The sequence below is a fragment of the Megascapheus bottae genome, chromosome 23 (genome assembly GCF_031878675.1).
Source record: "Megascapheus bottae isolate mThoBot1 chromosome 23, mThoBot2.hap1, whole genome shotgun sequence".
Lineage (NCBI taxonomy): Eukaryota > Metazoa > Chordata > Mammalia > Rodentia > Geomyidae > Megascapheus > Megascapheus bottae.
The window spans coordinates 6,888,450-7,032,628 of record NC_143531.1 but is presented as its reverse complement, the minus strand read 5'-3'; the positions used below and the strand labels follow the sequence as shown (position 1 = coordinate 7,032,628).

Sequence of the window (144,179 nt, the reverse complement as noted above, 5' to 3'; positions counted from 1 at the left end):
TTCTCTTCGTGGTACTTAATGCACTGCACTAGAATCTGTGAAACACAAAGTCCACGACGACAAGATCCCACCCAATACTCATCATGGCAAAGGACACACTTGATAGCAAAGACTTTGTTCAGGTGGCCCATGCTGTATATGCCTTGCATTCTGTGACCCAATCTACCACTCAGAATGCACTGGCCATCAAGGCAATGGCGTGCTAACAATGGAAAACCCTAAGCCTCCATCGATTAATGGATAAGTAAAAAATCAATGAGTTATACATGATTATGAAAAAGAATGAATCCTGCCATGTAGAACAGTATGGATGAATGAGAAGTCATTATATTAAGAAAAACAGGAAAAGGAATACATGATCTCATTCTCATATGAAGTCTGGAAAGATGGATCTGTTTCCTGCCTCTTTTAACTCTCTTTCCTTGCTGATGTTGCTAGTTAATATTCCTCCCTGAATCTAATTCAAGGTATGATTCTTGAAAAATCTACCCTGTAATATGTTCACTAAAGTAATGCTACCTCAGCTATGTTGGGGTTAGCATGCTCTATATGGAAGAAATGCTATGTCCCCTTTTCATAATCTCAAACCACTCTGCTCTAAAGCACATTTAGCCTGACTTTCCACAAAAGAAATTGTGAGCCTATAATGATCAAGTATCATTGATCAAGAAGGACTCAGAATCTATAAGGATGAGAGTAAGAATCTTCTCTTCGTTGACGACTAGCATTTCTTTTTGTACCTTCATTCTTTCCTGAAAACATTAGCCAGGCACCAGCAACCCTAGCTATTCAGGAGACTGAGATATGAAGCTTACAGTTCAAAATCAGCTCTGGCAGGAAATTCCATGAGAGTTTTATCTCCAATCAACCATCAAAAATTTGGAAGTAGAACTGTGATTCAAATGGCTGAATGCCACACTTGACCACAGAACTCCAGGGACAGTATCCAAACCTAGAGTTCAAGCATCAGGATTAAAAAGGGGGAAAAAATCAGCATTCCTTTACCTTTGTTTGGCTCAGGAATCTACCCAAGTTTGCTTTCCAAAATTGTTCACTTTTACTTTTCAAAAATCTCCACACAAGCACACATTTATGCATCTCAAAGACCTACTATCTATCCTGAAGTTCTAATTGATCATAATTATTTTTTCAAATTTACCTTCAATTTTCTTACGAAGATGTATTTCCCCCCAAAATACTCCCCATTTTTTCTTTATTAGAAATAAAAATATGCAAACTACCCTCACTATCAGCCAAAGATTAAGTAAAATTTTCTCTTTATCATATTACAGACATTTCTTGGTGAAAATGGAGAGTAATCACTAGAATATTTTAAAGAATAATTAGGTTTAGATATGCTATCAACATCTCTAAAAATTGTACCCATGTAAACAGCACCAATTTTTTAAAATGTTATCTGGCATTATAGCTCCATCCAGTGGTAAAAGTACACATGGAATTTATAGGTTATAATCCCAAAATAGCTTCTCATTTCAGAGCATCACTTCAGTAATTCCAAGACACAGAATCAATCCAGGCTTTCATGAGACTGTGGCCATGGAATAGAATATGAACATTCACCTTAGTATTTGTCAACTACTGACATAAGTTATCACAACATCGGAGGGAATTTAGTCCCTTTCCAAGCTAAAATACTCCATAAATGCCAAAATGGATCATTACCTGAATGCAGAGAAACAAACAAACAAAAAAAAGTCCTCTTATTACTCAGAGCAGCTGAGATCTTGTACCTGCTTCTTCTCATTATGTGGGTCGAGAACTGAGTTTGAACAATTCCTCAGCCCTTGCACTACTAAGAAGTTATCGTTACATGAGAGGGCTTGCACTATATGAAATAGACAAATAACACAAAATAGGTAGTTCATAGGGGCATAATTGAAGTAATACTTTGCTAAAAATAACAGTAATTTGCACTTTTCAAAAATAAATATCCGTTGTAGGAAATACTCCTGCACTAAATATTTCCTTTAAAAATGTGTTGGGCCAGGACTGTGCCTAGTGGTAGAGTGCTTGCCTAGCATGTATGAAGCCATGGGTTTGATTCCTTGGTATCACTTAAACAGAAAATGCCAAAAATGGTACTGTGGCTCAGGTGGTACAGTGCTAGGCTTGAGAAAGTCCAAGGACAGTGCCCAGGCCCTGAGTTTAAGTCCCAGGATAGGCTAAATAAATAAAGTTTTGTTAATTCTTGATCCTTTAAGAAATCCAGATATCCAAAGAGAGACAGAGAGGAATGATTTGTGTTATTGGCTTCATAAAAGAGAAATTAAGGACTAATAAATATCATTGCAATGCAGTAGGAAATGTTATTGAGTGCACCCAAAGAAAATAAAAACTAGTGGTTAATGGCTTACAGAAGATTCTCTAACAAGCAAATCCTAAGGAAAAACGCTTTCTTAAATAATTTACCATGAAGCTGATCTCAAGAGGAATTAGGAATACAAATAATAATATTAACATGAATGACTGAATGACTGAATGAATGATAATGGAGCAAGAAAATGGTCTCAGCTAGACTGTTCAATCAGACTTAAAAGTAAATTCTTGAGATCAAAATTTTCTAATTTTTTTCTGAAAGAATGAGGAGCTGGGGCTGGGAGTTTGGCCTAGTGGTAGAGTGCTTGCCTAGAATGCACAAAGGCCCGGGTTCGATTCCTCGGTACCACATACATACAAAAAAGTTGGAATGGTGCTGAAGCTCAAGTGGTAGAGCTCTAGCCTTGAGAAAGTCCAAGGACAGTGCTTAGGCTCTGAGCTCAAGCCCAGAACTAGCAAAAAATAAAAAAAAATAAAAAAAAAAGAATGAGGAGTTGAGGAGAGCATATCTAACTAATCGTAATTAGCAAATGACAATTCTTTGGAGAAGGCTGTACTTGTTAGATGTTAACAGCCAGCTCTCCTCTTGCCAGGTGAACAGAATCACCAACTGGCAATGCAGAAGTGGACAGTTACCAACTTTACACACACTATGAGAATTTACTCCCTGTCACAGTGATTTTTCCACTAAATTGGATCTATCCAGGCCTAGGTTTCTCCCATTCCTGATTCCTCAGGAAAATCTTCAAGAGAAGAGTTAGCAGGATGGGCTGTAGCCATGCTTTAGTTTGACACCACATCATCATTCCCTTCCTCCGCAAAGCTTTTTAATTCCTTTTGCTTTGGCTGGAACTTACTTGCTTAAGTAAGCAAGTGACTTGCATAATGGATTCAGACCACTATAAATCATGGGGTTCCTGTCACCGTGCAGCTTTGAGACTGCAGTTTTTACAGAACATACAGTATTGTGAGACAACACAGCAGATCACTTTCACACCCCAAATTCTCCTGTTTGTTGCTACAACCCTACTGAATCATGTTTCTATGGTGCTACAATGATAACACTTCCTTCTGCTTGCTTCTTCGTCTTCTGGCAGGAAAATCTAAAACAACCAGGAAAACAACAAAAATAAAAAGGTTAGCAATCTTTTTAACAGGTTCCCTGAGAGAAGCACTCTTTCTTTGGCAATTGGGCCCCTCAATGAGTTCACAGGAAGTAAAGCAGTCACTCTACTGATGAATCGCAGAGATGTCCAACAGATAAGACGATGGTTAGGTCCAGTCTTCCTGTGAAGTGGAGCCTCCCCTGATGCTTGTGTTTATGCAATCTCCTTCCACTGGCTATGAATCAAAACTGTGATTTTTTTCTCACCTGTAGAATGTAACAATAGGATAGGGTGTGTTTTCATTTCCCAGAGATGAAGTAATTAATCACCAAGAGCTAAGCAACAATCAACAACAAGACCTTATTCATTATTGATTTATTATGGGCAGTACTAGTGTTTGAACTCAAGAACTCACATTTGGTAGACGGGACAGGTGACCTATCACTTGAACCATGTCGCCTGTCTCTTTTTATTTTAGCTTTTTTATTCAGATAGGATCTCAAGTTTTCACTTGGGAATAAGCAGCAGATCATAGACCTCCATTCCTTGCCTCTCTCCCAGCAGAGAGGTTGTACCCAACCACACACTTCACACTGGTTCATATGGGGTTAATATGGGTCTTGTTAATATTTTGCTTGAGCAAGCATAGCTCAAGTGGAAGAGTTCTAGCCCTGAGAGGGGGAAAAAATCCTCAGAGACAGAGCCCACACCCTGATGCTCCCCAGGATAGGTACAAAAATAAATAAAAGTAAAATTTCTACCTTTATAATAAAGCAAAAGTCTAGTACAATCTTTTGAAATACACTTTGACATAAATCTGTTTCTCTGCCTCTCTCTTTCAAGTACATTTACAAACTACATAGACAGAAAATACAATTTTCATCTAGTTGATAGTTATTTGCACAGTCAGATATATTTCCTAAAGTTTATGGTACGGAAAATGTACTTGACTATAAAGGTAAACATAGCTGAATAAATTTGTTCTATAATTACATGCACTTAAATTCATGAAAAGTCCTATATTTGAAATGCATGTAAAATTAGAGTTTGGAAGTAATTCTTCAATTGTTTTCCATTAGTCTCTTTTAAATGTGAGAGAACATCCAGGCACAACATCTGCACAACTCAATCTCTGTGTAAATTCTCATTTATCCCCTCACATTCTTATTAGAATATCTAATCTATGAGCTTGCTTTATGGTTTTTGTAATTTCTTCTGTTGATTATGTTAGCATACCAGCTCCTATAAAAATTAATGATAACAAGTAAGAGAAACTAAATGCACTGGCTAGGAATTCTAGTACTATGTTAAAGAGGAGTGGAGAGAGTGGGCATCCTTGTCTCGTTCCTGATTTTAGAGGGAATGGCTTTAGATTTTCACCATTAAGTGTAATATTAGCAGTAGGTTTCTCATACACAGCCTTTATTACATTGAGGAATGTTCCATGGATTCTTAGTTTCTCCAGAGCTTTTAACATAAAGGGGTGTTGGATCTTGTCAAATGCCTTTTCTGCATCTATTGAGACAATCATGTGATTCTTGCCCTTGCTCCTCTTGATGTGTTGAATTATATTAATTGATTTGCGTATGTTGAACCAGCTTTGCCTCCCTGTGATGAATGCAGTTTGATCATAGTGTATAATTTTTTTGATGAGTTGTTGTAGATGGTTGGCCAGTATTTTGTTGAGAAGTTTTGCATCGATGTTCATCAAAGAGATAGGTCTATAGTTCTCTTTCTTTGATGAATCTCTGTCTGGTTTGGAGATGAGGGTTATACTGGCTTCATAGAATGAGTTTGGTAAGGAACCTTCATTTTCAATTTCGTTGAAGAGCTTGAGGAGTATTGGTGTGAGCTCTGCTTTGAAGACCTTATAGAATTCAGCTGTGAATCCATCTGGCCCTGGGCTTTTCTTAGGTGGAAGTTCTCTAATTGCCATTTCTATTTCAGAGCTTGAAATAGGCCTGTTGAGTTGGCTTAGTTCTTCTTGGTTCAGTGTGGGTATGTTAATATTGGCTAGGAATTCATCCATTTCATCTAGATTCTCAAATTTGTTGGCGTAAAGGTTTGAGAAGTATTCCCTCATGATGTTCTGGATCTTGGTAATTTCTGTCGTGTTATTACCATTTTCATCTGCGATTTTGTTTATTTCGATATGCTCTCTTCTTTTTTTGGTAAGATTTGCTAAGGGCTTGTCAATTTTGTTAATTCTTTCAAAGAACCAACTCCTTGTTTTGTTGATTCTTTCTATAGTTTTTTTGGATTCCAAATCATTTAATTCTGCTTTGATTTTAATTATTTGCTTTCTTCTACTGGGATTAGGGTTGGTTTGTTGCTCTTTTTCCAGGAGCTTAAGGTGAGACATTAACTTGTTGGTTTGCAATTTTTCCAACTTGTTGTTGTAGGCACTCAGCGCTATAAATTTTCCCCTGAGTACTGCCTTTGCTGTGTCCCAAAGGAGTTGGTAGTTTGTGTGCTCCTTACTGTTAAATTTCATAAACTGTTGGATTTCTGTTCTGATCTCTTCGATGACCCATTGGTGATTCAACAATGTGTTGTTCAGTCTCTCATCTCCTTTGCTGTCCCTTGGTTATCTCATATTGGTATAGTATCTCACTTTGTTATCTGATATATTGAATTTATTTGTATTTGGATATTTGAAATTTGATAGGGAAGGGGGGGAAAACCAAGACGGGTGTGGGGTGTGGGGGGGGGGAGGGAAACGGGTACCAAGACATGTGAAAGGGTATCAATGTATGTGAATTAATGCACCTTCTATCTGGCAAATATCATGTAACCCTTTTACTAATTACAATTAAAAAAAAAGAAAAAAAAGAGAAACTAAATGAGAAGTGGTAAGTAAATATAGAATTCTGAAAATATAGAAATAAGTGCAGAAGTAAGAAGTAAGTATAGAATGCTGAAAGTTTACATTCCACAATAGCTCTTTGGCCTTTTCTTTAATCTTTGTGACAAATAATCATACTTCTAAATTTTCACAAAGAATATTAACCATTATATGTTATTGGTTACTAATATTATATGCATAATACAATTATGACTTGAACTGGGCAATGGAACAACAAATTTCTTCAGACTAATAGTTTTCTTACATTGAATTATAGAGAGTAGAGAGTGCATTTCTTTTCTATTATCAAGTCTTTGTAGGAACATAACAGATAAATTACTGGCAAGATTAGCTAAAAATAAAGATGTAGCTTGGGCCAGTGGTATCCCACTGTAATTCTGCATACTCAGGACACTGTGTTTGGAGGATCATTGTGTAAGGCCAGCCTGAACAGAAAAGTTTGCCAATTTGGGTGATTATGATTCTCTAGAATGTGAGCCCAGCTGATGAATGATTCTGTGTGTTCATTTTTTTCTTCATACAACGTTTTCAGCTCATGATTTTATTGGATGGATGCTTATGAGAATGGAAGTTAGCAGGGACATAATTAATCGAGAGCTGTAAATAGGGTCATTTCACGTTGAAGATGAAAAAGATTGTCTATTACCTTTTAAAATTTCTTCCTCATAAAATATTCAATTGCCATAATTACTATATTTCTTATTAAAAATAACAGTTTGCTAGATTCCATCACAATTAACCAGCCAAAACCATGGCTAAAAGCATAGGTTAAGTGGTAGAGCACCATTCTAATGAGCACAAGGCTCTGAGTTCAAACTTGAGCACTACTATACAGAGAGGAATAAAAGAAAAGTAAAAATAACCAAAATACAGAATGAAGAAAAAAATACTTTTTTAATATGCACACTGCTGCAGTTCTACAACACCATTAACACCTTGGTCTAAAATAATCTCTCGCATAGAGCATTTTACAGATGGTATTGGAAATGGTGTTGAAAACAACAAAGCATCCATCAGATAGGATGTTTGAATACATGACAAAATATAATTTAACTGATTATATTCTAGTAACATTTACAAGATGATTTAATTAATTCTGCATTGATTTGTGAGGAATGAGATAATAATAGAGATAGATAAATTACTAGGCTGAGCATTCATAGCTCAGAAGGCTGGGAAATGAGGTTCAAGGTTCAAAAAGTGCCCAGGAAGACAAATCCCTAAGAGTCTAATCAGCAGAAAACCAGAAGTGGAGATACGACTCAAGTGGCAGGGCACCAGTCTTGAGAGAGAAAACTAAGCCAGAGCTTGGGGGGGTGAGCTGATTTTAAGCCTCAACACACACACACACACAGACACACACACACACACACACACACACACACTATTATAAAGTCTGTAATCCATGTGAAAAACATATTTATTTTTCAATGTGGAACATGTCTTTGCCTTTCTATTTTCAGACTCTGATCCTAAGTGCTCTGAGATTCTGTGGAGCAATTTCAGGAATTTCCTTATGATGCTGAAAATTGGGCAAGACTGAGTAGATGGGTATAATTTAGCAGAAAGAGTTTGAATGAAGAGAGTTCTCTTTTATGATAATAAAGAAAAAGAATGTGGGTAGTTATCGAATGACTGATGAGTAAAATCCAAGTCAGGAGATCCAAGGGCTTCAGGTAAAGGAGAATTGACAGTCATGTCACCAGTGTAGCTGCAGAAGTTTGAGCAGCACCAAATCAACGAGGATGGGATTACATCACAGCTTTTAAAAAAGATGATTTAAAGAGATCGTAATCAGGATGCATCCTATACATGGATGGACATGTTAAAGTAAATCCCCTTTTTATATCTAAGTGATGCTAATAAAAGAGAGGTGAGGGAGGGTGGAGAGACAGAGAAAGAAAGGAAGAAAGGAAGGGAGGGAAGGAGGGAGGAAGTAGTTCTTTAACAAGGTTTCAATATGTAACTCAGACTGGGCTCAAATGCCTACATTTTATTCCTGCCTTGGCCTCCACAGTTCTGGAATTACAGGCATGTACCACCATGCCTAAATTACACACACACACACACACACACACACACACACACACACACACACAGAATCTGTGTAGTATATATTAGCACATATAATGTTTAAGTATGTTAACTTATATAGTATATAGTATAATTTCATATATGAGATAGATAAATAGATTGATATATAATTAATTTTTCCTATCAGGGGAACAAAAAGGCAAAAATTTATCACAGAGTAAAAAACCGCAGAACAGAAAGACAACTTTTGGATAAAATTAATCACATACATTTTCAAAGGAGTCCTGTTTTTTTCTCTAAAACGGAGATCTTGTTCCTAAATCAAATGTCTTTTTCCCAATCAAAGCTAAGCAGTCTTCTTTACAAGATGTTTTATTTGCAGTGAAAATAATCTTTTTCCACAAGAGGGCGATATAATGCCAGGAGACTTGTTTGGGACTTTAGCTCCTTTCACTGATTTCTAAAAACAAAATTCATTTCTACCTTCTCATTTATTTGCTAGAATTTTGCCCAGGAAAAAAATTCTTTTTCACTTTATTTCACTTTATCTACAACAGATTAAGATTTAGATAATTCAGTTATAATTCTTAAATAAAACCTTGTATTTTCATTAAGTAAATTGACTTAAATTAAACCGGTCTACATTAAAGATGCTATATTATGATCTATAATATTTATTTTAATATGGAAATGAAAATAAGACCAAAATTATTTCTCTACCTTCCACGTGATACTCTCTGTTTAGTCTAACATGCATGTTGAAAAATTAAGAAGAGAAAAATTCCAATTGCTTTGGTAAATCAGAGACACATTAACAAAAATACATATTTTGAAGTGATGATTCCTACAAAAGAAAGCACATGATGGTTTGAGCCCCTATGACAAGGAGATTGCTCAGAAATTGCCTGCCTAAAGAAATGATTATTTGACTGGGCACGAATCACTCACAAACTTCTTTTCCAGTTTTGCACCTTCAAGGTGATATTTACATTCTCTTCTCCAGGGAAAAATGATAAAAAAAAAAAAATTCTCTCTCTCTCTCTCTCTCTCTCTCTCTCTCTCTCTCTCTCTCTCTCTCTCTCTCTCTCTTTGTCTCTGTCTGTCTCTCTCTCTCTCTCTCTCTGTCTCTCTGTCTCTCTCGCTGTCTCTCTCTCTCTCTCTGTCTCTCTCATTTTAGCTGTATTCTTGATTTTCTTTGGAGTTATTTTTCTGCCATTTCTGTTTATCTTCTCTGTTTCTGCCTAAATACACATCACCACTGCATTTCCATTTGTTCTTTCCTCTTGTCGATATATATGGATTCCAATATTTACTCTTGCAAAGGAAACTTGAGTGCTTTCCTGTTACATGAAATCATTATTGAGTTCATTATGTAAAATCATAAACAGAAACTTGATTCCATGACTGTTCCATGGCTTGGGATCATTCTATTTAAGTATCAACAAAGACTCTAATAATTATTCTATGGCCTGAGAAAACTGTGTTTACTTTACATTGTTCTTCTTAGGAATGTTTTGGGAAGAACTTAGTACACTGTAGCTTTCAAGTAGTTCTGGGGGTGTTCACAATGCTGTATTATTGCTCAGGAATTGGCTTTTCTGATACCCAAGAACATCAGATATAAATCCACCCTGGGACTGTGCTTTGTATATTAAAGGTCTTTACATCTATTGTTGAAGGTTAATTCAAGATTAAAAGACATAATACATGCTCAAACTTCAACCAATTCATATGGCTTCTTTTCCTGCAAGTCAGATCAGATTCAAACTACTTAGTTGATTTTAACATAAAACTTCTTAAAATACCATATCTCCTAAGACAGTTGAAAGGAAAAACTCGAATTAGCTTGGAGAGTATAACTCTGGCTTTCTCATCTAAAAACACCCTGTGTCCTTAGCAGTGACAGATTCTCTTGACTAAGACTTCAGCTAGCCTCCTCTGAGTTCTTTGCTTACTGAACCCAAAGTCAGCCTTTCAATTTTTTTCTGTAGGATCTTGTTTAGGAAGAATCCTGCTATAAAGAAGACAGCATGAAAAAAAGCTATGAAAGCTGTTGATCACTAGCGTTTTGAAGGATGAAGGCCAACAGGTTTTATTGTGATCTATAGGGAGGGTTATGGGCTAGAAAGAAGGGTGAAAGAAGATGAATGTGGTCAAAATAGATTGTTTGTACTGATGAAAACAGAACAATGAAATCTCTTAAAATTTGTGTTAGACTGGAAGTGAGATAGAAAGCGAAGGTGATAGAGGGCATGAAATTGATGGGAAATACATGAAAATGTCACAGTGAAACATATACACACATCTCATATATTTAATGAACTTCAATACAAAATAAATAAAAGGAAAGAAATAAATCTCATTTATTCAATAACCTGGGAAACATCAAATCAATAAGACCTGACTCAGCAGAGATAATCAAACCTATACAGAGAGAAAAACACAAAATTTCCAGGTCACAAATATATGTAACTCACCCTAGTCCTGATACATTCTTTTTGTTGTCATTGTTGTTGAATTAAAGATAGTTCTATTTTAATAATCTTGTAATTAAGGTCAAGCTAAAAGTAAAAAGTCCATACATATGAAAAATCAGAGCTTGAAAAATATGTTCTCTGTTTTTGAATAATCTTAATAGGAAAAAAGAATTTCCTAACTTTCTTCTAATGTGACGCATGCTGTTCCTTAAAAATAATGGAGTATCTGTCAAACTGCAAATGTTTTCCTCCGTTGGAATTTAGTGTAGGGTTCAATGTCCTTTTCTTCCGAGTCAAGAGAAAAATGTATTGAAAGGAAGAGCTTTTTTATCTCTGTTTTCAATTTCAACGTACAAAAAAAGTTTCTAAGAAAAAGGAATCATGAAGAAGTGCTGTGAAAATCAGGATATGCAAGAAAACATAGCTTTGGAGTTATGTATAAGTAATCGCAGAAAAATATTCATTGCTTTATAAATGTCACCATTTACTTAGGCTCAGTTATGAATGCTATCTACTGTGGGTGTCTGAGGAATTTACTGGGTTAGATACCAGATAATATCATTTTGATTTCATTTAAATTATTCTAGATTTTACCCAAAACCAATAGGAGTGTTGAAGAATTATAAGGCAAATCTTAGATACAGCTAATAATAATGAGGAATATATATACATATATATATATTCTCAAGTATGTGATTTAAAAAAACTGTTCTGTGGTCTACATTAGTCATAGTAGGGTCTATAGTGTACAGCCAGAATAGAGTCCAGTATGTAGCTTGCATGGTATCTGTGCTCTGAATGTTCCTGCCTCTGAATTAAAACAAATAAAAAATCAGGCCGGAGTTTGGCCTAGTGGCAGAGTGATTGCCTAGTGTGCATGAAGACCCAGGTTTGATTCCTCTGCACCACATACATAGGAAAAGCTGGAAATGGTGCTGTGGCTCAAGTAGTAGAGCTCTAGCCTTGAGAAAACCCAAGAACAGTGCTCAGACCCTGAGTTCAAGGGCCAAAAACATAATTGGAAAAAGCTCCTGTCATCAGGTGCTAAATTATTGAAGTTCTAGTAAGTGCTTCACCCACTGCCTGATCTAAAATTTATGATCTTGATGATCAGTTCATGTCATTTCTCTCCGTCCCCCCACTTATGTGACTTACTCAATTAATCTCAATGGACTATTTGTGTGAAATTACGTATCTATCAAAGAATTACCTGGGTTGTTGTGGCTAAAATGGTAGATATATACCTATCTAGCAAGTGTAAGTCCTTGAATTCAAACCTAAGTACAGAAAACAAAAACAAACAACAAAAAACATGATAAAAAAGGCAATGATTGATAACAAATATTCAATATACTGTTAATTAAATATTTAGATTTAGTCCCAAAGAAAACAAAAACAAACAACAAAAAACATGAAAAAAGGAAAAGGACAATGACTGATAACAAATACTCAATATGCTGTTTATCAAACATTTAGATTTAGTCCCAAAATTGTACTATGTATCTTCAAGTAGTTGTGTAAAGGAGTTGCTTTGGACAAAGCGGTATATGAACATAATACCTCTCGGTCAATGTCACCCTTTTTCACATTCTTACTCATCCCTCCCGTACCCACTCCTTCCCTCATGCTTTTCAGTATTGGAGGAAATATATTGTTAATTTTACTGCAAGAGAGACAAGTGATTTTTCACACAGACCTAAAATGGGATGCAGTTTTAGGGACAGCTATCAGAGAGTATAGTGTAAATAGATTCTTCACTCTGTCCTCTGCCCAATGTCCTCATTCCTTCCTAGAAAGCAGCAATGCAGGATGTACATTTTCTTGTTTTTGCCTCTACTTTTCCCACTCCAGAGGTAAACACAGCTCATCCAGATGCAGATATAGTCTGGCATGCTGACAAGTTTAAAACACAAAATGCCACCACTCACAGTTAAGATATTGTCAGGTAGGTTTACCTCTATTCTTCATGCTATAAAGTTCACTTGCAGGATGAGAGACATTACTCAGCAATGCAAATGTCTGCCTGGGCAAGTGTGAGGTTCTGATTCAAGCCACATGACCCCAGTCATTTGCTGAAGTAGTTTGTCACAGTCTGCTAGCACGGATTCTTCATCTTCCTTTGGTAATTCAGCATCTAAGCAAGACTTCTGTTTCTGCTAAGTTAGGAGGTACAAACATACCTCTGAGAAACAGGATGGAAGTTAGAATGTGAGGGAAAAGAACCACAGCTTTAGATTCAATAATTATATTAGCTGGGCATCACTGGCTCATGCATATAATCCTAGCTATTCAGGAGGCTAAGATCTGAGGATTGAAGTTCAAAGCTAGCTCAGGCAGAAGAATCTCTGTGAGATTCACATCTCCATTTAACCACCAGAAAAGGGGAAGTAGAGCTAGCCTCAAGCTAATTAGCTCAGCATTAGTACCCAGGACCCAAGTTCAAGCCTCACAACCAACAACAAAAAATAATAATGATATTAATATTATTATCTATTAATTTTACACAGACCTTTCCTATCCACTATAGATATTTTGTATCCGAGGGAAGGAAAGTATATGCTTTTCTCAAATTTGCCACCTAAATTATAGACAAACCTATACAGCTTGGTGCTTCACAAATGCATACTTGAGTTAGTATATTATTTGTAGCCAGTTTACCCTCACATCCCTTACCATAACTCAAGTTAATTACAGAGTTTTTCTTATGGATGTTGCTCTTAGACCCATAAATATATATGTTAGGAGAATAAAAGTGCAGAAATATGAACACATTTGAAGTATAAGAAAATTCTTTTTTTTTTTTTTTGCCAGTCCTAGGCGTGAGCTCAGGGTCTGAGCACTGTCCTTGGACTTTCTCAAGGCTAAAGCTCTACTGCTTGAGCCTCAGCACCACTTTTGGCTTTTTTCTATGTATATGGTACTGAGGAATTGAACCTCTGTCTTTTTTTTTTTTTTTTTTTTTTGCCAGTCCTGGGCTTGAGCTCAAGGCCTGAGCACTGTCCTTGGACTTTCTCAAGGCTAGAGCTCTACCACTTGAGCCTAAGCACCACTTCCGGCTTTTTTCTATGTATGTGGTATCGAGGAATCGAAACCCGGGTCTTCATGTATGCTAGGCAAACACTTTAACCACTAGGCCAAACTCCCGGCCTGAACCTCTGTCTTTATGCATGCTAGGCAAGCACTCTGCCACTAGGCCAAAGTCCAGGCCCAGGAAAATTATTTTAAACAAATACACAAACAAAAAGGACCACTACATTACTAGCAATAAATAGTAGATAATAGTAAATGGGATCCCTTATTGTTTTTACATGCATATATAAGTAGGAGATTATGAAACTAAGATCAAATTAATAGTTGATCTTTGCTTATATATAAAATATACTACTCTCCCAAACCACAGAAAGTACTCACCAATTCTTGATATTTAGTATTTAGGTTTGCAGTTTTATCACGTATGAAAACAGATCTCTGAAGACTTGATACATACTTTTTTTAAATTTCATTTTATTGTCAAGGTGATGTACAGGGTGGTACGGTTACATATGAGTGTAAGTAAGGTGGTGAGTACATTTTGTCTCAAACATTGTTACCCTCTCCCATGCTTTTCTCCTAGTTTCCCCCCTACTCCCAGCCAAGTTGTCAAGTTCATGTTCAACATATTGTCTTGTGAGTATCACTGTTACATTGATTCACCTTTTGTTCTTGAGCTCACCATTTTGTTGTTCCCTTCCCTATTTCAAATAAACATATATACAACACACCAGGTACAAAATCACATATGGTGACAAAGGATAAATCATAAGGCGGTATAAAAAGAAAGAAAAAATAGCTAAAATTAACCTGCCTCATAGTGAAAACACTCAGGTCATTTTAAGTACAAACATCAAGTTTTAATGATGCTTAAAGATGTTTTATACCAAAAGAGGACCTAAAAATTGCTTACAAGTGCCAAAGATTTCCCAAGGATTATCTTTTATGTAAATCTCAATTCTGCAGTTCAAGACTGGATTCCTGATACAGGGGAAAAGAGGTAAGAAAGAGGAAGGGCAAATAATTCTTGCTGCTAAACACTTAATTAGCATCTTAATAGAATCTACTCCACACCGTGGGAAGAAGATTGGGCCGATACAGGTCTGGTCTTCTAAGGAGAAGGTACAAGGGCTGCCTTTCTTCTTTAATAACAGAACTTAATCCTTTTCTTTTTTTAAGGCAGTGCACAAGAGTGTTTACTTATCATCCTGATAGATGAATCCTGGAATTATTAAACATACATTATTAAGATAAGTGGGATTTCAGTGAGGCAAACCTATTTTACAACTCCATTTTTCTACTTAGGCGCTAACCTAGATAAATATCAACTTAACTAACAAAAGCAAAGCAACCTGAATCTACACCCACCAACAACTTGAACCACTGTAGGTCCCTGAACTCTGGTTTATCAAGAATGTCATGCCAGGGGCTGGTAGCACTTACACAGGCTGGCATCTTAGTCCTCACTACTCCAGAGGTGGAGATTTGAGATTTGAGGAACACAGTTCAAACTGAGCTTAGGCAGGAAAGTCGCTGAGACTTTTATCTTCAGTTAACCAGAAAAAAATTCAGAAGGAGATATGTGGTTCAGGTGCTTAAGCATCAGCTTTGAGTATAAAAGCTAAAGGTTACCATTTAGGCCCTGTATTCAAGACCAAGTACTGACCTATAAAACAAACAAACAACAACAAAGACCTGATTCTGTGAAAGAATTCCCATTCCATCTAGCTTAAAGTAGCTCAGATTCCTATCTCACAATTAAGATAATTACTGCAGCCAGTAACATAAATACTTCCTTCTCTGAGGCATAATAACATCAGCAAACAAATATCCTCTTAATTGTTCCATCTTGAAACAACAAAGATCCTACCCAAGCCCCTCCATTTAGATCTTTTATCTTCTAATTCCTCTTACTCATCTAAGAACAACCTTTCTTCTTCTTCTTCTTCTTCTTCTTCTTCTTCTTCTTCTTCTTCTTCTTCTTCTTCTTCTTCTTCTTCTTCTCCTCCTCCTCCTCCTCCTCCTTCTCCTCCTTTTTCTCCTCCTCCTCCTCTTCCTCCTCCATCTTCTTCTTCAACTTTGCCAGTTCTGGAGCTTGAACTCAGGACCTGGGCACTGTCCTTGGGCTTTTTCAAAGCTAGTCCTCTACCAGTTAAATCACAGCACCACTTCCAGCTTTTCTTGTGCATATGGTACCAAGGAATTGAACCCAGAACTTCATGCATGCTAGGCAAGCACTCTACCACTAGGTCACACTCCCGGCCCCTAAGAACAGGTTCTTGGTATATTTCTCCATATACCCCATGTGTCCACATGTCATCTTATTCTCTCGTGAGCATGCTTCAATTTTTTGCCACCAATGCTTCATGATGACAATTGACTATTCTTATCAAAGTCACAATATCCTCCAATGTTCACAGTGCTCAGGTTTCTTAGCCATTCTTAACCATTGGACCTATCTCTCCCTCTCTCCATCTTTCAACACTTGCAGTCAAGGTTAATATATCTGCTAAATTTTTGCCTGTGCCTTTGCTTGTTTCTCCCTTTGTACCAGGTGTCTTAATGTTGAGAGCTTCTTTCAATATTTTCACGAGTATGCATGTGATGTTATTCATTTTCTGGTTCAAAATGCCACCTACGGCTGGGTATTGGTGCCTTATGCCCATAATTCTAGCTACTCAGGGGGTTGAGAGCTGATAATTGTGGTTCAAAGCCAGTCAGGGCAGGAAAGGTGACAACACTCTTACTCTTCTCCAATTAACCACCAGAAAACCAGAAATGGAGCTGAGGCTTGAGTGGAAGACTGCTAGCCTTCAGCAGAAAAGGTCTTGGGACAGTGCCTAATCCTATGACTGACAAAAGAATCCGTAAACAAAAGTATCTATGTGTATCTGGCTCTCAAGCCTATCTTAAAGTAATTCCGTGAGTCTTGGAAAATCTGTCTTCTGGAATCTGCCCTTCAAATGTCCACTAACTATCTCAAACTACCATGGTCACATTTCATTTGCTTCCTAATGTTTTCCCTCAAAAGAAAAACTCGTTTTCTTCTGCAGGTTGCATTTTTGTGCACCAATATTTTAGAGACTCCATCCTTCAGCTGAAAAGATCAAAGTACTTGCTATGTATTCTCACTGTCTTTATCACTCTACATTTGAAGAAAATTCTGCTGATTTTACTAGTACAATATCACCGCAAGTCAAACTCTCCTCCCCATGCATCCTCCTTTTTACCTTCATAGTCTAATCACCCATTTTACAACCATAGTGTTGTGATAGCCTCTTCCCTATCCTCTTTCCTTTTAACTTTAACCCATCCAATCTGACTTTACTGGTTTGTGCTGTGGACTTTTTTTTTTTTCTTCTAAGGGTCCTCCCCAGGGCATGGAGCATAATTTGTTCTCAAGGAAACAGGAAGGAGTCCTATCAAAAAAATAGATCTGCTTAGGTACTGAAAACCCACAGCTGTTTAATCCTAACCAGCCAAGCGAATGTACTGCTGTTGTGTATGTGTGTGTGTATCCTGTTTACAGTCCCATTGTCTGCTTTGTTATTTGGAAATTACTTATGTCTTCTAACCGAGAAGCTTACAGAATGTTTGATAATGTATATCCTCAGCTAAGCATACCAGATAAACCAAATGACAGTTGTTACAATATTTGATGTTAAATCCCACAGCTGACATTAGCTGACCTCAAGCCTGATATACTCTTCACTTCTTTCTGCTACTTATATGTCCATTTTCAGTTTCATGGTCCTTAGAAAGCTTAGCAGAATGACCTGTGTACCATTTGTATTTGTTTAAAACTTCACCTTTCCTTGTACTATTAATGCCAGTGCATACATTATAAATACATAAATACTAAAATACAGTGAACTAAAGGGACAATTACAATGAGAACAAGTATAATATTAAGTAGAAAGATATGCTAAAGAATGTTAGCTTGTTGATTATACTAGAAGAGCCTAGTCTAAATTTTACTATGTCTTTGCTCTATGAAGAAAGGTTATGAATCTCTCTCTAACACTTTGACTTTCAGGGTTTCAGGATATCTAAAGATATTAATTTCATATCACTGTAGCTAATTTTCAGAAGGTATATTGATGTGAATTAATACACACGTATCTTAAAGTATGTAATTCCAAAGTCAGCTAGCCATGTCAGAGCACATCACTTCTTTCCAATATCAAATTTTTCTTTGTCTTCTTCAGTCTCTTTCTATAACTTTCAAGGAAATTTATAATTACCTCGAGTCCATTCAGATATCCCAAGATAATCTTGCAATTTCAAGATCTTTGATTCTCAACCACTTTTCCAGGTAATGTAAACACATGGACTGTTTCAAGGGTTAGGACAAAGTCGTCTTTGGGGACACCTTTCTATCTGCTGCAAATAATTTGATTTAACTAATGGATACTCAACACACACAAACACACACACACACACACACACACACGAACACACAGAGGAAGTAGAAAAGAAGAATAAAACAAAACATAGGCAATATTATGTGCATATTTTAGGTGAGGTAATGAAGACTTCAAAAGGTATTTCACAACTATTTAGTGCATCTGAACTCAGATTGATCCCTCTTGACATTTTGAATTTTTCTTAATTACACTAGACTCTACAAAACTTCTTGCCTAAAGAATGTTTTAAAGATGCACTGGCTAACTTCTTATATACTTAAAACTCCCCTTGACTTCATAAGTATTTATAACTTCATTTTAAAAGTAATACTTTCTACCTGTTTATTTTTCATGAGGCCAATAGATTTGTTTAATATGATTTTATTTCAAAGAACATGGATTTGAGTTTACAAAGTTTTACCATAGTAGTTATAGCATTTAATATTGTTGTATCTATAATAATAACCTTATAAAGAAACCTACAAAACACAGTTGATAGGATTTTTTTTGCAAATAGTTATTGTCCTCTCTTGGTCTGATAGGTTTAACTTTAATCAGGAAATTAACAGATATTTTGGAGTTCTCACTTGCTGATACATAAGAAGCAAGCTCTTATTTGCGTGATGCATTCTGCCAAGTTCAAGTGAATACAGTAGCACAATTTAGTGAAATAAGAGAAGGCAACAATCTAAAAGAACAAATTTTGTCAAGATGAATATCAAGATCTTTTCAGATCTCTTTCTCTGTGCTTGTGTGTATGTCTGTATATATATATATATATATACATATATATATATATGTATGTGTAGCATATAGTTCTCAGAATTGTTTGTGCCAACTAAAAAATAATTGAAATATTTGCTGAATAGACCTGTACAGCTTTATATATAAATGGCATGATGTGTCTTATATAAATTTGATCTTTATATCCAAATTCAATTTTTTCTCAATATTCTAGCAAAGTCTAATATTAGCCTTATATATTATATGGAGTTCAAAATTAACTGATCTTAACATTTGTGTCTAAGAAAATGTATGTTCATCTTACAACAGCTAATGTATAGATATCAACGTATATAAAATTAATATAATTGTTACTCTTTAAGAAGTCAAGTTTTTGAAAACAGGGAAAATAGAACCAGGTTTTTAGTATCTAAGTGATGAAACAAAGAAGCAATCTATAAATTAATCTGCATTTTGGGCACCATATGAAATTGCAAACATGAAAAATGTTTCTATACAGCTGTAGAATTTATTAAGACATTCCCTGATGAGGTTTTTTTGTGCTTGTTTAGGAAAGTTTTTAACACACAACACAATAAGATTAAATTTCAATTCTTTTATAAATTTTTATAGATATCTAGGCTAATGAAACTGAGCTCTGGGATCCTGTTTTATGTTCATGTTTGTTCTTTCAAAGAACAGATAAAAAGAAGCAAACATAAGAATGACATTATCTATGTCACAAGTGAGGGCAGATTACAGACAATATGACAGACACAGGTATTTACTAAAAGCGTAGGGTTTGTTAAGTGGTATGTTCGATGCCAAAATTACAAAACAACATCACAGATGCTTACTTGGGCACCTGATTCAGAGATAGGCAAATACATTAGTACTTTTTATCCTTAACGAGTCACCTTGAAAGGACATCAATTAGCTTTCATTATGATCCTCTTTGGACTCCAAAGCACAGATTGCAATATTCCAAATGGAAGCACATGACGACTTCTCTATACATTTCTCCTCTGTGTCTCCACTGATACCTGGCTGACCTCGAAATATCCAACTTCATTGTAATTCTTCAGAGCACAAGCATATTCATTCTTCCATATCCCTAATTCCTAAAGGAATGAAACAACATCCCAGTTTCTCCATTAGTTATACCCCATTATTCTCCTGGATCCATGCAAAGAAACCCCTTTCATCCTTTAAAACTTATACCATCCACATTTGTTATCCTCCAGTTGTACTCCTTCCAGAGAAGTCACCTGTTTCCTACACACAGTAAAAACTCACATTCTTTTTCCCTTCCCATACCTAGGTATTTTAACATCCACCAACTACTTCCTTCATTAGATTTCCTTCTCTGCTAGCTCTCTGTTTCCTTTTCCCCAATTTTCTCCCTTGTTGAACAGGGATCTTTTTCAGGTCCTCCTATCTCTGCCCCATATTTATTTTGGGGGTTCAGAATTCCCAGGTGTTCTCTTCAGCCTTCCCGGAATCTTTTCCTGAAGGTATTTCCTCTCTAAGGATCTGCCTACAGCCCAAATCATCCATCTTCCCATCATCCCACCAGCTCCTGTGATTTCTGGCCCTAGAAGCAAATACCCTGTTGCAGATCCTTCAGTGCAAAATGACTGGAAGCATCCTTGGTCAGTCCTTGTCCCCTTTCTGCTGTTCAGCTCCACAGAATATCAAATCCCCTATTATCAAAAATCTTATCAACAGTTTTACAAAAGAATCTTATAGATTGGGCAGGCAGGGAGCATGGTCTAGTGGGAGAGTGCTTGCTTAGCATGCATGGAGATTCTGGTTTGATTCCTTGGTACCACATACAAAGAAAAAGCCAGATGTGATGCTGTGGCTCAAGTGGTAGAGCTTCAGCCTTGAGAAAGCCCAAGGACAGTGCTCAGGCCCTGAGTTCAAGTCCCAGGACTGGCAAAATGTTCTCACATTAAATATACTGTGAAGTATAAAATGCCCTGGTAAGTTTTAGGAAAACCTTTAGCAATAAGTTAACAAGAGGATCTTCTAGAATGAATCTTTTCTGCTTACCTTCCATTTGACCAGACTCCTTTATTAATGTTTCATTTCTCCTAGTTTTCAAATACTATAGAATTTTACTCTAATTTACTAATTTACTCTAATTTTAGAAAGTCTTCACTGGTCACATAAAAAGACTGGAAAATGGGGCCGGTAGTTTGGCCTAGTGGTAGAGTGCTTGCCTAGCATGCACGAAGGCCCAGGTTCGATTTCTAGGTACCACATACATAGAAAAAAGCTGGAAGTGGTGCTGAGGCTCAAGTGGTAGAGCTCTAGCCTTGAGAAAGTCCAAGGACAGTGCTCAGGCCTTGAGCTCAAGCTCAGAACTGGCCAAAAAAAACCCCAAACAAACAAACAAACAAAAGACTGGAAAAGACATTTCATGGTACTGAAATGTACTTGTTTTTTACTTACTTTTTTACCACGCAAATAGAATGAATCAGAATTGCTTTCCTTGGCTGAAGGAAGTCAAGTTGTTACTTAGAATATTGCTACCACTGAAGTACCTCAGAGTGGTTGTCAATGAATGGGTCAAGAGAGAAAAAGACTGGCTGCCAATTCAGAAGGGAAATATTTCCTACCTCATTGTATATGATGGATTGTGAATAGGAACCCTTCTTAACTTTTTTGAGGATGCATAGGAGTGAGAATGAGACATATCAGATAATAAAAACCAATATCTATTACACAACATAAGTGTGCTGCAATGGAACCAAAGTCTATCACATATAACCATTGTGTTCCCAAAGTTTTAAAAAATTCCTACCAATATGCTAAGAAGTAAAAGTAAAAGAAAGCATTTGAGTGTGCTTCACTGGTTTGGGACTGTTCTCTTCCTGTGCAGGTTCTATTTTTACTACTCCCGCTATCAGATTCCTGAAGCAGCCAAAGGCACCTCAGAGGACAAAGGTATCACCCTCTGAAGGGCAGGCGCTGAGCGGCTGGATGCTCTTGGAGCTCAGTTCTGTTGACTCAGTGTCTCATCAGACCAAAAGAGAGGAAAACTGAACTCGTCAGCAGATTCAATACCTCTGCTCAAGGCAGCTCAAGCAGGTCAGTGGTATCTCTGCAGCTCCCCACAGCAGGGACAGGATCTCCTGCTGGAAGGTAAAACAGAAAACGCCATTCAGTTGGTTCTCTACTTTTAAATCTGGACTTTCACAGGAACGGATCTGATGAACTAGGTCAGAAGATCCTTGCTGCATGACATAGAAGCTAACGGATCCAGCCCCAATCTTAAAAAATCCTATTAAGAATATTAGCAAAGAAGCTAATGTATCTGTGTAAACCTTCAAATCATAAGCTGGATGCACTGTAAGGTTTCAAAGAAGAAATGAAGCTATATTCTCACATTAAATCCTGTGAAGTGTAAAACACCACAGTAGGTTTTAAGAAAAGCTTTAGCAATAAATTAGCAACACGATCTTCTAGAATGAAAGTTTCCTGCTTAACTTGACTTATCCAGGCAGCTAAATACATGGTATATTTCTTCTAGTTTTCAAATGATATAGAAATTTACTCGAATTTTCAAGTTTATGAGCTAATTCTAATTTCCACATATAAAAGCAGACATGAATCCATTATCTCTTCGTGTAAGCCCTGAGCTCTTCAGCTCAGGACTTACTGCCCTACCCCAGGGCCTGGGCATTTGTCCCTGAATTCTTCAGCTCAAAGATGCAGCCCTACCCTAGATCCAAGCCCCACTTCTGTTTTCTAGAAGTTAATTGGAGGTTAGAGTCTTACGGTCTTTTGTGCCCTGACTGGCTTTGACCCTAGATCCTCAGATCTTATCCACCTGAGTAGCCTAGGATTACAGATGAAAGCCACCACACCCAGCCCAGTTCTTCCCATTTCTTTTTATTTATTTTTTTAATTATGATGGTAATGTACAGAGGGGTTATAGGTACATAAGTTAGAATGAGTACATTTCTTTTATTTATTTATTTATTTATTTATTTATTTATTTATTTATTTTTTGCCAGTCCTGGGCTTGGGCTTAGGGCCTGAGCACTGTCCCTGGATTTTCTCAAGGCTAGAGCTCTACCGCTTGAGCCACAGCACCACTTCTGGCTTTTTTGCTACGTATGTGGTACCAAGGAATCGAATCCGGGTCTTCATGCATGCTAGGCTGGCACTCTACCACTAGGCCAAACTCCCAGCCCAAAGAATGAGTACATTTCTTTTTGAACAGTGTCACCTCTTCCTTTGCTTTCTCCTAGGCTTTCCCTCCCAAATCCCCTTCCCCACAAGCTGTAGAGTTCATTTTCAACATGGTGTCTAGTGAGCATCACTGCTGCATTCATCCTTTGTCCCTCTATTTCTGTGCTCTCCCTTCTTTTCCCCAAATCAGACAAACTTACACACTTGCCAAAAGCTACAGAAATCAAAAGTAGCAACAAAGGGAAACACACACACACACACACACAAACAACATAAATACCCTCTTGGTTAGGGAGTGTGGCCTAATGGTAGAGTACTCGCCTAGCATGCATAAATCCCTGGGTTCCCTTCCTCTGTACACAGAAAAAGCCAGAAGTGGTGCTATGGCTCAACTGGTAGGGCTAGCTAGCCTTGAGAATGCTCAAGGACAGTACCCAGGTCCTCAGTTCAGCCCCTGGATTGGCAACAAAACAAAACAAAATTTAAAAAATGCTATTAAAAATAAATCTTTTGTAGGCTTTGAGCTGAAGAGCTCAGGGACAGCACCCAGACCGAGTTCAAGCCCCATGACCCCCCCCCCCACAATATAACCTCTTGTTTCCATTTCTTGGAATCCATTTAATAAACATTTTATTGATCATATTCACATAATTATTGAGCCTCTGTGATCCTCTCCTAAGAATACACTCCTTTGGTTTCCTGGATGAATTATTAGAGTCCTGCATAATTTATCATATCCACATGTACAAATTTTGTCTTTTGCCATCCATTATGTTTCTTGTAGATTTATAGGCACATTGTAATTACTACAAATGAGGGAAATCATGGTTCTTGGGTTCTGACTTGCTTCACTTAATATAACTTTTTCCCAAGTCTTTCCATTTCCGTTTGAATGGTGCAAAGTCATTCTTTCTGACGGAAGCATAAAATTCCATTGTGTATATAGGCTACCTTTTCTTGATCCATTTGTCCACTGGGAGGCATCTGGGTTGATTGACTATCCTGGCTATGGTTAATGATGCTACAATGAGTATGGTTGTAGTGTAGTTTAATGTGGTATATTGGATAAATGAGTCCTTTCCATTTTTTTTTGCAAATGATGCAGTATCATTCCTTCTAATGGATGAGCAAAATTCCATTGTGTATATACCAGTTTCTTGTCTAATTCCATGCCTTGGCAACTGTGAGTAGTGTTACTCTGAGTATGGTTGTACTAGGGACTCTTCTGCATCCTGGTATGTAATCTTTTAGATAAATGCTCAGGCATGAAACTGCTGGGTCAAAGGGTAGTTAGCTATTTAGATAAATTTTTGAGGAACCCGCATACCCCTTTCCAGTGTGGTCAACAAGTTTACATTCACACCAACAGAGTTTTCTTTTAATCAAATCCTCCTCAGCACCTGTTATTGTTTTTTTTCCTCGATAATCACCATTCTAATTTGGTTGAGATGGAATCTCAGTATTGTTTTGATGAGCATTTCCTTGATAGCCAGAGATGTTGAGGATATCTTTATGGTCTATTCGCCATTTGTAATTTTGTGCTGGGACAACTGAAACCAGATCCTTATCAATCACCTAGTACCTGTCAAAGTGGACCACAGATTTTAATGGAAGAGCAGACACTTTCTGAGTACAGTCCTGGAAACACAGTAAATCTAAGAAAGTATAAATGGAACTGCATCAAACTAATACATACCACCACAACAAAGGACAACAAGCTTAGAACAGCTTAGAAAAGTAGAGAGCATTTTTGCCAGCTACACATTATACAGATTCTAATCATACACATATGAATCATCATACATGTACTAATACCCAAAATATAGAGGGTATAGAAAAAAATTAAACCCATAAAACAACCAAATAAACAAGTGGGCTAATGATTTAAAAGGAGTCTTCTGAGAAGGTGAAGTAAAAATAATCAATGATTAAAAAGTCCACAGTTAGATATGATAGACCAACTACATGATTTGATCATAAAATGTTTTTTTCTAATTTTTATTTTTATTGCAAAGGAAATGCACAGAGGGATTGAAGTTACATAAGTCAGATAATGAGTACATTTCTTTTGAAGAACAACATGATTTAATTTTGAGCATAACCATTCCCAATATTAGTTCAGTCACTTGGGCATTTAGAACTAAAAATCCATTACCAAACACATAAAGAATAGCTTAATAAACTTCTAAAAAATGGCATTTACATTAAATTCAAACTTAATTTGCTCCAGCTAATATAAGAAATAAGAAGGCATTATATAAATAGAGTGTGCATGAAATGGGACTTAAAGCATAAAAGTGCCAAAAGCATCATGAAAATTCTAAGAAGTGAGATAACTCCCCGCGTAGTAATATTAGATCAACCTTTTCAGAATAATAAAGTTTAGTTGAAAAAAACAAAGTGTAGGTAGCTTGGATTAAATTTGTCAACCAGTGATTGTGACAAAGCACCTCAATAAGAATGAGTTTGTATAGAAAGAAGACAGATTACTGACAGCAACATTTTTTGTGTGTCTTCCTGGACAGCCTGCAGGTATGTGGTTTAAGGTTTAAGATAAAGACAAGCTTAAAAGAGTATGTCAGAATATGGATAAATCAAAAGAGACACTACTAGAAATTAATATCTATCTATCTATGCTTAAACCTCTAAAAGAAAAAAGGGAAAACCCTTAGTCATACAGAGTTTAACAGTGTGAAAGCACTCCAAAATAGCAGAACGGAAGTTCCCTGCTGGTCTGCTTTTGATTTTTAGGTATTTATGAGTATCTTTCTTTCCTCTTGGGGTGATAGTTCACCCAAATAGACCTCACCCAAATAGATATCCACACTCAAATAATCATATGTTCCCTATCATATATAGATGTCTGAGCCCAAATATAACCATAAATGGAAGCATATCAGTCTAAAGTATGATATACTCATGCATGAAATACCATGGTAAAACTCCTTTGTCCAATTAACAAGATCTGAATATTCAGACATTGAGGGCCGAGAGTATGGCCTCGTGGTAGAGTGCTTGCCTCACATACACAAAGCCCAAGGTTTGATTCTTCAGTACCACATATACAAAAATGGTGCTGTGGCTCAAGTGGTAGAGGGCTCAAAGACAGAGTCCAGGCCCTGAGTCAGCCCCAAGACTGGAATAAAGTAAGAAGGAAGGAAGGAAGGAAGGGGAAAAGAGAGAGAAAGAAAGAGAGAGAGAAAGAGAGAAATAAAACAAATTGAAATATATTTTGTCTGGGGTATTTGTACTAGTACAGGGGAAAAGAAGACAAGTCTATTCAAAATTGTTTATATACATGTATAAAAATGGAACGACTGTTTTGAGGAGCGGCGTGGGGAGAGGATGAATGATGGAGAAAGATCATCATCAAAGTGCACTGGATGTATAAATGTACATGAGAAAAGAAAGCAATCTGCTACAATTAATTGGTACTCATTTTCAAAGAAGGCAAAGTATAAGAACTGAAAATTCAGTGGGCGCCTAATGTCTTTTCAAAAAGCCAGCAAAAAAGTGTCCAGAGCAACAGTAAACAAGTTGTTCAGCTTGCAAATTTTGTACAAATGAGGTTAAGTGGAATGAGTGATTGTTAATAGTTCATCTTCAAAAACATAAAGATATGGTGACACGTAGCCTTTGGTGCTGTTCTGTCTGAAGAAAATCCATAAAATGTGAACTCTGGTTAATAACCTGAGACAAGTTATCAAGAAAATTATATGGATGCTAAGATAAGTTCTGATTATTTAAAATAGAACAAATATTTTGATATTACATCTTTTGGAGTATGAGGACAATTAAGTAGAGTTTCTTCAGTGACACTTAGGAAAGCAATAAAATATTTAGCAGTCCATTTGCTTTTGGACACCTATAGTATTCGTATAATTTGCATCTCTTGCTGACACTGGTCTGTTTTTAGGTATCTAGTTTAAGGATCATAAGACAATTAACAATTGATAACAGGCTCAAGTAGCTTACCTGATATTGTGTCTATGGCATTAGCAGCTACTTTTTGTGCCTTTACATTAGTGCTTCTAAATCAAAAGCCAGGATTACAGAAAAGGATGAGAGTGTTTAAATCCATAATATTTAAAGTTTATATTTGTCATATAATTCTTATTAACATTATAGCAGTGTGTGCTTGCCTTAAGAATATTCAACTTCTATAAATAATATACACTTTATGGGCTAAGTCAATTTCAATCATTATAAGAGGAATTTTTTTTATCAATATATGAAGGCCACCTATAAATACAAAGAACCTTAGTTACCAAGCATATTTAACTTCTCCTCACTTTTACATACTCTGATCAAAGTTCAAAACAATGCTTTAATTTTGTATTGTTTGCTTTTTTGATCTAATATAGTGATGAAAATGTATGTCAGTGTGTTTTTAATCTGTAAATGAAACCAACATTTACTCCTAAATGCGTTAAGAATTTTGCTCTGCCAAATGCCAGTGGTTCGTGCCTGTAATCCTAGTTACTCAGGAGCCCCAGATCTGAAAATTGCAGTTTGTAGTCAGTCCTGTCAAAAAAGATCACAGGACTCTTATCCAAATAATCACCAAAATCTTGCAAGTAGAGCTTTGCTCTCTTGGTAGAGAGTCAGGTTTCAACTCGGCCTGGGCACTGCCCCTTAGCTTTTCTGCTTAGGGGAATTTGCTGGGCTCATTACTCTATGAAAAGTACTACATGATGTGCATTAAAGTATGTATGTGTTTGAATGTGTATGTGTGTGTTAACACTATTTGGGATTTGATGAGCATCTTGGACTCACAATTTTTGATGTCATATCAAAACAAAAGTTTGAAAGTAGTCACCATTGTTTCTGTATGTACCTCTTTCATAGCTCTTTCTTTTCCTAAAACTCCAATTACTTTTTTAAGAGTACTTGTCATTGTTCCACATACAACTGATGTGCTGTTTAGTCCTCAAAGCATTATATTTGTTGTTTTACTTTGAAGAATTTGTACACTGTATCTTCAGCCTCACACACATTATAATGCATAATCCATTAACATTTTCCTAGTTTGGGTCTTTATATATTTTCCATTTCTCTCCTCATCCTATGTGTATTCCTTAGCACTCTTGAATATTGGAGTCTATTTTTGAGACCATTTTAACATTATATCTTTTTTTATCTTATACAAGGGACAGTTTTATTATGAAGACACAGAAAATACCACACATAAAGTACAGTCTTCTAACATCCCCAAATACATACATACATATATACTGTACATAAATTTATATTATCAATATAAAAATACATCATTAGCATTTCTGAGGACAAATACAAGCCCAATAAATATCACAATCCTAAAATATCTACCTACATTAAGTGCTGGTGGGTAAGATGACAGTAAAAGGAGCCAAAGCAGGTCTGGCTTCTAGTTGTTGACTTAAGTTGATTTGGTGCAGTGACCCAGTATTCTTTGCTTATTCTTCCATTTCCCCAAATAATTTAAAGGTACCTGATGTCATCAGCTCTCAAAACAGAAGAAAGAAGTAATTTGACATTATGTCACTGTTCTCTGGCCACATGCACACACACACACTTCAACTACATTTAGTCAAGACATGTTGATCAGTAGTTTAACTTAAAACCAGTGCCTCGCCACTGACCCTGCTGGGGAATACCTCAGCAGAATTTTGCTTCCCTTCTCATATCCGTCTTGTGTTATGTGCTTAATTGATTTTCCTTGCAAAAACTAAGGTTGTATTCATAGTGAAGTAACACAATTGAGGAGAAAGCCCAACATGAAGTTAACTATGGGAAACAGGCACAGACGCACATGGGAGAATACTGTGTTCTAGTACAGACTCAGACCACCATCTCGACTATAACTTCCTGTGTCCAAACCCCACTGGGCTACTGCCACAGGGAGAGTCCATAAAATTTAGGACAATCTATGTACTTCTCAGAACATGAGAAAACATGTGCAATTGATTTTACTCATGGAAGCTATATTTAGGGCAGGAAATTCTATTTCTTTCCTGTATGTGTGGGGGGGGGGTAGGGAAGAGAGAGAGGCAGAAGAGGGGAAGAAGGGAGAGAGGGAAAGAGAGAGGGGGGAGGGAATATCTGATACATGTTGTGAGGGGAAAAGGGGAAAGTAAAACATTATGATTATCCCATAGCACATGCTTGGTCAAATGGGGAATATCTCTCCCTCCTGAGCTATGCCCTTCTATTCTATAGCAGGCCATATTTACTCTCACTTAAATCCATTAACAGATTAACTAGAATGAAAAGGCCTCTTTGTTGCCCTCCTATTGGTCTTAAGCTCTAGAACCTAGTGCCCCTCTGGGGATCCCTTGCCTGGAGTAAGACTAGAACGTGGGAATGGGAGGTGAGAATGGATGATGGCGGGAGTCGAGAGAGGTGTGCAGAATTTTAAAAGCATTGGACATTTTGAGAAGAGTCTGGTTTCTCCAGCTGTGGAATAGTGGAACCTTTTACATACTAGAAAGCTCACAGGCCAGGACACAATCTCTTCACATCATAAACACTTCCTAAGAAGCCAAGTACAACTCAAAAGAACCCATCCATTCAGCATGTCACCATGGATTCAGCTACTGTGGAATCAAATCAAGTGGAAGTTCCTGGGGCTCCTGAATCACTTCTGGACACAGGACTGCGATGTGGGCCTTAAGAGTGATGACACTTCCAGCATTACCAGTATCTGAAACTACACAGCTGACTGAGTAATGGTAATGCTTCTTGGGTAGAGCAGATTCTTTTCTTGCCACTGTCCTCAGAGGCATAGGAGTGCCAGGAGCAGGGGAGCGCGCGGTCCTGAGGGTCAGTCTCTGGCCTCTCCTGAGGAAGCGCTGAGTGTGCAGAGCTGTATTGGGAAGGGAGTTTGTTTCCATTTCCAGGACACTTGTCCACAAGCAGCTGCTACTTTTTGGGCTTCTCTAGAATGTTGAGAAATTTCCCTTGTGTCATCTCTCTGGACTCATCCAGCCCCAACTGATAGGCCAGGTTCTATAAACTGCGTACTTTCTCCATCAAATTAGCTGTTGTTAGGGTCCCCAGTTCTTTCATCATGTCAATGTCATCATGTTCTATTTCCGCCATCCATTTGGGTGGCGAGTTAGTAATAGGACTTTTAAAGGAAGCTGCGCATTCAGCCACACCTGGTAATTGTTCTGACCAAAGATCTGGTGAAGCACAATCAAGTTTTTCAAAACTTAGCAAAGATGCTTCCAAATCTGTCCCATCCATGGGAGATGCCATCTTCCAGCCCATGTCAACATTATATCTTTTAATTTTATTCCTGATCTTTCAGTAACTGTTATTTTCCTCCAGGATATTAGCCATCAATTTCTGCTTTGCTGAAGACTGGTTAACTGTTTATTAAATCACACCATTTATTAAGCCATTTATTAAAGAATGCAAATGAAGCACTTTTGATTCTGATTGCCATTGAATGGAAATAAAAAAATAATCCCTATTGCATTGTATTGTTCTCCAGAAATGAAATGACTTATTATTTCCTAGTACTTTTTCTAGTTCGGGGTAAATTTTCTTATGACTATCAATCAGTATTGATGTAGAAACTCAAGAATATCCTCAGATAGATTTCCAAGTCCTATGGAAGTCTTTCATAAACAGCTGTTCTGATAGAATGCAAACATTTTCTGAGTATCTCTCTGCCACCATCTGAGCAAAGTCAAAGAATGAACTTGTGATGAGAAGCCAGACTCTGAATTGACTTAAACTCAAAGTAGAGACCACATGCTGGCATACAGAAACTGTCCTATCTGGTATAGTTTTAAGCAGGTTATTCTGCTATATCCTATTGCCGGTTACTCTCTTTAGATGTGCCTGTGCGTTCAGATCACAGCTCACACTAACTTAGGAGGATTGGAGGGAATTAATAGGGCAGACAGGAAAGGGTATTGTCTTCACTGGATGCCTTCCACTGATACTCAGGCAGTAAGAATTATAAATATACAGCATCAAGTCAGAATACAAGAAAGAGAAACTGTAATCATTAGTCCCTTTCTTGAGGCTGGGGGCTAATGGCTTAAGTCTCTCATCCTAGCTACTCAAGAGGCTAAAATCTAAAGATGGCAGAATGGAGCCACCTGGGGCTGAATTAGCTCATGAGACACACACACACACACACACACACACACACACACACACACACACACACACAATCCATTTTCCAACACTCCCCAAAACAATGACATCCATGCATTGATTTAGAGAGAAGTCACACATTCATGAAGAAATCCATGCTTTACTCTCAGTGTGATTACTAGTGAGCAGCGCGCTGGGCTGGTGGAAATGATGAAGCACAGTGCACTCTTGTGTAACTAATGTAAGAGTAGAACTACTCAAGGATGAACTGGTTTCACTGGATAACTGATCAGGTGAGCCTCAGTCTTACCTGAGGGTTAGAAGCCAAAGAATTCAACTCATGTTCTTGTGCTCCCACTTGGCTTTTCCATCAAAGTTGGTATTCTACCACTTGATGTATAGATCCACTTTTGGTGTTTTGGAGATTCATAATTATTAAAATTCTCATGGCTTTCAACTGTGATCCTCCGATCTCAGCCTCCTGAATAGCCAGGATGAGAGATGTGAGCCACTGGCATCTGGCAAGTGATGGGACATTTCTGATTGACAGAGCTGCCTGTTTTATGCCCTATAACAACATTAGCATTTGGAATGTGGCCCAACACATTCTCTATTCAGATAATACTTAAATGAGTGAAGAGTCTATATTTCTTGTATATGGAGCAGAATACGATTTTCCTCTCTTTTCCATCAACTTCAACCCTCCCTGTTATACTAAAATAAAATCTTTCTAAAACTTGTTGTATGTGTGTGGGTACGTGTATATGGATGTGGGTATGTAAGGTGAGAGGAGTTGGCTAGCTGCCCATGATATGTGAATTCAAAAGACATTGGGTACAGTTTCATTTTACAACCCTACATCCGTCAACTAAAGTAATTTCTTATCATTTGTTATGTGTCAGCTTGTGAGAGATGCATCTTAGTGGAACTCTGAGCACCGACAGGTTGCAGTATGCAACAGATTCCTCTCTCATCAACAGAGAGGATGGCAGGGTGGATGATTGTAGCGGACAGCCACACTGGACAGCCCAGAATTTTTTTCCTGATACACTTCTCCATGAAACCTGAACGTGATTAAGCTCTTCAAGACTTTCTCTCCCTTGTTCTAGGACTCAGCTGCAATTGCCATACTTATACAAATTCCTCTTAATTTCCTTTTTTTTTTTTAATTTGCCAGTCCTGGTGTATGAACTCAGGGCCTGAGCACTGTCCTTGGGCTTCCTCAAGGCTCGAGCTCTACTACTTGAGCTACAGTACGCACTTCTGGATTTTTCCTGTGTGTGTGTTCCCAAGGAATCGAACCCGGGTCTTCATGCATGCTAGGCAAGCACTCTACCACTAGGCCAAACTTCCGGCCCAATTTCCTTTTTCTTTTTAAAGTCCTCTTTTTATTTTTTAATTTTTTGCTGGTCCTGGGGCTTGAACTCTGGGTCTAGGCACTGTCCTCTGCTTCTTTTGCTCAAGGCTAGTGGTCTACAGCTTGAGCCACAGCTCTTCTTCCAGATTTTTCTAAGTATTTTATTGGAGAGAAGAATATCACATACTGTCCTGCCTTAGCTGGCTTTGAATCATGATCCTCAGATCTCAGCCTCCTGAGTAGCTAGGAATATAGATGTGAGCCACCAGTGCCTTGCTTGCAAGTCAGTTCTAATCATGGAAAAGTATCCTACCCCAAATACATATATTGGAAAGAGAGAAATGGGTGGTTTTTTTGAATTAAAAACAATTGGTTGCTTTCTGTAATTTCTATTTTTAATCCATAATTATTTAGTTTCAGTAAATACAAAATTGTAAGATATGTAATTTCTTTTTCTTTTTTTTTTACCAGTCTTGGTGCTTGAACTCAGGGGCTGGGCACTGTCCTTGCTTTCTCAAGGCTAGCATTCTACCACTTGAGCCACAGCACCATTTCGACTTTTTTCTCTGTATGTGGCACTAAGGAATCAAACTCAGGGTTTTGTGCATGCTCGGTAAGCACTCTACTAGACCCACCCTCCTGACCCCAGTCTGCAATTTCTTTCTAGTTATTAAGCATCTCTAAGCTATGTCAGTGAAAGTATGAATTCCCTTCTTTTTTGGTTTGCTTTTTTTTAGCAGTATGAGAGTTTTTTTAAAACAGGCCCTTGTGCTTGCTCAGTCTTGCTCACTCTGCTGGTTCTCTACCACTTAAGCAATGCCTCCAACAGTGCTTCATGCTGGTTAAGTTTTGTAAATTTTATTTTATCTTATTTTTTGCCTGGGATAGCTGTAAAATGTTATCTTCTAGGGCTCAGCCCTCCTCAGTACCTAGAATGACAACTGTGAGCTACATCATCTGGATATTTATTTTTGCCAGTCCTGGGCTTGAGCTCAGGGCCTGAGCACTGTCCTTGAGCTTTCTCAAGGCTAGAACTCTACCACTTGAGCCTCAGCACCACTTCTGGCTTTTTTCTATGAATGTGGTACCGAGGAATTGAACCCGGGTCTTTGTGCATGCTAGGCAAGCATTCTACCACTAGGCCAAACTCCTGGCCCAATACTATTTTTAATGCCTTTGAGAACACCGATTAAGAGCCCAGAAAATATTGAAGAGACAGAACCTCTTCACTTTTGTACATCTTGTATTGCTTGTATTTTGAGAGCTTTCTAGTGTCACAATCTTTGACTCATTTTCCTTTTACTTTTTAAGCTGTTCATTTTATGGCTCTGCCAAATCAACAGCTAGAGATCTTGCATCTGAATTCCTGGTTCCAAGTCTGAAATAGCTGTGGCTGATTTTCACTAGGCAGGACACTTTCTAGTCTTAATTGATTCAGCAGATTTTTTCCTGGGAGTGAATAAATGAAGCACGAAGATTTAGATGAACTGTCTAATATTCAATATGAACCATTATACCTCTGATGAGAATTCAATTTTGAACCCTAGTGTTTCATAGGCTTCAAAGCCAATTTGTTTTATTTTGTATATAACTAGCAAAACACAAGAGTCAAGTGATCAATTCACATGGGAGACAGCAGGCCATTTACTGTACAATAAATAGTCCATGAGAGATTCTTCTTTCCAATTCATAACCAAAAAGTCAGAATTGGAACTGGCTCAGGTGGTAGAGTGCTAGCCTTGTGCACAAAAGCTCAGGAATACTGCCTGAGACTTGAGTTCAAACCCCAACATCAGCACACATGCATACACCCACATAAAGAATTGGTCAATGGTATAAAATTATAAATGAGAAAGAATAAATCTTGTTGGAAGAATACATGAAGCTACTTTACAGGAAGCTGCTTTATTTAGTCTTGTGAATAATATTGATCTTAATAGGGCTATGTCCTAGGGCAAAACTTTAATTTTAATTTAATTTTTTTGTTAGCAGGGGTGACAGTTACATTCGTCAAGTAGTAGATGCATTACTTCTCGCACATTGCAAAGTTGAATTTTTATTTTGTGGCAATAAGAGTGCACACCATTTAAGTTTATCAGTGCTGATTGTCTAGAGGTTTGTTAATGTTAGTACTAATTTGCCGACTTTATTCATCCTATGGTTCCAAGGTTTTTCATACTTGTAGATTCTGAAACAAAATGGTGACTGGAACTAAAAAGTCATCAAGTATACTCTGCAATCATATTTTTACTAAAAAGTTCAGTGTGTACCCTTAAAAACACAAGATGGCAGTCTTAATGAGACCCATGAGAGGAAGCTGAGAGGTTAAGAACACTAATAACAAGCTGCCAACCTTTTTTCTAGTTCATGTCTTAATATGTGATCTGTTTCCACATAACTTGCTTAAAAAAACTATATGTTTGCAGCAAAGTCAATTATTACCTAGCATAATATTTAATAAAAATCATTTTATAATATTCTTGGCATTTGTATCACTGATATTTGCTTAACTACAAACAGTTGATTAATAAGCTTAAATATTTTAGTGGGTTTTTTTCCTAAAATAACAGTACTTTGAGAGATGGTAAAAACATAATATAAAAGATAATTAAAAAATAATGTAAAAGTTATTTAGCCCGTCTGTAAATCACTTTTCTTTTTTGCCAGTTATGGGGCTTGAACTCAGGGCCTGAGCACTGTCCTTGAACTTTTTCTCAAGGCTAGAGCTCTACCCTTGAGCCTCAGCACCACTTCCAGCTTTTTTCTATGTATGTGGTGCTGAGGAATCGAACCCAGGTCTTCATGCATGATAGGCAAGCACTCTACCACTAGGCCAAACTCCCGGCCCTGTAACTCACTTTTATACTAACAAAAAAACTTTTAAAGAATTTAATGTACAAAATTACAAATAGTATAAAATTACAAATGAATATAAAATTGCAGAATGAGGGAAGGGATGATGAAAGGTCTCAAGATGCATTGTATTTATGAAGTGCTTTATTAAATGGCAACCTTTTTGTATAACTACTTAAAGATAATAACAAAAATTATTACATGTAAGTACACAAAACATATTTATCCAAACAATTATAACCAGTTATGGGGAGTTCCTTCTCTCATTCTGCATTACCTTTCATCATATTCTGAATAATGGTATAATTTTTTCTTGTTGGAGACATTGCTTTCAGCCTCCTGAGGAAGTAAGATTATAAGATGGCAACTGGCAGCTCACCAATGAGTCAGTAGTCCTTGCTGACCAGGAAGTTTCTTTGCATTGGTTGATTTGTTTCTTCCGTGCTCGTGGATAGAGTGTGATCGCTAGACTTTTCCATGTATGCTTGCTGCGTGTGCAGATGACCTTTATTGTGATTGGCTGCTTAAGGATATAAATAGTGGAGGATTTCTGGGAGAAAGAGAGGGGAAGAGAAGCAGGGAGAAAGAAGAAAGGAGAGGGAAATAAAAGACCTCTGCTGGCCGGGAGTTTGGCTTAGTGGTAGAGTGCTTGCCTAGCATGCACGAAGACCAGGGTTCGATTCCTCGGTAGCACATACATAGAAAAAAAGCCAGAAGTGGTGCTGAGGCTCAAGTGGTAGAGCTCTAGCCTTGAGAAAGTCCAAGGACAGTGCTCAAGCCCTGAGCACAAGCCCAGGACTGGCACAAAAAAAAAAAAAAAAAAGACCTTTGCTTTCAGCTATTTGAGTCTGTGATCATTCCCAGTCCACCTCCATAGTCACGCATTGTTGCGGCAGGCAGTGGTATTTTCTAGTGGAAATTTCTCTTCTTTCACACAGTTCTTAAATAATATCCTGATGAGTACACCTAATTTTAAAAGTATTAAGTGAGAATGTGAGGTCACTAGTCAATATTATGGTTACTAGTGGTTCATTCACTAACTGACAACATATAGATGTGATAATATCAAGACAGTGCAAAACATGTTTCTACACACTCACACACACATACAGACCCACAGACACACAAACTATTCAAGTATGGAACATCTAAGCTGACATTTTTAGACTGTGTGTTGTGGGGAAAAAAATCTGTCCCCGAAGATGTTAAGAATTTGACATTGTTCGAATATGGTTTGTTCTTGGCAAATTTGGAGTAGGATATTTAAAAGAGACTTCAGGGTTTTCTCCTTTCTCCTGAGTGAGTTAAAGTCTTTCTTCGGAGAAGATGTGAATTTTCACAAGAATGAGCTAGTTCTTGAGAGAGCACGTGATAATAAAATAAGACAAGTTTGCCACACTCCCACATGCATGTTCATTTTGCATGTGAAGCAACCCCTCAACCCCCGCCATTTCTGCAATAAAATGGAACCACAGGCCCCCCTAGTCACAGGTAACTGACAAATCCTGGGCTTTTCAGTTTTCAAAATTATGACCTGAGACGAACTTCTCTTCTATATAAGTTACCTGGCCATAGGTATTCTGACATGTTAAACAGAAAGCAGACTAAAGCAGACAATTAGAAGTCATAGCAATGGTAGAAGAAAATCATCTCTGCATTTCTGCATCTAATTATGTCATAGAACCCAATAATATTTCCACCACAAATGATTTTTTCATAAATTTTGTTGTGTGTGTGTGTGTTAAGCCACCGTTTATAACACTTGTAAGAATATTGTAAGAGTTTCTATACTTGTCCTGGTGACTCACTCTGCAATTCTAGCTGCTCAGGAGGCTGAGATCTGAGAATCAAGGGAGCCAGCACAGCAGGAAAATCCATGAGACTCTGATCTCTAATGAACCACCAGCAAAGCAGAAGTAGAACTGTGACTCAAGTGGGACAGAGCCTTAAGCAATATAACTCAAGGGACAGTATTTACAGTAGCTAGGCCCTAAGCTCAAGCCCTAGGATAAGGACACACACACACACACACACACACACACACACACATACACACACACACGAGCACAAACATTTCTGACAGTTAATTAGAGGTATATATTGTAGTGAAAGTGACTATCCAAAATCTCTTAATAAATATTTACGGAAGCATGATTCACCGAGAAGAGTAAACACATTTAATTGACTAAATCATAGTGGTAAGACTAAATGACAAAAATAAAACAAAGCTCTGGTCAGATAAGAGCATTTATTAGGGAAACTGTACATTCACCTAGTGATAACAAGAGCAAAATATTAACAGAAAATATGGGCAAGGATTATAGTTACTGAATGTGGAGATTAGAAAGAACCCTAAAGTAGCCTGTTGAAACATTTCAATTGAAAATGTTCTTTGTACAATGCTAGTTGGTGTTCACCACAAATGAGTTCTGATTGATCAAAACGTCTTCAACAATAGGCACCCTGGCTTAAAACATGAATTGTAAATATGACTTCATTATCAAAACAATATTGATGGCTCATGCATGTAATTCTAACTATTCAGGAAGCTGAGATCTGAGGATCACAGTTCAAAGTTAACCTGCTTATATAAAATTTACCACCAAAAATAGGGAAATGGAGTTCAAGTGTGTTAGCCTTGAGTGAAAATGTCTAGGACCTAAGTTCAAGCCTATTAGCATACTTATACACACATACGCACACACACACACACACACACTTTTAAGTTGCTTTTCTCTTATTATTGTCTCCTCTTGTTTGTAACAATAAAGGCAAAATAAAATATATTCAATTCATCTGAATTTTAACTGAAAACTAAAGTTGAAACAAGCAATAAAAATAGAAATTTACTTTTAGCAAATATTAAAGAAACTAATCCTTAGCACCTGATTCTTGATCTATATATACATTGGTATTAATAAGAAGATTAAAAGCATAAGAGTAAGAATGCAGTTGTTATATTTTATGCACATAGTGTATTTTACGCACCTGGTAATTTGAAGGTAGGAATGGTATGGGGAAAGGTGGAAAAGAATGATGGAAAAAGTGACATTAATCAAGATGCATTTTTTCTCATAACATAGCTTCCAGGATTAAAACACCTTTGGACAACTGTTTATTATAAAAGTGTGAGTAACAAATGACTTAAGACATCAAGCACAGCTGTGCTATGTAAGAAAAGTAAATAGGAAAAATATTTCAGCCTTGTGATATCAAAGGAACTAAAAATAAAAACAAAAATAAGATATTCACTTTGCTTATTAAAATAGGAAAAAAGTAACTTAAATGTACATTATGATAATTGTCATTAGTGTCCAAGGGATCTATAACAGCATATGTTTGGGCATCTGACAACTTGAATTTTAATTCTGAGTCTTTCTGTTGTATATTATCTTTCATAATGTATTAGCCTGTCTGAGTTCCTTTTTCCTTTTCTGCAAATTTGTAGATTAAAAAAAATATGCTCTCTTTGAAAAAAGTGAGATAAGAATTTTTTTTTTTTTGCTTTTTGCTTTTTGGTTCCTGCCCCCGCCCCCAGCAGTGAGTACCAGTGCCTGGCACATCTTTGGGACTGATAATGTGGCTTAGTGCTTGCCGTGCATGCATGAAGTCCTGAGTTCAATTCCTCAGTAACACATGAAACAGAAAAGGCTGGAAGTGACACTGTATCTACAGTGCTCAGGCCCTGACTTCAAGCCCCAGGACTGACAAAAAGAAAAAGAAAAAAAAGAGGGCCTGGAGTTTGGCCTAGTAGTAGAATGCTTACCTAGTATGTATGAAGCCCTGGGTTCGGTTCCTCAATACCACATACACAGAAAAAGCCAGAAGAGGTGCTGTGACTCAAGTGGCAGAGTGCTAGCTTTGGGAAAGCTCAAGGATAGTGCCCAGGCCAAGTTCAATCCTCAGGGCTGGAAAAAGAAATAAAAGAAAGGAAAGAAGAAAGGAAGGGAGGGAGGGAGGGAGGGAGGGAGGAAGGAAGGGAGGAAGGGAGGGAGGAAGTGAAAGGAGAAAAAGAAGTGGAAAAGGGAAACAGAGGGAAAATGATAGCAGGGGAAAAAGGCTGCTGAGGGTATGTTGTATTCATGTTGTATTCATATGTGAAATCCTTCATACACCTTATGTGTACATATTTTTAATTTTTTTAAACTTTTGCTCCTGAAGTAGATATTGAGAAATATCTATTTGTTTATGTGACTGATCTCAAAACTCCAAACTAGCACATTTCCAAGCTGCTGATCACGATAAAAAAACTGCATGTCAACACTAAGATCATATAAACAAAATCCTTCTGGCCTGTATTGTTAACCTAGCCAACCTTCAAATTCCATAGAAAAGCCAATAGGAAGCGCCCATGAGCCTTCTTAAAGGTGCAAGCTCTGAGCCTGTCACTCACATTGTTGAGCTCCTCAATACTTCTGGCCTCCCTATCTATGGGGGTTTCCTGTACCCTTGACATCCTTGGCCAAGACCTGTGACAAATTCCTTGTTTTGGACATTTTAGTTTCACTTCCTCTTTGTGAGTCACATGTGTGACACACCCAAATTTACCTTTCCACTCCCTGTCATAGTTCTCCTAGGGAATGAACTACTGCCTTGACTGCTGGCTGCTCTCATATCTGGGATGTCAAAACACAAAAAGAAGGAAACTACACAATACATATCACAATGGTGTTTCACTATAGCAGCCGAACTAAATTAAAAACTATAAATATGTGAAAGAACAAGTGGACATGGCAATGTGACTGCAAAAGCAACAGGCAGAGAGATACTTCATAAATATTTATCCCTCTCCCTCTCTCCTTTCTTTTACTGATGACAATGTAAATCTGCTCAACTCTTTTAGAAGTTCATTTACAAGTGTTATTATACTTGAAACAAATTACAAAGTTATTAACAAAAGAGTTGTTCAAACCAACAATTCTACTTCTGAGGTAAGATTAAAATTTATCTTAAATAAGTGATGTATGCGAAACTGTTTCTAATATAGTGACAAGTGTAACAGTGAAAAATGAAAGCACTTATATATATATATAACAACTGAGAACTTAATAAGATCTACATATGTAATATCTTTTTAATAGGCAATTTAGAAGATAGGTCAAAATATTTACATAAAGCATAGAGTAATACAAGTATAATTGATAATAAATGTCTATCTTAAATCATAAATTTTAATAATTACAGTGTTCTTACTTGTTTATATTGTAGAAGCTTCCATGTGCTATTGTGCTTTAACGTTTTTAAGTAGAAGAATAAAGTAAAAAAATAAAGATGTAGGGGCTGGTGGCATTGCTCAGGAAGTAGAACACTGCCAGCCTTTGAGAGAAAGCATCAAGCACCAAGTTCAAATACATTTCCTAGGAGAAAAAATTTGTTGTTTTAGATATTTAAACTTAATCCTTAATCCTAGAATCTATGATATTATCTGAGGATGTAACTTAATCATCAGGATTTACTTTGGAAGGAAGACAATGAATTCTGGCTAGGAACTGACACATTCACAGAAACTTCCCACTGGAGAAATATTTAATATTCACACACTTGTAAAATAGGAAACGAAGATATTGGTGAAAAGACACTACGACACCATTTACTGTCAACTGTTATTGCCAAGAAGTGGAAATCATTCAAGAAGTTCAAAGGTCTGTTTAGAAATGGGAATTTCTTCCCTGATGTACCTCAAACGGGGTAATTAGGATGTATTGACCTGTCTTTCATACTAGACCATCCTTCTCCTTTTGTCGTATGTGGGGATTACAATTTCTGTGTGCCCATTTCTCTACCTGACAGCACGGCCTTGGCAGTCTAAGTATTCTGACTGAAGAAAACTGGTTAACCGGTGTCCCCTTAGCTGAATTTAAATCCTACTCCAAGTCTCTTGAACGTGTGTGTGTGTGTGTGTGTGTGTGTGTGTGTGTGTGCTGGGCCCAGGCCATGAAATCAGGTCATGAACTCTGTTTCTGAGCTTTTGTGTGCAAAGCCAGTGCTCTAACATTTGGGTCAGAGAGCCACTGCTGTTTTGTTTTGTTTTGTTTGTAATTAATTAGATATAAGAATTTCATAGACTTTCCTGTCTTGGCTAGCTTTGAACTAGAATCCTTAGATCTCAGCTTCCTGAGTTGATGGGGTTACAGTCATGAGCTACCTCTGGCAGGCAACAAGTTGACAATTTAAATTGGTGTTGCCATGTCTCTGAATGTGACAAATCATGTTGAATTTTGTAAGTAGGAAAGAAAAACAGAGAAATAATCAAATCAATTCAATATTGGGTTACCAAGTTTTGGTTATTTTTTAATTGTAATTGTTTTCTTTGATGAATAAGTTCAGGAAAAGAAAAATCAGTATTATTTTTCAAGGAATAATTCAAAAATTCCAGTAAGCTTAAAAATATTAGCCAGGTGCGCATGGTTCATACCTGCAATCCTAGCAACTCTACATGCTGAGATCTGAGGATTTAGGTTCACAGCCAGCCTAGGCAAGAAAGTCCATGGGATTATTATATCTGATTAATGACCAGAAAACCAGAAGTGGAGCTGTAGCTCAAAGTGGTAGAACACTAGCCTTGTGCAAAAGAGCCCAGAGGCAGCACTTGGCTCTCAAATTCAAGCCCCATGAATGATCCCCCACAAAATATCTACACACTCAGACACACACCATCACCCTCATTATGAGTGAAGACTCAAATCAGGTGTGATAATACCTCAAGGCAAATACTTTGGAGGTACAAGCCATTTCCATTTTCCTGTTTCTACCAAAATTTTACTTGGTAAATTCCTAATCGTCAGAAATATTTTAACTTAAAATTTTAAGTTATTGTATAACGAAACCTTATTTACTTTAAAAACACCAATTTCAAAGTAAACTTAGAAGAGACGATTTCATTACTGAAAAGATGTAAGAAAAGGGGATAAAATAGGAATAAAATCATCACGAAAATAGATTGAATTGAAAATTCAATTTGGAAGAAATTTGAAAATTTGGAGAAAAATTCCTTTTGAATTTGCATTTAACTGTGTATAAAGGGCAGATGACCAGGAGAGCGACAAAGTCACATTTCTAAAGTTATCCTTCTACATAATAGCAAGTCGGAATTCCAGTGCCATTGTTGGCTAATTCCTTTAAGTTTCATGAAATGAAGGATGACAAGAACCATCCGAGCATGGAATTTTTAGTTTTGTAGATGCACAGGTGATCTAATGGCATGTTAAAACACCATATAAGTACCTTTGAATTTGGCTTGAAGCTGTAGAAAAACTATGTATACAAGACAGGACCTCCCCCAAACCCACACACAGACTCCAAAGTAGTGTTACTTCATTCCATGTTACTTAGAGTTACTTAACTCCTGCCTAGCAAGAGTGAGGTCCTGAGTTCAAATTTCAGTACTACTACTACTAATTATAATAAAAGTTATGTATATGAATTCAAAGACATAATGTACATATAGTACATATTTTTCATGGTATTTTATAGCCCTTTACTGTCCTCATATAAGTTCATGGCAAAATAAATTGTTATCTTCTTATGGAATGGTAGGCAGTAGTTCTGTTTTGTAGTCTGAAAAGCTGATGATGATTAAATTTTTTTAAAAATTAGAGCTGGGTACTGATAACTCCTATCTGTATCCTAGCTACTCAGAAAGTTTGAGGTCTGAGGACTGAGACTGGAAGCTAGCCTTGTTTGAGAAACAGATGAAAGAAACAATTTAGTCACTGTGGTAAGGAGGCCTAAAGCAAAGCAGTGAAGTTAATGAAAAGTCAGATGTCCCACAAATCATACTCATGAACTATGAAGGTGGTTTAACACTGTACAACAGGAATTTCTATTCCCCTTTTCTTCATTTATTTGCTTATTTAGTTTTATTTAGTTAATTTTAGTACCTATCTGACCTGATGGAATTTTAAAGAAATTGAAAGGAATTCTGTCTGTAGTTCAACTCAGAAATTTTATTTTCTTATAACTCTGTTTATTCATATTAAATATATATTAATATTTATTCATGTTTGTGTGTGTGCATGTGTACATGTGTGTACCACTGGTGGCTTATGCCTATAAAATGAGCTACTCCAGAGGCTGAGATATAATGTCCAGTCTGGTCTGTAAAGTTCATGAGACTCTTATTTCCACTTGACCAACAAAAAGAGTTGTGGCTCAAGTAGTAGAGAACCAGTTTTGAGGGCAAAAAAAATGGATGGAAGGACCTGCCTTCAAGCTCCAGTACAGACACACATACACACACTCAAACTCTCTCTCTCTCTCTCTCTCTCTGTCTTTCACACACACACACATACGTTAATAAAATATTTTCCTAAAGGAAAATTATTGTTTCATCCTTTCAGATGATATATGTGAAAGTGGGGGGAAAGAGGCATAGTCAGCCTCTGAATCAGTAAAATATGTATTTTAAATTGTGCATATTTCCTATGCTTCCACTCTGTTTTGTAAAGTACAACATAGCGTTAGTGGTTGCTGTGTAGTTTCCATCATTAGAATAAATCACTTACCTGTAAATCACTGTAATAATGTCAATTAGACCATTTAGTTTCTGTGGCTAAAGAACTACTCTTCATAATGTTCTGCATATTCAACCGATAATCACACACATAAATATATATCGTAGATATATAATCAATAAATATATAAATAAATTTATAAAACATGTTTATATAATATATTTGCATTTACAATTCTATATAGTATGTAAATAGATATTTACAAAATATAATTGCATATATTTAAATACTACACTATATTATATAAAGATATATAATATTTATAGTTATAAAGATGGCATGTTACATGTTATATAATCTTTATAAGTAAAGATTATAGATGTATATACAACTAAATATTTTATATGTATATATACATATGCACATATAAAATATTATATATTTGTATGTATATCCTTTATGGGAATATAAAATCTAAAATGTCCTAAATGTCCCTCTAAGCACTATTGTTTGAAGAGAAATTAAGGTGCTTTTCCTTTGGATTGGAATACAGCAGAAGGCCAAGCTTTTCCTGGACTGGAAGGACTTCTGAATTTTCTTTATCTTTCAGCTACAGATCTGTATTAGATGGCAGAGGACCTGCATACTGTCACCTCAGTGAATCTGCACATCCTGGTTCTACTCCAAGATGTTCTCAAATCCCTGGGAAAGAAGCTATTTCTAAGTAAAGTTTCAAAGTGATAAGAGTCTAATTCACTTTGCAACTACCTCTTCGTCTTCATCCTGCCACGCATCACGTGGACCGCACTTAATACTGTGCCATCACGCAGCAGTCAAAATGTGAAAGCAAGTAGGTGTCACTATGTTTTCTTTTTCTTTTTTTTTTCTTTTGTGGGTCATAGGGCTTGAACTTGTCCTAGGCGTTGTCCCTGAGCTCTTTAGCTCAAAGCTATGTCCCTACCCTTGTGTCAAGCCCCAGTGTCTGTTTTCTAGAGATAAATTGAAGATAAGAGTCTCAGGTCCTTTTGTACCCAGTCTGGCTTTGAATCTTGATCCTCAGATCTCAGCCTCCTGAGTAGCAAGAATTACAGGTGTAAACCACTGTGCCCGGTTTTCACTATGTTTTCTTAAAAGCAAGATGAAGATAAATAGTTTGGCTCAAAATGTTAAAACTTAGAAACAAGCTTTTAGACAGGAAAAGCAGGAATTACAAGTTAGCAAAGAAACACTTCAGAGTAGGAATTCTTCCTTTTATCCCTAAACCTAATCACAAAAATACTAAGCACGATGTGACTCTACTCCTAGGAGAGCTCATGACATTTTCCAGGTGTACTTGGTGATTTATGTCTTCAGTTACCTAGATGAAGCGAGCCACTGGACCATTTCTAGTCTATTTGCCATAGAGACTTCCTCCTGGAAATCCGATTGCTAGAGAGAAGTCTGTTTAGGATCATGTTGAAATAGGAAGTTGCCAAGATAGATAAAGCAAAAAGACAATTCATGAATCATTTATGGTCTTGTATTGCAGCTAGTGGATGGATGTGAGATTGCTACATCATTATAATTTGGTGGAGGGAGAGGGAAGGTTTTGGTCATAGTTATCATTATGGTGGAAAGGTTGTTCATGAAGAACTGTAAACAACAATTTCAGAGCACGTGGACTTATTGAAGACAAATGGGATGGATGAAATGTTCTTTTTGTTAAACCAGACATCATTAAGGAGAGGTTTTATATGAAATAGAAGACATAGTCATTGTAAAGTAGATTCATCTTGCTTGTCTTCATCTGGTGAGATAGAACACTCATACAAGTTACACAAAGTAACTCTGCTACCTAGAGAGTCAACAGGGACAATAGAATCCTATGATTTCCCATGAGCCAGTTCTGCAAGCTGACTATGCAAATGGAGTTGAATCTGTGTGTGCTCTACCTGTGTTGTAGCTGATGGACCCTGGAAAAGGCAATGTCGTGTGTTTATACTCTAGGATTCTAAGGTATACTGGACTGAAAAACATTGAAGCGTTCTTCTTCATAGAGGATGTGAGATTACAACCTATATTATGCTCTCCAGTCTTTTCTTAAGTCAACATGTTTGCTTATTCTTGCTTATTCTATGGATAATCTTGAGATTTTGGTTTGTTTGATTGTTTGAACTCAGGGGTACTGTCCCTTAGCTTTATCAGTCAAGGCTGGTGTAATTAACATTTGAACCACAATTCTACTTATGGCTTTTTTTTTTGCCAGTCCTGGGGCTTGAATTCAAGGCCTGGGTACTGTTTGGGGGATTCTCAGGGGTAGCATTCTACCACTTGAGCCACAGCACCACTTCCAGTTTTATCTATGTATGTGGTACTGAGGCATTGAACCCAGGCTTTGTGCATGCTAGGAAACATGATACCAATAGGCCATGCTCCAGTCCCTACTTCTGGCTATCTCCCGTCATTATGTTTAATATCAAAAATATGATGAGATAAGGTACATATAATATAATGCAAAGTCATATGGGGTGCCTTATACCTATAATCGCAGCTGCTTAGGAGGCAGAAACTGGCAGACATGAACCCTAATACCATTATCACATATTTGAAATTACTGACTGGAAATTTCTGTCTTCCTTCTTTAATAATGTAACCCAACTCAAGAACTTTTTAATGGTTTGGTATGCATATTTCATTTAATTTTATGTTATTAAAATAGTTATCCCATATATATTTCTTAAAATTGTGCACTTGCAAAGGTCAAGAAGCCATTGTTTTACATGGTCCTGGTATTTCTTCATATTCGCTAGACAGACACTTTATCACTTGAGGTATAACCAGAGAAGGCTTTGCTTTTAGGCTTTTTTTTTTTCTCATTTAGGGCTTCATGCTTTTTCACAAAGCATGAATCACAATTCTTCCTATACCTCACGCATCCCAGAGATTTTTATCTATGAATTACCAGATCTTCTTTGTTGGTTGAGATGAGAGTTTCACTTAGTTTTGGCCTGGAATATCCAGAAACCAATCTCCAGTTATCTAGTAGCTGGGGTTATAGACATGAGTCACCGTGGCTATCTGTAAAGTTTAAATTGGAACCCAGCTAGTTTTTTTTAATCTTTTAAATCATTTGCCTGTACTCTGGGCCTTACAGTCACTTGGCTTACTTGCTCTTGACTAGTGTTCTATCACTTGAATCTCCCCTTCAGCACTGTCTGCTTATTTCTTTTTCTAAAATAAGGGGAACGAAATAATAACACCTCCAGATTACTTCTTCTAATAGTAGAAGGATGATCGCAGCATCAAGTTACACTGAGTAAGTTTGGAGCCTGGAAAGCTTCTAAAGAAAATATAATTAATTATGTGTATATATCCTTTGATTAATCAATGAAAGCAAATTACCTCCTAGGCTAAAACATGTTTATTATTTAAGTCATTTCTGCAGAGCAAAACGCTTTAAAAAGCAGTATAATGGAGCAAAATATGAAGAATAACCATGTGGAAGACCACTCAGGAAATCAGAATACCCGAGACACCTGAGGATAAGTGACCGTAAAGATGGTTGACGCTGTCAGTTACATGTCAGCCATCCAACAGGGTCCACCACATAACCTTTGCTTCTGCAAAGGACAATGGCAACTGTTGCCACTATGGTAAATAGTGTCCTTCGCTGCTATTGCTCTACCCATTAAAAGGCATTGCTCCTATGCAATATAGGGCTACCAAATTCTTGACACTATCCATATTCCAGACCTCCAGCTTCAGCAACTCTGGTCATGTCTACATTCTGGATTATATGCTCAGTAGATCAATTGCATTGTGTCTCCTCTCAGACCCCAGAGCCATCATCACTCCAAGCGTGGCCATTCTCCAGACTTTGATGACTGACTTTCTGTGGATGAACTCTGTTCCCCAGACCTCCTGTACCTCTATGGTACATGTTTACCTATAGACTGCACCTCTACAGGTACTCCCCCCACACACCCATGTTTCACACACCTTTAATGATGCCACAACATGAGTTCTTGCCCCCAGGCAAGGGTGATATCACTGCTGAAAATAACTCAGAATAACCTCCATGTGCACCATGCTCCACATCCAGGTCTACAGCTTCTTCATGAGGATTATATATCAGACAGGAGAACCATGTCCACCAGAAGTGTGATGATGGCTGTGAGCTGAACCCAGCAGCAAGAAGAATGCATTTAGTCTTCATCTCCTTAGTGGGAGAAAAGGACATTAGTAAAATTCCCCATAGTAGTCCTCACTGACTGTCTTTGCAGACCCCTGCAGTCTTGGTTGCTGAGAATTTCTGTACCTTTGTTGATGTGGGCCTTGGCTGACAGAGCTGAAGTTCAACTATGATAAACACACCAGAACCAGAATCACAGCACCTCATCTAGACAAATCTTTACACCCATAGGTAACCATAGGACTTTCCTTAACAAAACCGGTCCTTTGAAACTAGATGATTGGAATATGCAAAAATCACAACAGCAGCAAACAATAAACACATGGGCAAACTTTTGTGACACTAGTCTTTGCAATGATATTTTTTGATATGACACTCTGATATGATATGATATGGTATAAGGCAACTAAAACAAAAATAAGTAAGTAGTATAATATCAAACCAGAGTTTCTACAATAATCTAACACACAAACAAAAAATGAAAGGTCAGTATAGAATCGGAAGAAAATATCTGTAAAGCAGATACTGGTAAGTTTAATACACAAACTACATTAGCGTATCAACAACTCAATACTAAAATAAAAAATCTCCAAATCTCCCAATAAAAATTGGCAAAGGCCTTTGTAGATATTCTTTTTCCAAAGGAAACATACAAGTGTTCAAACGGTGTTAACACAAGTATTCACAAATACTCAAATCAAAACTAAAATGAGATATTTCCTCCCAATTGTTAGAAAAACTGTGGTCAAAAGTCATGAATAATGTACATTAGTGAGTGTGAAAAAAAATAAACCCTTTGCACATCATTAGCAGGAATGTAGGATTGGATGATCATTATAGGGAAAAAAAGTGTGATTTCTTCTCAATATATTAGAGCTACTGTCTGGTCTTATAATCATATGTCTGGATGCTCACACACATATTATTCTATTTTATTATAATATATTGCATACATTATTATAATATAATATAATAATATTATGATAATATAATATGCGTGTGATTAGCCAATATAAAGGAAGCAAAATCTCCATGTTGAAGAGTGATCTGAACAACTCTGTCCATTGCAGTATTATTCACACCACACTAATACTGGGAAAAACTGTTGACAAGTGAATAAGAAAAAATATTAAGTATAAACTGGAAAACAGACTAAAAAAGGAAAAGAGCAGACCGGGCACTGTTGGCTCACACCTGTAATCCTAGCTATTCACTGCAATCCTAGCTACTCAGGAGGCTGAGATCTGAGGATCTGGGTTCAAAGCCACCCAGGGCACAAAAGTCTCTGAGACTCATATCTCCAGTTATCCACCAGAAAACCAGAAGTGGTGCTTGGCTCAAGTAGTAGAGCACTGGCCTTGAGCTGAAGAGCTCCGGGTCAGTGCCTAGGCCCAGAGTTGAAACCCCATGGCCACAACAACATCAAAAAGGAAAGGAAAAGAATTACTCTTTTTCATATAGCACGATAAACTCTCAGTGGACATTGTTCTATGTATAATAATCTATACCCAATAAGCCCAATATTTCATAAATGGAACTAAAACAAATCAAAATTTCCTTGTTCTCATATTTCACACACAAAAAGGTTACTATATAAAGTTACTAAAACATCTAGCATACCTCACTAGGGTTTTTTTATGTTTTGTTTTTATTCGTGTTTTACCTGCCTTGGCACTTAAGGCATTTTCCCTGAGCCTCTTGGCTAGCTTCTACTACTTGAGCCACAGCACCACTTCTGAACTTTTCTGTATTTTACTGGAAATAAGAGCCTTATGGACTTGGCTGACCAGACTGGTTTCAAACTTTGATCCTCAGATTTCAGCCTCTTGAGTAGCTAGGATTACAGGCATGGGCCAGTGACACCCACCTCTCATTAAGATTTAAAGGAAGTGCTTAGTGTAATAATACTGTGTGAAGAAAAATGTCTCCAAGTATATAATCTTCAAAGGAACATTAAGACTATGAGTGACAGAAAATTTTCCAACACAACTAACTTCCAAGTATTTTAGTTCGGATAAGGTAACGGATAGGAAGAGATGGTTAGGAATTAGCAGGAAGAAAATGTGATAACAGTTGAGAACATTAGAAGACAATATGGGCAGATAATCACATTGTCTGTAGCTCTGCCTATCCCATGAGATGCTTTATAGTGTTACAAGGGGCATAGAACGGGGGCTAAAGACTCCTAGACCTCATTTGTTGTCTGTAGATTTAGAGTTTGGTTACCAAATTTGGAAAGATATATCAATAGACTCAAAATCCCATCTCTTAGTCAGTATTGTTCATCTTCTGTCCTGTGTTATTCTTCATAAACACATGGTTCTTTCCCATCATGTTGGTAATGTGAGGCTAATTCTAATGCAGTTCCTATTCAGTATGTATCTAACATTTGGTTCATTCGCTCTAAATGTTAACTATCCATGAAAGAAAACAAGGAGCTGTAAGAATAGGAAGTAGTAAAGACCCAGATTGTTTGGGGCTATGTTAGAGAAATAAGGGAGAAAAATTGAATACTTATCAATGAAATTAAAATTCAAAAATAATTTCCAGGAAATCATAGCTACTTATAATCATTACAATATTGGACCTAAATTAAAGCACACAGCAACAACAACAAAATAGCCTTCAGATGTTTTTTACTTTGTCACCAGAATTATAAAATGTTTCATTTGCAATTTGGCTTCTTAAATATTTTTCTATGATTCTATTAAACCATGAAATTGGACTCCCATTCTTGGACATGATTTTTTTATCAGGTAAAGAATGGAACATGGTACTGAAACGCATACTATATAAATATATGTGTATGTATTTTTTTTAATTTTTGCCTTTCTGAAGCTTCATTGTTCATGTCTCCCTGCTTCACTGAGACTCCTTGCACAGAACGCCTCTGATTGCATTCCATTCCATACAAAGGCATAGTTTAGGGTTGTACCTCTCACAAAGAGGTATTGATATGCCAGGAATCAGACTTTAGACAAATGGACATTTCATTCTAACACAGCATAATTGTTAAAGCTCTTCTTCTTGAAGAGAATAAAAATTTCACTAGTCATCACAGTAGCTCAGCACAAACTCCTCCTCCTTTTTCCTACAATACAAAGTAAGAAGAGCAACGTAAAAGTGCCATTTGAAACTTTTTGCTCTTGATGTGTTTAGAAATATTTTAGTAACAATTATAAAATAATGGTTAGTATAATTGTAAATAAAAACATGTGACATTACCTTTTTTAAGTTCAGCTGAAGTTAAGGGAAGCCTGAAAAGCTGGGTCATACTTATTGGAGCCTTTGAATTATTCTGTGAAATGAATCAGGATTTATGACAACAGCAGGTTTGTATTTGGGACAAAAACAACAGTGCTTTATACTGTTGAAGTTTCTACAGATTTGAAGTAATTACATTTGCACTGGGTGAATACGTCACAACAGTTTTTTAATTTTATTTTAATACACTCTATCCTAGAATGGTATGTTTTGATCACTACTCTACAAAACTGAAAGGTGGTGGTGGCTCACTCCTATAAATCTTAGCTACTCAGGAGGTTGAGAATTGTGGTTCAAAGGCAGCCTGAGCAGACAAAGCTGAAGGTACCTTTGTCTCTGAGTACCCAGCAAAAAGCTAAAGTAGAGCATGTCTCAAGGGGTATAGCATCAGCTGTGAATAAGCTAAGTCAGGACTAGAGGCCCTGAGTCAAATCAAAACATAAATTCCTACCTAAACAATTGATTGTCAAGATATAATCCATCACAGAATCCAGAGACTAGTTAGATGAGGATGGTAAATAAGTCTGTCAGATATTCATTGCATTAAAATGTTGAAATGGTCAAAGGAGGTTTAGGTGATCCTGCAACCTTTACATTTCAGCAGGCATTGTTAACTGATCACAGAAATATTTCTGACAAAAACAGTGTTCACTTTAAAAATCTTTGCCAGCATACCAGCCAATCAAATTTGGCTTTTGCCCTCACTCATGAGGACAGAAACTTTGAAGACAAATTGCTACCTCAATAGCTCTTAGTAGCATCACCTCGAGTTTTAAAATGAACATGAAGTATAGAAGAGCACATACACTGAAACCAAAGTACCATTTCTTGGGAGAAAGAAGTTACAGGTTTAGGAAAGTTCTAATACAGATTAGAAGAAAACAAATACAACTTGTAAGGTCATAATTCAATAGTCCAATCAGAGAAAAGGGGGGAGAGAGGGATGGTCTAATTCTATTCTCCACTTGAATGTAAAGTTATAAATTTCTCATATAAGAGAAAATTACAGAGGACACTTGCATTTCAAGAAGCAAAGGTTTAACTCAAATCTGGAAAACATGAAGCTTTCCAACTATCAAGCTGTTAACTACATGATCAAGGAATAGGAAATATACACTATGGGCAAGTTCATTCCTTCTCAATTTCCCTCATAGCCATACTGGATTGTCTGCTTAGGAGTAACATGTAGCAAGAAGAGGCCAAGGAATAAGAATATCTACTATTGAGTTCCTTGTAGATGCAAGGGACTTCTAAAACCATAGGTCATAGCTCGGCTTGATATCCACTTAGGCTTAGTAAATCAAGACATTATGTAAAAGAAATAAAAAGAACTTAATTTTATCAATCAGAATGGCTTTACTTATCGATTGTGTTAGGAAAGACCTTTCAAAAATCTTAGCCCTAGTCTCCACCGTGCCTCTTTGTTCACAAATATGACTTCACAAAGTAACCCAGGTGTTCATTTTGTAATATAACAAGGTTTTGTTCTGATGGTTTATGTTTATACAAGTAAAATCTGACAAGTTATTAGGACAAAATTTACTGATCTCTCCTGAATGCGGTAGGATTGGAGATAAATTCTAGGTGATAGAATAGCTCAAGACACAAAAATTATCTTTATAATGTAGGTGTATTATCTTTCCCTATTAAGCAAGTGCTCTTACCTACTTAACTTATAATCTACCATCTTGCAACTGTCAAGTAGAAGGCCTGCCTAGTCATATAATTAATCAAATAACACAAACAGATTATAGGGATGAACATGTTTGAGAGATTTTAAAGATTTGATCTGTAGGGGTCAGCAGTAAAGAGACAGCATATTCATGAACACTAGTTGATTAAATTTTTCTTTGATTTTTGTTGGTGGCAGCAGTCTGCATCCAGTATTGATAAAGAAATATTTATTAATGACCTTCTATGCTGAAGTTAAGGATCTAATAGGACAAACAACAGAATTCCTGCACTTATATACTGCCAGAAAGTAACCAATAATTAAGATACCAATGATATGGAAATTGCTAGGAACCAACCTGAACTTTGAGCTGTGGGAAATGGCTGCCTGGAAGAAATTCTATATGGTTGAGCCACAGATGAGTTGATAATAGTAAACTTATAGACAAGGGAGACTCCCTAAGGTATAAGAACACAGTCCCATTCAGAAAAACTATTCTGAAGGGTCAAGATGAGGAAGTCTGAAGAATTAATTGAAATCACACTATTCATACTCTTTCAAGTGTTCTCTATTTTCCTTTACAATACTCACTTAACACAATTTTATATTTAGGAAAGTTTACAAATTCTATCTGCTTACTTCCTGCTTTGTTCACTAGATATACTAGATACTCTATTCAATTAATGGAAAAATAAATGGCTTACAGGCGAGGAAAGGAATAGCAGAAAAACCTCCAGTAAGACAGGACACAAACACAATAGAGAATTCTTAACCATAGGATGGAGTTCTAATTTTTTCGCACATGCAGGAGATCTTAATTCCATCTAGTTATTCACAGGAGATGGAGAGTAGCCTAAAAGGTTCAGCTTTCATTGTTGAAAAGTAGTTGATTAGAAAAGTCAACAGTTAATCTACCAGTTAACTGATTGAACTGGGATTATACCATTTGAGAGACTGGAGAGATATTTAGGAAGAGAAATCATTAAGGCTTGCTAATTGATCAAATAAACAAGAGGAGAATAAATTTTATAAAATGAAACAGATGCGATAGTTCTTCATCTGCTAGGACTAATGAAAGCCATTTCAAATGTTGATCGTATTTGATGCAAACACTCTCAGTATAGAGATCCAAGGACGTGGTAAGAAGCAGGGAGAAATTCAGAAAAGCGCAGCCAGCCCAATTCTCTACAAAGAAGTAGACTGAACTTGTTTAGTATGAATGGAACCATTGATATTAATGGCAGCAATTCCTCCTTTGGACCCATCAGTAAACAGTAGGCACAGAAGTCAGAGGGGATAGAATAACATTGGGGGAAAGTAAAGGGTGTAACCTTAAAAAATTGCAACAGCTTATCAGGAGGTTAATGAGAAGAAAGAAAGCTTATGAAGTTCACCAGGGTCATCTGGCAAGGCTGTGAGGATTCATAAATCACTGAACCCGCAGCTTGAATCTGAGGATGAATAAGAAGGTCTGTTGACACAAATTGACACTACTTACCACAATTTCTGCTGATGTATCATAATGAGCTTGCTAATTAAATAATGATAAGGTAAAAGGACAAGTGTTCCCAGATGCAGGAAGAAACAACCACTCTATGAAGAAGTGCCATGGGAGTATAGGCTTGTTATAATCATTATGAGTTAAATGAGCACTGTCAGGCATTGTGCCATGCTAGTATCAGCTCACCCTCAGAGAAGCAGGATCTAAAGGTTCCTGGAGAATGTCAAATAATGGCATAAGGTTGCCAGTGGTTAACTTTTGACTGGCTCTAATCCATTTCTTTTATGTCTCTCAACAATTTTTTGAAAATTAGTTCAGGTTCTTTTTTTGCCAGTCCTGAGCTTGAGCTCAGGGCCTGAACACTGTCCTTGGACTTTCTCAAGGCTTGAGGTCTACTACTTGAGCCTCTAGCTTTTTTCTATGTATGAGGTACCGAATTGAACTCAGGTCTTGGTGCATGCTAGGCAAGCACTCTACCACTAGGCCAAACACCCAGCCTAGTTAAAGTTTTTAAATGATTAGTTTTTAATATAGATATCTGAGGGTAAATGTCTTTTCAGTTATAATATGACCCAAATCACAAAAGGAGATGAAACTTGAGTTTTTCCATTAGCAATACCCAGGTCCACAAAGCAAAGATGTTGCTTAACACTGTGAAACAAACAATTTTTGTACTGGAATGAATCAGGAGAATATTATCCATGAAATGCAAAATATTTGCATCAGGAGAGGTATCTCAAAAGGGCTAAATTAGTTGAGGGCAATTTTTAGGGTGAAGACAAATATTAAAAACAAACAAACAAACAAAACAGTCTTTAAGATTAATAATAAGCAAATAAAAATCCAAGGGAATAGCAGATGGAGATGGCAAGCCAGGCTGTAAAGGACTCAACTCAAAACTTCCACTGTACCAGTAATTACTCTAAGATCCTATAAAAGTCTCCATTTACCATGTAGCTTTTTATTACAAAAACAGGGGTATTCCATGGGCTATTGTTTTGCTCATTATTCCCTGCATTTAGCTGATCTTGAACTAATTCATGAGCTGCTTATAATTTTTCTTGAGTGAGGCCACTGATCTATCGATCCTAGTTCATTAGAGAGCCAAGTAATGGGACTGACAATCAAGTGTTGGATGATAGGAAATATCAGGGCCTTTCATGAAACTGTTCTAAGCCTAATCCCAGTCTATTGGTCTTTTGAGCAGGAGTCATAGGAAATGTTCTGTCTTGGGCTCCTTTCCCCAGTCCTTGCTTAGGGCAACAGTTGTATTTTAACATCGTATTTTAGACATCATTAGGGATTCAATTTCCTTCAGAATGTCCCTATCTTAGAGATTAACAGGCAAGCCAGGAAAAACAGTGTCCCAGTTCCGGTACCATTTACCAGATACTAGTCTAGATACCTGAAAGACTGATAGGAGATGAAAGAAAAGACAGACATAAATGTTGGGGTTGGAAGGATCAAGCAGGCTGATAACCTAAAAGGCTATGATCTTTGTCACATAGTATTATAGTTTACACAAGAAGAATATTGCCTTAACTTCCACAGAAAGCACACAGTATACTGAATGAGGAAGACCAGAGAAGGTGAGCAAGAGTTGACCCCTGGGTGTCCTAGACAGCTGTCAAATCTTGTCTGCCTCTTCAGCAGCTCCCCACAAGGTTACCTCTCCATGTCTGTTGCACTCAAAAGGAATGCACACTGTATTCCTGTGAGAAGTTTCCTGTAAGGTGGGGTAAACTTCTTCCTCTTAGGAACAAGTTGTTCCACACTGAATTTGAATGGACTTGATAAAGACAATTTAAAGTTTAATCCAGGAAAAGCAATTGTAACCCCACACCCTGAATATGATATGAAAGACAAATACTAATTTACTGTATTAGTAAAGTGGCAATAAATCTTATTAAGATTTATATTCCCTTACTTCACAGTGTAAGGATGCCAATGCTCTATGTAGTGATGGCTGGCTAAATTTTATATGTAGATTTATGTGGGCTATGAGATGGCCAGATATCTAAAAAAAATATTACTTCTTCATGTGTTTGTAGTGAGGGGGTTTCTGGAAGGTATGGATGTTTGCATGGTAAATTGAATGAAGAAGATAGCCCTTCCTTGTATGGATGGGTATGATCCAATCACTTGAGGGCTCGAATAGACTTAATGGCAGAAGAAGTATGAATGTATTGTTTTTGCATTAGCTAAGTCATCCACCTTCTCCCTTTCTCAGACATCAACACTATTGGTCCCAAGCCTGTAGGCTTAAGCCAAGATTTACATATTGGCCCCATCTTTACCTTTGAACTCTGATTAAACAGCATCATCAGCTTTCTTGATTCTTTTGTTTTTCAGTGGCCAACACGTGGGATTTCTTGGAATCCATAACCACGTGAGTCAATTCCTGCATTATATCTCCTGCTACATAGAATATACATATATCCTACCAATTTGATTTCTGTAGAAAAGCCTCAGAAAACCATTCACGTGTACATTCTTAGTATTTGCCCATCTATGGGTCCAAGGAGAACTTTTATTGAGGAAAATCCACACATGCTAAATCCACATATACAGTTCATTGCTAAACTATGGATACTTAATAATTTTGTTCATAGCACTGCCCAAGTTCCAGTAAATACATGCTGCCTTTCCAAAAAATTGCTCAAATATTCACTTTATTGCTTCAATTAAGCACATTCAATTTATCTTAATTGTGGGGCACGGTTTGCTTTGGAGTGAACATGTGTCTATCTGTCTATCTAAACATATATGTGTGCATATCAATATGTGTATATATGTCTGTCTGTCAATCTATATGTATTTAGATAAATATTCAATATGGTTCCTGGTAACAACTGAAGATAGGTATTTAGAGCTAAAGATTATCATAATTATTAATTCTGAGTCCCAGAAACCAACCTTGTTACATCTATATTATTAGCCAAACATGAATGGCTGCTTCTTGAAATAATTTCAAATAGATATTCATCTATCCAACTGAATCACCTCCAAACTTCCTATTTGTAGGAGCTATGTGGACCTTAAACTAAGACTATTGATGTTTTTAGTTGCCACACCTAACTTTGGGATTGGATCTCTTAACACAGTGGTTCAAGACCTTGTTATACTGTGAAGTTCTGATAACTTTTTTTTTATTTCCAGTCCTAGGCCTTGAACTCAGGACTTGAGCACTGTCCTTGGGCTTTCTCAAGGCTAGAAATCTACCACATGAGCCACAGCACCACTTCTGGCTTTTTTCTATATGTGGTACCAAGCAATAGAACCCGGATCTTCGTGCATGCTAGGCAAGCACTCTACCACTAGGCCAAACTCCCGGCCCAAAATCTTGATAACTTTTAAATATTACTTTTTTCTGGACTAATGCCATGAGATATTAATTCACTCTGTATAGTTGCTTGCATAACTATACTATAAAAATATTCAGGGTACATAGATCCACATACATAGAAAAAAGCTAGAAATGGTGCTGAGGCTCAAGTGATAGAGCTCTAGCCTTGAGAAAGTCCAAGGACAGTGCTCAGGCCCTGAGCTCTAGCCCAGGATTGGCAAAAAATAAAAAATAAATAAAATAAAAAAAATAAAAAGAATTCACCAGGCAGAGGGAAATACAAACCTCCTTTCCAGAAAATTGATCTGGAGATTATAAGCAAGAAATATGGAGAACAATGGTGTATTAAATACATGTGGATTTATACTGACTATCATCTCCCATCCATCTATCTCCTGTTCATACTCATTCTAATATATGTAGATAATCTTCAGAACAATAATTCTGTTCCATCACAGTTCCTTTTACTAATTCAGATTCTTGGGCTAATCCCTAAAGTTTATGAGTAATTATCATTGAAGGTGGAGCTTGTGTTTTAAGAAGCTTCCTGAATAATTCCTGGGTACACCAAAGTACAAATTATAACTTTACAATCCGTCTGGAATGTGGAACAAGAGGAAATATATGGATTACTTAACCCAAGAAGCAGATCTTATTATCTTGCTATTATTTCCTCTCAGTCATACCACTTTTCATAACATGAAACCAAGCCACTCAATAGAAACAAATAAAGGCAATTTTTCACAGGGTTTGGTGTGTGAGATTGTGAAAACTCTATATAATAAAGATGGGTATGATTTACAAGTCAATGTAATTACATTCTGTTATATATTCAATTTACTCTGTTCTTGGGGGAGAATTATAGGCTAGGTAGAGAGAGAGGAGACCGGGACTCATTCCAACATGATTCCACAGCCCAGAGTGCCCCTCTTGTTCCCATCAGGTCACGTGGACTCAGGTCCCTGTTGCGTGAGGCTTGTTTGAACTGTGATGCAACCCCCCACTCCATTTTCCCTTCCTGTGAAAGCCTCCCTTCTACACTTGTGATCCCAGGTGGGGTCCCCATCAGAAGAAAACTTCATTCACATCCAGAGCTTAGGAAGCTAATCATTGAGACCCCTGGTGGTTCAGGTCAGCTACCTGACCAGGTAAATAAAAAGTAGGCCCCTACGGGGGATAATGGTGGCAGCATTTAAACATTTTCCTGCCTTTGAATTCTTTCCTTGGTGGAGAAAATTTACTTGACTCGAGATGAAATAATTCAGATATTCAAGATCTGTGTGTCTAAGGGTGAAGTATCCTAAAACTAACAGTTATGCTTACTAACACATAACCATTTTGTAACTTCTTGGTCTAAGTGGTTCCATGTAACTCAAGAATTTGAGATCGTGAATTCCTTTGCTAGAACAATAAATCTAAGGACTTTGAGTTGTATATTTAATTGCATCTTAAAATATTTTTTTCCATCAAAAATGAAACTTAAAATACTTAAATAGCCCAAAGTTGGATACATTATGTAAACTACTCAAATATTGACCGTTATCTGCACTGCTAGGAAGGAACTGCATATTCTGTCTTGTATACCTAGCATGTGGCTCTGTTCTTAGACTGCGAGTGTAAGTCAGTACTTCTAATCAGCTTTTGTGCTTGCATGCAGCAAGAATATTTATCAATTCCCGAATATTAGAAATAAGGAGTTGAGCTCTACTCAAGAGACAATGATTATGTGGGTGTCCAGATGGAGGTTATTTGTTTTTCTAAACATAGAAATGTCATTAGGGCTGACCCAAAAACACAGGACAATAGAGAAGTCTCAGTACTTATCTGTCTCTATCCACTCAAGCATCTTTGAACGTTCTTACTATCTCAAAGAAGGACGACATGGATCTATCCTCTCACATTTACTATTCTCAAGAATAAGTTGGGGTGAAGAGAGCTTTCTGCCCTGCCGTAACTTCGTTCACTAGTTCAGATTTCATTCATAGTCTGGGACCTTTAAACTTTTATTATTTTTGTTACATATTATATATTATTACATTTTAAAGATATAATTTATTACTTTTGTCCTTAATATTTCATCTTTATTTTCTGTTCTTCATCTATTCTGACTCAAAATGAAATCTCTACCCACCAACTGTTAAACATTCTGCAAATTTTTTTCTACTACTTTGTACAGTCAAAATATATGGGAAATTATTTTAGTCATGGCAGCCTCTTCAATAACCTAGTCCATTTAAATCTGGGAATATGAAATAAATTCACATTTTTATGTATGTTTATTCTAGACAAGAAGTATAAATGCACTGATTATCCATTTTATTTTTTATTTTATTTCATTAATTTTGTGCCAGTTTTTAGAGCTTGAACTAAAATCTGTAACCAGGGTGTTCTCACTGTTTTTGTTCAACGCTAGCTACTTGAGCCACAGCTCCACTTTAATTGGAGATGAGAGGCACATGGACTTTGTCTTCAAGTTTTGATCTCAGATCTCAGCCACCGGAGCACTGAGGATTACAAGAGTTAGTCACTAAGTATCTGGCAGATTATTCATTATAAATTTGAGAAGTTATTTTTCTTATACCTCATCCTATCTACCTAAATGTGCTCATATCTACCTAAATGTGCTTCCCGTATGTGGAGAGCTCAGATGTCTCATCAGTACTCTAAGATTAGAAGGCTTCTCCAGATCCAGCAGATGTGCTTGAATAAAGAAGAGTATTTCAAAAGGAGTTAGGTAGGTGGTTGGATAAGGCTGTGTATAGGAGTTACTGGGAGGGCCAGGAGTTTGGCCTAGTGGTAAAGTGCTTGCCTAGCATGCACAAAGACCCAGGATCGATTCCTCAGTACCACATACATAGAAAAAAGCTGAAAATGGTGCTGAGGCTCAAGTGGTAGAGCTCTCGTCTTGAGAAAGTCTAAGGATAGTGCTCAGGTCCTGACTTCAAGCCCAGGACTGGCACACACACACACACACACACACACACACACACACACACACACACACAAGGAGTTACTGGGAACTGATAAGGTAAGTTTATCAATGGCCCGGAATTAATGTGTTCTTCAAACAGATAGGCAAATACACATGGACTGCTCAGATGTGGGAAGTTCTACTGCTATTTGTTACCTTTTCTCTTCTAGGTTTAACTTTGACATGGAAAGAGGGCATCGAGAGTATATAGAATTGATTTTTCTTGCCATTCCTGGGCCTTGAACTCAGGGCCTAGGCACTGTCCTTGGGCTTTCTCAATGCTAGTGCTCTACCACCTGAGCCACACCACAACTTCCAGCTTTTTTCTATGTATGTGATATCGAGGAATCAAACCCTGGTCTTCGTGTAGGCTAGGCAAATATGTTACCACTAGGCCAAACTCCAGGCCCAGAACCGATTTCTTAATCATTAGTATAAGTTGTGATTATGTTCACTGTCAGTCAGGGTAATATTATTATTCCATTAGTGCTTTATTGTTCTGTCCTTAGAAGTGGTCATAAGTATTTTCTCATTTTCCTCTCTACAGGCTAAAACATCTCTTTCTGTCTGTGGATATATATTAGTTACCTTGTTATCTATCTATCTATCTATCTATCTATCTATCTATCTATCTATCTACCTACCTATCTATCTACTTTCCTCTTTCCTATTTGTCTATCCATCTACCAACTGAAAAGATCAAAGTCCAAGCGATATCATGACTGAATGGAAATGTAACCTTCATAGTTTATAAGCTTGAGGCTTTGTTTCTGTTCATTTTTTCCTGTTCTATTTTCCATTACAGCCATTTATTTAGAAGAAATGTAAGCACAATGGTGAGTATTTCAGAGTAGATAAGAGCCATAATCCAATTCTAATTGCTAACTTTATCACTTAATAGAACTAACTGGATAACCTTGTACAGGGTCATAGTCCAATAGACATAGAAGAGACTGCTTCTATATATTGAAGGTGGATCATCTGTTTCACAGAGGTCGTAGCTGAAGGCAGCAGCCTTCATTCCCCAATACAGGAGAAAGAATAAGATGGAACTATTGAGGACTTAGTTTGAGGACACTAAAATGTGAGTCCTAGCTCTTTCAGGACATGATCTTGATGTACTTGAATTTTTGACGATCTGACATTTGCAAAGTGAGTTCTCTTGCAACTACAGGAAAGGCTTTTGCTGTTGAGAAGGGGCACCAAGCAGACCTACTTAATTGCCTGCAGAAAGCAATGCAGTTCTGAAGCCTAAAGAAAGCCCACAAGAAGAAGCCACGAACATTCATCTTCTTCTTGTCCAAGTCTCTTGTAACCTCTCACGGAAATGGCTAGATAAACATGAATGTGCCTTCCATTGTTCAGATGTCAAAGCAGAAGTGAGTAGGACAGTTTGAACTTAAAAGAGAAATTAATAACTGGTGAGGGGGTATACTTATACCAATCACCCATGGTATTTAGAGATGAAGATTGGAATGATAGTAGTTGGAGACTAGCCTGAGCAAAATATGGAGAAGATCCTTTCTTAATCAATAAAAAGCCTGCCATAAAAACACACCATCCTAGTTATAGGCAGTAAAAATAGGAGCATAATTTTCTATGCTGGCCCAGGAATAAATGCGAGACTCTACTTAAAAACTTAACTACAAAGGGCTGTGTGTAACTCAAGTTCCAATACCAGTACTATTTAAACACACAAAAAAGGAATTGCTTATGCTAGATAAAACCTAGGCTTGGTACATTGCTTAAATTCAGTTCTTGACCATAGATTTTTATAGCTCTATATCATGAAAGTACTTATACTCGATAAATATCAATTATCTAAGAGTATCTAAGAGGAACACGGTTAATGGATAATACGTTGTATTATTTAATATATATCTCTAGTCATGGACGAAGTGTGTGACTAATGCTAACTAGCATATCTTTAATCCATGCGATGCAAGATAGGACCTTGGTCTCTTTTGTTTATTCATTCATTCGGTGCTGGGGCTTGAATGCAGGATCTGGGCACTGTCTTTGCTCAAGGCTAGCACTCTTCCACTGGAGACACAGTGTCACTTCTGGCTTTTTCTACGTATGTGGTGCTGAGGAATCGAACCCAAGGCTGGCTTCCTGTATGCATGGTGAGCATTCTACCACAAAGCCACGCTCCCAGCCTCATGGTCTCCTGTTTTTAAAGAAGAAATTCTATGTTCTCTACTATTTATGAGGCTACAATATTTGAGATGACTGGAACTTGTAATAATATGTCTGAGATTTAATATGTACATTTCACACAATAAGATTCAGAAACTGGGGCCGGGAGTTTGGCCTAGTGGTTAAAGTGCTTGCCTAGCATGCATGAAGACCCGGGTTCGATTCCTCGGTACCACATACATAGAAAAAAGCCGGAAGTGGTGCTGAGGCTCAAGTGGTAGAGCTCTAGCCTTGAGAAAGTCCAAGGACAGTGCTCAGGCCCTGAGCTCAAGCCCAGGACTGGCAAAAAATAAAAAATAAAAAAGATTCAGAAACTGAATCTATGACTGAATGCTCATAGATCATCTGATTAATTTATGATTCATTAATTCATGGCTTTCCCATCATATACAATGTCCTTGTCATCAAAGGACATGGAGTTTAACTGAAGATACAGATCAATAAAAAACTGCAATTACTAACTCACATACATTTTAAATATTAACTGATTTACAAGAAAGGAATCTCATTGAGAAATTTCCAGTTATTATTCACAAAGTCTCAATTTCCATTATTTTCTGTGTATTTCTGATCGCTAATGCTAAAAAATCTTTTATCACTCTTGTAATTTGCCATATCAGTTATTTTTCATGGCATGAATTCTTTCTAATCTGAGAACATGTTCAATAGGATTTTCTTTCATGGATAAGAAGTTATACCTTTATTTTAATATTTACTCAGTGAATGTGTGTTCTTAGATGTATGTAACAGAAAGTTAGAAAATCCTATAGGAATTTGCAGGCTGTACTAACATCAAGAGAAAGATCTCCACTATGAGCTGAGTATATGAAAGAGGGTAGGGTCACTCTGGAAATAGCTCACAATAGGACAGAAATTTCCAAGATGGTTAGGCAATTTGGGTCAATCCATAAGGTATGTGCATATGTGCTGTGAGGAATGTAAGCAGCAGGAATAAATTTACCCTCCTTTCTCTCAACTTGGGATTATTATATGTTCTCACTTTTCAATCCTTCCTATTTACTGAAAGTCATATACTTTTATTTTTCCTATTGAAAAATTTGGAGTAGTGCTGATTAATTCATTTGAAATTTTATCACCACTAATGCACAAAAATAAAGTTAGCTATTTGGTGGCTGAAGGCATGGTTTGAGCGCCTGCCTTGGAAGACAAGTTCAATTTCCAGTACTGTCAAAATGAGAAGCAAAAAGCAGGAGGAAGAGCACCATTAGGAGGAAGAGGAGGAGAAGAAGGAGGAGGGAAGAAAGGGAGGAAAAGGAGGAGGATGGAGGAGGAGGAGGAGGATGGAGGATAAAGGAGGAGGAGGAGGAGGAGTAGAGGATGGAGAGGAGAAAGAAGAAAAACAGGAATGAGAGGAAAGAAAGAAAAGAAGAAGAAAAAAAAGGAGAAGAGGAAAGAGGAAAGGAAGAGGGATGAGGAGAAAAGGAGAAAAGGATGAAGTAGAGGATGGAGAAGAGGAAGAGGAAAAAGAAGGAGGAGAAGGAAGAAGAGGAGAAGAGGAAGAAGGAGGAGGAGGATTGAGGGTTTTGTTTGGTTTTCTAAGCAATAAAAACCTTGTGCTTCTTAAACATGTCCATACCACTTCTTTTGATTGAAAGTGTTATTTCCTTTCCCAGTTGGTATTACCTTTGTGGCTTAATTTTCTGGTGCCTCTATTTGCTAATACTTGGCTCTTCTTATTACCAGTCCAGAACTTTCGCAACAGGACTTGTAGTTTCTGTTCTGGGGAAATATTAGAGGTATTGGATACATCTACTAGGATAACACTAACAACACTATTTGATTCCTAGTTTTCATTCCTCACAACTCCACATATGTACTATTTTCTATGAAGATAGGCCATCAGCCTTTCTATTCTCCTTCATCACATGTGCCCTGGTTTCAAGCAGTGAATCTGGCCTTAGGTCTCTTTCTATGGGGAGTATTATGTTGGTAGCTACTAATATATACTATATATATTATATATTATATTTATATTTACATACATAAACACATTATATTGAAACCACATACTTTTTATTATCTCTCAGTGTTTTATGGGTCAAGAGATGTGAGTTAATTGTGTTCTCTGTTTAAGGATTTCAATCAAAGTTTTGTCCAGGAGGAATTTTCATCAAAAGGACTAACTGGGGAAGAGCATTCACTTAAGCACATTGATTGTTGGCAGAATTCATTTCCCTGCAGTACATATGGCTGAGGATCCCAGTGGTTTACTGGCTATTTGTTGGAAGCTACCCCTCAATGGAGAGACACTGTGTTCCATTTTCTGCTACATGAGATTTTCCAATCAAGCCTATAAGGAGGGTTCCTTTCTCCCAGGGGCCTGCTTGTACTCTGGTGGCTTTTGTTTTATTAATTCTTAGTCATTTTGAATCATCTGTCTAAAAAAGCTTAAATATTGGAGCAAATATTGGACCTCAATTGCATAATGGAAAGCCCTTTTGCCCAATTCTCCTAAGTAGCACATCACAGGATCTACCTGCACATAAAAGCAGGAAAGCCATAAAGTAGGAATCATGGAGTCACCATGGGTTCTGTGTGTGACACGCACTTTCAGTTCATAGAAGTATTGTGCACTAACTCGTTGTGGCACTGTAGCTCCACACTTTTAGTTCTAAGCTCTATCCCTGGCCAGTTCCAGAAGTTGCTAATGCCTTTGATCCCAGCGTGACAACTCACTTTATATATTTCTTTTCTATCTCTATTTCAAGTGCTGTATCTCTTTTTTTCATTCTTTATTATCTTCCCTTTTATATTTTACCAGTTTGTGAGCAGAACAGAGACATGACAGCATATATTATGAAACCAGTGTATTCCATTTGTGAAATTGGCACTTTTCATCAGTCAGAGTTGGAGAGACTTCAGCATATGATAGGATTATTTCAGTATGGAATAATTCAGGAACTTGCAAATAGAACTAGAATAGCATTACAGCTATTGTACAAACCAATTTGTGAAAGTTATCTATATTAGTAACCTCAGTTTCTAATTGTACCTGAGAATGCCACACACACACACACACACACACACACACACACACACACATTCATACTCTATAACTGTCAGTGATACCATATAGACTAAATAAGAATGACCATGGCGCCTCGGTACTGTATTCATAGAAAGAGGCTGGAAGTGGTGCCGAAGCTCAAGTGGTAGATCTCTAGCCTTGAGAAAGTCCAAGGACAGTGCTCAGAGCCTGAGCTCAAGCCCAGGACTGGCAAAAAATAAAAATTAAAATAAATAAAATCACATATTTCTAAGCAAAAAAAAAAAAAGAATGACCATGGCGGCACATACCTGACATGACATGACATAGGCATGTGACATTTCCACCTTCCTTCTCTCTACCCATAAACCCACCTCCCTTGATCTCACCCCTACACATATAACACAATTTGCAGCCATAGATTACTTTTTTTATCAGAAGGTTATGTCTATATTGTTTCTACTTAAAAACACGAAAAGAAATTTTATCAGAGAATAGACAAGAGTCCACAGCAAATGTATGAAAATAACTACAGACAAAAAATGGATGAACTTAATATAAAAGGGAAATGTAACAACTGAATTATATCCTTTTTATTGAATTTTTCGTCTCTCAAATCATAGTCTATATCATCAATTCTTTGTGAGAACTTCCTAGCCTTTTTTTTCTGTCATGGGGCTTGAACTTGAGGCCTGGGCATTGTCCCTGAGCTTTAGCACTTAAGGATAGCTTTACTAGTTCTGTCCAGTGCAAGAAAAATTATTAATAGGGCATTTTATTCTTAAAGTACCTTTTAATTCCTGAATAACCCAACCCCCTTTTTAATATGTATCAGGTCATAAATAGAATTATTTCCAATACTCATTTTTACTCATTTTGCCTAGCTAATATTAATGTCCATTCCTTCCTCTGCTAGCTCACTGGGAACTTGTGTTTGCTATGCAGAAAATTTATTATTTGAGTCATACGTGCAGCCTTCTTCCTTCACTTTTATTGCCTTTATGACGTACGTGATCCTTGATTACATTTAGGAAAGTAATGATTTTATGCTCACATATTTTTCTTAGTATACATTATTGGTTTAAGCAGATAAGAGCAGAATCTGTGAAATAATTTTATCATGTCTTAATAGAACACTTTTCTATAGGGCTTATTAAACTGAACATTATAGTAATATAAAAATAATTCATTGTACTTTAAAAATGTATAAATAGGAGGTTTGACCAAAGAGGTGGTACTTTCATGGTAATAGATACAAAACCAGAAGAATTTGATCAGAGCATTGCATGAAAAATATTTCTAGGATCAGGAAAGGTAGCAAAAGATCTAAAACAGGATATTTTAAAATATGATATGCTGCCATCAGTAATAAAATGTCTTTAATCCTTTTGTGAGTAAATTTAACAACCACAATAAAACTCAATGAGTCTCCCATGGTCAGAAGTAAAGGCAGATGAGGGCATTTGTTAAATACTCACTGGGTCCCAAGAGTTGAATACTGGGTAAATCATGTTTCAATTACTGTAACATTTTGCAGTAGGTGTTATTAGTATATTCATTTTATTGGCAAACCAAGACAAGGAGAAGTTAGGTTACATGTCAAAGCTCACACAGGTAAGGAAGGGTGGGTCTGAAATTAAACTCTTGGTAGTCAATTCAAAAGTTAATGATTGTCAGGCTAACCTATTATCTCTCATGTAGTTATCATTATATTGCAGAAAAGAAGCATATAGGACCAGCACTCTGAAGAATTACAACAAACATTTAAAGCATAGTAACAAATTGAGTAAATGTATGTAGTATATAGAAATAATGAGGAAATTTTATTCTATACTGGTTATGGCTTCCTTAATGATATGCTTTCCAATTCAACATTCTATAGACTCAAGCTAACAGGATTGGAGTTTTGAGGATGCAGAAAATATGAAGAATATGCAGATCCTTAAAGAGAATCAAATGCTGTCATTCACTCTATCCAGCCATTCATTAATAATGTTGTCAGCACAGGTGCTGGAACATTTTTTAAAAGTAGAGATGGTGGTATGTTATATTGTGTTCTTGGCCTTATAGTTTCAATATCCAGAAATGTAAATTCATCTCTAATTTATCCCAAGACCAATTAAAGTTAAACCACGGGACACTCTTACAATATATAGTTGTGGATAATTCAATATTGTATATAAACCAGGGAAATAATAAACAAATACAGTGAAGTGCGCATATTCACACATAATATGTTTAAGGCCATCTATACTACATTTATTGCTAAGAATCATCTATGTTTAACACTTCTTTTAAGCTTAACTAGTGCAGTTTAAATAAGAAATAAACATACAGTATGAAAGGTTTCCCAAGCCTAGACAAAGATTTCTAATCTTTAGAAAAGGTAAGGGCTTTTTCGTGTATAATAATGGAATCAGAAAATCCCTATAACAGTAATGAACACCCATGAGTATGTGGACCTTAGGTATGAAATTGTGTGTGTGTGTGTGTGTGTGTGAGAGAGAGAGAGAGAAAGAGAGAGAGAGAGAGAGAGAGAGAGAGAGAGAGAGAGAGAGAGAGAGAGAGAGAGAGAGAGAGAGGGGGGGGGGAAGGGGGGGAGAGGGAGAGGGAGAGAGGGAGAGGGAGAGAGAGAGACAGAGTGTGTATATGGGGGCTTGAACTCAGGAGTGTTTTCCCTAATCTTGTTTTAAGTTAAGGCTGCTGTTCTTCCATTTGAGCCATATCTCTGATTCTAGCTTCTTACTAGATAATTAGAGATAAAAAACCTTATGGACTTTCCTGATCCAGCTGGCTTTGAACTGTGATACTGATACCAGCTTCCTGAGTGTTTATTATTACAGGTGAAAGTTAAAGCATCCAGTTGGTCCTGCACTTATTATTAAGCAAACATAATAACAGTAGCAGCCTATATTAGGTTCCTTTCTTTTTCATTTATCACTCACAGTATATAAAATAAAATACAAAATTATTTTATTTTATTTATTTATTTTTTTTTTGCCAGTCCTGGGGTCCTGGACTTGAGCTTTCTCAAGGTTAGCACACTACCACTTGAGCCATTTTTCCTTTGTATGTGGTACAAGGAATTGAACCCGGGGCTTGGCAAGCACTCTACCACTAGGCCAAACTCCTGGCCTCAATTTTCTTTTTTTAAATGTTGAGATCCCCAAGTATTTTTTTTTTTTTTTGAAGCTGTATGGTCAAATAAGACACGATTTTACTTGGCAGTTTTTTTTCTTTCTTTTCTAAGTTCCCAGTTGAAACCACACCATTTCAGTGAAGCCGTGGTATACTGGGCTTCTGAAATGTATGGCTGGCCGTTTCAAAACGTTGGTATGATATGCATATAGGAGATGACATGATGCCTACACAGTTATGTTATCATAATACACACACACACACACACACACACACACACACACACACACAGAAGGCAATGCCATCAGACGGTGAGGAAAAGCAAACTAGATACTTGCATGGTTCTCTACTATGGGAACTTAAAAGTCCTTGGCCTCTCCTGGCTGGGATGCCACAGCAAGAATTCTCCATGAAGCTTGAGGAAAGTTGCTTCCTGCCCCAGAAGGCGAATTTGGCAGAGATATGCTGCTGACACACACACAGACACACACAGGTTAGACAGAATACAGTAGCCAGCCACAGATTCAACCCCAGAGAAGCATAAATGGCTCTTGCAGGACGAGCCCCAAATGAAGCTCGTTAGGGATCTCAGCCAAGCCTGCGATTTCTGGTCTTGGGTTATTTTATTTACGCATGTGTTTTGCACGTGCACAGATGTGTGTGTGTGTGGAGTGGAGTGGGGGGGTTGGCCCTTAAAGAAGATCCTTCTTATTCTTGGCTTAGCTCTCGCCTTCCCTCTAGCTGTCTAAGATGCCCTTTGGGTTGGAAATAGCAATGGCGAGGCACAGGAATAGCAGTAGGGCCAGCTAAGAAGCTCAGGTGATGGCTGCGCTCCACACACAGGGCCACCTTCCAGACTGGTGATCCAAACAGAAAAGAAGAACTCACACAGGAAGGAAGAAAAGAAGGGAGGAAAGAGAGAGAGAAAGAGGCAAGCAGGGGGAACGGGAGGCCTGGGGTGGGGGGGAGGAGGAGAGGGCGCGCGCGGGCAGCCGGGGCCCAGGCCCCGGAGCAGAGGCGCGGGCAGCCCCGGCGGCTGAAGAGAGGCTGAGCGTGTGGCGGGGCGGGGCGGCCGCGCAGGGCGGCGGCGGCGGCGTGGCTGGTGCGGTGTGGTGAGTGGTGCGGAAAGGCGCGCGGCGGACCCGACGGAAGCCACCACGGACGCCCCGCCGCCGCCACCCCTCGGGAGCCTCGGGAAGCCCGCGCGCCCTCCGCGGCTCCGCTCACGCCCCCCCTCCCCACGCCCCCCCACCCCGCCCCCTCCCAAGTCACTTAAAAAGGCCGCGACACCTGATCCCGGCGCGCTCCTCACGGTCCCAGCCGGCCCGGACGGCGCTGCGCGGCGGAGCGCGAGGAGGCTGACGCGCGGCAGGCAGGCAGGCGGAGACCAGGCGAGGTGGGCGGCGGAGTCGGGGGGCGTCCTGGGCTCCCAGGGCGAGCGCGGGGCGGCGGGGCGGGGAGGCGGAGGGGGTGGCGGGGAGGTGGGGAGCCTCTCTCCCGGGCGCTCCTCACCGCCGGACGCCGGGCACCCTGAGGAGCCCATCCGGCCGCCGCGGGACCTTGTACTTGACCCTGGAGGGATGGGCGCGGGGAGGGGGGGGCGGCGAGGTGCGGGGCTGAGGGCTGGGGAGGCGGGATGAGGAGGGGGCGTGGGGCGCGGGACGGGCGCGGGGTGGAGGACGGGGCCGCGGGACGCGGAGGGGGCCCGGGGTGCGGGGAGCAGTGCGGGGTCCGGGGGGCGCGGAGGGGACCCGGGACTCGGGGAGCCGTGGGGGCGCCCGGGGGACGTGGAGGGTGCGCGGGTCCAGACTTCTCCAAACTCTCCTCAGCCTTCCCGCGAAGAGGTTGGAGGGAGCATGGGGGGGATGAGGGGAAGCCTCGATGGGACCCCCCCTCCCCACTCCAGGACGTTTCACCGCGCATGCTCGCGGGACCCCTCCCACCCCACCTCCCTCCCTCAGGGTTGCACGGACAGCAGGGCACCCGCGGCGGTGCCCGGGCCTCTGTGCAGCGAGTGAGGGGCGCGCGTGCGAGCACCCTGGGTGTGCTTGGAGGAGAAGACGCCTTCCCAGGTCCCCAGGGAGCTGAGGTCTGGGGGTGCCCCCAGGGTCACCGCGTCTTGCTGTCTGTCTGTGCAGTGCGTCCCGGGAGAAAGGACACTCGGAGTTGGCCAGGGACAGGTGCTGAGTTTATTTGTGCAAACTTACTGGCTCTCAGGTAGCTGGCTTTGTAAAGGTGGGTGAGGGCTGGTGGCGGGGGTGAGGGGAGGTGGGGACTGTGGGAGCCACAGAGCTGCTTGTCTTTGGGGAACAGTGTCCTTCTCTCTCTACCCGTGTGTCCCAGGCTCTCAACACCCCCCTCAGCTTTTGGGAGGACAAGGCCAGAAGATGGAAAACTCCCAGGAGTGCAGAAACTAAACCCTGAGGCCAGATTGCACTCACCTGACCTTGCCAGCTCAGGGGAGACAGGCTTGGATGGAGTTTGCAAATCAGGCCTTTTTGAGTCACCCTCTATAAGGACAAGGGGTTAGCACCAGGGGACCGGCCTTTCGTTTTGCAGGATTCCCTTTGGAAATGGTTTAAGGAAACAAACTCAACAAACACTAGATATTTTTAGTCCCCTTGTACAACTGACCTTTTCAAGAATAGTTTGACTAGTACACATTTGCTGGGGCCAGCAGAATAATAATGGGGCGGGGAAGGAATGACTATCATTTGCAGAAAGGTTATAACATATTTTCCAAGAAGTTCTTTAACAGTATTAGATAGAATGGCATTCTAACCCTGGGAGGTATTCCAGGTAATTAAACTGTCCATGTACCTCAATAAATAGAAATTTGTGTTTATGAGTTTAGCCTGGGCCCACAAGCTTCTTTTTCTCCTTCTTGTGGAAGTTACCTTGATATTCCTGCTTTAGATAGGGTAAATAACTCCAGGATTGTTTGATTTATGTGCTCCCAGCAAGATTAAGTTGCCACCCTCATGTGAGGTGACCCTGTGCTTATAGGAGTGTTTTAAAGCTATCAAGATTGGTGTGTTCACATGAAGTAAACCTGCTTGAATCTAGTAGGAGCGTGGCTTTTAAAGAGCAGACAGGATCTTTCACTGTGGTGATCAAACTTTCAGAGTCTGAAATACCACAAGTTTGTTCTGGGATGTATGATTCATGCTTGTGTTAGAATAAACAAAGTAGGTTATACTGATTACAAATTTGTTTTGTAAAATTGAAATTTAGGGAGTATTTTTATTTCTATTATTTATCCATTATTTTATTTATCCTTAAGTAGCTGCACAAAGGAGGTTTTGATTCAACAGGTCATTCTGTGAGTACGCTACCTCTTGACTATTGCCAGCCCATCAATCAATGTATGTCCAAATATTTTGGCATTGAATTTGCCATTAGAGTTTGCTATTAGGCAAGTTTTTTTGTTTGTTTGTTAGACTTGGTCTGTCCTTGAAGGGTATTGGATATGTTACTCCTTGTTGCCTTGTCTTTATGAGAATGAATCCAATTACCAATTCAATAGTGCTACTCGCTGAGGTGTGGAGAACTGTAGAGAGCTGTTTTGTTTATATTAGATAATCACAGCTACCTGGGTTGAAATACTAGACCTGAGACAGAAGTGCCATTCTTCCTGCTTTTCCTGGTTCTTCTTCCTGTTATTGGCTATCATTTCCACTGCTGTTGGGCTTTGAGTGGGCCCTGCATTATATTATGTTGTGTCCTCCATGAAATAATACGGACTTTGGATAAAGCCTGTGGACTTTGTGGCAAGTGTTTTCTATTCCAATGTTTTATTTCTGGGCTGGATTGTAAACAGAATTGTTATGGTTCTCAGAGGAATGGACTTTCTACACCAGCTTTTCATATTTACGTATAGAAACTTTAGTATGTGAGATTTTTACACACATTTAAATTTTCCAGTTAAGTCTTTTATAAAAAATGTGCCTGTCTGCCTGCTTGCCTGCCTGACAGCCTGCCTCCCTCAGTCCCTCCCTCCCTTGCTTCCTTCTTTCTTTCCTTCCTTGCTAAGCTGGTCCTAGGGTATGAATTCAGGAGGGCCTTGGTGCTGTCCCTGAAATTTTATTGCTTAATGATTGGGCTCTACCATTTGTCTGCAGCTCCACTTCTGATTTTTGTTGCTATTATTATTATTATTACTCTTTGGACATAAGAGTTCTGTAGACTTTCCTGTCCATGCTGGCAGCTTTAAACCATAACCCTCAATCTCAGCTTCTGGAATAGCTAGGATAACAGGCATGAGCCATGGGAACCTGAACAATATTTTTCTAAGAAATTGAAGCAATCCTGAAAAGAAAAGTTTACTTAAAAATTGGAGTGTGTGATATGTTAACCTTTTGGAATATGTTTGCTCTGATGTTTATTTTCTGCCCCTGAAACTCATTGATCTTATGTAGTGTTGTTAATATTTGTCTACCCTGAAGCTAGGAAGAAGCAAGGTAATTTGATAATTTTGCTAACCATACTGGAGGGTTGGCTAATTATGTAAACATTTATTTTGCATAGCTACCTAAGAAAGAGCTGTCTGATCAAACCAGTGTGAATAAAGTAGTTTAAGTATTTTTTTGAAAAACAGTAGTAGTAAGCATATCTTTTTAAACTGAAACATTTCACATGAAGAGAAAACTGGTATTTTCTCTAGTATGTAGTTATTAGAAGCATTCTGGGTCAATTTCTATGCTTTAAGGATGTGAGGATAATAAAGAACTAATAAGGCTCTGAGCTTAGGAGGTAGAGACAAGAAAGATACAGAGAGATTCTGGGGAGCTCTTTGCCATTTGTTATGGTGAGAAGGCCAGTCTTACCACAGCCTAGAGGAGTGGCTAATAGGAATGTGAGGTGGAGATGGCCATTTACAAGGTGCTGAGGTGATCATGGATAAAACCAAACTGGTGATAGGGAGAGGATGAGATTGATTAGGAGGTTGTTCATGAGGTAGAGTCTCTTGTATTAGGTGACTAATTACAGGGTGTGTGGTGCGGAAGGACAAAATAGTTCTGAACAGAGAGGCATTGGGTCAGATAGTAGGTGGATAGATGGATGAATGAATGGATGGCTGAAGTTGTTGTTTTACATTTATAATTATGAAAAGTGCAGGGTGATAAGTTTTCCAGGACAAATGTTAAGTGGGGACTTGGGGAAATCTGGAAAAATGGTAAGTAGGAAGGAGACACTCTTGAGAAAGTACAGATCAGGAGAGAGGAAAAATTTGGGGGGGAAACCAGATTTGTGTGTGTGTGTGTGTGTGTGTGCCAACATTGAGGCTTGAACTCAAGGCCTCATGCTTAAATTTGGCTTTTTCATGCAAGACTGATACTCTCCCACTTGAGCCATACTTCCACTTATGTTCTTTTTTTTTTCTTTTTTTGCTGGTTAATTTCAGCTAGGAGTCTTAGGACTTTTCTGCCTGGGACTGGGTTTGAACCACAACCCTTAGATCTTATCTTAGCTTCTTGAGTACCTAAAATTATAGACCTGAGCCATAGGTGGCTGGCTAGAGAACAGAGTCTTCATAGTTAATGGAGGAGATAATTTCAGATAGTGAGAGGGCAGATTCTGAAATGAGGAATGTGGGCTAGTCCTTATCCAGTTGCTAACAGTCCTGTCACCTCGGGCTCACAGTTTAGTTCCTTTCATTGACAAGATGGGGATCAGAGCACTTCCTTCATCAAGCTGCTGAGAAGATCAAGGGAGGGAATCTATGAGGGCCTGGGAAGTTACAGAGCTGTTCTATTGAAAGCAAGTCTTGGAGACCCATGGTGAATTTTGATTTCCAGAGTGTAGCTGTCAGGGCTCAGGAAGAATGACTTAAAAGACCTGTTTTATTCTATGTTTAACTATTTGGGTTAGAAGCCAGTTGAAAAAAAAATAGAAGGGAGCAAAGAAGCCAATGGAAGAACTTGAAGAGATGATGGGAGGGAATTGCCATCAGGCCTCTGGGAGATGCTAGGTTTGCAGGTGAAGCCTGCTCCCCAGCCTGGAAGGTCCATGAATAAAAAGCATTTGGTCAGCTAGGAACATTGGCTCCTAGCTACTCTGGAGGTAGAAATTGTGAGGATCCTGGTTTGAAGATAGTCTAGAAAAACAAAAATGTACAGGAGACCCTATCTCAACCAATGTAAACATGAAGACTGCCATCCAACTAAGCTGGAAGCATTGAACATGTGAATTGCAGTTGAGTCTAGCCTGGATATAGAAAGCTAATGACAGCAAAAAGGCTGGAGGGCTGGCTCTAGTAATTGAGGGCCTGCCTTGGCAAGTACAAGGTTTTAAATTTAATCCCAAGTGCCACAGGAAGGAAGGAAGGAAGGAAGGAAGGAAGGAAGGAAGGAAGGAAGGAAGGAAGGAAGGAAGGAAGACTTCTCTCAGTTAGACTCCCCCATCCCCCTTACCCTGGTATCTAGTTTTGAACAAAGAGTTTTGGTCCTACTTAGCTGATGCCCTGCCACTTGATCCGTCCCTAGCTTGGGATTTTTTTGTTTGTTACTTTTTAGTTAGAGCTTCAGAGACTGTTTTTGCCTATGCTGGCTTTGCATCTCAGTTCTCAGGATCTCAGCCTCTTGAGTAGCCAGGATGTGAGCTACCAGCACCTGTATGTATGTATGTATGTATGTATGTATGTATGTATGTATGTATGTATATATATGTATGGGTGTGTGTGTGTGTGTATGTGTGTGTGTGTGTATTTTTTTTTTTTTGGTTGGTTGGTTGCCAGGCTTGAACTCAGGGCCTGGGTGCTGTCCCTAAGCCTTAGTGTGCTCCAGACTAGTGCAGACTTGGAGCCATAGCACCACTTCTGGTTTTTTATTTGGAGATAAGAGTTCATGGGAACTTTTCTGCTCTAGCTGGCTTCCAACTGTGATTCTCAGCGTTCAGCCTCCTGTGTAGCTAGGATTATGGTGCCAAGTGAGTCACTGTTCCTCAGCTGACAATAGATATTTTAAAATATATCTTCAAAGAATTCTTGGCATAGTAAGTTTGCTTTAGTGTGCATTTAATCTAATAAACATATGGATTATTGATTTTAACAGAACCTGAAAACAAAACCAGAAAGAGATAACTGGAATGAAAAGTTAATAAAGTATGATCTACTATTTAATGACTTAGAAGGCATTGCCAAAACAGATAGGCTATTAAAAGTCAGCATTTTGAAGCATAATGACGAATGTGTGTCATAGCTGAGGGACTGATTCCTAAAGGTTTGTTATCTTCTCCTTTTTCTGAGTTTATTGTTCTAGTATTTAAATATACTTCCTTTTTATTTTAGGATTTTGACCATGTAGATGGAGTCATGCTTATTGTAAGTGACAGACATCTCAGATTAGATTTCTACTTCAATATGTACATGAATATCTTACCCAATAATTACTGGGTATTTTGAGAAAAAATATTTATATCTATGAACTTGCTTTGATAGCAAGTCAACAGTTGAGCATGTTGAACATTGTTTATAAAGTGGTTGTAAGTATAATGGAGATTAATTGGTTAAAGTAAGAAGCCAGGCCTGTGGCTCTTATCTGTTATTCTAGCTATGCAGGATGATGAGATCTGGAGAATTAAAGCTCAATAACAACATGGACAGAAAAGCGTAAGAGATCCATCTCCAGAGTAATCAGCAAAAATGTCAGACTGGAGGTGTAACTCAAGTGGTAGAGTACCATACAATCAAGCAAGCTGAGTAAGTGGTGCTGAGGCTGAATTTGAAATGGGAGAGAAAGGGAAGGAGGGAGGGAGGGAGGGAAGTGGAGGGAGGAATATTAATTGGTTATATATTTATTCTTTTTTTCCAGACCTGGGGCTTGAACTCAGGGCCTCAACCCTGTCCTTGGGCTTTCCTTAGGCAAGTGCCCTACCACAAGAGCCACGGCACTACTTCCAGCTATTTTCTATGTATGTGGTACCAAGGAATCAAACCCCAGTCTTTGTGCATGCTAGGCAAGCACTCTACCACTAGGCCAAACTCCCGGCCCAATGTTTATTCTTTTTTAGTTAAAATTGCTGTCTACTTTAGTGCCACTCCTCTGTACTGTTAAATGCTTAGCATTTGTGCAGAACTGAGTACTTAGGATTTCCAACCAATAGTTATTGAAATTAGATATTCTGCATGTTAAGGTAGAAATGCAGTCTGTTATTTAGACAACCTTTGTATTTTATTTCATTCTTCGCCTGTAAGTCCCCTGCCACACATTTCATTATCAGTAACTGTCACTATTGGAGTTGAGTTTTTGATGCTTTGGTGCCACTGTGCTTACTACCTTACAGTGTACAGTCCTTCCTGTTATCTGCAGAGCACACAGGTCTGAAGGCAATTTTCCATTTAGATTTCTCCTACTTCCATCCTGTGTATGTACCAATTCCAATTTCCACTTTTTAGTCTTAGTGTGAAGTTTGTTTACAGAGATTGTAAGTACCAAGTTGAAATTTGCTTAGGCAGGTGTGCCAACCTTAATGTAAGTATTTAGGAGTTCATAGCCCAAACCAAAAAAACACTACTTTTGGATTCATGAGTGGCAGAATACCTGAGGCGGCCTACGCCAGTTCCTATTCTCAGATGGAAATGTATGCAGGTTTTAAGTAAAGCATTTGGACTGGATAGAAAGGACATGTAGTAAAATTGTCTTAGACATCTTACTTATGGCTCTGTGATATATTGTTTTTACTTTAAACGTATCATCAGTTTCCATTAGGTTCATGTATCTGTAATAGAAATGCATCCAGATTTTCCTAAAAATTATATTTGCAACTACTTTGCTAATTTTTTTCATAGTTGGGGAATATTACAGAGTAAAATATGTGTCCATTCATCTTATACTTCCCATTTCTGTTTTGTAAAAACAGCTCAGAGATATAGCCCAGTTCTAAGTTAAGTTAACCAGCACAAAAATCAAGCAAACCCAAAAAGCCCAAAAGAAACAAACAAGAAAAAAAAAACCTGGAGAAAGTAAGGAGGACATGTAATAAGTTTTAGTTATATTTGTACACTTGGTTTTTATATATTAATCAGATACTTGTCTATGTTAGAAATATTTTCCAGTAAACAATGTGAGAGATAATTTCAAAGCATGCCATATTTTAATATACCCAAGGACCTTTCAATTTAGAGAAGTATCAAAGTAAATTTTTCGTAGGAAAATTCATATTTATGCAAATTCCAGTTTTTCTTTTCTTCATTTTGGTCTCGGGGTCTGACTTTTCGACTCTTGTAAATAAATACATAAAAACAGACACCAAGAAGAAACTTGGGCACATGTTTATAGCCACATTTTGATATACTCTATCCTTTAGAATTAAAAATAAATTTTTTCTCTTGAGAAATACTTGCTATGTGACCAAGGATGACTTTGAACTCATAATTTTAATGTCTTTCCACCCAAGTGCTGCATGCCCTATGGCATGCTTCATTGGATAATTCCAAAGTCCAGTTAAAATAAAAGCTTATTTTTTTTCTCATTCTTAAATTATAGTATTAGAGAATCAGCAGAAAACATTTTTTTCTTTTCTAGCCATGACCTGGGTGATTGTGCTAAGCAGTTAATTAGTGTGGGCCCTTCCATATGAATAAATAACTTCCCTGTGCTTTCCATAGCTTTGCATTTGTGGTGGGGTGCCTGCTGTCAAAAGATATGGGTGGGGAGGAAACTAGTCCAACAGGTTTGCCTTTCCATTGAATTCTAGGAAAGGAAGTCCAGGCTATGGATTTGGGCAAGGGTGAAACTATTAACAAATATTAACCCTGATCACCAATTCTGTTTTCTCCTGGGACAGCCAGGAGTGTGGCCTAGTGGTAGAGTGCTTGCCTAGAATACAGGAAGCCCTGGGTTCAATTCCTCGCTACCACATACACAGTGGTGCTATGGCTCAAGTTGTAGACTGCTAGCCTTGAGAAATCTCAAGGATAGTGCCTAGCCCCTGAGTTCAAGCCTTGGGACTGGCCAAAAGGAAAAAAAATAAAAAAGGAAGAAAGCGTTCTGGGATATTGGGATGACCATGTTTGCAAGGAGATAAAGTGAGCAGAGACATGAGGCAGACAGGAAGGAAATGGTGATGAAAAAGAAGGTGTGGTTAAAGAAAAATAATAGTGGACACACACACACACACACACACACACACACACACAAGGATAACCTTTATGGTTAGTATTATATGCAGGCTTTGTGTAAATTGGGTGTATCATATTAGGAAACCAGAGTATTGATCTGACTATAATTAAAACAAATACATGTTCAAGGTATTTAGCACCTGAAATAGAGCCCAGCACTTTATTTAGGTTTAGGATGAGGAATGCTAGGGATATTGATGGGAAATGTAGTTACCCTCACATTAGTCTATTCATATAGTTGTTTTTGTTTTTGTATTTTTTTTTTTTTTTGGATTGTGGGCCTTGAACTCAGGGCCTTGATGCTATCCCCAAACACTTTATGCCCAAGACTGACACTCAACCACTTGAGCCACAATTCTAGTTCCACTTCTGATTTTTTCTTGTGCTCAGCTTTTATAGCTTCTTTAATTTTTGTGGCAGCACCAGGGTTTGAACTCAGGACCTTGTGCTAGTTAATGATGAATACTACAGCTTGAGCAACACTCCAACCTATTTTTCAAATAGAATTTCAAGTTCTCAAGTTTATTCTCTGATTGTCCTAAGCCATAGTCCTCTGATTAAGGTTTTGTTAGCAGAGCTGGGATGGTAAGTGCATTCCACCATGACCAGTTTTTTATCAGATGGTTAAGTTGGGGACTCAAATGTTTTGTGGGGTCTGTGATTGAGATATGATCCTTCAGGTCCTTCTTGAGTGGCTAGGATTACAGGGGTGAATCACTGTCAGGACATTTTATTTATTTGTTTGTTTATAAATATTTTACATGTACATTTAGTCTTTTTATCCTTTATTCTGCTTATCACAGAGTGGTAGGTAGGGCCATTCTATAGATGGTAATCTGGGATTCTACAATTCTAAAGTCACTTTCTGTCATCAAGACAGTCCCTGGTGAATTCAGTGTTAGGTTCATGGTACTGACATAAAGTTATATGTATGAATTGTGGCTAGCTACCTGCTTGTTTTCTGGAATGCTAAGCTCACTTTAGTCTCTGCCCTCACTCTCCACTTTTCTCTCATTTGACGCTGTTCTACCTGCACTCATGTGTGATGGTTCTTTTCATCTGTTTCTTAGTGTGTCTCTCTTTACTTTCTGGGATTTTTTTTTTTTCTCTTTTTGGTTGAGGCTCTCTCTCAGAATTTGAACTCAGGATTTTATGTTCTTGTTTGACTAGTTTGCTTATAGCAGGCCATCTACCATTGAGTCACTCCTCCAGCCTAGCTTTTTTGCTGGTTATTTTGGAAATAGAGTCTCTAAGGACATTTCTGCTCGGGCTGGCCTGGAACTGAGGTCCTCTGGGTTTCCGATTGCTGAGTAGCTGGGGTTCCAGGTGTGTGCCTAATTCTTGAGGTTCATGGACTGGAATTTTACATGTAAATAGATGGCCTTTAATTCTGTCCTGGTTTTCTTGTCTATTCTCTCCACAGCAGAATGGGAACTTACGTTCAAATCTGGCATTCCCATTTGCATTAGCCATGTGACAGCATTGGTGCTAATTTCTAGTGTACCTTCTCCTTCCCCTTGGATGTAATCTGGCCCTAATTTGATTAAGGATTTCCTGAAGACCTCCTCCACTGCTTGTTGCTTTCCCACTGAGCTTGTGCCGTCTGTGTGGTCCCTTGTCACTTTGCCCTTGACTGCTTTGATGCTTCTCTCTCACATTTCCTTTGACCTTGAGTAAATCAGTTGTTCTTATTGCTCTCTTGCCTTCTTTCAGTGTCATTTGAATTTCCTTTCATTTCTCACTGGGGGAATCCAACGTCTTAGTCTTGCCTGTTCTCACAAAGCAGTGAGAGAAGGAAAAATTCCCCAGTTTTCTACATGTATAGTAGTGATTTTTGTAGCTCTTTTTTCTTTTTTTTCTCCAGTTGCATTGTTCAAACTGGAGACTCATCCTGTGTTTTGTTTCTAAATGAAATATTCTTACAGAAGCACAAGATGTTCTAGAGACCACTGATTGATGTTGTCCCCGTGGACAGAGTCATATCATAGTGCCATAGAATGTGTATGTGTGTGTGTGTGTGTGGTGTGTGTGTATGTGTGGTGTGTGTGTGTATATGAGAGAGAGAGAGAAAGAGAGGAGCGCGCTAGTGCTAGGGCTTGAACTCAAGGCCTAGCCACCGCCTTGACACACACACACACACATACACACACACACACACACACACACACAGTTTTTAATTTTTATTTTTGGTTGGCCGTAGGCCTTGAACTGTGGACCTAGGTTCTGTCCCTAAACACTTCAGCTCAAGGCTTAGTGTTCTACCACATTGAGCCACAGCACACTTCTGGTTTTCTGATGGTTAATTGGAGATAAGAGTCTCATGGGCTTCCATGTGTGGGCTGGCTTTGAACTGAGATCCTCAGATGGCAGCCCCCTGAGTAACTAGGATTACAGCCCTGAGCCTCACGGCTGGTCTCTGTCACTTGAGTGACATCCTCTCCCCCCACCCCTTGGTTGTTAATTGAAAGAGTCTGAAGTACTTTGTAGCCAGGTGTGTCTTTGAATTAGGATGCTCATATCTCAGTCCCCTGAGTCACTAAGATTATATATGTGTGAGGCATCACTGCCTAGCCTGTCCTGCAGGCTTTCTTTTAAAATTATAAGGGCTTAAGGTTCTTTTTTATTGTTTTTGTTTTTAATTATTTGCAGCTTCCAATAGTTGGAAATACATTCTTACAGCTGATTCTATGTAAGACCAAGGTTACCATAAGAGCCATAATTCAGTATATTCTTCTATAATTGAAATGTAAGTTGGCCTGGTGTCTGACAGAGTAGCTGAGGAAAAAACTATTATACAATAGGAAGAGGACATGGAACCTGTCTAATAAACTCCTTTTCTCCATTGGACTTTTATGCCAATTCATTTATTCAAAGCTCCAACCCAGAAGACTAAATTTTCCAACCACTTTATTTATTTTTGATTCTTTGTGCTAGCCTTCTGGCTTGACCTCAGGGCGGGGACTCTTGTCATTGAGGTATTTTTGCTCAAGGCTAACTCTCTACCACTTGGACCACAGCTCCACTTCTGGCTAATTGGAGATAAGTATCTTAGGCACCTTCGTGCCTGATTGGCTTTAAACAGTGATCCTTACACTAACTGCTGCCAGCTAGCATTATAGATGTGAACCACCAGTACCTGGCTTGTTTCCTCCACTTTTAAAAGTCAGTTCTTTCCTTAGTAATTGCTCAAATTTCTCTGGTTCAGAAAACATTCTCTTTCTTTCTCGGTGAGGCAGTAGGTGTAAAGATTGGAATAAGAATTTATTTTGAGGCAGATCCTGGTGGTTCATGCCTGTAATCCTCCTTGGTACTTAAAAGCCTGAGATCGTGTTTGAAAGCCAGCCCTGGTAGGAAAGTCCAAGAGACACTTAACTTCAACAAACTGTCCCCCCAAAAGTCAGAATTTAAGCTGTGGCTCAAGTGGTAGGGTGCCATCTTTGAGCAAAAGAAGCTCGGGGACGGCACTCAGGCCCCATGTTCAAGCTTTGGGACAGTGTACACACACACACACACACACACACACACACACACACACACACACACTCACACACACGCACACACATTTTGAGAAATAACCTTACCAAATTAAAAAAAAATCATAAATAAAAAAAAAAACAGGAAAGACAAGGACAACTAAAATGAAATGTGAAGTTTGTCTGTTATGGCCAATTTTAGATCTTTTATTTTTTGCCAGTCCTGGGGCTTGAACTCAATGTCTGGGCACTGCCCTTGGGCTTTCTCCAGGCTAGTGCACTACCACTTGAGCCACAACACCACTTCTGGCTTTTTATATGTATGTGGTACCAAGGAATCCAACCCAGAGCTTTGTGCATGCTAGGCAAGCCCTCTACCACTAGGCCACACTCCTGGCCCCAAAGTTTAATACTTCTTAAAACATCCTAAAAGTAATCGTATTCTTTTAAAATAGTTAGACTCTATCTTGACTATGCTTTTGGGATAATTTTTTTCTTTTGTAATGCTGAGCTCCGAGAAATAAGCTCTCTGGCTTGTTGTATCACCCTTTAACACCTGTTTGCTGATTGGGAGGTAATGTATCTGACTGAGGCATTTCAGAGACCAGATACTTGTAATAGGCATGTAGATTTTCATATAACTTGAATGAAGCTCTAATTATATTTCTTTTTTTGCATGTAAAATATGTTTTATTGTTCTTTACAAGAGTTCAGGATTTGGTTTTAATCAGGCTGCACACATCTCATCAGTCTGACATCTCTCTCCATGTCAGACTGGCTTCAGCTAGCAATACTTCATTAAATCAAAAATAACAACAAAAGGTTTTAATTTTGAGAGAAAGAAAATCCAGTTCTGAGAACATTAGTTTGTAATTTAAAACAAAATAAGGGCAGGTGTTTCATGTTGCTTTATACACCCTTTGCACACAGAAACCAGGAATGTAATTCTCCTTAGGCAGGTATGGACACTGATGGGCAATAAAATTTAGAGCATGTCAAATGAAAAAGTTTTCTGATGGTATTGATCAAAACTCTTAGAATCAACAGCCTTTATCTGCACTTAGAAGGCATGATGTTCTGATCTCGAGTCTATATTATCTACTATCATGTTCAAAAATAGAATTTTGGTTAGTACCATCATTTTTTTTTTAATTTTAAAATTCTAAAATGAATGGCAAAAGGCATTATTTTTATTTTTTGGTATGGGAGAGGAGAAAATCTACAGATTTGCACTTCGTTAAAAATCAAAACTGGTAATAGGAAATAGGCAGTTTACATAGCCGGCCAATGTGTGAAGTATTATCATCAGTGTGAAAGGAGGTCCCAAGTCCATTCCTACTGGCCTAGCTGATGCTACAAAAGGAGAAGCTTATCTAATTGTATTTCTACCCCTGCTGCCCTGACTGAAAGAGGTTGGAAGGAGAGACATTTTGAACCAGACATGCTGATTTTCCAGAGGAAGGTCTATACAATGAGTGTGTGTAACATTGAAAGACTAATTCAGCCATTGTTTGAATGAAGAATCTAATATATGAAAGTACTCTTATGCCCAAGATGATTTTTTTTTTGTAAATAGTAAAATATTTAAGTTTTTTTCCCCCAAGTAAGGATGTCATCCCTAAAGTGATTCCAAGATTTGTCTATTGCAGAACTCCAGGAAAAGCTGACCTAGTGTCTAGCATATGGCAGTGAGACTCAGAAGAGGGTTTTTTCTTGGTGTTGGTAAGAGATACGGATAAGGACCCAGGAAACCTGAGTGCCATTTTCGAGTCTGCCAATGAGTAACTATGACCTAACTCTGGGATGCTAGGCAACCACTCCCTGGAAACTTTGTCCCTTTCTCTACCAGTGATAGGCTTTAGGTTTTTTGATATGTAGTGCTTACAATGAAACTCTTGATTTATTTTTAAGTGAAAATATATGGGTATTTTGAACATAGTTTTTTAAAAAAAACATTTAACACATATATTAAATAATAATGTTTAACTATATTTATATTATTTTTATAAAATGAATGGCAATACAGATCAATTGAAATAACCTTGTACCAACTAGTTCATGATTTTTTAAAAAAATATTTTTGTTGGTATTTTCCAAATGATTCATACTGATGTCAAATATCAAGAAGGGGAATTATCTAGTACCACATTCTTTTGCAGTACTGGATGGTAGCACTATTTAAGAGGATAGTAAGCTAACATTAAAAAGTAATAATTATTATCCACATGCATTTTGGAGCCTTTGGGATTCAATAGAATTTTTTAGTGGATAAAATTTAATGATTTTACTTGTGCCCCAGAGAAGTAGTGGAACTATGATGATCAGAAATCTTTTTAATAGTTTCAAAGTAGTTTCTTAGAAAGAACCTAAGAGTTAAACTTAAGACTGGTTGTTCATATCTACAATTCTAGTTATTCAGGAGGCTGAGATCTGAGGGTCACAATTCAAAGTGAGCCAGGGCAGACAAATCCAAGAAACTCTTATCTCCACTTGACCAGCAAATAGCTGGACATAAGGCAAAGGAGAAGTAGTACAGTGCTAGCCTTAAACAAAAAATGCTCAAGGAGAGGAGGAGGCCCTGAGTGGTAGAGTGTTTGCCTAGCATGCATAAAAACTGGTTCAATTCCTTGGTACCACATACGTAGAAAAAGGCAGAAGTGGGGTTGTGGTTCAAGGGGTAGAGCTCTAGCTTTGAGAAAGACCAAAGACAGTGCTTAGGCCCTGAGTTCAAGTCCCAAAACTGATCAAAAAGAAAAAAAAAGCTTCAAAAAAACAAAAAATAACAATAACATCAACAGAAACGAACACCAATGATACCCAAAAGACTGCTCTACATTTTGCTCCATTGTGGAGAATTTTCAACATTGTCCTGGAAGCTTAAGGGAAAGAGACCTGTATTACTAGTTATCAAGGGAACATCAGATAAATGTCTCATATCTTTATGTAGACCTACCAAAATCTTACTCTTCTGGGGATCGATGTCACTTTGCTAATGTTTTTAAGTCTAATAATAGTCTATAACATGCTTCTTGTGATTATGCTGAAACGTGAAGAGACGTTAAATTAGGAAAACTGTCACTTGTCCACATGAAAGGGCTTTTTAATATGTCCTATTTTGGTTTCTGTTTTAGTTTTGTTTCATATTCAGACAAGTATTTTTGGATCCAAAATATGTTGTTGCCGTTTTTTAATCAATTGTGAGTTTTGAACTCAGGGCTTCGGCACTATCCCTGAGTCTGTTTGTGCTCAGAGTTTAGCACTCTACCACTTAATCCACAGTGCTACTTGTGGTTTTTGAGTGGTTATTTGGAGAAGAGAGCATCATCGGAACTTTTCTGCATGGGCCAGCTTTGAACCATGATCCTTTGATCTCAGCTGTTTGAGTAGCTAGCATTAGAGGCATGAGCAACTGGCTCCTGACTCAAAATAGATATTGTTCTTTTGTGCCAGTACTTAATTCAAGGTCTCAGGTTCTTCTAACTTTACTTGAATCAAGTCTCTACTTTGGTAAAAGCTGGTTATTCGAGATAAATTTTCTTGGAGTTGTCTGCCTTTCCAGGCTGACTCCTGTCCTTGATTCTCAGATCTTAGCCTCATGAATAGCTAGCCATTGGTATCTAAAACATGTTTGAGACATCACAGGAAAACTAATCTTAATAATAATATTCTTTGTAATATACGATAGTATATACTACATAATATATGACATGTATTATAAGTGTATATAACATGTATTATATATTATGTGTAATATATCTTTGTTACATATATTATATACTACATATAAAATATACAGGCATATATATTATAATCTTAATTCTTGATAATCTTAATTAAAAACCCGTCTCAATAATATAATGTGATATTATTACATATTCATTTAGTGATACTAAAGAGGATAATTTGGGGACTGAGTACAGTAGTTCATACTGTATTTACCTGGCATTCAGAGGTCCTGAGTTCAAACCCTAGTATCTCCAAACAAAACAAAAGAAAATATATATTGTTAACAAACAGAGGAAACAATCTCGGGATCTTCTGGTTCTAATAAATTTCTGTGGTTTTAACAATGTCTAAGTGATGATGTATTGACAAGTAGTGTATTCTACCTGAAATTTCGTTGTGGGACAGAAAAATTTGAACTGCGTTTCTTCTAGACTTATGTTCTATGTTCCACAAATTGATATCTCAAAAGAAGATATGAGAAACAATTACATAGCACTTTAAAATATGAAGCTTTTTTTTTGCCAGTCATGGGGCTTGAATTTATGGCCTGAACATGGTTCTTGGACTTTTCTCAAGGACAGAGCTCTACCACTTGACCACTTCCAGCTTTTTTTCTATGTATGTGGTACTGAGGAATCGAACATAGGCCTTCGAGTAGGAAAGAAAGCACTCTACCACTAAGCCAAACTCCTGGCCCAAACTATGAAGCTTTTTGTAAGACATTAAATACCAATGAGAAATTTAAGTCTCAAACAATTTCAATTGGATGAATAAGGGAACTTTTCTTATTTGTTTAAAGATGGCGCTCAGAGTCAAAACAGATTTTCCATGTTTGCTGGATCACATGATTCAGATAATATGAGATAACTTGTATCAGCAAGCTCAGGGGATTGCAGAGAAAGAAACCTACACTTTGTCTTGTGGGATATCTACTATTAGCCACTCCCCCTCATTTCTCTGTCTCTATCATCTATCATCCATGCCTCCACTTGAGACTTGTTCTTGGTTGATTGGGGATAAGATTCTCTCAAACTTCCATGCCCAGGCTGATTTGAACTGATATCCTCATATCCCAGCCTCCTGAGTAGCTAAGATTATAGGTGTGAGTCACCAGTATTCAGCCTTAATGGCATTTTTAAATTGAGCTTGACAATATTTTACTAACCCAGTTCTATTTTACCAACACAAATCATTTAAATTATTTAAAATTGGTACAATTAGTTAAATAGCACCGGGGAATTTGAATATTAAACAGAATGAAGAGATATAGCACTTTCATGCTGTTTATTACTTATAAAATACTAAGGTTCTATATATGTGCTCTGAAGAGACAATAGTTTTTTTATAAGAAATTTAACAAATAGTTTGTAAGGATATATTTAGGTACTTATTCTATATTCCTCCAGTTGCTGTCCCAGGCTTTTGTGGTTAATGGGATGTAAGGTTCTCATGGGTTTTCTTACTCCAGTTGGCTTTGAACTTCGATCCTCAAATCTCGGTCTCCTGAATAGCTAGGATTATAGGTGTGAACCACTGGTGCCCAGCTATGAAGCCTGTACTTCTAGGAAGCTCCTCCCATGAGTCTTCTGGACCTTAAAATTTAAGGATTATTTTGTTCGGGTGATTATATGTGTGCATTTTCAATAGTTAATTAACATGACCAAAACATTAATTGGATACGGTATGAGTGCCATGCTAGGGATAGACATATTGCTTTATTTTCTTCTCCTTCCCCTAACCTTTCACCAGTTGCCTATGGAGAATCTCCCCAGATGAGCCCAGAGCTCACTATCAAAGATAAGCGAATACATTTGAGTTTCTCATTATATCTTCACCAGGCACTTAGTTGTTGGATGGACAAATGGTAAGTGCAGCTGGCTGGAGTGTTACAGAAGCCGGTAGGCTTCATCATATCTCCTCCAACGTACGATCGATCTAGTGCCACTGGTGTTCAGCAGCAGCCCAGGTTCAAAACTGTACTGTTTTTGTTTTGTTTTGTTTTTGGTGCCAGTTCTGTGGCTTGACCTCAGGACCTGGGCACTATTCCTGAGGTTTCTTTCTTTTTTCTTTTTTTTTTTTTTGTTATCTCAAAGCCACGTGAACCATAGCTCCACTTCTGAATTTTTGCTGCTTAATTTGGAATCAGACTTTTCCTGCCTGGGTTGATCTCAGCCTCCTGAATAACATTGATTACATGTGAGGCACTACCGCCAGGCAGAAATACATTTTTTGAAAGATGTTTACATGGTAAAATCAAGGTCTGCCTATGTGGTACTCTTAGAGACTAATAATAGGCTTATTTTGTATCATAGTATATGCTATTATGTAGTTTGAATACATTATTTGCATCCTTCCATTCCACATGGATTTATTAATCTGTCTGTCTGTCTCTCTGTCTCTCTGTCTCTGTCTCTCTCCTCTCTGTCTCTGTCTCTGTCTCTGTCTCTCTCTCTCTCTCTCTCACACACACACACACACACACACAACACATATACATGCACATTTAAGTTTGAATGCAGGACCTCATGCTTGCTGGGCTGATATTCTACCACTTGTATCATATAATCAACCCTGTTTTTCAAGGGTCTCACCTGCTGCCCAGGCATGTGCCTAAGCTGTCATCTACTTATTTTAATCCCCTTGTCCTCACCGGGGTCACAGACACATAACACTGTGTCATGTTTCCTGGAGTCCCCCCAGGGCCTTCTTCCTCAGGGCTGGCCAGGTACTGTGGTCCTCTACTTCTTGCCTCCCAAGTAACTCAGATTACAGGTATGTGCAACCAGCATTAAGTTCAAAAGACAGTACTTAAAAAAAAGTGACTATAATAGAACTTTTGATAGGAGCTTTGGATTAATTTCTTTTGTGAAATGGAACCAAGCTACTTCTTCCTTTTCATTTTCTGTGAACATCCATTCAAACAAGTTACTTGAGTTTCTCTGAATAAATCAAAACCATAAAGTTTTGAAGTGGTGAATTCTTTAAATCTAGAGGTACTTATCTTAATTAATTACATCCAACCTGAGTAGTTCATTGGTGTGTACATGCAAGTTATAATCTAAGGTCCCAGATCACTTTATTTTTGTTACCAATTCTGTGGTTCTTGAAATCATTTTGCTCAAGATTAGCACTCTAGCACTTGAGCCACAGCACCACATCCAGCTTTTTCTGTGATTTTTATTGGAGATAAGTATCTCACAGACTTTCCTGCCTGGGCTAAATTACCCGCCCCCCCTCTGATATTGAGCTTCTCAGTCTACAATGTAATTTCATTACTTTCAGAAATTTACATGCAAATAGCTAGTCAAACTTAACTTTAGAATACCAGTTATGGCCTAGTTAGAACAGATTGAGTACTTGAAGCCTAGGCTTGTTTACCAAGTATATAACAATAAAGCTGAGCCCTTCCCACCAGTTATGTGTATTTGCTTTATTATATTTACTACTATTATTATTCATTTTCTTCTCTTCACAAAGTATAATAAAGTGCATTCATTTATGACATACTAGGTCATTATCAAGTTTTACTAAATGAGATCAACTGTTCTTCTGCCTTTGATATTATTGTGTGATTGAAATCACTTATCAAGTTTGTGTGAAGACAGGTTACAGATCTGCAGAGAGCTGTAGCATAGGGGTGGAGGTGGGGGTGAGGGTGGGGCAGGAGTCTGGCCCAGTTTTAACAGAGAAAGTCTCCTATCCTAAGAACTTTTCTGGGCACCAGAAGATGAGCAGTAGGCAGAGACTGAAAATACAGTGGCTTATAAAAGACAATTTAGCAGCTTCACAGATAAAAGTTTTGGGGCATGAATAGAGAGAGGGCTGTTATTTTGGTTATTTTGGTTGTACCTTTCCTGGTTAATACTTCTCTCTGTCTGGTCCAGGGTGTTAATCATTACCAGGCTCTCCTTCCAGCCTACAGCTAGGGTAAAGGGGAAAGGTGAGGGAAGGCAACCTGTTGGGGCATAAATTAGAAACTGTACTTCTTCTGTTTCATTCTTGTGAACTAGAACTGGCTGCTTAGAGAAGCTCAAAATCCACCTTTCATTGTTTTGGCTGTGAGGCAAAGTAAAATGGAGGCTTCTGTTCCTGTGAGGAGCAAAGAAGTAAGCCTCAGCCTTTCTTTCTCTTTATGGCATCCATCCCATTTCTTTTAGGACTGTTATTGTAGTTGTCATTGAATAATTGGCATTGGTAATTCTGTCATCCAAGTTTAGCACTGCTGTGAAATTGGGAGTTAAGCTTACCACATGTGAAACAGGAAATAAACCCCCCAGACTTAAGTAGAAGCTGCTGTGAGATCGGCACTCGTATTTGCTTGCTTTCTTCTTCTGCAAACAAGATCCCTGTTTTCCAACAGCCCTTTCTCTATATTCAAAGTATCTGACTTCACTCCCTCAGGCTAAAGCTTTTGGCACAGGATTTTATTTCAAAATGATGCTGTTAAGATTTGAAGGTTTAATGGACTCACTCAGAGCTCAGCTACATAGGAAGCAGATATCTGAAGGACTGAGGTTGAAAGCCAGGCCAGGCCAACCAAAAGTTAGCAAATCCCCACCCCCCCCCCACACACACCATAATCTGAACAAATAATCCTAATGTGGTGGAACGTACCTGTAATCACAGGTATGAGGGAGGTATATATAAGGAGGGCCAAAATCCTAAGTAAGCCCCATTGAGGGAGAGGTGGGGTGGGGAGAAAGAAAGATGGGGAGAAAGAGAGAAAAAAGGAGAGAAGAGAGAGCTAGGTTAATCTGGAAGTATGGCTCAAATGATGGGAGGCCTTTCTAGCAAGTATAAGACTATGATGACAAACCTCAGTAGGACATAAAAAAAGAACAAAGAAAAAGAAAAAGAAGGGATAAAGATACTTTATTTAAAATTAAAGGAGAAAAGATGTGGTTTTCATCACAGAGGTGCATGTGGCCCTTTACCTCACATAGTTCCAAATTATGATTGTACCTGTTTCATCACATACCTGTTAGCATAGTTAAAATTAGGATAATCTACTTAATACGTTTTAGTAATGTCCCTGCACTTAAGGAACTTAAATCTTACTATGAGAAAGTAGAAAAGTAGATTATTAGAATAAAATTTACATTTAACTAAATGCATTAGTAAGGATGCAAAATTGGTATTCATTTTTGTCCTTATGCTAGCTGGTCTTTTCCAAGAGTTACTTGTAGAGGGTTCTTTGAAGAGAGATGAAATGTCCTGACAACATTTGGTTTTAATACCATTTGTTTTTGACCTCTGTTGACAATTAAAATCAGTAAATTTGTTATCTTACTGCCATCTATATAACACTAAATGCCAGAGAAACATAAATACATTGAAAATCTTTGCTGTTTAACTACTCAGATTCTGAAATATGCTTTTAACTAAATCCTTAGTTTTAAAAATAATCGCCCAATTCACATTTATTTAAACTGTATTTATTTATCTTAGGTGTTATCAGCCCTTGAAAACTCAGGGTCTGGCTTGAGCCCAGGTCCCTTATTTGGCTCATCCTCTACCAAAGGTCTTTGTTATTATTTTGAACTGTGTTCCTTGAGATCTCAGCCAGTGTGTAGCTATTATTATAGACATGAGATATCAGTGCCTAAATTCTTTTTATATTTTAATGTTCCTTTTACTATTGAAAACTGTAATAACATTCCAAAATATAAAATAATTATTCAATATAATTATATAAATGTAAAAATATAAATATGTTACACTATATGTATAAATATTATGGTAATCACTATTTTTTCTTTTTATTGCTTTCTTGTTTGCTTTTACTATTTGTTCAAATGGATTCAAGAAATCATTTTTATTACATCTAGGGGAATCTAGTACTGAGATGAGGATATATGTAAGTCTAGACTATATTTTGAAAGTATATTTTCCTTATGGTATGTGAAGTTTGCATTTAGTTATAATTTCTTTTATGTTTTTCAGTAATTTTATAGTTTATTTACATAATATATTTTAAAATAAGTTTGCGATAATGAGTATAATACATGCTGTTTGTTCTGAACAAAAGGGTGAACTTTAGATACAAAACACAGCTAAACAGTTGTTAAAAATTTAATAGCCATTTCTGTTTTTTAAAATATCAAAACAAGATTTACTAAGGATAAATGGTTCTTTAAAATAAAAAAAAAAAACTTCTATCAAAGTAAGTGCTCCAATCCTAAACATGGTTCCATGAAAATCAAAGAGTAAGACTTTTTCTTATGCATTGGATATAGAATGGATATATTATTTTGGTAATATTACCTGAATTGCTGTGTGGATCATACACATAGTAAGTAATGTTATTGTATTTATTTATTTTTCCTTTTTAAGTGCATCCTTCTTGTATATATAAGGGAGGGAAACAGCAGAGAATAGTAGCTATTGGAATGCCTGTTTTAGCACAAATCCTATCCCTTGATTATAGAAAATGTCCCTAGGAAATCCCTAATTTTCTCTTACTAAAAATTGGATGGAGGCAATAGTAGAGGGACAAATTGATGAATCAGTAGAATAGAATATAAAAGCCTTTTCTTTCCCCCAAGCTTCACTACCTCCCTCTCTTCCTTCATTGACCTTGTAATTGAAGAGTAAAAGTTGCTAGACAATGTCTAGATTTATTCTAAGTCTAATAATTAAGAAAAGCTTAACATTATATGTTTGTAATGTGATTAATTTTATTTCTTCTGGGAATAGGAGAAGGAAAGTACCTATAGAAATGGAATTTTATAGTATTTTTCTTTTTTGGTGCAGGTCCTGGGGCTTGAATTCAAGCCCAGACAGTCTTCAAGCATTTGTTGATCAAGGGTGATAGCACTCTATCACTTGAGCCACAGCTCCACTTCCAGCTTTTTTGGTGGTTAATTGGAGATAAAGATCTCATGAATTTTGCTTCCTGGGGTAATTTTGAACAGTGATTCAAATCTCAGCCTCCTAAGTAGTTAGGACTATAGGCATGAGTCACTGATGCCCCGGTCTTGATTTTTTAATGTTTTATTTTGCTATATTTGAAATCTGAGAAGTTTTCATTGTAAGATTTCATTTAGATGGTAGAAATTTGCATAGATTACAGTTAACAAATGGTAGTAAAACTTGATGTTCATTTAGTGATGTATATATAAATTTATTTTGAGTTGTTCCTTGAAAAGAAAATACTCATTTTGTGTGCATACTTGTTTAGAACTTTTCTGAATGATTAGTCTATAATTTAGAATCTAAGTACTACTTATATAATGCATAGATTAGGATAGTATGCACTTTGTGTGTCCCTTACATGCAGAGTGCTTATTTCTAAAACAATAATTTATTAATATGAAAGGGGGGAGAAATATTTGCCCTGAAGAGTAGAGAAGACCTCTGACTTGTCACTGTCACCCAAATTAAAGGTGGAGTGCAGGAAGTACTGTCTGGGACATGGTCATTTATTTTCAGTTCCCTTTGCAATATAGTCCCTGTTTAAATTTTCTTTTAAAGAATATTATTTTTGTGATAATGTGTGGAAATCATCGGTAAAATGACGTATATATGTAAATTCAGAATCACAGTGCATACTTAGGAAATTTAGTAAAGAGGAGACATATGTATGTGTGTGTGTACTATAGATTATTATTCCTGTGTTAAATTGTTTTCTAATAGTATGACAGAACTACTGCCAAACTGTTATATGTGTAGAATATACTCCCCTTGGTAAGTCATAGTTGATAAGGTTTCTGCTAAAGTAAAATGACTCAAGTACGACACATATGTGCTGATATGGCTGAAAAATCCAAAAAGCTCAACTCTCCTTGATGGAATTAATATTGATGCTCACTTAGGAGAAAGGCAAATATTTCATAGATATTGTTGAAAGGAATAATGCTACTTGTGATTAAACCTTTACATACAACTCTCATTTCACATTGGAAATTAAAATGGCTCATTGAGACGACTATATGCTGTCATTCTGATCCATTTTTCATAGCTATCCTTGTATACTAACTGTACCTCCCGTTCTGTACTTGAGCAACTCATCTTTCAAAACGTGAAAGGCTTGTTCAAACAAATGGGAGGGTACTTTTAAACTGATTTGGTTCAGCTGCTGCATTGGACAAATACACATTTGGGGTCTTCGGTTGCGTGGTTGGCTGTGTCTGATGTTTCAAGTTGTCTTCTGCTTATCTTTCCAGCTATGATGTCTTACACTCCATATTTCATACTCCTTTGGAGCGCTGTTGGGATGGCAAGGGCTGCCAAAATCATCATCGTCCCGCCAATTATGTTTGAAAGCCATATGTACATTTTCAAGACGCTGGCCTCAGCTTTGCATGAGAGAGGCCATCACACAGCGTTCCTCCTCTCAGAAGGCAGAGACATAGCCCCGTCTCATCATTACAGCCTCCGGCGCTACCCAGGGATATTCAACAGTACCACTTCGGATGCATTCCTGCAGTCCAAAATGCGAAATATTTTCTCTGGGAGACTGACAGCCATTGAGCTGTTTGACATATTAGATCACTATACTAAGAACTGTGATATGATGGTTGGCAACCAAGACCTGATCCATGGTCTGAAAAAAGAAAAGTTTGACCTGCTGCTGGTGGACCCGAACGATATGTGTGGATTTGTGATAGCTCACCTTCTAGGGGTTCAATATGCTGTATTTTCAACCGGCCTTTGGTATCCTGCTGAAGTGGGTGCTCCTGCTCCTTTAGCCTATGTCCCTGAGTTTAACTCACTACTCACAGACCACATGAACTTGCTGCAAAGGATGAAAAATACCGGTGTTTACCTCATTTCCAGAATAGGCGTCAGCTTTCTGGTTCTTCCTAAATATGAAAGGATAATGCAGAAGCACAACCTGCTGCCTGAGAAGTCCATGTACGAATTGGTTCATGGGTCCAGCCTTTGGATGCTCTGTACCGACGTGGCCCTGGAGTTTCCCAGACCTACCTTGCCCAATGTGGTGTATGTGGGAGGAATTCTCACCAAGCCCGCCAGCCCACTACCAGAAGTAAGGTTTGCCGAACTCCTTGGTAATTTGTCTTTAAATATAAAGGTCGATGTGGATTTCTGGAAAGGATGGGATTAATTAGGTTTTCATAACTAAGGTCATCACAAGCAGTCAGGACGAACTCCTTGGTAATTTGTCTTTAAATATAAAGGTCGATGTTGATTTCTGGAAGAGATGGGATTAATTAAGTTTTCATAACTAAGGTCATCACAAGCAGTCAGGATGCAGGGAGTCTGGAAGCCTTCTGAGATTGTATGTGTGGGTTTCACTCCTTTCCCAGAGAATGGGCTGCTTGGAACACTTCTGTAATACCAAGAATTTGCTCTGCAATAGGATTGGATGGAAAACAGATTTTCAGTTAAGTAGTAACTACAGTATGTGAATAGAGTGTATCTAGGTGGTTAGTCAAGTATTTTGCTTTTAATTAAACTCAGTCTTCTTTTTTTATGGGGGTAATTATATGTAGGATTTAAATTTGTTTCTTCCATGTATTATTTGTTGTAATTAATAGCAGGGTTACATTATATTCACCAGATAGAAGGTGCATTACTTCCCATGCATTGATACCCTTTCTCATGTCTTGGTCCCCATTTCCCTCCTCCCACCCCGCCCCTCATCTTGTTTTCCCCCCCTTCCCTATCCAATTTCAAATAACCAAATATGCTATATCCAATATATCAGATAACAAGATGAAATATTGTAACAATATGAGATAACCAAGGGATAGCAAAAGAGATGAGAGATAACATAGTACAACAGGCACTCATTATATGGCTTTTGTTTCTATATCCTGGAGGTCCTTTCGTTTATTTAGCATCATTCCATGTGGCCTTATGTATCTAGGTTTTGTTCTATTGTAAATATCTGCTAGGAGAGCCCAAGGTTTCATTGAGCCTATGTTCCTTTGAGTCTGGCTTACTTCACTTAATATGATTGTTTCTGAGTCTTTCCATTTACTTACAAATAAGGCGATGATGTTCTTTCTGACAGCAGCATAGAATTCCATTGTGTATAAATACCACATCTTGTTGATCCACTCATCAACGGAGGGGCATCTAGGTTGGTTCCACATCTTTGCTATGGTAAATAGTGCTGCAATGAACATCGTTGTGCTAGTGGCTTTAGTATGCCCTTGTTTCTGGATGGTTGGGTAAATGCCAAGTAGTGGAATTGCTGGGTCATAGGGGAGCTCTATGTTTAGTCTTTTGAGGAACTGTCTTACTGCTTTCCATAGTGGTTGAACAAGTTTGTACTCCCACCAACAGTGTAGTAGTGATTCCTCCTGGCCACATCCCCTCCAGCATCTGTTGTTATTAGATTTCTTGATCCTGGCCATTCTAACTGGAGAGAGGGGGAATCTTAGTGTTGTTTTGATTTGCATTTCTTTTATGGCCAGAGATGTCGAGCATTTCTTCATGTGTCTATCAGCCATTCTTATTTCTTTTTCAGAGATGTCTTTCTTTAAGTCTTTGACCCATCTTTTAACACAAAGTCTATTCTATTCTATTCAGTAAACCCAAACTGAGTAAATAAAATTTCCTTTTCAGGAAGTCATAACTGCTAGAAAATCTGTGTCATAAGGTAGAAAGGAAGCAGCAAACCCATCAAGTTAATGATGTAACTGCTCTCAGGAAATCATGCCCTGGGGAAATTTCATTTTAAAGACAGAATTAATAGCATTTCAGCAAGATCTGTCTGATAGTTGTCAAGGTCAAGCCTAAATTATTCGAACTTCAGTTCTCTTTTGCTGGGCTAGTGGCTACCTGCCCTTACTTTTGTTTGATGTTGTTGCTGAAATCAGGGCTTTATAATTATGAGACAGGTGCAATACCTGTGAGCCACACCTCCAGGCCTGCTTTCACGTTTACTTTTAGGATATGTTTTTGTTGGTTGTGGTGGCAGTGTTTTTTTGTTGCTTTTTTTTTTTTTCCTGTCCTGGGGCTTGAACTTAGGGCCTGGATACTGTCCTTGAGCAGTTTTGCTCTAGGCTAGTGTTCTGTCATTTGAACCACAGCACCACTTCTGGCTTTTTCTGTGTATGTGTTAGTACCAAGGAATTGAACCCAGGGTTTCATGCATGCTAGGCAAGCACTCTACCACTAGGCCACACTCCTGACTCTAGGGATACATTTTACTTCTTACCTGGGAACATGTCTGGACTGTCATTCCACCTACTTCAGGCATCTCATATTTGCTGGGACTATAGGCGTGCATCAGAGAAGATGGAGGCTTGAAGACTACCTTATAATCCTTCTGAATAGCTAGGATTTGACGCTTGAGCCAGAGCACACCTGGGTGCTACTTAGTTTTTAATTAAGTATCAACACTAACAGAAACTGAGTATGTTTGTTGTAGTTGATTTTCTAATTTCAGTCTAACTTCACATTTAATGCTCTTAACCAGGAAACTTAGGTCTTAATCGTATAATTTTATTTATTGAAGCTATTCCTACTTCTAGCTCTGAAAAATAGTTACATCCTCTGCTAAATTGTTTTCTTCTTTGAGTACTATGTACAAAAAAGTCTGTCAAAGCCTTGATGAGTAAATCCATATATTCACCTTTGAATGTCAAAGGAAGACAATTATTGTGCAGGTTTTTTTTATAGATCAAAGGTAATTGGAATATATGATCTTTGGACTTTTTAGTGCAATCATAACTTAGATTTATGACTAAATATCATGTGCTGGGCATATTGCTCAGTGAAAGAACACCTGCCTTCCATGTGGAACAGCATTTTATTCTCTCATGCACTCATTCATTCATTTTTTCTTTCTCTCTTTATCTTTTTCTCCCATACACATATATACACAGAACTTCTTTTACATCTTTCACATAACACTGAAACATAGAAATGGCCATCTGTACATCCCATGCAGTGCCAGCACTTTTAATCACTAATCACCAGGGTACATTTAAGTTCTCTGACAGTTATAAAGGAGGATTAACCTCTGCTTATCTCAGCCACCATGATTGAATCAAAGTCCAATTTTGAATTCCTCAGTATTCTGACTCTGATTCTGTCAGAGTCACCTTGTGAAATTCTACTCTCCTCCATGAAGGTAGATAAAATCAGATTTCAGTAGTAATTCTGAAAAGGTTTGGCAAGCAAATCTGTCTTTTCCTCAACTAAGTCATTTAAATGGCAGAAAAATCAATCTTTCCCCAATAACTCTTCATCTTTCCTGAAAGATAGTTCTCTGTGCCAGCTCATTTTGGTGTTGTGCAGTGTCTTTCTTCTTCAGTCATTTGACTGATCTACATACAATAGAATCATCTACTTTCCCTGTTCTCCCCTCCTTATTTCATTTATTTTGTTTTGCTTTTGCTCTGGCTTTTATTTTTGTGCCAGTACTGGGGCCTGAACTCAGGTCCCCAATGCTCTTGCTTGACTTTTTCATTCAAAGCTGATGCTGCTCCACTTCCAGTTCCAACTTGTTCCTTTAATGATAGCCACTTGAACGATACAGTATAAGCGTGAATTGATACCTTAGGCTCTATTATACTTTATTCTTCATTAATATCTGTCACATATGGGAGCACCCTTCCCCAATCCAAACTGTATTTCTTCCATGGATTTCTTCAACTCTAATGGAGTAAGGGAATCTTTTGAATAATATTCTCCCTACTCTCCCCCCCCTCTCTCTTCCTCCCTCCCTCCCTCCTTCCCCCCAGCTCCCCCTCTCTCTGTCTCTGTCTCTCTGTCTCTGTCTCTGTCTCTGTCTCTGTTTCTCTCTCTCTCTCTCTCTCTCTCTCTCTCTCTCTCTCTCTCTCTCTCTCTTCCCTCTCCCTCTCCCTCTCCCTCTCCCTTTCCCTCTCCCTCTCCCTCTGTCTCTCCCTCTGTCTCTGTCTCTGTCTCTGTCTATTTCTATTTAGGTATCAGTTACTCTTTTACTCTAGTGGTTTTGTATGAGATAATAAACACTATGCCTTTTCAATTAAAATGCTTTTCAAATGCCTGTGCTTAGTGATCATAATCATTAAATCAAGAGAGCATGGCCAGATGTTTCTGAGAATTACAGGGATTGCTAATAATAGCCTAATTGTCCATTGCTTTGGTATTGTACACAGGGAGTGGATTAAGTTTTCTAGATATCAGGAAATGATTTGGTAGTGGGATTTGAGTTTCACAACCTGGAAAGAAGGGCACAAAAATGTTCTAAAAGGCATTTTTAAAAAAGATCTTTCATCGTGTTTGAGTCTAAAGAAATTCTAGAGTAGAGAAGGTCTGCTGCATTCATTTTTCTCTTCTGAAAATACATAGACAAAAGACTAGTCCATTTGCTTACTACATGGGTACATAAGGAGACTGAGGATATATAACTGATATCAAATTTTGTACATTTGATATGAGTGGCCAAAGAAACTATTCATATTTTTATTCTTACATGAGTTGATAAAATCATAACAATTCAAATCTTTTTTTAATTGTAATTAGTAAAAGGGTTACATGATATTTGCCAGATAGAAGGTGCATTAATTCACATACATTGATACCCTTTCACATGTCTTGGTACCCATTACCCTCCCCCCCCCACACCCCCCACCCATCTTGGTTTTCCCCCCTTCCCTATCAAATTTCAAATAACCAAATACAAATAAATTCAATATATCAGATAACAAAGTGAGATACTATAACAATATGAGATAACCAAGGGACAGCAAAGGAGATGAGAAATAACATAGTACATTAAGGACAACAATCATTCATTATATGGCTTTTGTTTCAATATCCTGGAGGTCCTTTCAATTAGCTTCATACTATATGGCCTTATGTATCAAGATTTTGCTCTATTGCAGATCTCTGCAAGTACAGCCCAAGGTTTCTACTGATTATGACAAATGAAGGAAACCATTGAGCCTAAGTTCCTTTGAGTCTGGCTTGCTTCACTTAATATGATTTTTTCTAAGTCTTTCCATTTCCTAACAAATGGGGCGATGTCATTCTTTCTGACAGCAGCATAGAATTCCATTGTGTACAAATACCACAACTTGTTGATCCACTCATCAACTGAGGGACATCTAGGTTGGTTCCATATCTTTGCTATGGTGAATAGTGCTGCAATGAACATTGTTGTGCTAGTGGATTTAGTATGCCCTTGTTTCTGGATGGTTGGGTAAATGCCAAGTAGTGGAATTGCTGGGCCATAGGGGAGCTCTATGTTTAGCCTTTTGAGGCACTGCCACACTGCTTTCCATAGAGGTTGAACGAGTTTGCACTCCCACCAACAGTGTAGTAGTGATCCCTCCTGGCCACATCCCCTCCAGCATCTGTTATTATTTGTTTTCTTGATCCTGGCCATTCTAACTGGAGTGAGGTGGAATCTTAGAGTTGTTTTGATTTGCATTTCTTTTATGACCAGAGATGTTAAGCATTTCTTCATGTGTCTATAGGCCATTTTTGTTTCTTCTTCAGAGAAGACTTTCTAAGTCTTTGGCCCATTTTTTAATGGGATGGTTGTTACTTTGGAGATTAGTTTTGGATTGATTCAATTTTTTGAGCTGTTGATATATTTTAGATATGAGGCCTTTGTCCATTGTGTGGTTGGTGAAGATCTTCTCCCACTCTGTAGGTTTCCTAATTAATTTACTAGCTATGTCCTTTGCCATACAAAAGCTCCGCAGTTTAATGCAGTCCCACTTATCCAGACTTTCTCTGATTTGTTGTGATTCTTGGTCCTTATTAAGAAAGTTTCTACCCATGCCAAGGAGGCCTAATGTATCTCCTATTCCTTCCTGTAAAGTTTTCAGAGTGTCAGCTTTTACCTCTAGGTCTTTGATCCATTTGGAGTTAATTCTAGTGTAGGGTGACAAAGAAGGATCCAACTTTAGTTTTCTGCAGGTGCTTAACCAGTTCTGCCAGCACAACTTGTTGAAGAGGCTGTCTTTCTTCCATTCTTCTTGCCAAGGGCTATCTACAAATTCAACGCAATACCCATCAGTATCCCAATGGCATTCTTTAAAGAAACAGAAGAGGCAATTCAAAATTTCATATGGAATAATAAAAGACCCTGTATAGCAAAAACCAATTCAAATATTTCATTTAAAATTTTAATCATTAAAAATTAACTTTAAATAGTTGTACAAAGGGATTTCAATTCAACCTGTCAGTTAATGAGTACAGTGCATCTTGGTCTACATCAACCCTTTGTCATTGATGTCATTTCTAAGAAGTATGAAACCAAGGAACAAACCTACCATTTTTGATAGAAAGTATTGAGTATTGATTAACTAAGTGGCATTACTTAGTTTTGCATACAGTGATTCAAAGTTGATTTTACCATTCATGAATGAAATATTTAATCTGAGACATGACAGTCCTTTTACAAACTGTACAGTGGAGACAATTTTAACAATATGTTACATTTCTATGATATGCTATCTCATGAGGTTTAAAGAAAATAGTGGGATCGTAATGAAACCAATATAGCATATAAATTAAAACTAATTTGTGTGTGTGTGTGTGTGTGTGTGTGTGTGTGTGTGTGTGTGTGTGTGTGTATGTGTATGTTGTGATACTGGGTCTTGAAGTCAAGACCCACATTCTGTCTGTTAGGATTTTTTACTCAAGGCTAGTGTTTTACCATTGGAGCCAAAGCTCCACTTCTGTCTGTATGCAGGCTAACTGAAGATGAGAGTCACACAGACTTCACTGTCTAGGCTAACATTGAACTCCCATCCTCAGATCTCAGCCTCCTGATTAGCTACAATTATTGGCCTGAACTGGAACTTGAGTAAGTGAGAAGCTTTTCAAGAGAATAATATTATTCAAATAGAAGAAAGACACAAAATTCTATGCTGTAGGGATAATTTTCACTTGTTTGTATCTTCTTTTTTTAACTACCTGAATCTATAATACAATATATAAATAAACTAGTCAAAATAAGTTGGCCTGATTTTATATTTCATTGAGTATAGCAGCTACTTAATAAATGATTGTGGAATTAGCTTCTTTTATATTCAATAAAATATAGAGAAAGATTTATAAAAATCTTTAAGAAAAATGCTGTTTTAATTTTTTTAATCTTCTAGTGAGAATAATGGAGGAAATATAATTCTTTGAATGCTGACACCTCATTTAATATCTCATTTGCACACTTTGTACTGCAGTATTTTGCTAAGTAGGCCTTAGTGCTGACATTTGGGGTTAGTGTTAATTCAAGTTGTAAATTATAAAGCAGTTGCTCAATTTGCTTTGCAAATTGGGATAAATAAATATTATACCAATTAAGTGAATGAAAGTCTCAGATGCTTTATCTTTGGAAAACAATTCACATTGCTTGATAAATATTATTAAAACTTTAAAATGAAATCTCCTGATGATCATTTGCAGGCCATGGGAGGAACAGCCAAACCGGTTTGCCATTCACACTTACAGTGCAGAATCCTTTTAGAACGTTTCCATAGTTCTGACAGTGAGAGGCTTTTGCAAACCACAAAGGGATAACCACACACACACACACACACACACACACACACACACACACACACACACACTAAAGAGGTGGACTGACATTTATATCTGAATTCAATGGGGATTTCTTGTGTGCCAGTATATGAGAAACACTGAGGTAACAACATTAAATGCAAAATACAGTTTCCCTGTCCATGTTGCTTCTGCTCCTGCTCTCTCTTCTCTCTCTCTCTTCTCTCTCTTTCTCTCTCTTCATCTTTCTCTCTCTGTATATATATCTATATGTACATATAATAAAGATGTAAATGAATTAATAAGATGCATCATTAAATGCCGAGGTACCATGTAAGAAACCCATAGGATGTGATAGTAGAATACAAGATGGCCGATGTAGTGAAGGAAGGGTAGAATCAATCAGTGGAGAGACAGTTCTTCAGGCATAGGTGATCAGCCTTAGCATTTTGAAGACCCAGAAAGATTAGGGAGCTGAAAAGACAGCATGGGTTAGAGTAGCAGTATGGTTCAAATGTTTCAGAGGTGGGTAGAGATTGTATCAGGTAAGACCTTGACTCTTGGAAAGGATTTGGATTTCATTTTGAGGCTTTGCTTGACTTTACACACTGTTCAATGCAGTATATATGACTATATATATGCTATATATTCAAAATAAATAGAGGTTACTTTTTTTAGTTGTTATTCCTTTATGTTGTTTTCTCACAGCATAAAATAGCTGACAAATACAAAACTAGGTTGCAGAAAAGTGGGGATCTGGCTATGACTTTACCTGCTCTTTGAGTCTTAAATGTCTGGAGATTTTTATTGAGTCTTTTTTGTGTTTTCTTTTTGTTTGTTTTGTTTAGTTTCTTAGACATGAATATTTTATATGGGGTGTAGTAAGCATGTTAGAAAATGATGCAGTATGACTCAACTATAGCATCTTTCCCTAGGGAGTGATTTTTGAAAAGAATTCCATTTGTAAACAATCAGTTTAGAAATATTTCAAGATTATAAAGTGATACCATCTCTTTTTTCCATTTCCTAGAATTTATTCAATAAAAATATTTCATATGATCCGATGAACATATAACAAATTGATACAAAAGTATATTCAGGTTATGGATACCATTTCAATCAATTTAATGGAAGTAAAGAATTTGTGGTCCCCAGAGGACAATAATAATAGGGAAGTACAGTATTATACATTTTTTCAATATCCTGGGTTATCTACTGGAAAGAGGCTACCCCTAGAATCAAGTCCAACTCTGGACTTACCGTTACTCAATAAACCTTAGCCTAAACCTTCTTAGAACATGTTGTGTCATAACATGCCATGCCCAGCTGTCTCTATCCTGACCCTAGGGCCTTTCGTCCACAGGTGATACCATCTCTTAAAGATTTAGGGGATTGAGACATTATATTGCATGGAGCATCCATTTTACACAGAGTTCTAAAAGAAATGTGCTAATGTAGATAGCACAGTATATTCTAGACTTGCTTAGTAACAAATGAAAGACTTTAAAAATGATGATAATGCAAATCACATGCAACATATTCTACATGTCATTTCCACTGAACGAACTACTTAGAGTTATGTTTTACTTGGCTTAATTTGATATCAGCACAGGTGACATTTACTACCCAGCAACTGGATTTATTCACATAGTTTGTAATCAGTGCTTATAATGATAACTTTACTGAATGAGGCCGCCAAGTTTTATCCACAGGAATTGAGTACTTTTGTTATTCTCTTTAAAATGGCACTATTAGGCACTACTGGTTACTACCAGCCGAGCCTAACACAGCTGTGCATTTTGCATTTAATCATGCAAAGAATTGCTAATTAGAAAGTCAGAACAGACAAAGCATACCCAGTGAAGTTGATACAATACCATTTTTGTTTGCAAAATATAAATAAGTAATCTTTACACGTTAGAGGTTTCATTAGTAAGCACTTGTGCCGAATACGAAAAGCAGGCAATCTTCAACAAAATATTAGCCCAGTAGGAATAAGTTACCAATATCTTCCTTAAAAATGCAATCAGCTTTAGTCAAAATTGCTAAGTCTGTGTTTGGCATTTTTAATAACCTTTTTAAAATCTTTTTCTCTATTCAACATTCGTTCAACAGTCTTCTTTCCTCAGTTAACCTCAGTTCAGTCTGCTTGGGCTCCAGTATGCTCTTCTTCCATTAAAAACAAGTTTCCTTTTTAGGCATTATTTGTTGATATCTGTGAACAGTTTATCATAGTGCCTTTCTAAGAGCAAGGAATATTTTTTTCATAAAATTGGAGGTCAGAAAGTCTCAAGTTACAAGGATCAGTACAAGCCTCATGATCAATCTTATCAATAACTGTTAATAAGGTGATAGTTTTGAAAATTGCAGGCATGCCCTGGGGGTCTCAAGTTCTGGGTATTCCAATTAGTTCTTGTGATCTACTCTCATGGAAGGTTTACTGCACAAGTTTGAACTTATTTGCAGAGCCTCATGTTTCAGACTAATTGTGAGTTCCGAAGTATAGCAAATGTCTGTGCACATGCTACTGTGCTGATGAAATGGGTGTTCATCAGTTCCTGTAGATTTAACTTACGGTGTTAAGTTTGAGACGAATACAGGCCTGGCACATGCTATATTGAGTACAGATAATACCTTCATAAATTGAAAATACTTAAGAGTACAGATGCATTTGAAAATGTGTACTTATTTAGAAATAATACATTTGGGGAATGGACTGATTTTCTGAAGTTGATCGAGTACACACCTTCTGGCCTTAGTAGTCTGGCTCTCCTTCACTGATTCTAATTGTCCAACCTGTGTCCTTTCAAGACTAGAAGACGCTAAGCTAAAAAGCTTTGAGTTTGGGTCTCAAATCTGCCATCAACAGCTTTGTCTTCTTGGAAGTTAGTACATGAACTTTTCAGATGTGGTTTTCTTATTTGTAAAAGAAGAGAAACACTAGCTTTGTTTAGATCAAAATCATCCTGCCAGGCACTGGTAGCTCACATCTTTATAATCCTAGCTATTCAACAGACTTAGATCTGAGAATTGAAGTTCAAAGCCAATTTGGGCAAACAAATCTGAGAGACTCTTACCTCCAAATATAAGACAAAACTGAAGTCATACTTAAAAATACCTCTGTCTCTCTCTCTCTCTCTCTCTCTCTCTCTCTCTCTCTCTCTCTCTCCTCTTTCTTTTTCCCTCTCCCTCTCTCCTTTCATCTCCACTCATTATAGATTAGGCAAAATATTTGTATATACAAATTAAATGATTATTTATAAAAGTGAAAAATTAGTCAGGTACTGGTTGCTCACGCCTATAATCATATCTATTTAGGAGGCTTGAGATCTGAATATCTCTGTTCAAAACCAGCCTGGGTACAAAAGTTCGTGGGGCTCTTATTTCTAATCAACCACCTAAAAACTGGAAGTGGTGCTGTACCTCAAGTGGAAGAAGAGCTCAGAGACAGTGCTCAGGCCCAGAGTCCAAGCCCCATGACAAACCAAACAATGTGAAAAATTGTTGCAGTTTTATATGGAACAACACTTTGGAAATAAATAATGCATTATATATAGGCAGATGCACAAGGTACATATATCTCACAGTGATAAACTACATTTTTCCATATATTTTTATTGTAATTAATAGAAGGGTTACATTATATTCACCAGATAGAAGGTGCATTACATCACAAACATTGATACCCTTTCTCATGTCTTGGTCCCCATTTCCCTCCCCCCACCCCCACCACATAAACTACATTTTTAAAATAATTTTTAGTTAAGAAACAAAGACCTAGAACTTCAGTGCCATTTCCCCTAATAAATGCAGTAGCAAGCAAGCTTTCATTTGTCTGAATGGTAGTCAAGAGTTAGAAATGAAAAAACTATTTGAGGGGCTAAAGTAAATGTGAAATACCCATGAACTAAAGTTAATTCAATTAACTCCCAACAGCCACTCTTAGGAATTAATTGGTTTCAATTTTGTACCTTCTGAAATGCCTGATTGTTTTATTTCCAAACCTATGGAACAGGAAAGGAGCAAATAAAATTTTAAAGCAGACATGCTGAAAGCAGGGAAGATAGATAAGGCTACTATCAATGTAATTGTTAAATTGTCAAATAAAGAATACTACATAAAATAACTCAAAAGGTATATGTAGCCCTTTGAGGGGCATTTATTGCCACAGACCCTAAAGACAACACTCTTATCACTGTGGCACAAATAATAATTAAGTTCGGGCTCTGTGCACAATCAAGGAAAGAAGAGAGGAGCTCCTTTTATAGAAGTCAGCAAGGGCCTTAGTTCTCATGTGTAGGTAGAATTCCAGAATGTGGCAACTCACAACAAATAACTAACTATATTTGTACTTAGGTTAAGAGGTCTAGAACAACTACATCAAAATAGCTTTGGGTTATTCATTTACAAAACCAAAGGTTTGCACTGAATTAGCTTTAAGAATTACAGTCTAGGATGTGTAACTGCATACAAACTTTCTACCAGATTCATGTGATCAGACTGCAGATTTTTCAGCTACTGACAGATTTCCTGAAATCAGTTTTACTGTATGGATAGAATACTACGTAATACTTGCTTTTCTTACTTCAAAACTGCCCTTCATGCTGATGCTCTCTTTAGCATTGTGGTCAGACCAGGAAATAACAATTTGAAAAATTTAGTTTATTTGGGCATTTTTTTAATATCTGCACATTGAGAATTTCTGGCATCCAGAGACTCTGCTAGCTCATAGGAACATAGGATTTCTCAAAGCAGACTTGATATTTGCCCACAACAAGGTTAAATCTTATGAGAGACAGATGCTGAACTACTGATCATAGTAATTTATTTAGAAATCTACAACGAACATAAGCAACAGGTTGTGAGAGCAGAAATTAATATCATATGACAGAAAGGAACAGAGATTATATGACCTTTGGACTTAAGGATCCTGGGATGTTCATAGTCATTTTTCATTAGTTTTTGCTTTCTGAATTGGAAACACTCCCTAGATTTGACCTCCACTTAGGATGAAATGTTTGCAGAACCAGTAACTAAAGGTTCTTAAAAGCAGTGGTGAAAAAAACTCCAGTCTATAGAAATTTTAGGGGACATTATACTGTCACTGTCTTCCCTTCTTCATTCTCTTTTCTTTCCTTTTTCCATTTCTGGAGTAATTCATTGAAAGTAACCATGTCTGAGACAATTCATTCTCAGGCACTGTTAAACTAATTTTGGTGATAGGGAATGAGGGCTATTTTGTGTTTAAAATGGTTATGGCAAACATTGTAACCTTTGCTCTATGTCTCTATATTATAATAAATATGCCTTTATAATATAGTCTCTACATTATATATTATTGTCTCTATAATATTAGAAAGTGAATAACTCCCAAGTTCTGCTTGGGTGGTGAATTTTCTCTAAGTTTTCTAGTTTGTCCACCTGTATTCAGAATTGCTATTCGTATTTATCTCATACTGCAGATCCATCTTTCCTGTAGACTTCCAAGACCTCACAGACTTCCCAAAGCTGATGGCAGTCTTGTCTGATGATATTATATCATTTTTTCAAATTAAAATGTCCAGTCCTTCATATCTTTGTCTTGACACACTCTGTCATGGTCTGTGTGAACAGTACATGTTGAGGACCTACTTTGTGGAAGGGACTCTGTTAGGTACTGGGTATATAGGATCAGATTTACAGAGCTCTAAGTTCTCAAGGATCTGGCATACATTCTCTGTGTTATTTTGCCCTCTGGGGTTTCAATGTTGGTTCCACTTGTAAAGGTAAACCCAAAGAAAAGGTAAAGGAGAACAGTCTGTAAACTATGGCTGTCTATCGTCACCACTACCACTACATCCTCCTCCTTCTCCTCTTCTTCCTCTTCTTCCTTCTTTTTTTTTCCTGGTTGGTCACTGGGCTTGAACTCAGGGCCTGGGTGCTGTCCCAGAGCTCTTTTGCTCAAGGTTAGTGCTCTGCCTCTTGGAGTCACAGCTCCTATTACCAGTTTTCTGGTGACTAATTGGAGATAAGAGTCTCAGGGATTTTTCTGTCCAGGCTTGCTTTCAAAAGTGACCCTCAGATCTCAGCCTCCTGAGCAGCTAGGATTTCAGACATGAGCCATAGGCTGTGGCTTCTGCCATCTTTTTTACAGTCTCCATTCACTCATTCATTTAGTTGTCAGCAAACACATATCACAGGTGTCATGGCTGAGTGATGAATTGCAACCTTCAAGACTGACCTTGCAAACCATCCTATGTCCCTTGCTCTCTTGTTCTTATTCCCATTAATCTTACATATAGCTGAAGCAAAGGTGAGAATGTTGTCAGGTATTGAGTTAATTTGTAGTGAAGCTTTATCTTATAGTGATTAGTATTTCTACATCCTTGTTTTACCTAGGTGAGAGCTTTACCACTTGAGCTACACATCCAGGCCTTTTATTTTTTTTATGTGTTTTCAGATAAAAATCTCACTGCCCGAACTGACCTCAAACTCATTATTCTTCCTATGTCCACCTTCAAAACTGGAATCGCAGATGAGCAAAACCCATACCCACCTGTGTCCTTTGATGTTTCTTGAAATATTGTAATGTAGTTTCTCTTTTTTTTTCTTTCTTTTTAAACCATCTTATCTGAATTGAGTAAAAAGGCTGCTTGTTGCTGGAAGGGCCCAACATCAATCTGAGTTTTGATGATATTACTATTGTTAGTCATTGGGCAGGTTATTTAATTTCTTTGAACTTTCAACTTCTTTGTTTATGAAATGAGTGATGTAATCCTATTATAAAAATGAAGAGGGTAAATTGGGTTACGGATCTATCACAAAGTAGATTCACTTTCTCGTGGCTGACTGGCAGCATCTTCAGACACAGCCTGGTGGAAAGGGAATTGCATGGAAGCGATGGACTGAGTGGAGTTAAGATTGCATCACTGGGTGCAGGGAACAACAATGGTTGACTTCAATTAAGTGTGCTAGCCCTGTGTTTTCCATCTCACTAATCTCAGAGATAGGGAACTTTCATGATAAGATACATTAGAAATTGTAGAGTCTGTAGTATTAGCCATATTGACTCAAATGCACCCTAGCTGTCATGCAGAATATGTAAACGACATTTTCAAAGAAGTAAAGGTAAAAAAATCATTTAATGTTCTTGGATCATAGATTGCTGAATTTTAATTCAAAGATCTATATCCTAGAAAATATTTATAATACAAGGATAGGATGGGTCATCTTTTCGCCAACATTTTGACTGATGTTTATATCAAGAAGTAATTTATAGTAAAGAAATTCTGCTAGATACTAGAAGGTTGCTGTGTAGAATCTGACCTACAGAATCTGAGTAGCAAAGTCTGTGTTCTTTTTTATTTTTTCCATATATTTTTATTGTAATTAATAGAGGGGTTACATTATATTCATCAGATAGAGAGTGCATTTCTTCATACACTTTGATACCCTTTCTCATGTCCTGATCCCCATTTCCCTCCCCCCACCTCCGCCTCTCATCTTGTTTTCCCCCCTTCCCTATCTGAATTCAAATAACCAAATACGCATATATCCAATATATCAGATAACAAGGTGAAATACTGTAACCATATGAGATAACCAAGAGAAAGTAAAAGAGATGGGATAACATAGTACATTAAGGATAATAATCACTCATTATATGGCTTTTGTTTCTATATCCTGGAGGTCCTTCCATTTAGCGTCATACCATATGGCCTTATGTATCTAGATTTTTGTTCCATTGTAGATATCTGTTAGGATATCTGTTTTCTACTGATTATAACAAATGAGGGGAACCATTGAGCCTATGTTCCTTTGAGTCTGGCTTACTTCACTTAATATGATTGTTTCTAAGTCTTTCCATTTCCTTACAAATAGGGGGATGACATGTTCTTTCTGACAGCCGCATAGAATTACATTGTGTACAAATACCACATCTTGTTGATCCACTTATCAACTGAGGGGCATCTAGGTTGGTTCCATATCTTGGCTATGGTAAATAGTGCTGCAATGAACATCGTTGTGCTAGTGGATTTAGTATGTCCTTGTTTCTGGACCATTGGGTTAATGCCAAGTAGTGGAATTGCTGGGCCATAGGAGAGCTCTATGTTTAGTCTTTTAAGGAACTGCCACACTGTTTTCCATAGTGGTTGAAGGAGTTTGTCCTCCCTCCAACAGTGTAGTAGTGACCCCTCCTGGCCACATCCCCTCCAGCATCTGTTGTTATTCATTTTCCTGATCCTGGCCATTCTAACTGGAGTGAGGTGGAATCTTAGAGTTGTTTTGATTTGCATTTCTTTTATGACCAGAGATGTTGAGCATTTCTTCATGTGTCTATAGGCCATTTTTGTTTCTTCTTCAGAGAAGACTCTCATTAAGTCTTTGGCCCATCTTTTAATGGGATGGTTGTTACTTTGGAGATTAGCTTTGGAGTAATTCAATTTTTTGAGCTGTTGATATATTTTAGATATGAGGCCTTTGTTCGTTGTAGGTTAGTGAAGATCTTCTCCCACTCTGTAGGCTTTCTAGTTAATTTGCTAGCTATGTCCTTTGCCAGACAGAAGCTCTGCAGTTTAATGCAGTCCCACTTACCCAGACTTGTTCTGATTTATTGTGTTTCTTGGTCCTTATTAAGAAAGTTTCGACCTGTGCCAAGGAAACTTAGTGTATCTCCAAATTTTTCTTGAAAAGTTTTCAGTGTATTTACTTTTACCTCAAGGTCTTTGTTCCATTTGGAGTTAATCCTGGTGCAGTGTGACAAAGAAGGATCCAAGGTTAGTTGTCTGCAGGTGCTTAACCAGTTCTGCCAGCACCACTTGTTGAAGAGGCTGTCTTTCTTCCATTCTATTTTTTGGCTCCCTTATCAAAGATTAGGAGGCCATAGGTCTGTGGGTTAATATCTGAGTCCTCAGTTCTATTCCATTCGTATGCAGGCCTGTTCTTATGTCAATACCAAGCTGTTTTGGTCACTATAGCTCTGTAATCGAGTCTAAAGTTTGATATTGAAATTCCTCCTGTGCTGTTCTTTCTGCTAAGAATTGTTTTTGCTATACGGTGTCTTTTGTTATTCCATATGTAATTTTGGATTGCCTCTTGTTTCTTTAAAGAATGACATTGGGGTATTGATAGGAATTGCATTGAATGTGTAGGTAGCCTTTGTCAAGATTGCCATTTTCACAATGTTAATTCTTGCAGACCAGGAGCATGGGAGGTTTTTTTCCATTTCCTCAGTTCTGCTTTAATTTCCTTTTTCAGGGTTTTAAAGTTTTCATCAAAAAGTTCCTTTACATTCTTAGTTAATTCCTAGGTACTTTATTTTCTTTGAGGCTATTGCAAAAGATAGCATTTGTATGTATTTGCAAGTCTTTATCAATTAGTAATGAATTAGTGACAAAAGAATTGCAAGTCCTGCTCTTGGTGCCATTGCTAGCTTACAAAGGATGTTATAATGTCAACATATATTTCTTCCTGTTCCTCCATTTCTGTCAGAGATCTTGTTCTCTTGCCCATAAGCAAAACAATACTTGGACTGTATCAGCATGAGCCTGGTGACTTCTTTGAATATTAGATAATGTATTCTTATTCTCAGAAGTCCTGAGGAAAGTATTTGATAATTTAAAAGCTCTCTCTAGAAAACATTCATAATATTCCATTTAAAAGAGAAAATGTGGTGTCTACAAACTCCATTGTATCTTAGAAAAGGGTGTCTTTTTGTACTTTCATCTGACTAGAGCTATGGTGATATTAAGACTATGATGATAATATTTACTGGTTCATAAAAAGAGAGATTCACCAGTGGAATAAAGTCATTGTGGTGACTAATTATAGCAAGCCCTTGAAGAATAGTATAGGAAATGAGAGAGGAAGCTGGAGAAGGAAAGTTTATTAGGCTTTTGGTATCTGAAACATACAGTAAAACTTGAAGTGATTATTAGGTTTAAATCTCTCTATAGCCTGGATTAGTCATCTCATCTTCTTTATAACAAAAAAGTATATATTTGTGTAGTGGCATTGTAGCTTAAGTGGTATAGCACTAGCCTTGAGCTGAAGAGCTCATGGACAATGCCCAGGTTCAGAATTCAAGCCCCATGACATACAAAATACATATATAGATAGATATAGATATAAATACATGTCTAGGCCGGGAGTGGGGCCTAGTGGTAGAGTGCTTGCCTAATATGCATGAAGCCCTGGGACTGATTATTTGATACCTTATATACAGAAAAAAGCAGTATTGTAGCTCAAGTGGTAGAGTGCTAGCCTTGAGAAAGCTCAAGGACAGTACCCAGGCCCTGAGTTCAAGGCCCAGGACTGGCAAAAAAATACATTTCTATCCATCGTGCACTGAAATGTAATATTAATATAGCTGACAGTTTTTCATTTAAATTTGTATTAGATTATATTAATTGGGCAAGAGGAGTCTCATTATGATATTTCCACACATGTCTACAACATATCCCAACCCAAATTACCCACTATAACTCTTACCCACCCAGTCCTTTTTCTTAAAGCATTTTCAACAAGTTTTTTGTCCTATTTTATGCATACAACTTAAATATTTTGATCATATTCTTTGACCATTTTCATCCTCATTCACTTTCTTGATTAGCTCTCCCCGCTCCAACCAGGACCAATGGCCAGGAAAATCTGTTGCACCAAAGCATCTGAACTGTGGAATTTCACATGCACATATATTAAATTTTGCTCAGAACAACCATTCTTTCCCACTCACAATTCTCTATTTATCAACAGCTTTCACTGAGGTTCCTGATACCATCTTCATACATAGTTGCATTGTATCCTGGAATTATTCTCTCACCATCTTTCATTGTTGACCGATAACTTTTAGAGTGAATGTGAGATGTTAGAACAGGAATTTTCATAGTTTTGAAGTACAGATAAATTCATATCAAAGGAAGAAAAGAGCCTTGGTATTCTTGTAAGGATTCTTGTGCTACTGTATCCTGAGCGATAGTCTTTTTTATTTTTATAAGATTTATTAACATGATTCTCATGGATTTAATAGAATTTTAAGGGCAGATGCACCGATGTCTGGCTGAAGAAGCCTTTTCAACTCAAATTAACCTATTTTTTAACAACCATTTATATCTCTAGGGTATTAGTTCCTCTTTCAGAATGCCAGAAAAGTGATCTCCTATTGAGAAGAAATCAAAAACACCAGTGGGCTTAATATACTTATTTCTAATTTTGCTTTGAGCTAGCAATCAGAAATTATTCAGCTTCTCTGAGAGATCTGTAGATAGTAGTTTACAAAATAAAAGCACCCTCTTCTGCATAAGAAAATAATTCACAAGTGTAAGTTATTATTAAATACGTATCCATCCTATTTATTTTTCCATAGGAGGTCTCTCTAAGACCCTTCATAAAGCAACATATGCTTGTTGAAATGATATATCCACCAACAGAAAGTTAAACAATAAGCTTAAATCCAATTGCTCACGAACTAACACATGCGTGAGAGAAAAGGTGAAATAAATAAAATGAAGTTTTATTTACTGAAGTGAGGACTGCCAGTTTATTCAGCTGTCTTTGCTGGGTGACTCAATCAATATGTGGCTGTTTATTCAAGGGAAACTATAGGACTAGACTTCTAGAAGCAAAATAGGCAGAGCCCAGTGAGCTAAAAAAAAAAAGCACAGGGTAAGTAGAGCAGTTTCCCACTAGAAAGAACACATCTGTAAAATTCTAACTAAAGAAAAATTAGAATCCACATTCATCTTGTTAAATGCTTAGTGATTTAGTGCCTCCTATGTATTGTCCATGGCATTAAATAAGATACTGTATTCATCAGCTCATTTTTGTTCTTTCAGCTGTAAAAATATGCCTTGGGCATGGATGATCTCCTTTAAAAGATGAATACAGATTCCTTCTTTTCTTCTTGTCCTTTAGTTATATTTTAGTTTTTTAATATATTTTATTGTAGTTAATAGAAAGTTTACATTATATTCTCCAGATAGAAGGTGGATTACTTCACAATCATTGATACTCTTTGTCATATCTTTGTCCCCATTTCCCTCTTCCCACCCCAGCCCCTCATCTTTTTTTTTTTTAATTTTTTGTGTGAGACCCAAGGAACAATGGAAAGAAAGAACTTTGGAGACACAGCCTCCTCTTCTGTGTGTTGCTGTTGATTGTTTATATTAAAGCAAGCAGTGTACAAATGTGAAATGTATGCCTTACTCCAAGACTATGAGACGTTTGAATTTAGGAAGATAGAAGGAATGGTGAAATGGAATTGAATTGAAATTTTAATAGTTATACAGGCATAAGATATGAAAATAATTAGGTCTCTTGAATTATAATTGCAGCAGTAAGCAGGGATAGCCTTGAAAACCAGCACTGAGTCCCAGGATAGAAAGGGGAAGTTGACCCTGAAAATCTGTTAGATTTGAGTAGATGAAATTACCATCATTTGTGGGGAGTCAGAGCAAACAAAATCACCAAAACAGGCAAGGATAGAAGCACGTAAACTGTAGTGTAGACAATGGGATGAGGAGGAGGAGGAGAAGGAGGAGGAGCAGGAGCAAGAGGAGGAGGAGGAGGAGGATTGGATGTCAGTAGGGATTGGAACACTGAATATTTTCCTATGGGTGAAATTTAAAAAACTAAGAGCAGAAATAGATCAGTATTGAGAAGTTGTGAATTTAATTAATATTTTACAAATAAGACTTTCCTAAGCACACTGGGTTGGGCTTGGAGCAAATGTTTATTAGAAGGCTCAGAAATTAGATTAAAAGAAAAATTGCTAAGGAAGTGTATTTTAAGCTGGTTGTTCAAAGTTTGCTGTAGGAGCACATTGGTTATTATTTTTTTTGCCAGTCCTGGGGCTTGAACTCAGGGCCTGGGCACTGTCCTTGGATACTTTTTGCTCAAGGTTAGCATTCTGCCACTTGAGCCACAGCCCCACTTCTGGCTTTTTCTGTGTTCTGTGTTCAAGAAATTGAACCCAGGGCTTTATGCTTAGTAGGCAAGCACTCTACCATTAGGCCATACTCCCAGTTAATTGTTTTGATAGAAGGCACAATATTAGAATTGAAGAACAGCAAAGAAATTGAAGTTTTCAGTTTTATTGAATGGTCACCATAGTACATAATGTGACTGAGGCCTGTTCTGGCCACAGTGGTTCCTACTGAGGACCCTGAGGGGCTGTGCTTACTATCAGATGTATATTCACTTATTCCACCCTTACCAGAATGAACTGGGATTACTCCTTTTATCCTGATCTTCATGTTGTCTGCCACCACAGAGTGTGACATTTATTTTTAAGCTATCTTTGTACAACGTAGTACAATGGAAAGCACGTGGCCTATTAGGCTGTTTCTGGCCGAGGTACAGATGTTTTCCCTGAGGTAACCAACATTCTTCTCTCCCAGACCAATGCACCATTGCCAATACCCTTATGGATCACTGGCTTTGTTGTACAGGAGTTTGCTTCCTGAATAGTTGGAGAAATGTATGATGTAAAGGAGGAGTGAGATGGAAAAGTTGCTTGTCTGCCTTCTAACTTCCCTTCCAGTGGATTCTTGTTCTAGTCATATAATGTAGAAGGGGAACATGTCTTAGTTTTCTAGTCTGTAGGGTTGCCTGCCTGGCAGAAGGGATCTTAAGACTGTGCCTATTTCCAATATTCATGAAGATCAAATAGAAATACCAGATTTATTGATCTGTATGTTTTTGAAATGTGATTGTAATATATCTTTCATCTTTGTCTACCATCATATGTACAATTCCATTAAGCATTTGGGAGAAGCTGATTCATGTGCTGTGATTAATCTGGAAAAATCTACCTGAGTGCCTGGAAGTGATATGAATTAAACTCATTTTAGCAGAATTCTGCATTTAATATTTTGCTGGGTAGGCTTCTAACATAGAAATACCAAATCTGAATATTTTATAACATTATTTAAAGAGGTTTCCTAATATATAGAATGTTTCTTTGCCAAGTAATTTTTGATGTTTTACATAATTGAACTGATAATAAATGCATCCCTATTCAATTTTACAAATATTAGATACAGTCTTTCAGTTGCTTGTCAGCAGATTACTTCTTGGCATGTGGAACTCTGCAACCAAGAGAGAATTAGTGTATATTTTCCAGGTACTTTGTGAAAATTTAGAATTTATTCCTGGGATCTCTATTCTTCCTGTCTGTGAGAGTGAATGGGTTTGGCTGAGTGTGAAGGCCTTGAGACACAATTGGACTCTGACTTCCTGGGAAAGAAACTTTATCTTGTTCTCTTATACCTCTGACACCTAGTGCCTGGCAAGTAACAGAGGATCAGTAAAAGTTTGTTTAACCACGATTGAGTTAGTGATGAAACAGATTTACCTACAGATTAAATCAGAGCACTTCATTCTTTCTCTTTGGGAAGTGTAGTCTTCAGATGAGAATGTGGTCATCAGACTTATTTTGGAAACATACTGGGTCATTACAGTCTCTTCATTAAGTATTGGTGAGGGTTGTAGGTTTATAGCTTACTATTATTGGGTCTTACCTTTGTCTACTTTCTTATTATTTTCTTGGAGGAGATAACTTGGATGTACTGGTGATTGAACTCAGGGCCTTGCTTTCTCTCGTTTAGCTCACAGCTGCTATGTTATCACTTACAGCTCCTCTTCTGGCTCTTTGCTGGTTAATTGGAGATAAAGGTGTATCATCTAGTTTTCTCTGGGGATGATCCTCTTCATTCATTCATCAGTTGTAGGGCCTTTAGGCTGTTTCTGTAGTTTGGCTATTTTGAATAGTACTTCAATGGATTTAGGTTTGCAGGTGCCTCTACTATATCCTGACTTTGGATATACTTTGGATATACAGTGTTTCTTTGTATAATTTTTCAAGAATCGTATTTCTGGATATGATATTTCTACTTTTAGTTTATTGAGCAATCGCCATACTAATTTCCAAAGAGGTTGCATTAGTTTATATTCCCAATATATTCCTGAGACCAGGGTTTGAACTCATGATTTGAGGCTTTTGTTCAAAGGCTAGAGCTCTAATACCCGAGCCATACTTACATTCCCATTGTTTGTGTTTTTTATGATGGACATTCTGGAAAGAGATCAAATTCCAAGTGAGGAAGGATGGAAAGGAGTTGGAGAAGGAGGGAGGAGAAGAGAAAAGGTAGGGAGGAAAAGATGAGGCAAGGAGGAGGTAGAAGCAAAACTACAAAAAGCACAAATGAGCAAAAAAAAAGAGCTCTGTAATTCAGACTGACCTCTACATTCTCACTGTGGCCTTGTAGTTTAATTGAGGTATATGAAGAAAAATCAGATTCAAATATTCATGTCATTGGGAAGAGAGAGAATCTTATATTGGTCTTTATAAAATACTTGTGGATTTTCTCCTTCAACGTGACACCAAACTCGAAAATGAGGTGGTTTCTTGAAGGTTAGTTATTATACAGAAGTTGGAACTTGGTTAATTTCCCAAGCTGTGCTTGAACTTTGATCCTTGTGATCTCTGCTTCCTGAGTAGCTAAGATATCATCCAGAGCCACTGCCTGCAAACCAATACTAATCTTTTGTTTACATCTTTAGATTCATCTCTGACCACATCTAGATTCTCTAACCTTTAGATAATCTCAAGCTGTTAGCTACTTGTTTTTTGGTTGTCATTGTTTATATTGACTAAAAACATGCCCTCAATATTTCAGTTAGCATTTTTTAGGTGAAGTATTTTTCACCACATATTTACTTAGAGGAATCTACTGTATGCTCTTCTCATATAAGAAAATATATGAAGAATGTTTCTGAAAGCTTGGATGTTGAAGACACTTGAGATGAATTATCTCAGTCTTCATAAAATTAATTGTCATGTTTCTTGTCGCAGGATCTCCAAAGATGGGTGAACAGTGCTGATGAGCATGGCTTTGTCCTGGTATCTTTTGGTGCTGGAGTTAAGTATCTGTCAGAAGAAATTGCTAACAAACTGGCAGGAGCTCTGGGGAGATTGCCTCAAAAGGTGATTTGGAGGTAAGGCAATATCAATAATATAGATCAATCCTTTGCTAGTGATTTTCAGTATCCCTATGTATCAGGGATACAGTATAGCTTTTGATATAAACACAGACATATCTGATATCAGTATCAACCACAGATCCCAGTAAAGTTCAGGTATTGATTTGCTGACAAGACTAGTGGGTTGCCCTTGAGGTTTCACTTTGTCTCTCAGTGCAGTGAAATGTAAGAATTAGTTCATAACATCTGTGATAAATTGAAACCTTTGGCTTGTAGTGTAGAAACAAGATGATTTAGAGTGATTTATTCTGTGTTGGATACATTTTTCATTTCCTTCAGATTTCTACCCTCATATACTTTTCTGATTAAAAAAGAAAAAGTAGTAGTATGGTGGTTTGTGTCTGTGTCTGCATTCTTAAGATACTCAAGAGGCTGAACCAGAGGATCAGAGCTTGAGGTCAATTTAAGCAGAAAAGTCTGTGCAGCATTGCAAAATTACCAACAGAAAGCAAGACTGGAAGCAGGGCTCAAATGATAGAGCATCAGTCAAACAACAAGCCAAGAAAGGACATGAAGCCATGTGCTCAAACCTTAGTACTGCCACCTTCCCCAATAAAATGGTTCAATACACTTTAAGGATTATTTAAATATTCCTTCAAATCCATTTTGGAATGAGATAGGACATGATGAATAGTTAAGACGTGCAACCATTTGTGTCCTTTGCGAATATTTTTTTATTGCTTTCTCTAAGAGGTTAGCCCATTATCGTTATACGCTAGTTAAGACTGATTCCTAGCTCAACATTTGTTCCCTTTGGAGTCACTCAAATTTCCAACCCGATATTTCAGTATCAGAGCTGAACACTTTTCTTTTTAGAGGTATTTATTTACTATTATGGCACCACTGTTGGAAATGGTACTAAAAACAATCTGCTTCTTGACAGACGTTGTCACTAAAGTCATTCTCAGTACTCAGACATTTAGAACCTTTCTTTTGCCATACTTTTTGAGGACCTCTTCCCATTTCTGGCTGAGCCATGCCATGTGTGCAGTATTGATTCTCACTATCCAGGGCTTTTTATTTGAGATTGCTAGTCTCACGGAGCTCTCTGTTTGGCAGGCACCCAGCAGACAGGCACCTTCTGCATTATTTTGGTAGTTTATGTCTGTTCACTGCACACTTTTGCCACTCACTTAGTAGGCACCTTTCCTAGTTCAGACAGAGAACAGCCTCTTTATGTCTTTTCATTTCACTCTGCTGTGCCAAGGTGTAAAGAATGGTCCTCCCAAACTTGTGCCTTCCCCTGGGCTCTGGATTACAAGGGTTAGACCTGGTGCCTGCTCTGGGGCTGTGCCTTGGTCTTTCTCATCTCCAGTTATGGCTACTCTTGTGGAACGCCTTCTAGCATCCCTCTACCCTACTGTCTCTGAACAGGTGAAAAGAAATAATCGAGAATGGATCTTTTATGTAGATAGGCTTATCAATCAATGGAAGATTTTTAAATTTATTTTTAAAATTACCTATAGTGCATCTTGATCAGTGTTACCCTTTCTATCATTCTCCCAAATCTTTCCCAATCCCATTCAGCAATTCAGCTTACCTGGTTCTATTATTTTATATGTATGTTGATTTTTTTTATTTAATTTTTTTTCAGTTTTAATTGTTTTGACAACCTTGAGGCTTGAACTCAGGGCCTGGCCACTGTTCCTGCTCAAGGCTAGCTAGTACTCTACCATATGAACCACAGTGCCACTTTTGGCTTTTTCTTAGTAGTTTATTGGAGATAAATGTCTTGGGGATTTTCTTGCCTCTATCTTCAGATTTCAGCCTCCTAACTAGCTGTGATTATAGGCATGAGCCACTAGTTTCAAGCTACATTGAATATTATGAGTGTATTTACCCTCCATTTTTCTCTCCACTCATCTATTCCCTTCCCCTCAGAAAAAAAGGCCACAAGCCAGGCCCAGGTCAGTCATGCCTGTAGTCCCAGTTACTCAGGATTCTGCACTATAAATATTGAGGTTTGAAGCCAACCCTGGGAGGAAAACTCTGAGAGATATATCTCCAGTTAGAAGTGCAAGTATGGTTCAAGTGGTAGCATGCTAGCCTGAAGCAAAAGAACCAAACAAGCAAAAGTGTGAGTCTCTGAGTTCAAACCCCAGTATACTAGCATAAAATAAAAACATTACAAAGAATCTGGATCTACGCAGCATGATTTCATTCTTGAGAATATCAACAACCTGATCATGTAACTCCTGTGAATCTACCAGTTTAACCAAAGAACTTATACAGTAAGTGAAGTTTGATTTCTGAACTGTTCATTGCCTGGTATCCATGTATAGGTTTTCAGGAGCCAAGCCAAAGAATCTAGGAAATAACACCAAGCTCATAGAGTGGTTGCCGCAAAATGACCTGCTGGGTAAGTGATTACTTACTAGGCTAGTAGAGTTTAATTGTGTAGACATAATTTTCCATACTTGAATAGTCCAAAAAATGTTGTGTGTGCAGTTTATGATGGACACATTACGTTCTTATGTAGATTTAAGTTCTCAAATTTCACAGCAATATTGCAATCTTGAAACTCTATTGTAAAAATGTCATAATTAAGGCCTGTAATTAAAAATTTTATGCTGGTCTCTAATTTTTAATCATCTAGAAAATAATACAAATAAAACTTCAATTGTCTTATCTGTCTAATTTCTCCCTAACCTACCAGGCATCTTTTTTTTTTTTTGCCAGTCCTCGGGGCCTGAGCACTGTCCTTGGACTTCCTCAAGGCTCGAGCTCTACCACTTGAGTCTCAGCACCACTTCTGGCTTTTTATTTTTCTATGTATGTGGTACCGAGGAATTGAACCTAGGTCTTAGTGCATGCTAGGCAAACGCTAACACTAGGCCAAACTCCCAGCCCCTACCAGGCATTTTTGTAGCAATTAATTTTTTTTAAACTTTTTGTTCCTTGAGATTCTAATCTTCGAATCAGAATGAAAATAATAATTTATTACATGCATGCATTTTGTGTATATTTGAATTTAAACAACTTAACTATATCCAATAAACCAGACAGTAAAAGTGAAAAGGTTTGTTTATTAACTAGGAAAACACAATAGTATATTATCCTCCTCATATTGAGAAGTGAAATTATAAAAATGTTTTTAGACTTTGACAATATCAACCACTATTTATTTATTCAATAATGCAAACCTTAAAACAACTAATATTTTAGTCTTAAAGGTGAAATGTTAAATTATTATCTTACCTTAAGTCAGTTTTAGAGGCGCCTATGATTCTCCTAATAGCAATTTGAATTGTATGACTAACCAACTACAAAAACTGTGTATATAATTCCTATTCACCTAACTCTTCATAAATATTATCCTGTCAATGATAAACTGGGGCAAAATGAACACAAAACCGTTCCTTTTTGCGATATTTGGTTTTGTCCATCTTTTTTCTTTTATATCTTTAAAACGATGACTTTGGAGTGTATAGAATATAGGAAGGAAGAAGGTAATCTGAATTAGAACTTGAAGATTAGTTTTTTTTAAAAACAGCAATGTGATACTAATGCCTGACAATGTTGTGGACATGTGTATCATGGATGACACTCTCTCGACTGCCAGGCTTAGTGACATGGTATTATTCAAAGGAAGGGTTTTGCTGCTGGAAAGAAAGTTCAAAGTTAGCTGGTCACCGGTGGGTGACCCATACCTGTAATTCTTAGCTACTCAGAAGGCTGAGATCTAAGGATTGTAATTTAAAGCCAGCCGAAGCAGAAAATCCTGTGAGATTTTTATCTCCAATGAACTAGCAAAAAGACAAAAGTGGAACTTTGGCTCAAGTGGTAGAGCATTAGTCTTGAGTGGAAAAACTTAGCAATGGCATCCAGACCCTGAATGCACAGAGTTCAAACTTAATTTCCACTTCTGTTTACTTAGGTGTAAGAGTCATTTGAGATGTGCAGACATTGACTGACAAGTCCCATTGCACTTAGGGACAGGAATGTTCCAAATGCCTCATTGCATCTGTCTCTACTTGGGTGCTTAAAAGGAAAAACTGATAGAACATAGATGTTGTAAAGAGTGGTTGCTATGTATCCAATACGTACTGTATGTTGTATGTGCTAAATGCTATATCCTCTTTAGGTGAGTCCTCAATTCTCCATTGACTTCTGTGATTCAGCCTTACCTTTCTGCATTGTTTCAAATGACCTGTGTTTGACTTTAGTATAGATGAGTGATGCATGGTAACCTGATAACCTCAAAATAGAAGTGTAATTAGGGTAACATGCAGTTGGTACCTGGTATTGGTACCTGGTATTGTTTCTTATTTTCCTTGGCTTCCTATTCACTTCTGTATATTTAAATATATGTTGTCAGTCAGATTGTATTTCAAGGATGTTGTAATATACTTCATTGCTAATGCTATGCATTTTCAACACATAAAGTAACTTTTAATTGATATATACCAATAAGGCAGTTATGTGTGTAATGAGCAATGTATGTATGTTTCATACACTGGTCTAGAAAAAGAGTCAATGAAATAAGTCTTTAAAATTATTCATGTGGCCATGAGCCGGTGGTTCATGTTTGTAATCCTATCTACTCTGGATCTTAAGATTTGAGGATGGTGGTTCACAGCCAGCCTGAGCAGGAAAGTCCATGAGACTCTTGTCCCTAACTACCAAAAAGCCAGAGTTTAAACTGAGGCTTAAATAATAGAGTGAAAAAGCTCAGATACAGCATCCAAGGCATTGGGTTCAAGCCCTGCATCTAGAATAAGATGAAAAAAAATTATGTATATGATTACTGTAGTACTGCGTTTTGAAGAAGTAATGGAAAATATATGACATTTATGGTTACTACTATAGAAGTCTGAATGCTAACATAATTATGTTTTACATTATTTTTATTTTTGTTCTCTTTAGGGCATTCAAATATCAAAGCCTTCCTGAGTCATGGTGGTTTGAACAGTATTTTTGAAACTATGTACCATGGTGTACCAGTAGTGGGAATCCCTCTCTTTGGAGACCATTATGATACCATGACCCGAGTACAGGCAAAGGGTATGGGGATCTTGCTGGAATGGAAGACAGTTACTGAAGGAGAACTGTATGAAGCACTGGTGAAAGTTATTAATAATCCCAGGTAAGGCTTCAATTAATATGACATCAAACTCTATATGTACATATATAATACCTATCATATATCATAGCTCACATATCAATATGTATATGGTGTATATCATATGGTATATGACATATGTGATCTGTAATATATATGATCTATGATATATATTACCTAGATCACAATTACATAGATATAATATAATGTCTCTTACATATTACATATGTATTATACATGATCTATTTTATATGATTGCATATATACAGATATATGTGTGTATATACAGAATACTACATATGTATAGACAGAAATGGTATATGTGTGTATATATGTGTGTGTATTAATGCACACATATATCATTTTATAAACAATGTATTGTCAATAACTAGCTATCCATCAATATTCAGTTGAGGCATCACAAAACCATTCTTTATATTTCTCTGCTAATGGCTTATGTATATTTCCCATTATCTGAAAACTGTGCTTATAGTGTTTCAAACATTGTGTCTTTTGTTTAATGTAGTATGCCTCAGAAACTTACCGCATTATTTTTATTATCTACATTATAATCTTGAAATACTGGAAATTCAGAAAGCGTTAGTAGTTGGTCTGTAGTCACACATTCTTAGAGAAAAAAAAATTGAGGCCAAAACTGATTGCCAAGGCAGATTGGTACCTCATGGTAGTACAGCGTGGCTGGCTCTCCCTAGCACTGGGTATTGCTAGGGCGCATGGTGATTCAGACTCTTTCTGTGTATTTCGCCTTTATGTCCTTGAAGTAGCTGAGTTCATCCTGTTCACAATGAGCTTGGGAGAGTGCATGCAACAGCTGGTCTGTGTAGCTTTGAAACAGAGAAACCGTTTCACCCATTTTAAGGTGTAATGTTTAATGTATCATGCATTTCAAATGACATTGAAGAATTAAAGAGAGTTTCTTTTGTTTATACCTGGGGCACACAAATTAACCCTGTGTTGAGAAAAGCTGATCTAGTCTAAGAGATACCAACCATAAGAAAAACGATTTCACACAAAAGGATACAGCATACATGTAAAACTCCTCACAGAAGATCATTCTGTTGCCTTTCTGTGAACTCAGGAGTGGATCTCATTCTCTGAGTGCTGAAAGAGACCTTAGGTCTTGCTCACGACTCTGAAACATACATTCTATGGTCCAGGGTGCCTGGGAATATTCCCCTTCTGTAATCTGTAGCTTTCTTTTTAATGTCTAATGTTCACTCAAAGTATAATGTTCTTAGAAAAACATATACATGCATAATATATACACATGTGAAATGCACATGCATACATGTATGTTGCATGTGTGTATGCATGCATAAATATGCACGTGTGTACACACATGTGCATGTATGTGTAATAGTGTGGAATATATGTTAGGCTATTATATAATACACATGTTCTTTTGTTTGTTTTTCTTGTGGTGCTGAATATTGAGGGCAGGGCCTTACACATACTAGGCGAGTGCTATACTCTAGATCAGCCCAGCTGAGATGTCTGTGGTATGAGAAGTCTGGATCACAGAGATTAGGATAAAATGTTAGGTGGTAGCTATAGGGTCTTGAAGCATAGGTACAAAGAAAGATTTTACTTGGTGTAGAAATGACAGTGATTTTTGTAGTATGCCCTTTTCTAAAACTTATTCCATAATGAATTAGAGTCATGTGTTTCACATTATAACAATGGTATACATTTAATGTGCAATCATTATTAAAGGCTAATTTAAACATTATACCCAAAGTATTTTAGTCTAAGCCAAAAAACCAACATTCCTGGGAACGATTTTTTATTTTGAAAATTTATAACAATATAACACAAACATATTCTTGAGATAATTCTTTGTGAGTATGTGCCAGCCCTGAGGCTTGAACTCAGGACCTGGGTACTGTCCCTGAGCAATGGAGCTCAAAGCTGTTGCTTTACCACTTGAGCCAGCCCCACTTCTAACTTTTTGCTAGTTAATTGGAGATAAGAGTTTCATGGACTTTCCTGACTAGCTGGTTTTAAACTGTGATCCTCATAAATCACCTGCCTGACTTACTACAATTACAGACATGAACTAGACACCCATCTGAGAATTATTATTCCTTGAGAGAGAATTCTTTAGCTTCTATAGATTTCTGTTATTGTGAGTCAAGTTGTAAAGCAAGACGAAGAATGTGTCATTATAATAGCAAATATCTAGCCAATGGTCAACTCTTAATAGAATGCTTACTTAAAAATATATAATGTGTTGTAATTTGTCCTTACAAGGTGATTCTTTTTTATTAAAAGGGCCTTTATCTACAAGATGCTGTGGAATCATTTAAGACTTATTCTTATGATCATTTATTTTTTTGGTATTTTGTAATCTTCATATTCTTACTGGAAAAATATTTTGAACTATGCTAGGAAGGAAAGCAGCTAAACAGCCCCAGTTCTGGAAATACCCTCCCCTTGAAACTCTTACCTATGAACTTCCCTATGTGTTCCCATTTCTCTGAGAAAAAAGTCAAAATGAGATTGATTAGTGAGCACCTACTTGATGAGTCAGTCCAGGGTAGGAAGTTGAGTTTGACTGATGATGCTTCTTACCTGTACCCAAGCTGAGACAGATGGTGAAGGAAGGGCTTATGTGGTAAGTAGTGATTAAAGACTGAGTAAATCTATTGAAGTTTCAGGTGAGTTAATTATTTATTCAGTGGGGCAAGAGGTCAGATTCTCCATAAAGAATCCTCATCAAGTTTATTCTATTTAACCATCCTGAAGGAAGGGCCATGTATACACAGAGAAATTTTGGGATAAACTTTTTGTTATTTTATTTTTTTGCAAATTATCTTTAAAGTAGTATATAAAGGCACAGGAAATTTAAGATACCTGAGGACTAACTCTGCCTTTCTTAAAATAGTTATTTTAAGACAGTATGTTTCATAGTTTTCCTCTTTAAAGATATCTTTTTTTGTTTGTTCGTTTGGTTTTTTATTTGGTGCTGATTCTAGGTCTTGAACTCAGGGCATTTTTGTTTTTCTTTTGGTACTAGGAAAGTTCTTTACCAACTGAGCTGCATCCCAACTCTAAAAATGCCTTTTTATTCCTCAAAACCTTCCTTTTGAAAAGGAGTAATCAAGTGTTTTTTGCTTCCCTTTTGTCCGCAATGAAAAGTCAAGATCAATTATAAAGCATCATTCATTAGAGTTTAGAATGTTCTATATCTGTATCCATTATGTGATACTAATTTTGATGTGAGGCTTTGGTGAGAGAGACCATGTACCTTTAAAAAAGGGGGTTCTCTTATCCTAAATATATGTAGAAGAACCTGCAACTAATGGAGCTAGCTTGCCCTTTCTCTCAGGCCTCCCACTCCTCTATTTACTGCTTTTCAACTTTGCTGATGTACTTGGCAAAAGCTTAATGTATAGGGCTAGCGCTGCATTGTAAAACGGGTTATCAGAATCACTTCCAAGTATCTGAGTAGATTTGTCATAAACTATGGAATCACACAACTCTAACTTCCTATTGGCAGCTTCCTTCTGGAGCCTTCCTTTCATTATATCTCAGAATGGCTTAAGATCAATTTATCTGTTTCTTGTTATTCACCCTAGTATATAAAGTCATGTAAGAATCCCAGCAGTTAATTTGATTGCCTCTCGTCCTTGACATTTAACCCAGTTTCCCAGTGACTCCTGTGAACTCATCTACTGCTCAGTTTTCCTATCTTGCTAACACCACTACCATTTTTTTGGCCATTAGTGTCATCTCGTGTGCAGTCATTTCATCCCAACACTTTCTGTTATTATTATTATTATTATTATTATTATCATTTATCATTAAACTTTAGTTGTATAAAAGGGTTTCAATTCAACATATTAATAAGTATCATGGATATAGATCAGTGTCATCCCTCCATCATCCCCTCATCAGTCATACTTTTGTGTGTGTGGGGGGGGGAGTCATGGGGCTTGAACGCTGGGCCTGGGAGCTGTCTCTGAACTCTTGAGCTCAAAGCTACTACCCTACCCCATGAGCCACAGCCCCATTTATCACCAGTAATACTTTTAACTAACATGAACCCACTGATTTAATGGCTGTTTTGGCCCTAATATGTAAACTACATGTTCTTTATTTGGAAAAACCTTTAAGCAAGAGTCCCCTACCTCCAAACATTTCTCATCCCTCATATCATATATGTTTTCCAGAAAACAATGTGTCCTTGTCTGTACTGCTGCTTGTCCTCCTTATGGTTCACTTCATATTGTTCTTTTTCTTGGTCAGCTCCACACACATATCCACACTTTTGATGTCTTATAAACTATCCTCTATGCTGTAATCTCTCCACGTAGAACATTTTTGGGTATATATGCCAATACTGGGACTTGATGTCAAGACCTCAAGCTCTGGCTCATCTTTTACTTTCATAGCTGGTGCTCTACACATCAGCCACTCACCTCCAGTTCTTTCTTTGTGATGGCTATTGGAGTATAGAGTCTCTTGATCTGTCTGTGGCAGCTGGATTGGAACATGGATCATCAGCTCTCAGCCTCACCTGTAGCCTGGATTATAGGCATGAGCTTCTGGCATCCAGCCTAGAATTTATTTCTTATGTCTCAGCACTGTAAAATTTCATCAAGCTGCTGTATGCTCCAGGTGGGACACACATAGCCTTTTGTCAAAGGTGGCCCCACAGATGTGCAGTTACGTAGCTTTAGATGTTCATACTCTATTACTTCAGTGGTAATAATGAAATCATTTTTTTCTTTTTTTTGCCAGTCCTGGGCTTGGACTCAGGGCTTGAGCACTGTCCTTGGACTTTCTCAAGGCTAGCATTCTGCCACTTGAGCCTCAGCACCGCTTCCGGCTTTTTGCTATGTATGTGGTACTGAGGAATCGAACCCAGGTCATCCTGCATGCTAGGCAAGCACTCTACCACTAGGCCAAACTCCCAGCCCTAATTAAATCATTTTTAAAATACGTTTTTACTTAATGTTTTAATTATCTTTTAGCAGTCGAACAAGATGTTTCAATACATGTGAATTTATGAGTACAGTGAGGGATGGTTCTCCATCTCTCATAAGCCATTTTCTCAAGTTTCAGATGGACTTTTAAATTAATCATTTAAGAAAATATTTTTTTCTCATTTTCTCTTTTGGTAGTGCTGGGGTTTGAACATAGGCGCCCAGGGTTTCTAAACAGGCATTCTACTGCACAGTCAGGTCTCAATACAGCTACATATATGCTGTTATCTATTTAGTAGTGTTTGTCAATGCCTTTCATCTATGTATTACAATGTTGTCATGTCATCCTTTAATGTTAATTTAAATTTAAACAAATTAAATATTAAAGTTCTTTCTTGGGTGGGGGAGTGGCATTGCTTAAAAGCCTCCGGAGAGAAGAGCTAGGTTGTGACACAGTAAGTCAAGAAGACAGACTTAGAAAAGCATCAATCTGAATCTCACCTTTTTAAATTATTCAAGTTTCATAGCATCTGATTTTGTTCCTGTGTACCAGTTTCACATGCATTACGTTAAGCCAACAGAAGATGATGAGTTGAAAGCATATATTCCTAGATACAGCATAAACAGTGGTTATTGTTACTGGTTTGTTCTTGTTGTTGTTATCCATTTTTAAGTTGAGTAGTCCACACCTACAGAGCCTTACATGCACATGATTATCCTGTATTTTCCCCCTGCTCCTTAGCTACCGACAGAGGGCTCAGAAGCTGTCAGAGATTCACAAGGACCAACCTGGCCATCCCGTCAACCGGACTCTCTATTGGATAGATTACATCCTCCGTCACAATGGAGCCCACCACCTCCGTGCCACTGTCTATCAGATCTCTTTCTGTCAGTATTTTTTACTGGATATTGCCTTTGTGCTTTTGTTTGGTGCTGCCTTGTTTTATTTCCTCCTGACCCGCCTGACGACATTTATTTACAGAACATTCACAAGTCTGTGGTCTATAAATAAGCAGAGCACTGTTAATGGACATTACCACAATGGATTCCTCAATGGTAAATACAAAAGGAATGGCCATCTTAAACATGAAAAGAAAGTGAAGTGAGCCAGCAGCCCAGGTGATGGAAACAAGTTGATCTAGCCACTGCGTTTATAATTTAGGCTAACAGCTACTAAAAAAGCAAAGCGTTGGTAAACAATTCTAACCTTTCCTTATCAGATCTTACTAATGAAATTCTGTGGATTTACAAAGGCTGTACAAGAAAGCACAAACCTAAACATCTATTTTATTCCAATACCGGTGTAGAGTTGGCCCTGAACTAGAAGAAGCCTTAATTATTTAAATGAATTTAAGACACCTGGTCAAACCTTAGTTTAAAATCTTGATATGTGTGGGAGTCACAAGGGTGTGTGTGTGTGTGTGTGTGTGTGTGTGTGTGTGTGGTATGTGTGTGTGTACCACTTCAGAGAGTTTTCCCTGGCTGCTTGTATTTGTTGAAAGACTAACACAGGAGAGAATGAATGGAATAGAAAGATAGTTAGAATCCAGCTGCCCTGCCCCTCTTCTAGCATTTTTACATGCATGAACTCAGAATAGTACCATAGAAGAAAAACAGTTCCCTCAAACTGTTTTGTACCATTTGTTAATTTTATTGTCCTGTGTTCTTGTTTTCCTTGTTTTATCAATTGTGAACCCTTCTAGAGAAACATGGAATTAAGAATATCTATGAATTTGTTATCAATCACAGCTTACTTCTATTTCCCTCTGGCTAACAGCTTTCTTCTGGGAAAAAAAAAGTTCCTTTTCATATTTTAATGAGTGACATTTTGCTAAGTGCATTATTTAAAGCAACAAAGCTTGGATTTTTGTTCAGTGTACTGACGAGTATTGCTTATGTGGCTTTTTTGAAAACAGGGCTATAGGTGAATGTTAATGTAATTGTTTATTGGCTTTTCCATCCTGTATGTTTTGAACATTCAGCCATTACAGTTCTAAAATGTCAACGTGATAGCTCCATCTTCATCCCGTGTACCCTCTGGTCCACAAAATTTATAGTACATAGGTGCCAACATTCAATTCTTTTCAAGAGAGCGTTCATGATTCTTGCTTTCGGTACCTGTTTTTTCTGCAGAGGGTTGAGATTGTTGTTAAAAAATCATACTCTCCATCATATACAGAAGTGACAGAATTGTCCAACCTGTTTGCACAAATGAGTTTTAGTTTCACTTCTGGGTCTTTTAGATATATTTTCCTGTTATGGTGGCTGACAGGAAACAGAGACATTTGGGATTGTTTGATTTTGCAGTGATGACGTCATGGGCTTCATAAAGTCAGGACATCGCTGGTGGCAACCACACATTTATTCCATGTCTTTCTGTTTACTTCTTATTTGCACTACACATGTTGAGTGTGTGTTTTATTTATTTGTCATTAGATATCCTGTGTCTGCAAGTAAATTAACCCAAGATTCACTTAACATCATTCATTTGTGGGGAAGAGTTGGGGAAAATTCTAGAATGCTGTAATTCTTATCATACACAATGACATACATCATCATTCTTCCCACCACGAGCCACTGTCCTAAACTTGGAAATATTTTCACCAGTAACTCTCTCATGTACAATGCAGACAAATGCACTGCTTTCTGAATACTTGAAGAAATGGTATTACACAAAAAAGTATCAGTCATATCTTTTCACAATCGTACCAGAGCATTGCTGTCAAAAGGGGAGAAAACTACACAGGCTATGAGTGGTGGGCTGCTAATGGGAATTAGAGTGTATGAATGAGTTGATGTTACATTTTTTGGAATTTGATGAAATTGAAAGGATGCACTGACTGGATGCAAAAGTTAATCTCCACTGTGATTTAAAAAGAAAAGCTTAATAAACATGATTTAAAGTAGAGAAGTGTTGCTGGGATAAACTTTTTATTCAGATTTTATTTCATAATAGATGATTAATATGTTTCTAAGGCAAACCTTCCACCATTTTGTGTGTGTATATGTGTATGTGTGTGACTTTGAAAACAAGGTATTAAATGTGAGAATGGATTTTTCTTATCAAATACATGGGTTGGTTTTCCTTATAAGAACACCAGCACAGACTATAAAACACTGTCACAGAATTAAGAACGTCAAGAACAACTATGGTTGGAGGGCTGTTAGTTTTAAGAAAGCATGTGATTTAATATTTTCCACACTTAGGCTGGATTTTCTAATAAATCACAGAAGGTTTGTATGTGCTTTTTTTTTTTACAGAACTAATTTGTGTAACTTCTTCGAAAGTTCCATGGCTAATTATACCAGACATTACAATATTCTTCTAGAGCAGTAACACTTATCCCACAAAGGAGAAATGGAAAATTTGGTTGTCTAGAATTAGAGCACATGTCTGACATATCTGGGATAAAGCACTGGTTTATGATTATACGAGGAAGGTGTTAGGTGGCCTCTTCAAAGCCCAGCTTTATACCAAATCCCCAAACGCTACTAAAATTGAACCATTTCCTTTTGAAAATGAAAGGTTCAGGCAGCAGCTTGGGATATTGCCTGTCATGAAGCCCTGGGATTTATACCCACAAAAGAAACAGCCAAAAAAATCCAAAGAGCAACTTCAAGAGACAACTTTGTGATATGTATTATAAATGTAATTTATTTTTTTACTCTTGCTTCTAAGTAATTGAATTAGTTTGTAAATATAAAATTGCATTTGAAAATGCTTACTTACAATCAGTGTCATCAACTGAGGTAGATTGGATAGAAGTAGGAAACATTTAAATCTTCAGTGATGAAATTTTGAGAGTTATAGTTTGCTGTCCACAAACTAGTTAGAGAGCATATTTTCCCACTTTTGAGATGTTAAGGGTTTTGGCTAATTTTTAGAAAGATGTGTTTGGTGCAGAGATGCTATTGATAGTTTCAGTAGACAGTAACCTTTTTTTCCTGACAGTTTAATAATTGTGCTCACAAATATGCACAGTTAAAACATTCATCTTGTCATTTTCTATAAGACCTGGGGTCTGGATGCTGCTGGAGGTTCCCCTTTACTTGAAAATCTCAGCTGCTGATGCAGGAGTACCAGCAGAAAGTGTTGCTGGTTGGTACTCTTATTTTTAAAAGAAATATAGACACGAGGACACATTATTATATCACTAATATATTCTTTTTGGAAGTGCAGACATGATTTAAGAGAAAAAAACACATTGTAGTCTGAATAGTTATTGTAATAAAACTAGATTTTATTTTTCCCAATACAAAATAATGCGATTTCATGTCATTTGGAGGGAAATGGAGATATCTGGAAAAAATTATGTTGAGTGAGGTGAGACATTCAGGCAAAAGGCATATGTGTTTTCTCATATGTGGAAATTAAAGCTCAAATATAAACATACATAGAATGCCTAAAGAGCCCTATGCATTTGTAGATGTTCACAATGAATAAAGTACAGCGCATGCACAGGTGCAGGTTACCATGGAGTAACCCCTTTGAGCAGTCAATGAACCATTTAACAAAATCGAAATCAAGAAACTGGAACAATTGTCTTGGGGGGACTAAACGTTAAAAGGAGGGAGGCCGAGACAAATGGAGAGGGAAGTGGTGAGTAAATACACGCACAACATTCAATTTACATGTGTGGAAATTCAACTAGGAGACAGACAGATGGGGTTGGGATAAATAAGGGGAGAATGATGGAATGATATTGACCAAGATGCAATGTACACAAATGGATATGCTAAAGGGAAACCTCTTTGTATAGCAATTTAAAAAATAACTTGTTTTTTTTGTTCAAACACCATGATCTAAAGTCATGAAAAACTCAGAACCACATATAAAAGTATGTTGTTATTCAAATAAAACAATTATAATCATAAATCGAATGCTAATCTCAGGTATACAATAGTCATTAATAAAGCATTTTAATTTATTTACCAATAAAAGCTGAATTTCTAACTGAATTTTGTAGAAGTGAAAGCATTATAGTCTTGTCTTAGCTTCTACAATTCACTTTCACTTTTTCAATAATCCTACTTTGTGTAAGAAGTGATCATTCGTTATTGCAAAGGAGTTAATTATAACTATATGAATTAACTAATTAATTGAACACACCACCAAAAGATAACTTCTGCCATGATTTCTTATATCCTAATATCAGGATCAGATTTCCATTTACATAGGAAAAGAAAAAAAAACTTCAATTGTGGATCATTTTCTCACTGGCATTCTTCATGTAATGTTTAGTCAGGGGATCTATTTCCTTTTTACTTAGTAAGACGTTTCATTAGAGTAGTATTGTTGTAAGGGATATTTTGTATTTATATGAAATTCTATTTCAGTTACACCTGTAGGCCTTTGATTGAAGCTTGACTTTCAGGAGAAATGGGAATTTTGAATAGAAACACATGGATAAATTGCATGTGATATTAAATTTTGAGCTGATAGTGGTATATGCCACTATATCTCTGTGTGGCTTGTACATTTTTACAGATCAGAAGAAATGGCAACCAAAAGATCTTAGCATTCTGGAAATCTTGAAAAATGTCCATTTCACCTCAAATCCTGATTCTGCTCAATGAGCACAGAAAGATTAAGCTATGAATAAAAAGGGAATGCCTTATGTTAAAATTCAGGTGTACCTAGACACAATGACTCTTCTTGTAATATGCCCAGTGGAAGGATCAGGATATTAAGTCTAGCCTTGGTTGCTTAGTGAGATTCTGCTCAAACATTCCAGAAAAAGTTACAAAAACAAACAAAAAAATGAAGGGTGTAAAAGATTCATTAGATCTCATCAGGAAAAGCATGATGCCTGTCAAAACCACATGTAGAAGTAAGAAAATGAGGAAAAATTGTAAAAAGAAAACTATTGTTAAAACATTTGCATATATTTCTGTGTATATTTCTGTCCATTAGAAATTACACTTTGAAGCATAACTGAAATACTAGTTCTTTTTCTTGAAGTCTGACAGAAAAGAAACAAAATGTTTCTTTGAAACAACATGAAAAAATTTTTTTAAAAAACTGAACATGATTCTGAAGAATGTAGTTTTAGCATGGATCCCAGTGACTAACTACTCAGATCACAGTTCGAAGCCAGCCTGAGCAGGAAAAGTTTGTGAAACTCAACTCCAATTAAACATAAAAAGCTAGAAGAGCTGTGGCTCCAGTGGTTAGAGTGATAGCCTTGAGCAAAAGTGTTCAAGGACAATGCCCAGTTCCTGAATTCAAGCCCCAGTAAGAGTAAAATGAGAGGAAGGGAGGGAGGGAGGTAAGGAGGGAGGAAGGAGCAAGCAAGCTAGTTTTAGAGTATTGATCCTCAGGCCCTTCTGTAACACTCCATGACAAAATATTGAGAAAATAGAATTAAAGTGTTCGCAAAATAAAACCAAACCATTGCTTTGTGTTTGCTTCTTTCTTCTGCCTCCATCTTCTTAGTTACTCTACAATTAAAAATACTTTTAGATAGAAATTTAAATGGCACATAAATTATAGATAGAAATAAAATGTGTCACTTATAAGGGATCCAGCTCATAATCACAAGAAGAAAGAATTGGCTTGAGTACCATTAAGTAAATTTTCATCCATCCAGGAGATGGAGGCTCAGTTCCTCTGAGAAACTTGTTTTGAATTTGAATGTGTCTATTTCCAATTTTTGCTGATAGGATATGTTACCTCTTTGCCTTGCCTCTTCTCTCCCATCTTCCTCTATTATTTGCACTGTTGCATGTAATATATATTGCCTAAGTTGCCTCAATTTACTTAATGATTCTGTGTTTTATATGTGTGTATGTATGTAGAATGCAGAAACTCTAACTGAAGCACCCAAACTACAAAGCAGAAAACATCCAGCTGTTAAAAAATATGTTAACTATGCTAGTTTCATGTCACATAGGATGTAAGGTTCATCAGAAAAAAATGAATACTTAATTCCCTTGGGTGTTAGGAGGAATGTGTCCAATGAGCCAGCTGTCTTTTCCCTAGGGGCTCCTCTGGGCATGTGGCCATGCATGAATGATTGGTGACATAGCTCAGTGATCTTCCAACTGTCAACCACATGTGCCTCTTTTTACCCCCTGCTTGGTCAGTTAAAATTCCTGTGCAACTAGCCAGTATAAACAGAGACTTTGCCTTTGCCCAGCTCATGGTTTTGTTGGTGGTGCTCCTGACTTAACCCTCTGTGCTAAGAAACACATCCATCCCTGATAATCCAGCCCTGATTCTGTGATGAAGCACTTCATGAAGCATCATACACATCGAGTTCTATGTTGGTGGTTCACATCTCTGATTCTAGCCACTTGGAAATATTTGAGGATCGTGGTTCAGTGCCAGCTTGGGCAAGAAAGTTTGTGAGATTGATTCATCTCCTCCTCTCAGTGACTTAGTAGGTGATAGAGCACTAGCTTTGAGGGAAAAAAAAGCTCAGGGACAGACTCTAGGTCCTGTATTCAACCCCTAGAACATCCAAGCCCTCCCCCTGACACACATAAAGCAACCCAACATCTGGTGGAAAACAAACCATCATTCTTGTACAGAAAGGTTTGCTAGCACATGCAAGAAGAGGCAGCAGTAAGCGGTTTCAGATTTAAAAAATTAGAATTCTTTTCATCTTTTGTACACCAGGGTCAAGGGGAAGGGAGTAAAATCAAGCAAAGGCTTAATGATGCTAAACCTAAGAGTTTCAGAGAGGTTTAGGGGGTTTGCCAAATGAAATACTTTGGCAACATCCATATAGCTGTGGTAGGCATATAAGACCTGTTATTTAATTGATGTCTTAGTAGAAATAGCTTGCAAAGTAAACCGATGTGACGTGAGAATGTAGTCACACCTCTGGAAGTGTAGGTAGAATCAACTCATGTTTTTAAATGGCAAACAGGAATAATCAATCTTTCTTTGGCTGTCACTTATTTTCTGAAGCTAGAGAGATGACAGAAATTTAATAAATATCCATTCTTCAAGTTTTTTTCCATATATTTTTATTGTAGTTAGTAAAAGGGTTACATGATATTTGCCAGGTAGAAGGTGCATTAATTCACATACATTGATACCCTTTCACATGTCTTGGTACCCATTACCCTCCCCCCTCCCATTCTTCAAGTTTTAAAGGAAATGATTTTAGTATTTTCTTATGTGGCATTTTTTTTGTTTCATGCAAAGTATGTTCTAATATTCTTCCAGTGTAATTATACCAGACACAATGTGTCTGCTATTCAACTCATTAGGTAGAAACAAAATAGTAAAGAAGCAGACTGGGGGGGGGGGGAACTGATCTATTTCAGTGGAGCTTTGGAGTTCTTTAAGAGGGCATGCCATTTATTTTACGTGGACTGCTTATAAAACAAATAGTAATTTTCTCCTTTCTTTTGGGCACTTGGGTACCCAAACTTGTCTGTTTTACTGTATTATTCTACTGAAATCTTAACAGCAGCACAGAGAAAGAATAAACAGTAATACCCAAACCAAAAATAAAATGGAAGCATTTAGGTTGCTTGCTAAGTTTGAGCTATAATACAGATAGATCACAGTTCAGGGTTATCATCTGACCATGTCCCATGTCCCATGTCCCATGTCCCAGCCCTGTTGTCTTTACCGTTTGCTCTTCTTAATTCAAGGTAGGAATACATCTGGTTGTGATCAATGTCATATGGTTCCAGTTGTTCTAGTTCTTAAAGAACACTCTCTATTTCATTGTAGGTTAAGTATCCATCTGCATTAGTGTCCACACCATAAAAAATATTTGAATTTCTATGGAAATGAAAAGCTCTGTATATATTTCAACTCAAAGTTGGAATGCAAACCCAAATATTAACATTTTTAGCGCAGAATTTTGTCCTTATATACTGCTGAGATTTCTGTTTCTCAGAGACAGTGAGGTGATTTCTCCCTAGCAACTAGGCTTTTGTTATCTGACTCGAGCAATTTAACAGCTGTTTACCATGCTTACCACAATTCCAGTACTGGGAGTTTCTAATCATTTTATTCTAGATCTAGTTTAATTAATATTAATTATACTATTAATGCTATTAATAGTATCATAATTGTTATATAATAATATATGTTGTTATAATAGTAATATTAATAATCAAGTCTGATTATTTAGTATTTAACCTCTCTTATCTGTATTCTCATGGAGTTTTTTTTTTTTTTTTGGTTGATTGTGGGGCTTGAACTCTAGGCCTGGGCAGTGTTCCTAAGCTCTTCAGCTCACTTGAGCCATAACACCACTTCCGGTTTTCTGGTGGTTAATTGGAGGTAAGGGTCTCATGCACTTTCATGCCTGGTCTGGCTTTGAACTGCGATCCTCAGATCTCAACCTCCTGAGTAGCTAGGATTACAGGCGTGAACCACTGCACCCAGCTCTCATGGAGTTTTAACATTGAACCATAAATGATCTGGATGTTGGTGCCTCATACCTGTCATCCTAGCTGCTCAGGAGGGTGTGATCCAAAGATCACAGTTCATAGTGAAATCAGGCAGGAAAGTGTTATGAAGTTCTCATCCCTACCAGTGGAAAGCTTGAAATGGAGCTGCGGTTCAAATGGTAAAGTGCCAGTCTTGATCAAAAAAAGCCAAGCCAGGTGGCCATGAATACAAATGAGTTCTGGCACAATAATAAATAAAGTGTGAATTTTGTTTGTATTTTCCTTTGCTTCATATAGTCATATAAACATTTAAAGGAATGCTCTCCACTGAATATCTTTTGATATATATATAGATATATATATATATATCTTGTAACTATTTTGCGATTCTCTGAAGTCATGCACAAGTTAACTTCCATGCTGTTATGTTGTCCTTTGTCTACATTAGCTTGAATGTAAAGCTTTTACCTCAGTGACACAACGATTTGACTCCAACAGTCCTTAAACAGTATAACGACATGATCAGAGGCTAGACACAAGTACATTAAACAGGCATCCTTCTCTTGTAATGTTGGGAAGTTCACAGTACATGACATTGTCATCCCAAGTCCTTAACTTGGCTTGCATTCACTTCCTCACTCTTGTCTTTCTAGCATGTCTTCATTTTACTTTAAATTGCTCTCTACACTCTGGCTAGTAATGTTGAAACACCGACATATTTTGCTCCTAAATTGGATGCTGTCTGTAAAATAATTTTTTTAGCTCACATATAATCAAATCTTGTGTCTTCCTTTAGAACACCACTAAATAACACCCCTTTGTCAATATTCTTACCAGCCTCTTGATCTTACTGCAGTAAGCCCTGCCTTTATGAAAGTACAAAGGAGCATTGTACTCTGGGTTTCTAAAGTGCCAGGCGCTGTTTGGGATTCTGGGGGAATGGAGGGTGGGAGAAACCATAGTCCCTGCAGTCAAGGGGACAAAACTAGCAAGCAAGCTGCTTCAATGAGCAATGTGGTGTCTGTTGCAATGTGGATGGAAGACAGGCTGCCATTGAAACAGGCAGTACAGGAAGTTTCCACCTGAGGATTGTGTTTGTTGACTCATGAAGAATGAATGGAAATTCACTGAGCTGAGCAGTGGATGGAGCTGATCTCTGGATGTGTTTCCCTGTGGTTAGAGGAACTGAGCCGGGTTCATCCCTACTGTACTAAGGAGAAAGAAGCATATCTGATATTCATCGGGGTTCTTTGGCCCTTTAGTTTAGCACTCTGTAGTGCCATTTGCCTTGGCTTAGCTAATCAATTACATTCCTATTATGCTGTTTCTGTTCCTGTGTCCAGTACCTGGTCTTGTCTATGGTATATATTGCTTTAAGGTTTAGTATTAAGCTTGCTTATATTGTGGGATATTGAAGATAATATTAAGGCTTCTCACCCAGCTACATCATAAATAGACAAAGGAGAACAGTCAGCTTGCTGTGCTTAGCTTAGAAGACTGCAAAATAGTTATGTGTACAGCATCTTCCTGGCTTATGTGAAGAAAACAAAACGAGTCTTAAGAGTGTCTTAAAATATGAAATTGTATGTTGTGGCAAGGAAACGATTTAGCAAAACAACCATGTATATATAAGTTTTTAACTTAAATTGGTGATGAAAAATAAATGGCTGAGAGTCCCCCCTGACAGGGTTGAGAGTTAAGGTTGCCTAGAGACAGATTCTAACACTCGGACACAAATATACTGGTTTTTCTCACTGATAAGCAAACATGGATTCAAAATACTGTACATACAAACAATTCATACAACTGTCTATACAAGTTTTATGATATATGCTTACAAACAATTCATATAACTGTCTATATAAGTTTTATGTTGTATGTTACCTGTCATTATTCAATAAAATTTTATTCAATAAACCCAACCACAAACATATATTATTTTAATGTACATGGAAAAGTAAATCAATGAACTATAGCACTGTGAAAGACAACCAATGTATATTTTCTTATGCTCCTTAATAAAAATTTTCCTATCCTGGAAGGCATTTTATATTTTCATGAATTAATATTATCATGCTAATAAATGTCCAAATAATGAACTTTTTTTTTTGGCCAGTCCTGGGCTTGAGCTCAGGGCCTGAGCACTGTCCTTGGACTTTCTCAAGGCTAGAGCTCTACCACTTGAGCCTCAGCACCACTTCCAGCTTCTTTCTGTGTATGTGGTACCGGGTCTTCGTGCATACTAGGCAAGCACTCTACCACTAGGCCAAACTCCCGGCATAGTGAACATTTTACTAGCCATTCTTATTACAGGCAAGTGTTACTCACACCCTTAATGTGTCTTGATTTTATGTCTCTAGAACTTGGAAACTAATCATTTAAGTATATATGATTCCTCCTTTCCTTTTTCTAGTAAACTCTACCTAGTAGCACTACAAGACCAAATGAGGACATTTTTCTTTACAATTAGTAAAGGGAGGATAGTTTATAGAATTAAGTACCTAAAACTTTATTGAATGGTCTGGCAACCAGAAAATTCACACATACATATTTATACATATATTCAAATATATATACACATATGTATTTTAACTAACCACATACACAAATGCATATTTTAAATATATATGTATATACATAAATATACATACATATAAGATTAATTTGGATAGTGTAGAGACATGACCTTTTTTCTTTGAACTCAGGGCCATGAACTTGCTTGTTATTTTGTAAATGGAGTCTTGCACACTTTTCTGCCTGGGCTGGCTTTGAACCATCATCTTCCACATCCCATTTACCTGACTAACAATGATTACAGGCATGTACATCCATACACTTGCAGTATGGTTTTCCCAAGTCCTACTCCAGCAATTAAACTCCCCCAAGTAATAATTTATCTTCATATATAAGATAATATTCAAAAGAATAAAAAATTCCTTTCTCTCTCCTATAATTAAAATGATTACTAGGTCAGGGACAATAGCTTATAGCTTATATACAGTCCCTACCACTCCAAAAGTAAATTCTGCTCATTGCCAGCTCAGGCAAAGCATTAAGAAGAAACCATCTAAACAGATGCAGCCTGCTATCCCAAACACGTTGGAGACCTAGGAGAATATGGCCCCAGGACAGCCCTAAAGCAAAAGCAGGTGCTCCTACTTGAAACTAAATACAGAAGTGCTAGAGACTTTTCGCAAGTGCTGTGATTCTTGCTTATCAGGCTCATGGCTCAGAGTTCAATCACTGGTAACACAAAACAATAGTAGTGTAATTATTCATGTCATATCTCTTTCCAATCAAAACTTTTCCAAAGGATACTGCTTTACTTTTTACATCATATTTCTTTTAGAGCTTCAGGGGCATTTGAGCATTCAGAGTCTCTTGGAACATTTTTTTGTCAAGCTTCATCAAGGGTTTTTTTTTTTTTTGTCTTTATCTTAGTTAACCTCAGACCCTTGACATATTTGACAAAATTACTTTTCCTTTTTGTAATTTTAGAGAATATTAGTTTCTATAATCAAACACAGGTAGGGAAAAACCTTCATATTTAATGCAGTGCATATATCCCTGCACTAATAGAAGAGTAAGTTTAACATTTCTAGACCAATATGCTCATTAATATTTGTACAATGTCAGTTCAACATGGTGTAGTGGGCTATGTTTTGCAAAGTTGATAGCACAATTAAACTTTCAAAAATGCCATATTATGTCAAGTTATATATATATATATTGCATATATATGAAGCTTATATATCTATCTCCAGCTTCTGCAATCATTTGAAGAAAACTAGAAATATCTAGAACACAGTTCCTTCTTTTTCAAACTTTTCATTTCTCATTTTCTTAGTCATTTCTTTTATACAGGAGAAAATTTATACTATTTGTTTCCCTGTATCATATGTTTTTATGAAGATTAAATGAATCAGCAGTAATAATTTAAAATTATATCAAGTGTGTAACATTTCTCAAAATGTACTGGTTTTGATGGTTAATTGGAGTTAAGAATCTCACAAACTTTCCTGCCTCCCTGACTTCAAATTGTGATCCTCAGTTCTCAAACTCCTGGATAGCTAGGATTACCAGCCTGCATGGAGCCTGACATTAAAATTTGAAGAGGGAATAGCCCCCATAAAGACTGAGAATGCCTAAACACAGCCTCTGCATTCTCTTTGTTGGCAACCCTGAAGCTTAAAGGCTCTTTTTTTTCTGTGTAAGTGGAAACTGTGCCCCGTGCAGGTTCAGGAAAACTGTGCCGGTGGACTGGACAAGGCCCATAAAATCACTTGGTACATTCGGAGTAGAATATGTAGGCTTCTCACTGACTGCCCAGTCTATCTCCCTATAACAATTGTTTTGTATAGCCTGTCATAAGATGGTAAGTAAATGATCCTTGGAAGAATCTTATATGGACTTAGTATTATGAAAGATTAAGAATATGGAATATAAGGCTTCAGGAAAATTTTTTATGTACAGTGACTGGGTCTCTATCTCAAATTACTGTGAGAAAATGGACATGGCTCATTTAATTTATTCCTGAATAGCTGATCATAATCTTTGCCTAAGCCAGGTGCTGGTGGCTCACACCTACGATCCAAGCTATTCTGGATGCTGAGAACTGAGGATCGTGATTCAAAGCCAGACTGAGAAAGAGAGTCTATAAGTCTCTTTTTTTAAATATCTTTTCATTGTAATTAATAAAAGGGTTACATGATATTTGCCAGATAGAAAGTGCACTAATTCACATATATTGATACCCTTTCACATGTCTTGGTCCCCATTACCCGCCCCTCCATCCCCCCCGCCCCGTCTTGGTTTTCCCCCCTTCCCTATCCAATTTCAAATAACCAAATACAAATAAATCCAATATATCAGATAACAAAGTGAGATACTGTAACAATATGAGATAACCAAGGGACAGCAAAGGAGATGAGAGACAACATAGTACATTAAGGACAACAATCATTCATTATATGGTTTTTGTTTCAATATCCTGGAGGTCTTTTCAATTATCTTCATACCATATGGCCTTATGTATCAAGGTTTTGCTCTATTGCAGATCTCTGCTAGTAGAGCCCAAGGTTTCTACTGATTATGACAAATGAGGGAAACCATTGAGCCTAAGTTCCTTTGAGTCTGGCTTACTTCACTTAATATGATTTTTTTCTAAGACTTTCCATTTCCTAACAAATGGGGCGATGTCGGTTTTCTGACAGCAGCATAGAATTCCATTGTGTACAAATACCACAACTTGTTGATCCACTCATCAACTGAGGGACATCTAGGTTGGTTCCATATCTTTGCTATGGTGAATAATGCTGCAATGAACATTGTTGTGGTAGTGGATTTAGTATGCTCTTGTTTCTGGATAGTTGGGTAAATGCCAAGTAGTGGAATTGCTGGGTCATAGGAGAGCTCTATGTTTAGCCTTTTGAGGCACTGCCATACTGCTTTCCATAGTGGTTGAAGGAGTTTGCACTCCCACCAACAGTGTAGTAGTGATCCCTCCTGGCCACATCCCCTCCAGCATCTGTTGTTATTAGTTTTCCTGATCCTGGCCATTCTCACTGGAGTGAGGTGGAATCTTAGAGTTGTTTTGATTTGCATTTCTTTTATGACCAGAGATGTTGAGCATTTCTTCATGTGTCTATAGGCCATTTTTGTTTCTTCTTCAAAGAAGACTCTCTTTAAGTCTTTGGTCCATTTTTAATGGGATGGTTGTTACTTTGGAGATTAGTTTTGGATTGATTCAATTTTTTGAGCTGTTGATATATTTTAGATATGAGGCCTTTGTCCGTTGTTTGGTTGGTGAAGATCTTCTCCCACTGTGTAGGCTTCCTAATTAATTTAC

At 37.5% G+C, this 144,179-nt stretch overlaps 1 protein-coding gene and 1 pseudogene across 2 annotated transcripts; one reads left to right on the top strand and one right to left on the bottom strand.

Annotated features, from left to right (window-relative positions):
* Nucleotides 1-30,085: 30,085 nt before the first annotated feature.
* On the bottom strand, nt 30,086-30,436 carry LOC150047267 (protein lin-52 homolog pseudogene; annotated as a pseudogene).
* A 40,828-nt stretch (nt 30,437-71,264) lies between these two features.
* Ugt8 (UDP glycosyltransferase 8) lies at nt 71,265-132,024 on the top strand. 2 transcript variants are annotated; one of them, XM_090356657.1, is made up of 6 exons: nt 71,265-71,425; nt 94,693-95,516; nt 118,773-118,915; nt 121,243-121,319; nt 123,827-124,046; nt 129,714-132,024. In XM_090356657.1, the coding sequence occupies exons 2-6, from the start codon at nt 94,695-94,697 to the stop codon at nt 130,075-130,077; spliced, it is 1,626 nt and encodes a 541-aa protein (XP_090212783.1). In that variant the 5' UTR covers nt 71,265-71,425; nt 94,693-94,694; the 3' UTR covers nt 130,078-132,024. The 2 variants fall into 2 exon arrangements, with proteins under 2 accessions (XP_090212783.1, XP_090212782.1); XM_090356656.1 differs by having other exon boundaries at nt 71,265-71,443.
* Nucleotides 132,025-144,179: the final 12,155 nt, after the last annotated feature.

Coding starts and splice junctions, on each gene's coding strand:
- Ugt8 (XM_090356657.1), top strand. CDS start 94,695: ATGATGTCTTACACTCCATATTTCATACTCCTTTGGAGCGCTGTTGGG. Junction 95,517..118,772: donor CCGCCAGCCCACTACCAGAA/GTAAGGTTTGCC, acceptor TTCTTGTCGCAG/GATCTCCAAAGATGGGTGAA. Junction 118,916..121,242: donor CCTCAAAAGGTGATTTGGAG/GTAAGGCAATAT, acceptor ATCCATGTATAG/GTTTTCAGGAGCCAAGCCAA.